The following is a 143,536-nucleotide window of genomic DNA, read 5'->3' as shown; positions in this document are numbered from 1 at the left end:
GTATAAAATAGATAAACAATAAGGACCTACTGTATAGCACAGGGAACTATATGCAATGTCTTATAATAACCTATAATGGCAAAGAATCTGAAAAATAATATATATATATGTATAACTGAATCATTTTGCTGTACACCTGAAACATTGTAAATCAACTATACTTCAATAAAAAACAAAAATTAAAAAAAACCAAATATATTGTGAATATCTTTCCAGTTATTAAGCATTCTTGCACAGCATCATTTTAGGGGCTCTCTTTACATTGTATTGATGTATTTGTTTATTTCACTGGTGGACACTTAGGTTTTTAGCATGTTTTCAGTATGCTCACATGTCTTTGCAGTTAGTAATCCCTATGTGTAACCATAATGACCTTTTCATGATAAATTCCCAGAAGTGGAATTGCTGGGTCAAACAATAAAAACAACTTTATGGCTCTTGATACATGTTACCAAATTGCCCTTCACGGTAGTGGCACCAGTCTGTACTCCGAGCCATGGAATACTAATGGGCTCACTTTTCAGCACTCTTATCTACCTGGAATATTATTTTCTGGTGTAATCTGGTAAAATGCATTTTAAAAATGGATTCCTTTTTTGTTTATTTTTTGTTTGAACAACTCCAATCTGTATTAGAAACAAGTTTGTCTTTCATTTTTATTACAGTTTATTATTCATTATAATAAATGAAAACTGTAAACTGACCAGTATGTGTCTAGTAGCTGTTAATCCCTTTGGGCGGGAGAGACTCTTACCTCTGAGAAAGAAAACCTTTCTGATTCTCAAAAGATGACTTAGTCACACATTCTTCCATCTCTGCAATTTTTCCCTCTGTTGGGACGTAAGGATGGGAAAAACAGGCCTTCACGGTGAGGAAGAAGGAATCCAGAATTCAGAATGTGGCCGATGAGTAACAAAAGCTCGTGTGAAAACTTAAGATCCCCCAGTCTCAGAGGGTAGGGGTGATCACAGAAGAGACTGAAGATCAGCCTCAGGGATTCTGACACCTTGAGAAGTCAGCCTGATTCTGGGACCCTGATAAGAAATTTAAAACTAAGAGTTTGGGGAGATGAGAGAAGTTTTGTTCTCAAGCTTTTAGAAAAAAAATAAAGTTTTTAAAGGATCAAAGAACAACCTCTCAGTTAGTCAATAACTTCCTTGTACCTATATACTCAAAATGCATCTTTTTAAATGCAGGAACTATAATATGTTCAGCTACTGCAATAACAAATTCTACTTCTGTGGGAAAAAGTACAGATGAGTGGAAATTGTTCTCTCTCATCTCACCATGCTTCTGAGCGACCTGAGTGTTCATACCACGAACCCACAGCTGGAGCAGTACAGACTTTGGGGGGAGGTGAATTGTCATTTTAGATAAATTTAGAGGAGAAAATAAATTATCTGGAGTGATTGGAAAACTAAAACTGGAAAGTAAGAGGCACTATCACATCAGGATGAAGGGTACAGAGACATCAAGTTTTACGTGCACCAGATCAGCCAGCAGAGAGATGCTGAAGGCCAGTGGGTGTTGGGTCGCTGTGATGTTGCCTCGGCTCCATCCCATTGCTGGTTTGTCCTTACTGCTCCCTTTGTGCATATAGCTTTGTAAGCTGCCCCCAATCCTTTCTGGAATTGGACAGTGCCAGAATAAATTAAAATATCTATTCTTAAGTGCTTTCTGATGTGTTGTGAAATTGAATTTTAACTAACAGTCAAGTTAATAAAAATAAAAGGATTACTTTTGTTTTAATCTCTCATTACTTAAAAGACACTAGTTCCTTTGTCAGTGCTTTTTAGCACAGTGCCTCATGTTGGTAGTCAGTTAGGTGTCCTTCTACAGCGGCATATATTGATACCTCCTCATGCAGTCATATACGCTCAGTTTTATATATATATATATATATATATATATATATATATATATATGGCTTTCTGCAGATGATTATTTGCTTTACAGAATAGGATCATATTTTAAATACATTCTGTTTTTGTTCTCTGAGGATCCCTGGCAATCTTGCCAAATCATTTTTTTAAGTCGTTCTTTTGATGGCTGCATGATATTTTAAGGTGTAGATAGATCACAGTTTATTTAGTGATTCTCTACTCATTAACTTGGGGTTGTTTCCAGTTTTTATTTTACCCAAATAAAGGAAATTGAAATAATCATCAATTGTTTGTATATTTATTTATATTTATTTATATAAATAAATATATAATATTATTTATATTATATATTTGTATATATATTTGTATATTTATTCTTAGGTAGCGGTATATTTATTTTGTACATTTATCCTTAGGTAGCGGTGCTTTTACTTTATAGGGGATATATTCCCAGGAGTGCTGAGTTAGAGTATGTGATTTATATTAGGCGCTACTAGATACTGCCGAACTGTTTTCCAGGCGTTTGCAGTGTCTCATGATACCGACAACTCCCTGGAGGCTGTTCCCATTCTTTCCAGCAGTGAGTGGCATCCTGCTTTTACATTTTCACCCAGTGACCATTTGTATGCAAATGACGGGTTTCCATTTCCTGGAAAATGTATTCTTAACCTTGACCAAGTCGCAACTCATTCTACGATGATGAAATTTTTCTGTAGAGGTTATGGCAGGAGATTGAGAACATGTGAATCAACCTTCTTCTCATAAACACACAGATACACACAAAGGTCTTAATTTAGTTTGGATACTAAAAGCAGGGCAGGGAAGCCGTTGGGGAGATTTTGTGTTAACATCAGCAGAGTCTGAACACGCTCAAGAATGGGACAGCTGTCCGTTGAAAGGCCCCGTCTATCAACAATCAGGCCTAGTTCACAAGGCAAACATCCTCTACGCCCCTAGCACACAGGAGCACACTCACTCGGGTATCACCTAGATAAAACCTCTGTAGCATCACTCCCTCTTCCACGGATCAGCTCCGTATGCGCTGGCTGGGCTGGCAGAGTCCTGATAGAGGAAGATGTGCAAAGCCCTTGGAGGAAACACTGGCTGCAGTCTGAGCCCCAGAGTGCTTTTCTTTGCGCCTCCTTCAGCACCCCACACGGCTGGGTGGGCCACCATAGATGGGGTTCTGGGTTTCTGGGGAGGTGGGCTTTGAGCGGGGTCCAGAGAAGTCTTCCACAAAGGCCTGCTCCTCTTGTGGAAGTCTCCTTTCTTCCCATCCCTAAATCTCTCTGGGTCCCCCAAGCTTGGCTGAGCCCCGGAGTGTGGTGAAGGGAGAGAGACAGGAGTCACATCCTCCCTTTGGCCCCGCCTGGCCCTCCCCCAGCCAGCAGGTCTAGCCAAGCCGCCAGCTTTCGGCCCACAGGATGCTGCGGGGTTGCAGGGGGTGAAGGAGGGTCTTCCGCTTCCCGCCAACTCTTCAAATCTTCCCCTCCTCGCGGTCACCCAACCACAGAGACCTCCACGAATCTGCTGTGAGAGGCTGCAAACCCTTCTGACAGCGGGAACACGGCTCCTCTGTGAGGAAGCAGTTCATGCCTTTGCCTGTGTTCCCATCAGCTGGGTATTTACCTGGTGGCTTGTTTACCATCTGTCCAGGCCTGGTTCGAGGGTGGGGCAAGTGAGGTCTCCCAAGGGCACTCACTCTGGGCATCACCCAAGTGCCAGCCCTGTGTCCGTGTCCCCGAAGATGATGTAAGCCCAGGATTCGTGCCAAGGATACATTGGGTGCTCAATTAGCATCTAATACGTTGAGCCTGTGTTCTCCAGGGGGTTTGTCGACTGTACTTGGCAGAGTAAACGTTCAGAAAGTGGAGAAGTTGAGTTCTCACCGCCTTGGGATGCCCAGTAAGGTTAGGTGGGGTATCCAGGAGGAGAGGTGCTGATGGGGCGGGGAGGGAGGGCGGTGCTCCCGACCCACTGACCTCACAGCAGCCAGCCTGTGGGCACACGAGGCCTCCTAGACGAGCCTTCTCGCCTGTTTGTTTGTTTGTTTTTTTAACATCTATATTGGAGTATAATTGCTTTACAATGGTGTGTTAGTTTCTGCTTTATAACAAAGTGAACCAGTTATACATATACATATATCCCCATATCTCTTCCCTCTTGCGTCTCCCTCCTTCCTTCCCACCCTCCCTATCCCACCCCTCTAGGTGGTCACAAAGCACCGAGCTGATCTCCCTGTGCTATGCAGCTGCTTCCCACTAGCTATCTATTTTACGTTTGGTAGGGTATATATGTCCATGCCACTCTCTCACTTTGTCACAGCTTACCCTTCCCCCTCCCCGTGTTCTCAAGTCCATTCTCTATTAGGTCTGTGTCTTTAGTCCCATCTTACCCCTAGGTTCTTCATGACCTTTTTTTTTTCCTTAGATTCCGTATATATGTGTTAGCATACGGTATTTGTTTTTCTCTTTCTGACTTATACCCTGAGCAAACCATAATTCAAAAAGAGTCATGTACCAATATGTTCATTGCAGCTCTATTTACAATAGCCAAGACATAGAAGCAACCTAAGTGTCCATCAACAGATGAATGGCTAAAGAAGATGTGGCACATATATATAATGGAATATTACTCAGCCATAAAAAGAAACAAAATTGAGTTATTTGTAGTGAGGTGGATGGACCTAGAGTCTGTCATACAGACTGAAGTAAGTCGCTTGTTTGTTTATTCACGGAGACTCTGGCCTCAGGGCTTGGGAATGCTGACCACTTGTGCAGGTGGCAGGATAGGGCCAGAGGGCTCCCACAGATCTTGGTCCCCTCACTCCAGGAAATGAGGGAATGGCTAGAAAGAAGGGAACTGCAGCCTAGAAGCCTCTTGGTGGAAGATGTGAGTCTGGAGGGCTGGGCTCTGTCGCCCTGGCCACCTTCATCCCAGCACAGGGTGCGCTGGGCACACAGAAGTTGCCCAAGTTAATATATTTGAAGTGGCAGCAAGCAGCCTAAGGAAGAGGGCCACTAACTGCAGGGAGAGGGACAGGTAATTATTTCACATAAATGAGGGACAGGATGGGAGATGGCCTGCAATCAATAATATATGAACATAGAGACTGTCATACAGAGTGAAGTAAGTCAGAAAGAGAAAAGCAAGTAGCGTATATTAACGCATATATGTGGAATCTAGAAAAATGGTATAGATGATCTTATTTGCAAAGCAGAAATGGAGACACAGATGAGAACAAATGTATGGATACCAAGGAGGAAGCGGGGTGGTGGGATGAACTGGGAGATTGGGATTGATTTATATACACTATTGATACGATGTATAAAATAGCCAAGTAATGAGAACCTGCTGTATAGCACAGGGAGCTCTACTCAGTGCTCTGTGGTGACCTAAATGGGAAGGAAATCCAAAACAGAGGGGATATGTGTATACGTATAGCTGATTCACTTTGCTGTACAGCAGAAACTAACACAACATTGTAAAGCAACTCTACTACAATAAAAATTAATTAAAAAAATAATATATGAACAGAGAGGTAGGCAGATTCCATTCAAATTTAGAAGCAGAAGTTAAGCTCTAAAGATGAGGACTCGCATGTAAAATGCTGTCAATTGGGAAAAACACGACCCAGGAGAACCAATGATACTGTGCAGGAACAGGTGTGCCTTTTTCAGCACTTCTGCTTTTGGCTTGATAAGAATCACACGTGCTGGGCTTCCCTGGTGGCGCAGTGGTTGAGAGTCCGCCTGCCGATGCAGGGGACACGGGTTCATGCCCCGGTCTGGGCAGGTCCCACATGCCGTGGAGCAGCTGGGCCTGTGAGCCATGGCCGCTGAACCTGCGTGTCTGGAGCCTGTGCTCCGCAACGGGAGAGGCCACAACAGTGAGAGGCCCGCGTACCGCAAAAAAAAAAAAAGAAAGAATCACACGTGTCACGCATATTTCTGTGAATCTCAAACTGATCCAGTGCTGGGGACTGTGGTTTCCTTCTGTTGGAGTTGATGCACCAAGCTTTGTAGCAGGAGGACACCAGGAGCCAGTGACTCACAGCCACTGAGGAGTGTCAGTGACGCATCTGAGGAGGTTTCCCAAGAAGTGACAGAGAAAACCTCTTTTGTCCTCCACACCTGGAAAGGCCTCTGAAGACAGGGCTCTTTCTCTCTTTCCCTTTGACTGGGTGGTAGATTCGGATCAGCTTTGTAGCCCACACAGGGCCGGGGATGACTTTCTGAAAACAAGTTGCTCACTTCCCACAGGTAGAGAGTGAGCGGCTGGGGTGAGGGGGTGGGGCTGAGTAAGGATGAAAAGGAGAGGGATGTGGGAGCCCCCTTCTTCCTTTGAACTTGGCCCCGCTGGGGCTGGGCGGGCGCCACACCTGCGAGCGGGGGCCCAGAATCCTCCACCCTTGCTTCCCACTAAGAGGAGGGGAGGGGAGGAAACAAGCACTGCCCCAGACCCCCCTCTCTGCGGTCATCCAAGGCCAACAACAAGACTGAGGAGGAGATGCTACTGGAGCCCCCATTTCAAAGGAAAGAACAGGCTCCCAGAGGTCAAGTAGCTCCCCCAAGTTCGTACAGCTGGTAGAGTTAGGTCTACCGGCCGTATCAGCGCGCATCACAGTGAGTTCTGTTGTACAGAGTTTTAAAAATCATGATTTATGAACAAATCCCTCACTGATGGATATTTAAACAGATTCCAATTTTTTAAGATTACAACCACCAGAGCCTCTTTTAAAACAAGTTGTTTCTTTTTTTCCAAACCTCCGTTTTTTTTCCCCAATTTTAAAAGTAATAGATGATTATTGTAAAAATTCACAGACCACAGAAATGTACCAGGCAGAAATGGAAATTCCCCAGAGGAAATGCCATCAACAGTTTGGAGCATATCCTTCCAGACCTTTTTCTATTCATATAGGAACAAATATGTTCAGAGGTCTTGATTAGAGAAAAAAAACCAAGCAATAAGATTCAATATTCTATGTTATATATCGTATAGTATATTTTATAAGATTTCAATTTTCTGTTTAAAAAGTACATGCAGGAAAAATCTGGAAGAACAAGAAACTTTCAAATACCAATTTTACACATTTCTGAAATGTTCTGTACTTGGATTTTTAAAATATCTTTTTTTTTTTTCTTTGCGGTACGCGGGCCTCTCACTGCTGTGGCCTCTCCCGTTGCGGAGCACAGGCTCCGGACGCGCAGGCTCAGCGGCCATGGCTCATGGGCCCAGCCGCTCCGCGGCATGTGCGATCACCCCGGACCGGGGCACGAACCTGTGTCCCCTGCATCGGCAGGCGGTCTCTCAAGCACTGCCCCACCAGGGAAGCCCTAAAATATCTCTTTATAGAAGTATAATGTATATCTATTTCCATAGCTATATATGAAAGTTGACATCTCATGACTGTACAGCTCTATTGACTTTTCACAAATTGAACACACCCCTATGACCAGCTCCCACATGGAGAAACAGAACATGCCCACCCCAAACCTCCTACTCCCTTCTCATGATCATCCCTGCACCAAGGGTACCCATATCCTGACTTCTAACTTATGTATATTTGCCTGTTTTTATCTGTGCTTGAACTTTAACAGTGACAACGCATTACATTTAAAATGAGAATAATCAATACAGATGTTATAATAGATGCAGATGTAGCGGTCATCATCTGATGCCAGCGTATAGGCTCCTAGCTCATTCCTTCACAGCTGCGTGGAGTCCCTTGCATCACAACTAATCTAACTGGCTCCTTTTGAGGGACATTTGGATTGGTTCCAATTTTTGGCTAATAAGCAACGCTCCAAGGAACAATTTGATGCATATTTCTTTGCACACATCACTTTGAGATGTGTTTCTTTAAGATACGTGCCGAAGAGTGAAATTGCTAGTCAAAAGATAGCTAAATTAAGAAAAAAGTTTTTGATATTTTGCCATAATGGCCCTCCAGAAAGTAGCAAATGCTCAGTTCCTTCTTCAAAACAAAAGTCAGGTGCTGAGTGCAGACCTCCTCACCGCAGCCCCTGCCGCTTGCAGCCAAACCAGTGCCAGCTCCCCGGGCAGATGGAGCCCAGGCTGCCCCAGCAGGTGCCTGTTGCACAGTAAACAGAAAGGCACCCCCCATCCTGAACCCCAAACCTCACCCCATGCAAACGCACAAACAACTAAACACAATCACAAAGACAGCAGCAGGGGGATGCAGCTAAATAGCAGAGCCCATAGTGGGCTGGGGGGCCCTTGAGATCTGTTCTTACTTCCTCTGCGGACAGGGTGTGAGCCTTCAGGGAGGGTAGGCTGCATGTCTGGGCCTTAGTCTCTTATTAAACAGGGCGCCTCGGAGCAAAGTGAACCCCGGAGGAGTCTGGTCCAGGCTAACCCGGCCCTTTCCCATGACCTGTCAGCCTTGGGAGGCAGCCTGTTCTGTTGTCCTTACAGCTGATGGGCAGAATGTGTCAGTTTCTCTTGAGCACCTCCTGCATCTATGCCCTTCTAACTCCCACCCACCACAGTTGGTCCTGCTGTGCCCCTGACTCCACGGGGAGCCTCTCAGATGCTGGGGGACGGTCACATTGGCCCTTCGTCACATTCTGCGGCTGCCAGAGGCCTCTGAAGACGGCCTGGTTTGCCATTGCCCTACTTAAATCCCACCTCCCAGCCCTGGGCTGGCCAGGAAAAGCAGGTGGGACTCTCTCCTCCTTTGACCTGGGCCAAGTGCTTCTGTTAATGCAGCCAAAGTTTGAATTCTTCTTTGGCTCAATAGCTCTTAAGTTGCTCAAGCCCAGGCTGGGGAACTAAGATAAGATCCAGGGGCTTTTACAACTCCTCCACCCCAGCTCAGCATTTTCTCCTTGCATCTTTCTTCTCCGACTACTGAAGCTGAGAGACAGTAAAATATTAACAGACATGTGACAGAGACCCTGATGTGTCTCACCTTCTCTTTGGTGCAAGGTCGCCAGCCTCATGGCCAGGAGTCCCTGGGGTTCCATGCTCGGTAGGAGTGAACAGGTGCTAGTGAAGGCAACTTGGGGGTGGGCTGGAGGGGGGGTGGCCCCTGGGGCACCTGCTACCTGGCTCTGGGTGCCTTGGGTGCTTCCAACCTGTCCAGGCTTTCTTTCTGCACCTACACAGTGGAGTACAGCATGTTTGGGGGCAAATGAAGAGCTTGACGCAAAATGAAGACATAGTCATTTTAACCTTCTCATCTCTTTTAAACTGAGCACCGACATCTTTGCCGCGTAGATGAGCTTTTGTGTGTTTACGTCACAGGAGTCATGTGCATCATTTACTCAAGACTTTATTTTTACAACCAAGATATTAGCATAACAAGAACAGAGAGTAAGAGAAGAAACATACAAGCCATGGGAGGGCAGAAGTGAAAGCTGAAGGACTTCCTGGTGGGAGATCAAGTGGCCTCTTGTCCCCCAAGCCACAAGTTCCAAGCCCCAAAGGAGGTCCTCAGAATCTGAAGTGACCATGGAAGCCAGGTCAGTCCCTCTTGGAAGCCTCATTTCCAGTCTGGTTCTGCTCTCTGGGGCCTTCTGGGAGGAGGGTCAGCCCCAGCCTGGGAAGACAAAAGGGACCCATCCCAGCACCATCCCATGAGAGACTCGGGTCTCAATGTCACTGCCTTACCTGGGCAAAGCAAGGCGGTGGCTGGATGGCCAACACTGAAATTCCCAGCCCAACCCAGGATGAGTACAGGAGCCGGAAGTGGTGAGTTGGGTGCCATTTTGTACTCAATCCTCCAGTGTGCCTTGCAAGTTGCAGAAAGTGCCCTGGGGTTCTGAAGCCTTCTCTCTAAGATTCCCGATGACCATGTAACAAGTTGCTCCCATGCATGAGGCCCACAGAAAGAACGTGCAGTAGTTAAAAGCAGGCAGCTTCAGCAGGTCAGTGACATTTCCATGGTTGAGCATGTCCTTTCTCTCTCATTTTTCCAGATCTCGCTCATCACCGACCAATGTATTTTTGTAGCAGGACACCAAAAACGTATCCTCTGCTCACTTATAAAACCTGAAAACAACAGCAAGCTGTGAAACCACTTATTATCAGGCAAATGCTATTGTATTTCCTGTAAGAGAGATAAATGGTGCATCAGGATGCAGGGCTCCACGCCAAGTAAGTAGCCTAGGGCCAAGAGTTTTGTGTTGGTATATTTTTAGGGCCCATCTCAGTCATTAAAAAAAATTGAAATGCTCAAAAAACGCAGCCCTAAGAACTCTAGCTTTGAATAGTGTTACTATCCTGCGGTACCTTCTAAGGTAAGCGATTCACCAATGCACACTAGGGGACCAGAGGAACGTGGCCTGCCGATAGATGATTTTCTAAGGCCAGTTAGAGGCTGGGGAATGTCTGCCCCAAATTGTAACTTGAATTAGTAACAGCTGATCTTTGAGGCCCAGGGACTATGTCATCCACACCTGGATCATGATAGCAAAACCAGAGGTGGTTTTCAAACTTCTTTTTAGCCACAAACCCTTTTGTTCAACGACATCTTACAGGTAAGTGTAATTACAGGCAACGGATGAAAGCAGAGCTGTTCGGAATGAAAAGGGTGAGGGGGGCTAGGGGCCCACCCGGGGCCACCCCCAGCCCCCTCCTCGCCTAAGCTGATCCTCGCAACCCCTGGGGTTTGCCATAGCATGAGGTCCTGCAGCCGATTCCTCCCAAACTGGCTTCAAATCCCTGGGGAACAAGTTAAAACGAAGGGGTGAGTGGGAGGCACAGCACAGGCGGCTCCTTGAGGGGGAGTCGTTCTCCACAACAGGTCACCACAAGTTAGATTCTGAACAGAACATTCTGGAGGTCTAGAGTTCAACAAATACACTTAAGTTACTGTCTCTTAAGTACGGGGTAGTTTTTAAATCCAGCACATAAAGTGAAAATTGCACACCATCAAAATTACCATCGCAAATTGCCCATGAAATGCAGCAGGCATGTATAAGCAACTATACAATACAATGTATACAAATATATACAAACACAATGTGTGTAATAATGTAGAGCAGACAGTAGAGTGAGCATATATGAAAATTTATCATTTCAGAGAATTTAAAAATACATTTTAGGTTGTACACCTGAAACAAATATAATATGGTCTGTCACTTATAATTCAACAAGAAAACATGTTGTTTCTTGGTTGTTGGGCTCATAAAGTTGCCTTTTGTAAGTAACATGAGCTGCTGCCTTGACTCCAAGGATCCAGGGGCTGTGCACTTAGACGGTGCTGCTTCAGTAAGTCCTTACAATAGGCATGTGGTTGGTACTGTTATCCCATTCTACAGATGAGGAGTCAGGGGCTCAGAGAGGTGAAGTGACTTGCCTACAGTCCCAAGGCTGGTGAGTAGCAGACAGGACTCAAACCCAGATCTGCCTCACAACAGAGCCAGAGTTCTTGATCTTCAATCTAGGAGCGGGGGCTTTCTTTCTTTTTTTCAAACACTCTACATAGAGGGGGGTGTAATTAATGAGATAGGTAGATGTGAAACAATCTCTATTTTGAGACAGAAAAGGCAGCCCAAGGACAGTGCCCGTGGCCAAACAGGGGTCCAGAGCCCTTGAGTCTGGGAGCCTCAGGCAGCCTTGGCCTCTGCCTTGGCTTCTGCTGGAGCTTACCCAGCTCAGTGGGCCTAAGCAGCGAGCCTTATAGCCCCTGTGTCTACGTGACTCAGCCAGTGGGTTTGCCAACTCCTGGGACCCAGGTGGGGTCAAGTGCAACACACAACACCAGGAGGGAAGGGATTCCACTGGTGGAGATGCTGGCCTTGGGGTGAACCGACTTGTCTTCGAGTTCAAGGCTGTGCTCTACTGTCCCAAATGCTTTGAGCAAGTCTTGATCTGTAAAAATAACCCTCCTAGGTCATGCAGGACCAATTTGAATGAAATAACGGGTGGCAAAAAGTTTGGGATATCCTACTGGTTCTACCTATGCAGTAGTTGATTGTTTATTCAATATCTTGTAATAACGCATAATGGAAAAGAATCTGAAAAAGAATATATATAACTAAATCACTTTGCTATACACCTGACGCTAACACAACATTGTACATCAACTATACTTCAATTTAAAAAAAAAGAGTTCACTATTATTCTCAGGAGAGCTAAGAACTAAATCTTTTTTTTTCTTCCTCTAATCTTTTTTTTTTTTTTTTACAACTTTATTGGAGTATAATTGCTTCTAAGAGCTAAATCTTACCATACTTGACATATACTTAGACGACTAATCGGTATTCTGTTTGCTTAGGTTCTCTCTTTGCCTGAACTCCATGAGCCCATCTATTAACACAGTGTGTGATTGTTTTGAAGGTGGTGTCTGTCTGGGGCTCTCGCAGTTGGAGGCTGTGGGCAGCAGCAGGGGCTGAGGAAGCCAGGGCCACACCCAGGGCTGCGGCCCAGGCAATATCCCAAGGCCCCAACCACTTACTGTTTCAGGAGGCGAAGCCGAGCTCTCCTCTGCAGGCCTGGAAGGAGAAAACAAGACCGCTGGTTGGCATGGGCTGTAAGCCACTGACACCGAGCCCCAGAGAGGGAGGAGGGCGAAGAGAGGGGCAGCTGACACCTCGGGCCACTTCCTTGGTGCCAGGCTCTGGTCCAGACACCTCATGGGTTTTAACTCCCTTACTGCTCATGGCAAACCTAAGAGCTGGTACCCTTACTATCTCCGTTTTGCATATGGGGAAGCTGACGTAGACAGTGAGTGTGTTACTGAATGACTTGCCCAAAGTCACGTCGCTAGTAAGTGGCGGTCTGTGTGCCCTTAAATGCGCCACCTTGCCCTTCACAGCACGTCAGGAAGCAGAGGTTGTACAGGCAAGAGGTCTTAAAGCGTGTGTATTCTGGGGAAGTGCAAGATCTCCCCCTGGGACGAAGGAAGGAAAGATGAGCATGTCTATTTACATGTTTGTCTCATCCTTTTTATTTCTGAAGCACATTTAATAACATACATAGACTATTAAATAAACACAGCTAGCATAAATATTAATCATTTAAGAATATAGTTATAATTATATATTAAATATATACATACAGAATATATTAAATAAATAAATATAGCTAATTGAAGTTAGGGTTTATAATTAAAAGACTTTTTTACTGATGAGGTCCTTGATCAAAAAAGTCTGCAGACCCCTGAACTCTAATGGTTTTTAGAATGGAATAAATGGATCCCTTTTTTTGGGGGCGGCAATTGTATGCAAAAATGTGCACATGGTGCATTTCTCTGCAGAGAGGGTCCCTATTGCCATCATACGTTCAAAGGGGTCTGTGACCTATGAAAGAGCCACTGATCTAGTCCACATCCTTGTGGGCCACCCCGTCCCATTTTACAGAAGCCCAGAGAGGGTAAGTGACTTGCACAAGGTGGCACAGGCGAGCAGAAGAGTCAGGGCTAGAGTCTGGGGCTCTGGGCTCTTGGCCAGCTGTGTGGGCCTCCCCTGAAGCTACCGGGGGGGGGGGCGTAGAAGGAGGTCATCCCACCTCTGAAGTGACCGGGTGCATCAGCTATCTCTGAGTTTCCCCACAGCCTCACAGAGGGGAGGATTTCTAGCTTCTGGGAACATAACCCAAACCCTACCGCCATCTCTGTGCACTGCTTCCATCCCAACTGCTCACGGGTGTTCCTGATTACTGAGCCCATGCCCCGAGCCGGGCACTTGGGTGGGACTTAACAAAAGCAGCCCTGGGAAGTAGGTAACATGGTTACCCAGGGTGAGGCAGCTGAGGATCAGGGAGGCCAGGGCATATGCCCAAGGTCACTAGATCAGGAATCAGCAGAGTCGGATTCAAATCCAAGTTTGCCTGACTCCAGAGACAGGGTGTCCTCTGATCCCTGAAGCTTGGCCTCAGGCCAAGAACCGCTTCTTGGAAGTATCATGGGTTCGGGGTTGGAGGGGCAAACTGCCAACAGGCTGCCATCCGCCCTGCTTCCCTAGAGAAGGAAGGACCCGCAGGGACACCTCCAACAGCAAAAGGGGTTGCCATGACGACCCAGGAGGGCACAACTTACAGTGTAGGTGAATGGCCACGCCCAAGGCCACCAGCAGGACAAGGACGGCAGCCACCAGTAGGCCGACAATGAGGGGGGCACAGGACGGGCCTGGAAAACATACACATTAACTAGTTGACATGTGCAGATGAATACAAAGAGGGAAAAATCAACCGGAAGCCCCACCTCCCAGAGAATACCGCTGCTTACATAGTTCCTTCCAGTCTTCTTTCTAGGCTCTTTAAACACACTGAGATCATTTCATATATAACATTTCATGTCCCACGTGCAAATTTTAAAAATTAATAAACTCAGGAGCTATGTAGGTTCCAGTGAGATAGACAATTTGCATGCCTGGTAATGGGAGTTTTCTTATTTATTTTTAAAACCTTCAATTTCAGAAGAAATATCTGAATATATTTTCACTGTAAAAGGTTTAAGTATATGGTTAGAATGCCCCTTGGCACTCCTTCACAGAAGTAACTGCCGTTGTTAATTTGCATGCACACATACATAATTTACATAGATACATCCCATATAGCTTTTAAAAACACAGAGGCTTATATAGTACAAATTGTTCTGCAACCAGGATTTCTTTTTTTCTTCACTTAAATGTGCCAGCACATTCTTTTTTTTTAACAGGCGTTTTGTTTGTTTCCTGTGTTTTACAAATACCTCTGCAGAAAACATCCAGGTACATTTCTTTCTTTATGCAGAAGCCTGCCGGAGGCAGATACTGTAAACGAGAACTACTAACCATAGACTATATCCATTTTCAATCATAACAGATACTGTGAAATGCCTTCCAAAGAGGCTGCAGTGAATTCCATTCCTAATCACCAGTGGTGCACCCTGCCGACCCTTGACATTATCGAAGTTTTTAGTTTTTGCCAGTCCAGTGGGTGAAAAATGATATTTCACTTCAATTCACCACTTGTCAATTTCAGCCTATTTTCATATATTGGCCTCGTATGATTTTTCGTCTATCAGTTGCCTATTTGTTCCTTTGCCCATTTTGTATGCTATGTAAACAGCAGAGTTTATATCGTCGATGCCCCAAATCCTTCTCTGGCACCCTTCGTGTCCCTATGGCTGTAGCTGGGGAGCAGAACCAGGACCCATGGGTGAAAAGGGAAAGGCTACAGATTTGGGCTCAAGGTTAAAAAAATTAGAAAGAGTTTTCGATGTCAGGGAAAGGTGAGAAGGTTTCCTGAAGACCTGCTATGTGCCAAGTATAGTACTAACTACAGACTTCCATCTTGTGAGGAAGGAAGGTATTGCTGTCATTTTTATCTCTCATTTTTCAGTTCAGAAAAACCAAGATTCGAAGAAGTTCAATTACATGCCCTAGGTCACCTGGATACTAAAAGGCAGGGCCAGGATTTGGACCCAGATGCCCCGAGTTCTACAGCCCCTGCCAGTCCCATTGTGACAGCTTAAGGGCAGGAGAGGTGGCAGAAGGGATGGAGTGGGCTGCTCCGAGGGAGGGAGCCTGCCGTCACCAAGGCTGCATGGCGCCACGTGCAGAGGAAGGTTGGTTGAGAGGCCCTTGGAAGTCCTTCCCACCTCTGATGTGTAAGGGTTTCTGTCTGCCTCCCTCTCATCTCCCCCATGTTTTCCCGACCTGGGGGAACCTCAGAAACATGGTGTGAAGTGAAAGAAACCAGGCATGAAAGACCACATATTCTATGACTCCATTTGTATGAAATGTTCAGAAGAGGGAAATCTATAGCAACAGAATGTAGATTAGCGGTTGCCAGGGGCTGGGGTGGGAACAGAGATTAGCTATAAACAGGCACAAGGGATCCGACAGTTTGATGGAAATGTTCTAAAACTAGATCTTGGTGATGGTTGTATAACTCGGTAAATTCACTAAAAATCATTGAGTCATGCGCTTAAAATGGGTGAATTTTATGACACGCAAATTATGCCTGGATAAAGTTTTTTTTTTTTTTTTTTTTTTGTACGCAGGCCTCTCACTGTTGTGGCTTCTCCCGTTGCAGAGCACAGGCTCCGGACACACAGGCTCGGCGGCCATGGCTCACGGGCCCAGCTGCTCTGCGGCATGTGGGATCTTCCCGGACCGGGGCACGAACCCGTGTCCGCTGCATCGGCAGGCGGACTCTCAACCACTGCGCCACCAGGGAAGCCCACTGGATAAAGTTTTAAGTAAGGGAGGTGGACACAGGCTGCAGGGATAGGTAAGAGGGGTCAGGGGAGGCCTCCTGTGCTATGACCTGAACTAGAGGCCAAGAGACAGCTACCGGTCCTTGGGTCCTCGGTGAAACGTGATCACCTACCAGGAAAACTGCCGCTTCTAGTAGAGGTGGCGAAAAGCCTGCTTGGGCAGGGAGCCAGTGGCCAGAGACACACCAGTGACACTCAGCCCCACCTTCTTTGCCTCGCTCGGGTCTTGGGGTCTCCTGAGATCTGTATCTCACCACACTGTTCCTGTCACAGCACTTTAGAAATTGTCCCCCAGCACCTCCCCAGCTTGTCTCAAGGGGAGCAGGCCCCTCCCCATGGCGGCCTGTGGGTTTCTTTCATGATAACAAGCTTTGAGCTCTGTCTAGGTGCCCCGCCAAGCTGAGTGCCTTGTGTATAGTATCGCATTTTATCCTGCCTTGCCTGCAGCCAGGTGAGCATTCCCACTTGACAGGTGACAGAAACTGAGGTTCAGAGAGACTGAATCACTTGCCCAAGGTCGCACAGTATAAGCAGCGGCAGACAGGGATTCAGACCTAGGCCTGGTTAACTTACCACTAGGCTACACTTCCCCATGGTCCCCACCCCCAATACAACCTCCACCTACTCCCCTTGACGCCCCTCCCCCCAACTTGGCCACCTTCGCACACATCCTGGTTATTCTTAATAACCTACTAATGTTGGAATTGCATTTTACCCTGGGATTTTACTGAGGGTTGGTATCAGAAATGATGCAAAAAATCTGAAGACCATTTTCCCATCATTTATAAAGTGCTACTGAATTCACTATCGTGCAGCGATCCTTACATAAGAATGAACAGAGCAGATATTTTTCTAAAATTTAGCGCCAGGATGAAGGCTTTGATGCCCGGGTTGTTTCTTTACATCATTATGGTGGGAGGAGGGGTGTTAGCGGTGCCACGTGACTTGGGGTCTACTCTTTGCTTCACTGGGTTGTTTGGTTCCTCCAGAGCCAGGGCACAGACCTAGGTTTTGCATCCTCATCTTAGTGCCTCTACTGTCTTGGAGGCACTTTTGTGTCCTTTTTTGTGTCCTTTTTTTGGTTATACCCTGCCTGAAATCCTTTAGGCAAAGTTGGGGGGCATACTTTATCAAATGAGCTCATACTGTCTCCGCCTTTATGTTCCCTAAGACTCTGTCCTTTTGTACATGGGTTCTGATTTGCTTTTTACTGTGAACTCATGTGACAGCTTCCCTCTCCCATGCCCTGGATCCTGCTAGATGCCTACCCCCAGACTCTTTCTGATACTTTATATAAGTATTTAAGACAAAGCAACACCAGTAGCATGAGGCGGCCCTGGTGTGGCTGCTTGTGGTTTGTCCTATGGGTGGGAGCAGGTGGCACTTTCTTTTTGTCACCAGTAACTTTTGGGGGACAGAGGTCAGTGTTTTTCCAGAAACACATTTGGCTGATGGGTTCAAGGCAAGTGTGTGTGTGCGTGTGTGTGCGTGTGTACTCAGCTACGGTGTCTGGTGCGTGTAGCACGGAGCAGTGAGTTGGTTTACTCATCAGTAAACGTATATGAAGCACACACTGTGTGCTAGGTCTTCTATTAGGCATCAAAACTGGGGAAGGTTAAAGTGCTGGTCCTTTGTCTTTTTTCATTACTTTTTATTGGAGTCTAGTTGATTTACAATGTTGTGTTACTTTCTGCTGTACCGTAAAGTGTATCAGTTATAATAGGCATATATCTACTAGTTTTTAGATTCTTTTCCCATATAGGTCATTACAGAGTATTGAGAAGAGTTCCCTGTGCTATACAGTAGGTTCTTATTAGTTATCTATTTTATATATAGTAGTGTGTATATGTCAGTCCCAAAGTGCTGGTCCTTTGGGTTGGGTTTTTTGTTTGTTAACAGCTCTATTAAGATATAATTTATATATTGTAAAGTTCACCTGTTTAAATTGTATAATCTAATGGTTTTTGTTATAGTCACAGAGTTGTGCAACTATCGCCACAATCTAATTTCAAACATTTTAATCCCCGCCAAGAGAAATCCTGTGCCCATTAGCTGTGTTCTCCCCATTCCTTCCCCAACACCCCCAGCCTTAGGCAACCACTAATCTACTTTCTGTCTTCAAGGAATGTCATATTGTGGACATTTCATATCAAGGGGATCATATAATATATGGTCTTTTGTGACTGGCTTCTTCTGCTACAAAATATTTTCAAGATTCATCCACATGGTAGCATATCAGTACTTCACTCTTGATTATGGCTAAATACTATTCCATCGTATTGAGAGTCCATATTTTGTTAATCCATTTATCAGGTGGTAGACATTTGAGTGGTTTCTACTTTTTAATCCTGCTAGGAACACTTGTCTGCAAGTTTTGGGTGGATGTATCCTTCATTAAGTTTTGTCCTGTGATGATTTGGGAGTGTGTCTCCCACTAGAGAGACTAGCTGTCTAGTGTGACTAGCTGTCACAATCAGCTCCCTTTCAGACCCCCAGCTCAGGGCTAGAGAAACAGGCTGGAGTCCACACTTGGGAAGGGCTTGAGGAAGGAGGGAAGGAAAGACGGGAGGGAGGGACGGAGGGAGGGAGAGTGTCTGCTGTCCTCCTGAGAATCCAGGGGTCTGGGAGAACTCACCCTTCAGGGTCACCAGGTTTGGGCACCGGAACACCTTCTTCTTGGGAGAGGTCTTCTTGGTGGGCTGCGGAGTGGTGGGAGGGACATCAACTGCAAAAGCAAGACACATGTTTTAGCCAGGTAAACAGCAGGTGGATTCAGAGATAAAACTTACAACTGCACATCTTATATCCAGGTACTAAAGTCCTTCTCCGTGTTCCCTAGGCTGCTCTGGGGCTTGAAGGTCACCGATCACTGGGATTTTTGATCTACTTCCTCAACTCTCAGATGAATTTGAAGGCCTAGGGATGGGGGTCTGTTTGGTGTCCTGGAGAGAGGGGCTCTGGAGCCACCCAGATGTGAAAAGAGCCCCAGAATCCCTGATTAACCACTGCGTGACTTGGGGCAAGTCCTATCACTTTTCTGTGCCTCCGTTGCCCCCTTTTTAATCCAGTGTCACGTGCTGAAGTGTTGGGACCGGGCAGAGGGACAAGCTCACAGGGCAAAGGGAGACACCGGAGGCTCGGAGGTGCTAAGGGAGGGGGGACACTGGGCGCCGCTGAATCCAACCCCTGCCTCTGAGGGTTGGGCAAAGACATTTCACTGAAATGATTTTCTGCAAAATGGTAGGAGAGGGAATCGGGTGACACCATGAACTTGAACTCTAGAGTCAAGGGCAAAGGGAGGAGCAGCCAATGTTTGGGCCCGGTAGCTTCCATATAAAATGTGGACACTTCAGACGCTCACTGCCCTGAGCCATGAGCAGTAGAGAAAACGTGCCCCACTCTGCCTGCTCCATGAAGTTTCTAGAAGAGCCAGCTAACCAGAATTAACCCTTACCAAGCTCCCACCTCGGGCTAGTGCCCATGCCAAGAGCATCAGCTTAAGCTTATTGAACCCAACAACTCTGGGGACTGGCACTATTTTCCCCATCTTATCTCCGAAGAAGCCTAGGCTCAAAAGGTTGAAATAAATCACTTGCTCAGAGTTCAAGAGCCACGAAACGCCAGGGCCGGCATCTGAGCCAAAAGATGCGTGTCCTAGGCTCTCACCCTGCACACTGCCTCAAGAGCAAATGAGTTTTGACAAAAAGTTAAGGGCATCAGGTCATCAGACCGCTGAGGGAAACTCTTGTAAAAGGGGAAAACAGCCTCAGTCTCTTGCTCTGAAAGCCTGGGAGGAGCTCGGCCCTCTGCTGCGGTGTCTGGACCTTCCATTACCCCCTTTAGTCCGCACTGCCTTGGAAGTATTCATTCCCCTACTTCCTACACGTGGAGGCACAGAGGCTCCCAGCAGGGCAGTGGTGAGCCTGCGAGGGCGCAGCTCTGCCTGGGCACAGTGGCCTGGGGACGGATGGGGGCTTTGTCGGGGAGACTTGTTCTATTTCAATGTCTTCTTGCCCAGAGGCAGGTCCCCTTGATTCTTCCTGATACCAATCCACCACACCCCGGTCTCCCCACTTCTCTCTTCTTGGAAAGGGGCAGGAGTTTTGAGCCCATGGTGTCTTCAGGGGCCTGAAAAAGGCCCATCTTCCCCCAAATACTTTCTCTACCATCCAGGCTTCCTCCTTTAAAATGTACTGACCTTCTGGCAGGAGGGCAGGCTCTGACTCTGAATACCCGTACCCTGCAGAGATGATATGGTTGCCAGCACGTGTTTTGGGGAGGGGCTGCCATTCCCGGGGAGCCAGGCAGTGAGAGGGGTTTGGGAAGATCAAAGCCAGGAGTGAGCGGGTGGTGGTACACGTGGCGGGAATCTTCTGAAAACCAGTTTTGCTTATTTCACCATCCACCTTTCCTAGACCCTGAAATCTCACGAGTGGGCAGTGTGAGGCTTAGAGAGACAAAACCAATAAATCAAACCAAAACCCCAAACTCACAAAAGCCCAATTTTCAATACAAGAATCATTTGACACCCACCCCTCCAGGGATGCCTCGGCTTCTTGTCGGGAGAGCTGTCCCTACCTTCCCCACCTCCTGATGTAAGACCCGAGGTTGGTGACATGTGACGAGGGCATCACTCTGCTTTGTGTCTTCCTGATCATGTCTCTATGCCTGCACCTCCCATGCTGAGTGGTCTAATTCCTGGGGGTCCCCTTGTCACTCTCAATGCCCCCAGCCTGAAAAGATCCCAGGTGAGTGGGAAGCAAGACAGTGGGAGGCCCACTGGGCGTTGGCCTTGGCCATGGGCTAACCTGGGGAGGGGGCCTTTGAGGATTCCTTCACACCCTTGATAGTTTAACCCTCACCATCCAATATGGCAGCCACCTGCCACGTGTGCTACAAAGCACTTGAAACGCGGCCAATCTGACCCGAGATGTGCTGTACACATAAATATCGAGCACTTAGTATGAAAAGCGAATGTAAAATATTTCAGTAATAATTTGTATACTGATTACACATTGAAATAATAATATCACTGATACACTGGGTTAAATAAAATATATTATTTAAATTAATTTTACTTGTTTCTTTTGATTTTTTTGAACGTGGCTATTAGAAAATCTTAAATTACATCTGTGGCTCAAAACATATTTCTACTGGACATGATGACTTAACTCCTGAGGAATTGCAGTTTCTAAGGGCTGGAGGGAGTCACGGAGGCCCTTAGCAGCCCCACAATACAGATGGGAAAACTGAGGCCCAGGGAGGGGAGCGACCTGCCCACAGGCACTGGGTAAATTTGCAGCAGAATTTGCAGCTGGGTCTGGGATCCAGCCTCCTCACTCCTTGCAACACTGGGCGTGGGTTCAAGCTATGGGTCCCCATGCTCGTTCTTTCCCTGTGTGCACACTGGGAGGGGATTTCTGAGACCACTAGCAGGTCTGGGGACTCAGCCCAATCCAGCCACAGCCTCAGGTGAACGTAGAATGGCTGAAGGACAGCGCTGCCCTGTCTCCAGAAGAAGCAGCGATGCTCCTAAGCATCCTATCTACAATGGGATCAAACAGCACCTGCCTCCCAGGGTGCTTGACAGCATTAAGTGAAATAACTATGTACAACCCTGGTACCTGCTTGGCCCTGGGTTACTTTTTTTTTTTTTTTTTTTTAGCGGTACTTGGGCCTCTCACTGTCGTGGCCTCTCCCGTTGCGGAGCACAGGCTCCGGATGCGCAGGCTCAGCGGCCATGGCTCACGGGCCCAGCCGCTCCGCGGCATGTGGGATCTTCCCAGACCGGGGCACGAACCCGTGTCCCCTGCATTGGCAGGCGGACTCTCAACCACTGCGCCACCAGGCAAGCCCTGGGTTACTGTTTGTTTCTATTAGCGGTAATGCTGTTGCTTCTGGAGGTCCTTCCCTCCTGCAGGGCGGGGCTCACTGAGAGTGGGATGTCCCAGGGGCTGGCACGCACCCGGCACCCAGTAGGTGCTCAGTGCTCATCTACAGCACTGAGCCAGATTCTTACCCACACTCAGCTGAGTTCCCTTCCCAAAGGTCAGGTCGGGGTTCCCAACCATCATGCAGAAGTAGACGCCGCTGTCGGAAGGCTTCACACTTTGGAGGCTGAGACTGTACCGGGAAGGCTCTCGAAGCACAGTTAGCTTCTCCTGCTCCACCTCCTTGCCGTACACAGTCCCTCTGGTGAGATCCCAGAAGGCCAGGAACTCGTAGTGACTGTTAGAGCTCGGGGCCTGGCGTTGCCTCAGCCAGTAGATGCGAGAGTTCGTGGGGAAGGTTTTGGTTTCACAGGACAGCTTCACCGTCTGGTTGGTCTGAGCCGTCACGGACGCAGGGGTCTGCAGGAGTACAGAGCTGCCACGCAGAGCTACGAGAAGCAGAAACAGCAGAGACCGTCAGCACCTTTTCTTGGCCAGGCTCGTGGGGCCTCAGCGTCACCCGTAGTCAAGTATGAGAGAAGTTATGAGAGCGCCTGCCCAGTTGCAGGGCCTGGGGAAATGCTGTGTGAAATGCAGCCGGTGGCCCCAGGACTCAGAGCTCGAGCACCCCATCCCCCATGCGATCATCCACCAGGCAGGTGTTCATGATGCCAGCCTGACAAAGGCGACAGGGGAGAGAGCGCCCCTTGTTGACTGCATGCTTAGGCCTGGCTCTTTGCATAAATTACCTCAATCATGCCTCAGACTTACTTTGGGATTTTTATTCCCATTTCACAGATGAGGAACTGAGGCATGACATGACTTATTCAAAGTCCTGCTTACAGCTAGTAAGTGCCCGGGAGTCAAACTCAAGGATTCAGTCTGAAGTCAAAGTTGGTTGCCTTTCACCTTGTCCTGCTGCTGCTCTATGTAGACCTTCAAAAGGCTCCAAGCAGCTGCAGGAGACCCAGGGCAAGCTCAGAGAGGAGCTCAGAATCACCGGCAGAGCACATGGCCGGTCTGGCCAACCTAAAAGAGGGCCAGCCACCGTTTCTGGACAGTGACAACCAGCAAGAGGAACTCACTTTCCCCTGGTAGGCACAATTCTAGCCCATTACTCCCCAAGCCCATAATCAACTGGTCTCTGGATCCCCATTCCCGAGTGGAAGGACAGACACCCCAGACGTGGCGCTGGGAGTTCATTTCAGTCGCAGATGGGAAGCCCCTGCAGGTAGGGGATTGTTCAGGAAAACTAGAGCAGAACACACAGACCTGGCCTCAAACCCCGTCTGTGCCTCATGCCAGTTGTGGGACCTCAGGCGAGTCGTGGAGCCTGTCTCCTCCTATAAAAGGAGGGCGGCTTGCTGTTGCTGTCCTGCCTGCTTCTGAGGCTTAGAATGTCCAAAAAGCACTGCCAAGTGGAAAGTTCTCTATGTGGGTAAATCACTGCCTGTGTGTCTCACATCTCGGGGGTTGTTACTGGTAGCAAATGAAATCGTAAGGAGAGGATTAGAATGGGTCCTTCATGGCCAAGTCCAACAAACTGAATGTGACCTGGCAAAGCTTTCATTTTAGCTGCGGGGCAGAGGAGACTGCAGACCAGGGCAGAGACCCAGGAGCATCAAGGTCCAGAGATGACACAGACCTGGATGGGCAGAGGAGGCCACAGAGAGTGTGTGTGTGTGTGTGTGTGTGTGTGTGTGTGTGTGTGTGTGTGTGTGTGTACCCAAGGCTTTCTGAGGTCGTGGCCCACATTCACAATCCTGCCTGTACTTGGGGCTCAGGCTCCCTGGCCCCAGAGTGACCTTCTCTAACACTGAAGAAATGAACTTAAACTTTTGGACTCCCCTCACACTCAGATGGCTCTGAGCTTCTGCTCGCACTGAGAATGAAAGGGTACCTGGGACCCAGGTGACTGCTGGGCCGTCTCCCCAAAAGCCATACTGCCTTTTTAGCAGAGTAGAGATTCTTCATTGTGTGGGGTCATTGACCTCCTGGGGGTGATAGTAAGAATTGACAGGGAATTCCCTGGCGGTCCAGTGGGTAGTACTCCTCTCTTCCACTGCTGGGGGCACAGGTTCGATCCCTGATCAGGGAACTAAGATCCCGCATGCTGCGTGGCTTGGCCAAAAATAAAAAATAATAATAAAAAAATAAAGAATCACTGTACTGAATATGGTGCGTACATTATTTTGTTTAAACCTCACCAAATCTTTTGGGAGGAAACATACCATTTTACACATGAGGAAACAGAGGCTCAGGAAGGTTAACACCACTGCTTAACCTTATAACAGAAGCTGCTTAAGGTCACACAGCCTTTTTGTGGTGGATCCAGATTCAAACTCAGGTCTGGGACCCCAGAACCTGAGCTTTGAGCCACTCCTTGAATTGAGGAAACCCGGATCCACATCATGGGCTCATGTGCACGTAGTGGGGCTGCAAATAAGATTCCAGAAGCTCTACCAAGAAAGCCCAGAGTGGAGAGGGGTCGGAGGGGCCTTGGGCTCTGTGTACGATCCTCTCCTGCGTCCTGACTTGAAGACTTCCTGGCTGAGACACACCCTGGTCTCTCTCATGCCCACTTGCTTTTCAGCCCCTGGAGGCTGAACCCCCGGCTGTGGCTGAGTCCAGTCTGAACTCCGGACCCAGAGCCAGGCCTTACCACACTCATGGTCTCATTTGATTCATTTGATGGTCTCAGTCCCCCCGTGACTCCACTCTCAGAGGGACCTGCTGTTTCTAAAATGACCCACAGTAACACTAGTAGCTTTGAATGGCCTAGACTAGCTTCTACTTGAGATGTCGTTGAGTTCATTAGGTCAAAGCCCAGGCAGGCAGGCTTTATCACCCTGGTAGGAGGATCAGTTTTGGACTTCTTGAACAAGACAGCAAATCAACCACAGGTTAGTGGGCAGCTTGGGGTGTGGAGATGTTTCTTCTAAAAAACAGACTGATGGGCTTGGCCAGAGGGACAAACTCTCTGCTATATTCTAACCCCAACATTCGAACTCCATCGCTGCTTGTCCGGGGAGCCACACTGCCTACGACACCCACCCCCAGGGAGTATTCGGGAAACTGGGGACCCTCAGGGGGTACCCTGACACTCCTGCCTGAGAACTGGCAACAGCCTGGTATTTGGCGGATTGTGCTACAGATACTTCCCCGGAAGTAATAAAAGTATGTCTACAGAACCCTGGGCCAAGTGCACCAAAGCCAGAACTAGGCCCCTGGCCCCTTCCTGGGGGCACGTCTCTGCCAGACCTGGACAAGGGCATTTCCCCTTCCCCTCTGGACCTCCTTTCTCTCTTTTCTTCCTTCCCATCTCCTTCAACCCTCCCTCCTCCTTCCTCTCTCCCTCCTCTCTTCCTGTCTCCCCTTCTAGGTTCAGGCTTTGGGGCACTGAGGCTCCCGGGAGCCCTGGGGTCATGAGCTCCCTGGGGAGGTTTTCCACCCCCAGGGACTGTGCCTGCCGGCCGCCTCCCAGGCGCCACCGCAGCTCCGGGCTCTGGGCTGGGCATCCTACGGGGACAGTTTCCCCAAACTCCACGGCTCAGGCTCTTCCCGGGTCCAGCGAAGCCCACCCGCTCCGGCCCCGCGCGCCCCAGGGTCCCCCTGCCTTACCTGCCAGCTGCGCGGCGACAAGAAGCCAGAGCCGCGGCTGCATCTTGGCGCGCCCGGGACATCTGGTCCTGGCGGGGCTCGGCTAAGATGGTCTGGGCTGGGACCTGGCGGGGCAGCTGGGGGAGGGCGGAGCGGGTAGCAGGGAGGGAGGGACCTGGCGGGGGAGAGGGGCGGGAGTCTGGTGAGAGGATGGCAAGGTCTCTGCCCTCATCCTCCCCGCATTTCAAAGGTCTTGGCCGCGTCTCCAAGCAATCGCACGTGTGTGATCGCCTCCTGCCCTGGGAGGTCAGAACAGGATCTGCACTCCATGTGACCCCAGATGAGGCAACTGAGGCTCAGAGAAGTGAGGATGCTCAGGAGGGTCCCACGGGAGTGGTGGTGCAGCAGGACCCTAACTCCGGTCACTTCCTTCCTTTCTGAGTGGTTATTGACAGCCTCCTGTGCACTCCAGGGCCAGCTGGACCTGAAGTCACCAAGACCCAGGCCCTTCCCTCAAGGGCACACACTTGTGAGGGTGAAGGAAAGTTAATTGACAGTGACACATAGTCTGATGCTGAGGAAGGTGAGCTGGGGCGCCAGCCTGGACCGGGGGCAAAGCCAGACCTTGACCTTCAGAGTCTGGAAGAGCTGAGAAGTTTAGGATGCTCTCTCTACCCACCCCACCCCCACCCCCCAATGTGTAATTTCTGTTAAAATAACACTGAAATGGGGAGTTAGCAGAAGATCAACAAAGATGCCCGCCCACTTTGAAGCTGTGTGTGTGTGAGTGTGTGTGTGAGTGTGTGAGTGTGTGTGTGTGTGTGTGAGTGTGTGTGTCCCCTCGCCCTGCCTCTCCCCTCCTGCTGTGCGGTGCCTTGCAGCTCTGTCTGCTGGTGGTGCAGTCAAGCTCTGGGCAGGGAGACCTGTCAGGGTGATCTTGCTGTTCACGCGCAGGTTAGCAGAGGAAGCGGGGAGTGGGAAGGTGGGGGAGGGATCCAAGGAGGAGAGCTGGGTGTGTGAGGGCCTGCGGGGCAGAGGGAACCCGGGGAGGGCGGTGGGAGAAGCTCACAATATCAACAGGGACCTAGACCCGCAGGCCATGCGGGTCACCCTAAAAGCCTGGAGTTTACCAAAGAGGGGATGGAGTGTCCTTGGAGGTCTAAAGCAGGCCATGGGGCAGGGATACTTTCAGCATCCAAAGCCAATCTCCTTTCCAACCTATTCCTGCCTCAGCTCCCTTACCCGTCGCTGGGGACCGGCACTGCTGAGCTGGGTTCAAAGAGTTCAAAGTCACTAGAGGGGGTGCAGCATGTCCTGAGTGTGGGGCTGCTCCTACAGCCCCGCCAGAGGCCAGAGTCTCCCTCCATATTTCCCAACCAGGAGCAACCGCTGAGGCCTGAGCGTACACAGGGCAGACCTGGGGAGACCACACATTAGTGTGAGCTTTTTTTTTTTGAAGTGAAATTCACAAAACATAAAATTACCATTTAAAAATGGATATAATCCAGTGGTATTTAGTACATTCACGATGTTGGGCAGTCACCGCCTCTATTTAATTCCAAATCATTTTCATCTCCCCAAAGGAAATCTCTGTACCAATTAAGCAGTCTCTCCTTATTGCTCCCTTCCCCCCGCCAAATCCTGGTAACCACTAATCTTCATTTTCTCTCTACTGATTTACATATTCCGAATATTTTGCATAAACAGAATTGTACAATATGTGGATTTTTGTGTTTGGCTTCTTTCACTTCCAGTAATGATTTTGAGGTTCATCCATTTTGTAGCATGTATCAGTACCTCATTCCTTTTTTATGGCTGAGTAATATTCTGTTGTACATATATACAACATTTTGTTTATCCCCTCATCTATTAATGGACATTTGGGTTGTTTCTACTTATTTGGCTATTGTCAATAACGCTGCTATAAACTTTCTTGTGTAAGTATGTATTGAGTACTTGTTTTCAGCTCTTTTGGGTCTATACCTAGGAGTATAATTGCTACGTTATATGGTAATTCTGTGTTTAACTTTTTGAGGAACTGCTGAACAGTTTTTAGAGCAGCTGTGACATTTTACATTTCCACCAACAATGTATGAGGGTTCCAGTTTCCCTGCATCCTCACTGACACCTGTTACTTTCTGTTCTTTTTTATTTATTTATTTTTAATATATCCATCCCAGTGGCTGTGAGGTAGTATCTTATTGTGGCTTTGCATTTTCTTAATGGCTAATGATGTTAAACATCTTTTCATATGCTTCTTGGCTATTTGTATTTCTTACTTGTGTGTCTATCCAAATTCTTTGCGCATTAAAAAGATTAGGTTGTCTTTTTGTTGTTGAATTATAAGAACTCTTTATATATTCTGGATACCAGACCCTTCTCTGATATCTGATTTGCAACTATTTTCTCCCATACAGATGCTTGTCTTTTCACTTTGTTAAGAATGTCCTTTAATGCACATAACTTTCTAATTTTGATGAAGTCCAATATTTCTATTTTTCTCTTGTTGCTCATGCTTTTGGTGTCATATTTCAAAATCAATTGCTAAATCCAAGGTCATGAAGATCTATCCTGATGTTTTCTTCTAAGAGTTTTATGGTTTTAGCTCTTATAATTCAGTTATTGATCCACTTTGAGTTTACTTTTATACATGGTGTGAGGTAGGAGTCCAACTTCATTCTTTTGCATGTGGATATCAAGTTATTCTGGCATCATTTGTTGAAGAGACTATTCTACCCCCATTGAATAGTCTTAGTATGCTTGTTGAATGTCAGTTGACCACAGAGGTATGGGCTTATTTCTAGACTCTCAATTCTATTTCATTGATGTATATGTCTATCCTTATGCCAACAACACATCATTTTGATTACTGTAGTGTGATAGTCAAGTTTATGTCAACTTGACTAGGCCACGGATGCCCAGATATCTGTTTAAACATCACTTCTGGGTGTGTCTGTGAGATTGTTTCTAGAAGAGAGTAGCATTTGAATTAGTGGACTGCTTAAAGCAGATGGTCCAACCTAGTGTGGGTGAGTAACATCCAATGTGTTGAGGGCCTGAACAGAACAAAAAGGTGAAGGAAAGTTGGATTTGCCCTCCTTCTGCCTGTCTGCCTGAGATGGGACATTGATCTTCTCTTGCCCTTAGTACTCCTGGTTCTCGGGTCTTTGAACTAGAACTGGAATCTACACATTTGGCTCTCAGGCCTTTGAACAACACAACCCAGGCTTTTGTGGGTCTCCAGCTTACAGACAGAAGTTCATGGGACTTCTCAGCCATCATGCTTGAGACAGCCAATACCTTTAATAAATCATGTATATCTATCTATATGTATATCTATATGTATATCTATACCTCTTATTGGTTCTTTTTCTCTGAAGAGCCCTGATTAATACATGTGATTTTGTAGTAAGTTTTAAAATGGAGAAGTGTGAGCTGTCCAACTCTGTTCTTTTAAAATATTGTTTTAACTATCTGGGGCCCCTTATATTTCCATGTGAATTTAAGAGTCAGATTTTCCACTTCTGCAAAAAAAAAGCTGTTGAAACTTTAATAGGAATTGCATTGAATTTGTAGATTGCTTTGGGTAGTATTGCCATCTTAACAATATTATGTTTTCCAACCCATGAACATAGAATTTCTTTCCATTTATTTAGGTCTTCTCTAATTTCCTTCAGCAATTTTTTTTTCTTTTCTTGGTTTCAGTGTACAAGTCTTTCACCTTTTTGGTTAAACTTATTCTTTGGTATTTTATTCTTTTGGATGCTATTGTAAATTGAATTGTTTTCTTAATTTCCTTTTTAGATTGCTCACTGCTGGTGTATAGAAACACAACTGATTTTTGTGTATTTTTCGTGCAACTTTGCTTAATGTTTATTAGCTCTAGTAGTTTTTCTGTGTGTGTGGATTCTTTGAGATTTTCTACATATAGGATCATGCCATCTCAGAATAGAGATAGTTTTACTTTTTCCTTTCCAATTTGGATGCCTTTATTTCTTTTTCTTATCTAATTGCTTTGGTAAAACTACCAGTATAATGCGGAATAGCAATGGTGAAAGCAAATAACTTTGTTTCATTTTTGATCTTAGGGGAAAAGCTTTCAGTCTTTCACCATTGAGTGTAATGTTGGCTATGATTTTGCTGTACACATAAGTCTATTCTATCACGTTGAAGAAGTTCCCATCTATTGCTAATTTTCTGAGCGTTTTTTACGATGAAAGGTTATTGGATTTTGTCAAATGCTTTCTCTGCTTCAAGTGAGATGATTCTGTGGATTTTTTTCCCCTTTGTTCTGTTAATGTGGTATATTACATTGATTAATTTTCTTATGTTGAATGGTCCTTGCATTCTTAGAACAAATCCCACTTGGTCACAATGTGTAATCTTTTTAATATGCAGTTGGGTTTGGTTTGCTAGTATTTTGTTGAGGATTTTTGTATCTATTTTCTTAAGGGATATTGGTCTCTAGTGTGACCTTTGTACAAGATCAACCACTGAGCTGCTTTGGCCTGTGAATGCTTTTAGAGCTGTAGTCAATGCAACAGAGGCATTAATGACTGTAAATCATCTAAGCTGAACCACGTTTCCAGTTTTACTCTCCAGCCTCTGCAGGCTGTGCTGATCTAGAAAAGCTTTCTGGACCTCATGCCATTCATTCAACAAACACATAGAGGGAGCCATCTAACCCCGTGCTCAGCCCCGGGGAAGTCAAGGTGTAGGAGAGACAGTTCCTGCCCTTCAGGAGCTGCATCTCCTGACTCACACAGACATGTTGCCAGACAATGACAATTGCAGTCAGTTCAAGCTCCACGTCACCCATGAACTCCCGTGCTAAAATCCATGGTCCTGATACTTACCTGCCCTGGGCCCTCTGTCCCTGATCCTTCTGTACCCATCATTCTCAGTGGGTGGTTGCAGGGAAGGGAGGCAAGAGTGGTGCTGGGAAAGCAGGGGCCCCTTCTAGTCCCACCACTCACCATGTGGGTAACTTGGGTACATTTACTCAACTCTTTGAGCCCCAGTTTTCTCAATTGTATACTGGAAAAAATGATCCTAACATTGCAGGGGACAGTGATGTAGACACGTGAACTTTCTAGTAAATAACTTTCAAGTTAAAGAGCTCAGATGATGTGAAGTGCATCTGAAACAGCGAAGTGGTTATTGCTTCCTGATGAAACACAACTAGCCCAGACCCTCCTAGAAAGCCCAAGCCATTCAGCCGAAAAACTTTCCCAACCTCCAGACACAGCTTTAGATATGCTAAATATTCATAACCAGATTTCAACACCCCACCCAATTATTCCTTATTTGAATCTTTACCTTATCCCTCAACATGTCAGCCTGTATTTGAAACATATAAGGTGTGGTTTAGGCTGGTGTTTCCCTCCCTGTGGTTATTCACCCCTCACCTTTATTTTTCCATATTTATGTATTCCAAGATGGCATTTTCTTGAAATTGACCTAAAAAGAAAAGCTCAAGTAAATTTATTTTTTAAAAAAAGTCTAATAACAAGTGCCATAAATGGAAAGTAACTGTTACATACGATGCAAACAAAAGCTGAAGTCAGCAGAGGAAGTTAACAGCCCGAGAGAGGGGTGTAAAGACACATTAGCACTGAATGGAGCCTCTCTCCTTGCACAAGGAGCGGAGGAGAACTGAACAGTGAACCGCCTTCTCCCTGTGCCATTCAATGTTGTTTGATGCTGTGTTTGTGCATTGCCTAAAGTAGCATTTGGAAACAAAGGTGGGAAGAGCGCTGGGTCAGGTATCAGAGGATCTGGGTTGGAATTGTTGCTTGGTTCTTCCAGCCCCTGAGGTCTTGATTTCCTCCTTTGATAAATGGAGGTAAGATAGCAGCTTTGTTTGTCTCACTGGGTTGTCTTCAGGGACAAAGGAAATCAGGGACTCAATTTCTAAATTTTTGTTCAGTTGAACTCGAAGGCTAAGCCGGGCATTCTCAGAGGGAGCAGAAACCTCTGGGAAGGGGGCATATCTTGTAGATCTATGGGGACCTATGTTGATTGTCTGCGTTTGGGGTAGGGAGAGGGAACTACTGGCGTTTAGTGGATGGGGACTAAGGATGGCAGATGTTCTACAAATGTGGGATGATACCAAACAGCAAGCAATGGACACTCCAACAACCTGCAAGACTCTCAAAGTCCATTGGACCCACATCCAAGGGGGTTACCTGCCCATCATGACCCAATCCCAGAAATGAGCTCTATTATATATACATCCACAAAGCCTTCCTTCCTACTTTCCTTCTTTGTATCTCACTTGTATTTCATTCTCTGCTTTATCTCAGTTCCTAGAACAATGACAGGAATTCAGTATTTGTTAACTAAATGAATAGATAAATGCCTATTTTCCTATTGGGTTGTTCATATTTTCTTATTAAATGGTAGAAGCTATTTGTCTATTAGGGTTATATCATTCAGGGCCAAATCAAGAGACAAACCATACCAGTAATTTAAACAGAGAAAATTAGATATAAAAAAATTTTAACTAATAAAAGGTGGTTAACAACCAAAAGGGGTATAAAAAAACCACAGCTGGCAGACTTCCCTGGTGGCCCAGTGGTTAAGACTCCGCACTTCTACTGCAGGGGGCACGAGTTCGACCGCTGGTGGGGGAACTAAGGTCTCACGTGGTACGGCCAAAAAATAAGAAAAAACAAAGAAAAAGACTGAGGTAGGGATTGGCGAGCTTTTTGTGTAAAGGGCCAGGTGGTGAATAGTTTAGGTTTTGTGGAATAAGAGGAACAATCAAGGATATTATGTAGGTACTTATATGACAACACAGAAAACAAATTTCCACAATCTTTGTATTGATGAAATTAAAACCATAATAATAATTGAGTACAAGCTGTGTAACAAAGTTCTTTAATGAGAAGAATGGGATCCACTGTTTTGGGATAACATTTTGCTCCTTTGGGGTTCCAGTGTGAAAACGGTTCTTTGATTAAGGGCTGTACACGAAACAGGCAGAGGGCTGGATCTGGCCTGCAGGCTGAAGGTTGCCCAGCCTTGACGGTTAAGGGAGGGTGAACAGGGGAGAGAAACTTGGAAGAGGGCCTCCCATGACGGAGGTTCAGAGCTCTGCAGAGAGAACATAGATCTCTCAGGTCACACAGCCCCCCAGTGACAAAGAAATATGTCAGAGGGCATGGGCTGCCACTAGATCACACACACACAAAGGCAAGGGTTGCTGCCCAGGAAAACTGGCGAACCTGGGAAAAGGAAGAAAGTCCCTCTATCTCCCAGTTTATGGTGTCCCTCCAGCGCCCTCTACTGGCAGAGACTAACTAGCCGGCTGGCAAAGGAGACACGTTTACAGGGTCCAGTTTCACAAAGCGGAGCAAAGAAGCTGCTTGGAGCTAAGACGCAATCATTTGATCACGGGCACAAGAGATATTAGTAGAGAGTGTTGCAAATATTTCTTCCCAATCTGTTTCTTACCTTTAAAATATTTATTTATTGGAAAGGTAGTAGTCTCATATAGTACAAAATTCAAAATAGAAATGTGCACTTTGAAAAGTTAGTCTACCAGCTACCTCCGTCTACCCCCTTCCCCCAGCTCAGTTCTTGCCCCCAGAGCCCAGTTACCAGTGTTTTGTGTATCTTTCTGGAGCTGCTCAATGCATATGCACAATGCATATATTATAATTTCTGTTTTTAAGAAAATGTACCACAAAATCTTCTGTTATATGCAGAGTTTAAGTGTTTTTGCAAATACATGTATTATTATTTTCTTCTTTTTTTTTTTTTTTTGTGGTACGTGGGCCTCTCACTGTTGTGGCCTCTCCCGTTGCGGAGCACAGGCTCCGGACACGCAGGCTCAGTGGCCATGGCTCATGGGCCCATCCACTCCGCAGCATGTGGGATCTTCCCGGACCGGGGCATGAACCTGCGTCCCCTGCATTGGCTAGGTGGACTCTCAACCACTGCGCCACCAGGGAAGCCCTATTTTTTTTCTTCTTTTATGGCCCCTGGCTAACGTGTCTTGTTCAGGAAAGCCATTCATATTCCAAGATTGAAAACAATTTTCCTCTATTTTCTTCTAATACTTTTCTATTTTGGTTTTAAATTGACACCTTTAAACCAACTGGGTTTTTATATTTGAACAGTCTGAGGTGGGGATCTAATTTTATTTTCTTTGAAGTATGGCTATTGAATTGCTTCAATACCATTTCATCCAGCCTTTCCAATGGATCCAAATCATTTAATATCTGGGTTCCCAAATCTCCAGCGTCAGTAACAGCCACCGAGGATAGCTTCATCCCACAAGTCCCACTCGTGGGTGCTCTCTTTGCCAGGATGCTTCTTCCCTCTACTGGACCTTCTTCCCTCCTTCGTGGGGTCCCAATCAGGGGTGCTCTTCTTTCTGTACTTGGACTTCTCTGTGCTTCCTGGCACTGCTCTGGCCTTCCTCCTGTTCTCCTTGTGGGAATCTTTATCCTCTTCATCCCTGTGGTGCTTCCTCTTCCACGATACCTGCTCCTCATCGCCATGTCCTCCTCCTCCCTTCTCCCTGGACCTTCCCGTCCAGCCTCCGTCTTGATCTCCTGCCTGATGGACGCCGGTGTGGTCCTCTGAGAAGCAGCTGGCCTCTTCTCTGTGTTGTGCTGTGTGGGGGCCCGTGGTCATTCCTCGCACAGGTGGGCTTGGAAACCACCGGATATTGAAGAAATGGCCGTGTTTTTTCTGACAGTGATTTACAGGTTCCAGTCTTTGCCGGAAGTGATGAATATTGGACAGTGTGGGTAAGTGGCTTTCCACCGTTTTCGGCCTTTTGTAGGAACTGGGGGACTTGTGGGGGCTCCTGAAGGGGAATCTCTGCTCCAGCATTGGAGGTCTGTGTGAAGTGTGGTCCTTTTCTCTGTACACAGAGTCTTCTGTCTTCTTTCTAATGCAAACCTCTGGTTGTAATCCTCTGGCTCTTTGCTTTCTAATATAATCCTGAAGTTCATGTTGAAAAGAGTCATAAGTCTTAGAATTTTCCATTATATTAACTATGGATGAAACTCTGCCAAGGAAGATGAAGAAAAAACTTTCTGTTAATTGTTTTGCTACAAATGTATGCTTTTTTCTTGAAAAGATCAAGTTCTCCAATTTCTAGTGGAGATTATATTATAATCATGTGCTGTAAATACCATGTAGCCATTGATTTTGAAAACATATGGTTTTGAAACAAACAACCCAATCGAAAAATGGGCAGAAGACCTTAATAGACATTTCTCCAAAGAAGACATACAGATGGCCAGTAGGCACATGAAAAGATGCTCAACATCACTAATTATTAGAGAAATGCAAATCAAAACTACAATGAGGTACCACCTCACATGGTCAGAAAGGCCATCATCAAAAAATATACAAACAACAAATGCTGGAGAGGGTGTGAAGAAAAGGGAACCCTCCTACACTGTTAGTGGGGGAATGTAAGTTGGTGCAGCCACTATGGAAAACAGTATGGAGGTTCCTCAAAAAACTAAAAATAGAGTTACCATATGATCCAGCAATCCCAGTCCTGGGCAGATACCCAGACAAAACTGTAACTCAAAAAGATATGTGCACCCCTATGTTCATAGCAGCACTATTCACAATAGCTAAAACATGGAAACAAAGTAAATGTCCATCGACAGATGAATGGATAAAGAAGATGTGGTACATATGTGCAATGGAATACTACTCAGCCATAAAAAAGAACAAAATAATGCCATTTGCAGCAACATGGGTGCAACTAGAAATTATTACACTAAGAGAAGTAGGTCAGAAAGAGAAAGACGAATACCATACGATATCACTTATATGTGGAATCTGAAATATGGCACAAATGAACATATCTACAAAACAGAAACAGACTCACAGACATAGAGATCAGACTTGTGGTTGCCAAGGGGGAGGGGGGAAGGAGAGGGATAGACTGGGAATTTGGGATTGGTAGATACACACTATTACATTTAGAATGCATAAACAATAAGGTCCTACTGTATAGCACAGGGAACTATATCCAATCTCTTGGGATAAACCAAGACTATTAAAGAATATTAAAAAAGGAATGTATATATGTATAAAACTGAGTCACTTTGCTGTACAGCAGAGATTGGCACAATACTGTAAATGAACTATACTTCAATAAGAAAATATATGATTTTGACATAGACTGAGAATCATAAAATATAAGGGACTAAGAAAATGAGTCTTAAAACACTGTGTAAATTTGAGGATCTGGAAATATATCATTAATGTCTAAAATTTATCAGTGGTTATTGCTAGGTTTGGGGATTATAGATGGTTTTAGTCTTTCTACTTAATTGTACTTTGTGGGGGTTTTGCCATAAATAATATAATGTGTAATAAAAATAAGAAAATCAAGTCATTTTAAGAAAACAGAGAGAACATCAGGCAAATAAATTAAACTAAAATTATTTGTAAATTCTACAGAAACAGAACTGGCTAGTCCCTGTGCTTATGTGCCAAGAAAGAAATAATAGGGATCATCATACATTTTTCTCTTTCACACACACACAATGTGTATGTATGTATATATATACACACACAGGTATACTTTAATCTCATAGCTGGGGTAAAAGAACAGAGGAAGATGCCACTTACTGTGATAAAATCTGGACCTATTATTATTCCTTTTTTTACAGATGAGGAAACCGAGTTAGAGTTTAAATAACTTACTTAAGATCACACAGCCAGAAAGTGGAAGAGCCAAGATTTGAACCCAGGCAGAGGGTCCACAGCCTGCTCACTTAACCAGTCCAATATTGGTGCCAACCTTCTAGGTGTTATGAGGACTGAAAGAGTGATGGGTACAGAGCAACTGGGCCGTGCCTGTCAGCGATGAATATTCTCATTAGGACGCTGGAATGACAGCCAGCAGCACTTAATGTGTTGCTGGTGGTCTATTCTGAGAACTTTTCTGTTATACTTTAGTGTTTTTATCTCTTCAGTTAATTAAAATAAATACCTGTTTGTGCTAAATGTAAAAAGTCACAGCAGCAATATACACTATAAAATTAAACTCCGCTGGCTTCACTCTCTGGAGATAACTACTGGACATATTACTGTGTTACTGCAGACTAAAACTCAGTCCAACCAGGCGTGGGGTCAGATCGTACGTTCTGGTTCGCAACTTAGCTTTTCTTCCCGAACAATATATTCCGACCCATTTTCTGTTTCAGCGCACAAAGGCTCTACCTTATCTTTAAGAGAGCTGCTTGGTGTGACAGAACAGGTGTGGATCATGATTCACCCCCGCACCGTGCTGCGAGGCTTGTGGGGATCTTATTTCCCCAACCAGGGATCGATCCTGGGCCCTCTGCTGTGAAAGTGCCGAGTCCTAACCACTGGACCACCAGGGAATTTCCTCCCCCTTTCCCCCCCTTTCCCCCCCACTTTTCTCCCCATGATTCTTTGCTCCTAGTTTTAAGCTAGGGCCAACAAAGCAGCAGTGTTTTGCAGACACCCAGAGACCTGGTCGGTAGGGCACAGTAGGGTGCTGGCCCAGAGCGGGGGCTGCCGGGCTAGGGCCGTCCTCCTTGGGAAGGATCGGCTCCTGAAACACTACTGGCCAGGAGGGAAACCCCCTCCCCTAAATAGAATCTGAAGTGAGAACGAATTTAACAGCAGAGAGGTTTCGTTTATTGTGGAGGGTTCAAATTGATTCTGGATTCTGGTGAAGTGAAATGTAATTTCAGAGAGGCCTCCGGTCACTTCCTCAGCATGGGAGAATGAGGAAGAGAGAAAATGTGGACAGTGACGATCTGTTAGTTCAGGGTGGTGGCTGAGAGCCCTGGCCACCCAGCCTTCGGGAGGAAGGTGGAATGCAAAGTCCCCGGGAGGACTTGCCTCCCAGGCACGGTGTGGTGCGGGGCTGGGTTCCCGCACCCTCCGCTTCCGGTCTGGATGCCTTTGGACAGGTTACAACTGTGGGCAGACGGGGATCTGGAGCCAGGCTGGCCACTTGTGCTGTTGACTTACATCCCTGCCTTATTCCCTCAGGGTCTCCGTTTCCTGTGTGCAGCGAACCCTGTGATGTGAGACGCAAATTGGTGTGATGTTGTATGTTCTCGCCTGCTCATGACGCGTGTTCAGGGAGCACATACCCCGAGCCAGGCGCTCTGCTCGGCCCTGGACACAGATGTGAACTAAAGAGACATGTTCTCTGCCCTGAGGAAGCTTACAGTGCAGTGTGATGGCCAGAAAATACCCTCCCCACCCCAAGCCCCCTGTCCAAATATGCAAAACAGCCATGACAAGTGCCGGTAAGGAGAGAGAGGAGAGGTTGAGGCCTGTCCACTGGGAGGTGGATGGGAGGGGACAGTGGCAGGGGGGAGCAGGCCCTGCCTACATGGGGCTCGGATATACGCAGAACATGTAGGCACCGTGAGATCCACCAAGCCCGGCCTATGTCACCCACTACGCACCTCTGGAATCTACCCACTGCCCTCCCTCCAAGCTGCCTCCTCCCCGGTCCAAGCCCCGTCTCCTCACCGGCACCACAGATCAGCCTCCATACCCTTTCACCCACCCTTGAGTTCTTCTCCAGGAAGCAGCCAGTGAAACCTTTGAAATCTTTTTAAAGTCAATCTGATTACAGCCAGCGCGTTTTCACAGCCGCAGATACCAGAGGCCAGACTCGGTATTCATTGTCCTGCGCTATTTCGTACAGGGACTTGAGCACGGGGGTGGGGTTATCCTGGGACCACTTCCCATGGATGCCGAGGGATGACTGGATGTCTCCTCCAGCCAAGCCCCTCTGTTTCTTATTGCTCTAAACAGTCCTTAGGAAGTCCCCAGGCCATCCACCTCCGACCTCCACATATTCCTCAGTCTCCAAGTACCAGCTGCAACTGCCACCTCCCTTTTTTTTTTCCAGCCTTTATAGAATCCATGTTCCCTCTGGTCTCTACCCGCAACCCCCATCAACTTCTACCTTTCTTCACAGTCTGCTAGGCTATCGCTTTCCAGCCTACTTCTCAGCCTCATCTCTGTCCCTCTGGCTTTGTTTTTACTTGGAATGCTCTATATGAAGACAAACTTGGCCACACTATAGGGTAGGAAGCAAAATTTGTCCCCCCAAAATCCAAAAAACAAAAAAACCCCACATCCAGTTGAAACCAAACTCTCTAAGGCATTTCCTTCTGCTCAGAGCTGCCATCCCCCCACGGAGATTCCAGTCCACTCTCCTCCGAGGGGACTTGTGGGGAGTTTGGGGGGCTCGCACCGCCCGCAGGCTCTGTCTCCCTCAACTCCCATCCCTTCTTCTTTGACTCCGACCAGAACCCCAGGAGACACTCGCCGCCCCCTGCTTCCCTCACACCGCATGGGCAGCGCCATCAGCAGCAGGTCCAGGCTGCTCTGCTTTCAAAATGCATCCAGGCCATTGTGACCGGTGTGAGATGATATCTCATTGTAGTTTTGCAACCAAAGTGTCCATTATCGGATGAATGGATAAAGAAGATGTGGCACATATATACAATGGAATATTACTCAGCCATAACGAGAAACGAAATTGAGTTATTTGTAATGAGGTGGATGGACCTAGAGTCTGTCATACAGAGTGAAGTAAGTCAGAAAGAGAAAAACAAATACCGTATGCTAACACATATATATGGAATCTAAGGAAGAAATAAAAAAGGTCATGAAGAACCTAGGGGTAAGACGGGAATAAAGACACAGACCTACTAGAGAACAGACTTGAGGAAATGGGGAGGGAGAAGGGTAAGCTGGGACAAAGTGAGAGAGTGGCATGGACATATATACGCTACCAAACGTAAAATAGATAGCTAGTGGGAAGCAGCCGCATAGCACAGGGAGATCAGCTCGGTGCTTTGTGACCACCTAGAGGGGTGGGATAGGGAGGGTAGGAGGGAGGGAGATGCAAGATGGAAGAGATATGGGGACATATGTATATGTATAACTGATTCACTTTGTCATACAGCAGAAACTAACACACCATTGTACAGCAATTCTACTCCAATAAAGATGTTAAAACAAAATGCATCCAGGATTGGACCAATTCCGCACAAGCTGCTCCTGCCAGGGCCGGGCCACATCTCTGCTGAATCACGGCTGTTAGCTCTTAACTGGCCTTCTAGCGCCTGTTTGCTGAGTCTGTTTCTAAACCAGCAGCCGGAGTAAGTCTTTGAATGTAACGTAATCCTGGCTAATATCACTCCTCTGCACAAAATCCCTCAGGTCAGCTCCTTCACCCAGAAGGAAGCCCAAATCCCCAAGGGTGCCTACAAAGCCCAGCCACTATTGGTTGTCTCACTGTCCTGTGGTGTCTGGTTTCTTTCTGATGACACTCCCTTTGCTCCTCCTTTGCAGCCACAGTTCTTCCAAGAGACACGCAGGCATACTCTAGCCTCAGGGCCTTTGTACTTCTCTGAGCCAGCAAAGCTCTTTACCTATGCATCCCACGGGAGGACTCTGCTTTCCCATGCCTTAGTTGGAATGTCACCTTCTCACAGTTTTGACTGCACTTCCCCCAACCCCCCGGGACACCCTAGGCCACTTCCCTGATTTATTTTTCTCCATGGCACTTACCATCACGGAACACAGTGCTTCCGGATATTGTTAAAATGCTCATTCTGGTTCAGTGGGTCTGGGGTGAGGCCTGAGATTCTGCATTTCTACTGCAGTCCCAGGTGATGCTGAATGCTGCATCTGACATACAGTTTAATTGAAACATTTGGTCTATTTTCCATCTTACCGCCCTCGAATACAAAACCCTCGCCAAAGGACTTCCCTGGCGGTGAAGTGGTGAAGACTCCGCTCTTCCACTGCAGGGGGCGCTGGGTTCGATCCCTGGTTGGGGAACAAAGATCGCGCAAGCCTTGCGGTGCGCCAAAAAATTAAAAAAAAAAAGAAATCCCTCAGCAAGCAGAGATTCCTTATTCACTGCTGTCTCCTCATCATGTCAAATTGTGCTTGACCTAAAGCAGATGCCTCATAAACACTTGCTGAATGAATACAGGAGTGACGAAGGGCCCTGACCTCTCTCCACACTTCACTTCCACGTATCCAGGTCCCCTGGGAAGCCCAGATCCAAGGAGTCCTACCCGCCTCGGTGGTACTTCTCACCCAGCCTCCTCCTGTTTGCACCTCAAGCCACCATCCCTCCCAACTAGTGCACCCAAGGCCACCAAACAAGACAGCAAAAGAGCAACACGTCTGGTTCACCTCTTACCTGGAGGCACCACCATGCACTAGTTTACTGAGCGAAATTTCCACAAACAGATGGAACCTCACTTCCTCAAGCCTACAAGTCTTTGGGGTTGTGTAAGTAGAAGATCTGTGGGTCCACTGAGAGCAGAGTTTCGCCTGCCAAGAACCTCAGAAGGAAGGAAGGAAAGAAGGAAGGAGCCCTAGCTAGGGGTAGGTTTTACTCAGCTCCAGGAGAAGAGTCCCAACTTCTTTGCAGCTCGAACTTCTCTGCCAGGCCCCCTGCGAGCAGGGAAGCTGGGAAGCAGGAAGCCATGCCTCTTTGTCTCAGGCTTTTGAGTTTTAGAACCTCATCATCTCACAGCTCCAGGCTCTCAGGAGAAACAAATCCAATCACAGTTCTTAAGGTGATTTAGGAACACTTAAGCTTGGGACACAGTCTATAACCTAAACCCTATTATTCTATCCTGTTTGAAGAGTTTAGTTTGAAACATTTTAAAAATAAAACATGCCATTCTCAAGTTGTAAAATATAGCACACATGCAGAAATGTGCACGAAACAAATCTACAGCATGATAATTTATCACAAAGGAAATGTCTACCAAACCACCGTTCAGGTTGGTAAATAAAACACTGCCACATCCCAGAAGCCTGGCTCCTTTCCTTCTTTTTTTTTTCCGGACACGCAGGCTCAGCAGCCATGGCTCACGGGCCCAGCCGCTCCGCGGCATGTGGGATCTTCCCAGACCGGGGCACGAACCCATGTCCCCTGCATCGGCAGGTGGACTCCCAACCACTGCGCCACCAGGGAAGCCCTCCTTTCCTTCTTAATCTTAATTTTTTGCACTTGTCCTTCACTAGCATGATTTTTATGGTAATCTCATCCTTCCTCTTTACAGTTTATCACTTAAATATAAATCTCAAAATATGCTAGTTTTGACTGGTTAATTTTGTTTGAACTTTATATAAATGGAATTATATGCTTCTTTTGTTCTGAATTTCACCACAGTGCATTCATTTTCATGGCTGTATGGTATTCCATTCTATGAAAAAATATATATATACATACATACATACATACATGATCACAGATCATTTATCCATTCATGGGCATCATGAGTGTTTCCAGTACAGGGCCATTTTAAACAACACTGTCATGAATATTCTTACGTACATCGTACATCTCCTGACATACATAAGCCTGCATTCCTATAGACTGTAGGCCCAGGAGAGGAATGTCCACTTTGCACGTTACACAGCATGGCACATTCAGTTTTATCAGACAGAGTAACACCAAATGTTTTTCAAGAGGCTCTATCAATTTAAATCCTCCCCCAGAAGCTTTTGAGTGCTTCACATTCTTTCTAACACTTGGAATGATCTGACCTTAAATTCTGTATCTAATTACAACAATTAAAATCAATATTTCCATGTTTACAATGATTCTGAGTACCTTTCCTAATATCTGTTGGCCATTTGGATTTTCTCTTTGTGAAGTGCTGGTTGAGGTCTCTGGAATATTCTTCTGTTGCCTTGTTTGCATTTTTCCTTACCTGTATTCTGCAGATGAGCCCTTTGCTGGCTCTATCTGTATGAGATCTCTTACTCTGTGCCTTGCATTTTCGTTCTCTTGGCAGTATCTTTTGATGGACAGACGTTCTTCATTATAATGTTGTCAAACTTAGCAATTAAACTATTAGAGTTAGAACTTTTTTTGTGTCATATTTAAGATGTAATTTCCTAACCCTAGACCAGAGTTTCTCCACTTCAGCACTACTGACATTTTGGGTTAGGTAACTTTTAGTTGTAGAGGTTGTCCTGTGCATTGTAGGATGTATGGCAGCATCCCTAGTCTCTACCGACTAGATGCCAGCAGCAACCATCTACCCCCAGTTTTAACAACCAAAAATGTCTCCAGGGATTGTCCAATGTCCACTGGGGGGCAATAATGTCCCTGACTGAGAACCATTGCCATAGATCGTAAAGATATATTCTCATAGGATGTCTTGTAAAAGCGTCATGGATGTATGATTCAACTGGAATTGATTTTTGTCCAAGCTGTGAGGTAGGCATCCTACTTCATTTGTCTTCCCATACAGAGACCTTATTTCCTCAACACAGTTTATTGAGAAGTCTGTCTTCCTTGCTGCTCTGAAGTGCTGCTTTCATTACATTAAAAAAACAAAATTCAACTGAGTAAATTTGAAGATCGAATTGGCTTTATTTGATAATCTGGCAGCTTCCCTTCTAGCAAATAGAAAGGGGCTCTGAGGAGTTGAACAAAATGGAAGGTTTTCATAGGCAGAGGGAGGGTGGGACAAGGAAGTTAAGAGTGGATCATTTCAGGCAAGGTCACTGTCCCTTAGAGGAAGGCAGGGGGGTTTAGGCAGGTTACCTCACTGGAGCTGACCAGGTAATTCCAGACTGACTGGTTTAAAATGCCACTCCTGGGAGAGGCTGAAACTGTGTTCAGGTTAGGTATTAAGTCTCTGTGGGGCTTAGCACAGGTGATTCCATCTTCGGCTTGTTTCTTTTAACAATTATTGACCAAATGTCCATCTGTTCATGGTTCTGCTTCTGGGTTCTGTTGTATCTTTGCACCAATACCACTCTGTCTTAATTACTATAGTTCATAATAAGTCTTAAATAGCTGCCAGAGCAAGTCCTCTCCCTAGCTTTTCCTTATTTGAGTATGTTTTGATTATTCTTGACATTTTGATTTCCTTAAACCTTAAATTTGGCTCATCAATTTCCAAAAAACACTTGCGATTTTGCTTGGGAGTCACTGAACTTTTAGATTAATTTGAGAACTGACATCTGTTTGTGTCTCTATTTATTTGGCTATTCTTTATTATTCTGTATTCCTGTGGACAGACTTTGTTCTCTAAACCTCTCCTGGTCACAGAATCATGAAAGGCCAGAACTTTTTTTTTTTAATTAATTAATCTTATTTTTGACTGCATTGGGTCTTCATTGCTGCACATGGGCTTTCTCTAGTTGTGGTGAGTGGGGGTTAGTCTTCGTTGTGGTACATGGGCTTCTCACTGAAGTGCCTTCTCCTGTTACGGAGCATGGGCTTTCGGTGTACTGGTTTCAGTAGTTGTGGCTCGTGGGCTCTAGAGCACAGGCTCAGTAGTTGTGGTGCACGGGCTTAGTTGCTTCTTGGCATGTGGGGTCTTCCCGGACCAGGGCTCGAACCTGTGTCCCCTGCATTGGCAGGCGGATTCTTAACCACTGCGAAAGGCCAGAACTTTTAAGCCCTGGGCTCAATGCCACCTGTGATACTTGTGAAATCTGTGGGCTTGTGTACTAATTTATGTCAGGCTTCATTTCAAGTAGCTTTGAGGCAGTTCACAAAGATAAGAACTTTATTTGAAGAATGTTTGTAATGGGAGAAATGGGAGAAAGGAAGTTAAGGTGGGTCGGATTCTGACACCAATTCCACCAAGCAATTCACTCCATTCTGACCTTATCTTCTGGGAGATAGCATCAGATCCCACAGGCTAAAGGCTCAGTCCAGAAGACTCCCTGGTGGTCTCCGCCCCCTTCAGATGCCAATCACAAGTTCAAGTTGTCACCTCTGCAGTTACAGATCATATGATTCAACAACTGCCTCCTGGGGTTTTGTTAATTTGCTAGAGCAGCTCAAAGAATTCAGAGAAATATTCTACCTACTAGATTGCCAGTTTATAATAAAAACACATAACACAGGAACAGCCAGTTAGAAAAGATGGATACCCCATGTCCTTCAATGCAGTCGAAAATGCACACAAGCAGATCTCAGTCCATTTCTTAACTTCAAAACTCCACTTAATGTTACGGTATACAAAGCAAAGAGCATGTCAAATACTACGCTGAAAAAAACAGATTAACATCTGAGTCCTCAGACCCCGCCCCTCTCTAAGTCCTCCCTTCTTTCATGCATCCTTAGGTCACCTCATGCTCGGTCTAAATCTCACCTCATTTTTTTTTTTTTTTAATTTTTGGCCTTAGTTCCCCCACCAGGGATGGAACCCATGCCTCCTGCAGTGGATGCACGAAATCTTAACCACTGGACCTCCAGGGAAGTCCCCTCACCTCCTTTCTTATGTGAATACTATACCGAAAACATTAGCCTCTTTCGCAGACATCTTTGTTCGCTTCTTGATTGACCAGTGACTTTTCGCGTCCTTTCTTGCGCGCGTCTCCCCTGGGTTGAAGCGCCAGTGAATTTGCACGTCCTGCGCACTATCCGCCCCTGGGGGGCGTGGCCACCACAGCTATCGCCTCAGCGATCGCCGCCTTCTTAGGGGAGAGTCGTTTGAGACGCTCTGGGGCCATCCTAGTGCGGGGTGAGACACAAGTTTTGTCCAGAACTGAAGGGAATCTGGGGTTGGGTGGCGGTACGAGTAGGAAGCGAAGCTGCTTCGTGCAGAGCTGTCAGCACTCACCAGAAGACAGTGTGCGCACGGATGTCGCTGACATGAGTTAGTGATGGAGGACCAGGTGGCCTCGCGGCGCCCTCGGTACGCGAGCGAAGGCAGCAGCGCGACGAAACCAAGGCTGCGGGGCTGCACCGAAGGGCGCCGCTTGGGGTCGTTTCCCGCTCCGCCCTCGCCAGAGACCTTGGGCGGGGAGTGAAATGGAGGGGAGACCTGGGAGGGAGCGAGAAGCCAGGCTTGGGGAGGAGCTCACAGTCGCTAGGTTCAGGCTGCTCCAGATGCGGAAATGAGGTCCCCTTGTGGCGGAGCCTGCTGCTTGGAGGGGAACCTTCTAGCCCATCCAGTCTTTTCTGCCTAGAAACCGCCCGTTACTCCCTTTCCTATTAGACCAAGGTTACACCTCACTTGCCAAGTCCCTCCAGGACTCTGCCCACCGTCCTCTGCATAGTCTCTCATACACCGTGGGGCCAGCGACTCCTTCCTTCCTTTCAAAGTCTGTGGTAAACCCAGTTCCTCACCCTTGGCCCCTTGGGGAAGGCAGCACGTATCTGCCAGGTACCCCGACCCAGCACAGCTCCTCCTGGACTCCAGCTCCCTAAATGGGGGGCGAGGATTGGGGGGAGGTGTTTCAAACCTCAGTCCTGGAAGGAGATGGGCCTGGGCTCCAGAGTAACCCTGGACACATTAATCTCTCTGAGCCTCAGCTTTCTTCCGTTTCTTCCATGTAACATGGTGGGGGTAATGGCAGTTCCCTCTGTGGTGGCCGTGAGCATGAGGTATACAAGGATGTTCAATTTCTGCCAGGACCCAGGGCCCAGTCGGTGTCCACTGTTATTAGGGACTCTGGTCTTCAGGCAATCTGTGATACATTTCTTTGATTTGGACATCCATCCTGCCTGGGAGGGTTGTACTTTTCTTTGGCTTGTTTCTTTCTTTCTTTTTTTTAAAAAAAATTAAATTAAATAATTAATTAATTATTATTTTTTGGCTGTGTTGGGTCTTCGTTGCAGCACGTGGCCTTTCTCTAGTTGCGGCGAGTGGGTGCTACTCTTCCTTGCAGTGCGCAGGCTTCTCTTCTTGCAGAGCACGGGCTCGAGGCACGTGGGTTCAGTAGTTGTGGCACGCAGGCTCAGTAGTTGTGGCTCATGAGCTCTAGAGCGCAGGCTCAGTAGTTGTGGCGTACGGGCTTAGTTGCTCTGTGGCATGTGCGATCTTCCCGGACCAGGGATCAAACCCATGTCCCCTGCATTGGCAGGCGGATTCTTAACCACTGCGCCACCAGGGAAGCCCTTTGGCTTGTTTCTTGTCCGTAGAGGTCCATACTTTATGTTCCCAGAGGAGCCAGCTAAGTCACTGAGTGCCCCTGCATCCATCGCTGGTGGTGGTGGGGGCGCTGGAATGGGGTGGCGGGCGGTGATAGTGGCAGGGAATAGCCTAGACTGCACTCCCCCCCCCACCCCCAATGGCTAGTGCTGTGGCCTGAGGCATGCACCTGGTAGCTTGGCCTCTGCGGCCTCATCCTTCCAGTGCTTTCACAGGCTCCCTCTGGCATTCTAGATTTGAGGACTGCTTACAAAGCACTAAAACTGTATACCCCAGCCTGAGGACGGCCACCCTTCCAGCCTGCAGAGGTCGGTTCGCCAGGAACTTCACATATATTTCCTCATTTAATCCTCAAAAGAACCCTCCATGGGTAATTGTTTTATCTCCGCATCACAGGTGAAAAAACTGAGACTCAGATTAAGAAACTCACCTAAAGTCATGCAGTATATAGTTTTTGCTGCATTATAAACCACCACAAAACTTATGATTTAAAACAGCAAACATTTATTTCTCACAATTTTGTGAGTTGGTTGGGCTGGCTCAGTGCGGGCTGGGTGGCCAAGGTGCCTTGTATCTGGGGAGGAGGAAGAGAGTTCAATGGCAGCTGGGTGGTGCAGACATAGCCACAAGTCTCTCATTATTCAGTAGGGCTTGTACGAGGTGGCTGAGTTCCGAAAGCAGCAATGAGGGCAAGCACAGGCACTTTCCAAATCCAGCTCGCATCTTATTTGCTGTTCTCCCAATGGCCAAAGCAGGTCACATAGCCAAGCCCAGCCTTATCGGATGGGAAACAAGGGGTGGCTACAGGGAGGGGAAATTATCGCTGTCCTTTCCCCTGACAAAGAATCTACCACGCACAGCTTGTAAGTGCCCAACTGAAATTCAAAGCCAAAGTTGTCAGAGTTGAAAGTTCAACTGTCTTGGAGTCTGAGAATTCAGAACACTCCATGCGTTGCCCAAAGTCAACAGTCAACTGTTTTGCAAATGTGTATACATATTGTTGTCATTAATAAACAAATATAGAGTTTTAAATGTTTGTGCTGCTTCATTGATTCTTCTTCTTTAGAGACTCCCAGTATATTTGGATCTCCTTTGCTCATCTTTTATGTTTATCGCCTTCTTGCAAGGTGTAAATTTACTTTTGTTGGATTATCTTCATTACTCTCTTTCTTACCATTTATTTCCCTGTTCTTTCTATGGTGTCTATACTCTCTTGTATTCCTTTTATTTCTGAAATGACTTTTTTTCTTTTACTAATTTTTTCCCGTGTCTGTCAAGGTCATTTTTTAGTAACCATGTCTGGCTCAAATTTGATGCTCAATGAATATTTTTGACTAAAAAATACAATTACTTTTTCTTCACTGCATTATATTGTATTTTTCTTGGAATTAATTGTTGTCTTTTTCAGTTGCATAGTTGTCTGGCCATTTAATTTCAGAGTTCTTTTTCCACTTTATGTGCTTTTCTTACAGCTTTAATTGCTTTCTTGATCTCTTGCAGCCTTGTTTGAAGAGTCAGATTAGAGTTTTCATCTGCTTTGTGTCTGCATTTTTCTGGTGTCTTGTCAAAGTATTTTAGTCCAATTTTCTTTTGTAACACTTTGTGTGGCTAGATCATATTCTCCTCCTCCTTTCCAAAGTTTAAATGAAATGTGGTGACCTGGACTACTGTGAACACATTTTTGTGGAGAGAGAATGGCCTAGGGTACCTTTCCCAGCATCACGGCTTGAGGGCTCCCTCTTGTTACAGTGAAGGGCTCAAAATATGGCTACTTCTCTGCCTTTCAGAGTTAAGCTTGGTTCAGAAGAGTTTTCCTGCTCTATTTCCTACAGGCCTACGGGTCTTGCTTGGCAAGGTGGTATTCTCACCTCAGATGTATTTTGCTGTTGCAGAATTTTCTGGGTTCTTCATCGGGGACCTTCCCCTTCTCCCTACTACTGGTACCTTCTCTTTCCTTTACCTCTGGTGTTACTTCCCTGATCTATTAGGTTTCTTAGCCTAGCAGTTTTCTTTTCAGGTAAGGCTTTGTCTTTCTGGAAGGAAATATTTGCTGGATATTTTTGAAATCCTCAGTGCTAGATGACCATGATACATTTGGTCTCTCAGTACTCCTGTTGCTGGTTTTGTGCTCACCAACTCAGAGCCTCTGATGACTTCTCCCAGCTTTCAGCTTCTCTCAGACCTATTAGTCCTGTTTGGTACAAATAAAACCAAAATAATACCAGAGATAAATGATGGTTTGGGTCAGGGTGGTGGCAATGAAGATGGGGAGAATTGGACAATAGGAGAGATAATTTGGTGATATAACCAGGAGGGATCACTGATGGCTCTGATGTAGGAGAGAGTCAAGTGTGCTTTCAGTGATTTTTGGCTTGAACAATCAAGATGGTGCTGTTATTTGCAGAGATGAGGAAGACTGAGGGAAGAATGACTGGTGACGAGGGATGTAAGTGCCCTTTTGGTGTTCTAGGTGGAAATAACAACAAATGTAGTTGGTTATGAGTCTAGAACTCAGGGGGAAAATCTAGTCTAGAAATAGAAATTTAGAGGTCATCAACTGTCTTAGTTTGGGCTGCTGTAACATGTTACTGTAGACTGGGTGGCTCAGCTACCTCTCTGACCTCTTCTTATAAGGGCACTAAGCCCATTCGTGAGGGCTCCAGCCTCATGACCTAATTACCTCCCAAATGTAGGGAGGTACCTGCTCCATATACCATTACATTGGGGATTAGATGTCAACATATGAATTTGGGGGATGACACAAACATTCAGTCCACAAATCAACATACAGGTAAATTTAAAGCCATGAGCCTGGATGAAATCACTTAGGATGTGCGATTAGAAAGAGTGGTGGTCTGGGATTGACTCCTGATGTAATATACATGATGCATTTAGAGGTGGGTGGAAGAGGAACCAGTAAATGAGCCCATAAGGAGCAGCAGCTATGGAGGTAGGGAAAATCAGGGGAATGTGGTGCTATGCAAGCTGAGAGAGGAATGTTTCAAGGAAGAGGGTGTGGTGCTATGGAAGCTGAGAATGTTTCAAGGAAGAGGGTGTGGTGCTATGGAAGCTGAGAGAGGAATGTTTCAAGGAAGAGGGACTGACTGACCAAATGGAAGCTGCTGAGAGGCTGAACTGAATACAAATAAAAAATATCCATTGGATTTGACAACATGGAAGTCATTGGAGACTTTGACAAGAGCAGTCTCAGAGGAATGGTAGGAACAGAAACTAGAATAGGAGGTGAGAATGAGAGGTGTGAGTATAGACAGCTGTTGTAGACAAGTTCGATGTGGAAGAGAAAGGAGATAGCTGAAAGAGGATGTAGGGTGTCAAGGGAGTTTTGCTTTTCTGTTTGCTTTGTTTTTTGAAGAGGGGAAACAGAAGCTTGTTTGCATATAAAGGAATAATCCAGTAGAGGAGAGATTCAAGGTGCAGGAGAGAGATGAAGTCCTTGAAAAGGTAAAAGCGTGTAGGATTCAGTGCATGAGGCGAGGGATTTGTCTTTATTAAGGGACACTATTATTGTAGAGAAGACAGAGAACAGAATACTTGAGGGAAGTTTATAGATCCAGTGGTAGGACAATGAATAAGTCCCCCCTCTGAAGGTTTCTGTTTTTCTCACTGGAGTGTGAGGTGAGGTCATCAGCTGAGAGAAAGGGGGCCCTGTATGGCAGGTACCAGGGAGGGGAAGGTTTGAGGAGAGAGGGGAAAATATAAGACATCTCTGAGGATGGGAAATTTACCAGGGAAACCTGATGGGTTGGAGGTTTGTGGTCATTAGTTTAAAATAAAATGGGTCACCTGCCCTCTCACCTTCCTCCCCTTCCTTCCTTTTTTTTTTTGTCTATTTTATTTATTTATTTATTTATTTATTGGCTGCGTTGGGTCTTTGTTGCCGTGCGCGGCCTTTCTCTAGTTGCGGCGAGCAGGGACTACTCTTCGTTGCGGTGTGTGGGCTTCTCATTGCGGTGGCTTCTCTTGTTGCGGAGCACGGGCTCTAGGTGCACAGGCTTCGGTAGTTGTGGCATGCGGGCTCAGTAGTTGTGGCTCACGGGCTCCAGAGCGCAGGCTCAGTAGTTGCGGCGCACGGGCTTAGTTGCTCTGTGGCATGTGGGATCTTCCCGGACCAGGGCTTGAACCCACGTCCCCTGCATTGGCAGGCGGATTCTTAACCACTGCGCCACTGGGGAAGCCCTCCTTTCTTTCTTCTTTCCTATTTGGGACCCACTGAGGTAGGAAGCTAGGCAAGGTGGGGACCCAGAGAGGGGTCAGAGCTGAGTAAGGCAGCAGCCTAGCAAGGGTGGGGAGACTGGTTGCATGCAGAGGGTTGAGTAGGGGAAGGGAATATATATGATTAAAAATAATTTAAGCAAAATAATTTAAAAGTTAATATTACAATAAACATGTAAGCACAACATTGTAGAATGCAAAGAGAGTTTTCATATCACAGCATCTTGTTGTTATCCAAGGCATTTTAGAGGCCAGTCCTTCTAGGTATATTTGATAATGAGGAAAATAAAGTGAATTCCCCAAAGTCACACAACAACTTGATGGCATAGTTGACTCAATCCTGGGATTCAGATTCCCAGGCCACCACTCTTTCTACAACAAAATAGCAGTGCTCAAACACTTGATATGCTTATTGTAAAAAAGCGGATTATCAGAATGAAAACACTGGTCAGGAAAGAATATTCCAATGGCTTTTTTTTTTTTTGCCACATCACGCATCATGGGGGATCTTAGTTCCCTGACCAGGGATGGATCCTGTGCCCCCTGCAGTGGAAGCTCAGATTCTTAACCATGGGACTGCCAGGGAAGTTCCTCTAATGGTATTTTCTTATAAATTCCCCAATTTCAACTATTTGGAAAAATTGTGGTCGTTCAGATTTCTGCCCTAAAAAGTGGGTTTATATATGCTCAGTTATTGCTCTTCTAGAAGAAAATCTTCGTTGAATAGGAACACATCACTGTGTGTTCAAAAATGTAGAAATTAGAAAACAAAAAAAATTGTAGAAATTAGAACTTTATTATATTATAAACATTTCCAGAATATAAACTGATTTTGTATCAAGACTTCTTGAAACATTTAAAACTGTATGTAACTTAAGCTTATTATAATGTATGTCATTTTCCACTTTCCAACCTAGAAAATATACTGCAAGTTAGATCTAACAAAGGAAAAAAAATCAATCTAAACTGCTTCACAGAGAAAACGAATATAAAAACACCCACCCCAAACTAAAACCCAATCAAGAAATAGATTCTGTAAAGCCTATTAATCCTCCAATTTAAAATAAATGACCTCCCAAGGGAAAAACACTTCCACCATCATAGCAATTTGATGAATAAAGCATTTTATTTACCTCATTAAGGGAAATTACATTATGTATAAGAAAAATGTAGTAATGATTTTAGAAGGAGGAAAAGTAATTTCCATGTTGGACAGCAAGTACACTGTTTTCTGTTCATTTAGCCTTTGTACCTGTTCACATGAAAAGAGCGATATGAACGTGGACATCATAAAACCAAGCTCCTCAACTATTTTTTCAGTTTAACCTCAGGAGAACCAATGCAAGAACTTCAAAATCCAAGGATAGACTGGTCCCAAAGCATCTCCTCTTCTGTCCTTTCTTTCCCTTGTTCCTTTTTCTCTCTTCTACGCTTACGTTCCTCTTTCTTAGAGGCTACATCTCGGCTTTTTTTCTCCTTTCGGTTCTTATGCTTTTCTGTACTGACTCTGACTGTTTCCACCTCTGTTTTGTTTCTTTGGACACTCTTGTGTTTGTCTAAATCTATTTCCTCATAAGCTTTCTTCCTCTTATGCTTGGGCCTCTCCTCTTCTGGTTTTTCCCAGCCTTCCTCTGGGTGCCTTTTTCTCTTCTGATGTATCTGTTTATAACTAGTTTGATGGGCACTGGTACTGTTTTCTAAGGAGAGGTGCCTGTAAACTCCAGATTCTACACTGTATGAGCTACAGTTATACTCTTGTTGACTAAAGTTCAGGGCTACTGGTTTTCCTGAGAAATAGTCCCTGGTGAATTGACAGTAGCCCAGGGAGTCTAGTCTCAGCCTGCTGTCATGAGCTGGTAGCCACTGAGGTAACCGCTTCTCCACTGCTTGTGAAATATTGCATGGTCTTCGGTAGGTCTGGATGGGTTCATAAGGGAGTCTTTGATCAAACATTCTACACCTGGGTCTAGAATCAACCTCTTCTTTGTATCCACAGGTTTCCAAATAATCCTCTCTCATCTTTCTGAAACACGTCTTTGGCTCTAAGCCTCTGGCTTTCTGCACTTTGATATAATCTTCAAGTTCATCTTGAAAAGAGTCAGATGTCTTCTTTGAATGCTTCATTAGGTTGACAAGGGATTCTCTGTAGAGAAGATGGGAGAAAATTCTTCTTACTATATTATTTTATGCTGAATATTTCTCTTACTCTTGAAAAGAGTCTCAAAAAACAAAATAAAGAAGCCCAAACAAATTAAAACCTACTTTGGCATGAAAGTTAAACATCATGACATTAAATGCCAAAAAGGAGCATCAGAAAGGTCAAATATTGCCTAGGTCACTCACAAATAATTTTATCTTTCTCAGAAGTGGGATGAAGAGGGTAGAAAGGAGCTGACATATAGAATTCTTTTGTAGGGCTAAAAACGTTAAGGAATATAGGGATACAACGACTTACACATCCATGGTGACTGGCCTGATCTGAATGTTCAAACGATTTCTAAAGTTCAGATTAGTCAATTTTTTGTATACTGCTATCTAAGAAAAGTAATAGACCATAGAGAAGTAATTTGATCTTCAAAATCTTCTGTTTACTCAAACAAAATAAAATGAACAAATATACTCACCTGACTAGAGTATTGTAAGACTTAATAATAAAAGGATGTTTGTAAAATGGTTTGGGAATGCTGGAAATTAGAAATTCAGCTATGAGACAAAACTAATCATAGGTATAGGGCATGAGGAAAGACGAGGGAAAAGAGTTCCGTATCTTCAGAACAGGGTCTTGGATTTCATTCCATGACTTCTGATTGGTGAAAAGAGCATTCTAGAATGCCTTCTGGTTTGTTCTCTATTATTAAAGCACTGGTGGGAGGGTTAAGGAAGGAAATGGAGGTGACAGCTGAGAGGGGCTAGGATTTATGTAGGGAAAAGTTTCAAAAGAAATTTAAAGCAGATAATGCTAGTCTTTGTTTGCTTGTTTAAATTTCTTTTGGGGGGTGGGGGTAGTACAACTACTATTTCTCTTTCTCTCCCCTCACCTCAAATCCTGCATTACAAATCTAGCAGAAAAGGTACTCACTATGGGATGATAATGAGCTAGATATTTTTGTGTTATACTTTATTTCCAAAAATTAGGAGGCAGTGTAACCCATGTAGAATCAAACATTTCTTTCCATTAACAGAACAAGTCTGAGAGCAATCTAGAGTCACTAATGATGAGCTAGCTTTACTGGCAATTTGAGATTAAAAAGAAAGTCTAAATGAAGCCTAATTTGGTGAGTCAGAAAATTTAGCTCTTATTCTACTCAAACACTATAAAAATTCTGACTAGAGCAAAATAATGTAACAAATAATTGATTAAATATGGGTAAAAAATTTGAACAGACACTTCAGAAAAGAATATATACAAATGGACAATAAACAAATGAAAGATGCTCAATGTCATTCATCATCAAGCAAATGTCAATTAAAACCACAAAAAGGTACTACCTCACACTCACTAGAATGACTGAAATTAAAGAGACTGGTGAGCATGTGGAACAATTGAAATTCTCATACATCGCTGGTAGGGATGTAAAATGATACAATTACTTGGAAAACAGTCTGGTAGTTTCTGAAGAAGTTAAACACACACTTAACATACGATACAGTTATTCCACTCCTAGATATTTATCCAAAAGAAAAGGAAGTATATGTCCACATAAAGACTTATACATGAATGTTCATAGCAGTGTTATTTGTAATAGCCCTGGAAAGGAAAAAAAAACCCAAATATTGATCAACAGGTGAATGCATAAATCAAATAGTGGTATATCTATAGAATGGAATCAATGATAAAAAGGAATAGAGGGCCTCCCTGGTGGCGCAAGTGGTTGAGAGTCCACCTGCCGATGCAGGGGATACGGGTTCGTGCCCCGGTCTGGGAGGATCCCATGTGCCGCGGAGCGGCTGGGCCCGTGAGCCATGGCCGCTGAGCCTGTGCGTCCGGAGCCTGCGCGTCCGGAGCCTGTGCTCCGCAACGGGGGAGGCCGCAACACTGAGAGGCCCGCATACCGCAAAAAAAAAAAAAAAAAAAAAAAAAAAAAAAAAGGAATAGATTATTGATACACTTGAAATAGATGAATCTCAAAATAATCATGCTGAATGAAAGAAGCCTGACCAAAGAGTACATAATATATGATTCCATATATATAAAACTCTTAAAAATGCAAACTAATCTGTAGTAACACAGTGGTTGCTTGGGGATGAGGCAGGAAAAAGTAGGAGGGAGCGATTATAAATGGCACTTTTGTGGGTATGGATATGTTTACTATCTTAATTGTGGTGATCATTTCATGGGTATATACACCTTTCAAGACCTATCAAATTGTATACCTGGAATACATACAGTTTACTGTATGTCAACTATACCTCAATAAAACTGTTAAAAGTCACTAATAAGATTAAAAAGATGTTGATAATTGTTAAAACTGGATGGTGGGTACATGAGCATTCATAATACTGCTTTCTCTCCTTATATGTTTAAATATGTTTTATAATAAAAAGATTTCACTTCATAGCCACTAGGATGGCTATAATCAAAAAGACAGATAGGTGCCACTTGTTGAGACACAGATCAAGAAAGAGCCCCTGTAGCAATCATCTATCCTATAAGCTTATAGCCTCATCCACCAGAGGGCAGACAGCAGAAGCAAGAAAAACTACGATTCTGCAGCCTGTGGAAGGAAAACCACATTCACAGAAAGATAGACAAAATGAAAAGGCAGAGGACATTGTACCAGATGAAGGAACAAGGTAAAACCCCAGAAAAACAACTAAATGAAGTGGAGATAGGCAACCTTTCAGAAAAAGAATTCAGAATAATGATAGTGAAGATGATCTAGGACCTCGGAAAAAGAATGGAGGCAAAGATCGAGAAGATGCAAGAAATGTTTAACAAAGACCTAGAATAATTAAAGAACAAAGACCTAGAAGAATTAAAGAACAAACAAACAGAGATGAACAATACAATAACTGAAATGAAAAATACACTAGAAGGAATCAATAGCAGAATAACTGAGGCAGAAAAATGGATAAGTGACCTGGAAGACAGAATGGTGGAATTCACTGCTGTGGAACAGAATAAAGAAAGAAGAATGCAAAGAAATGAAGACAGCCTAAGAGACCTCTGGGACAACATTAAACTCACCAACATTCACATTATAGGGGTCCCAGAAGGAGAAGAGAGAGAGAGAAAGGACCCGAGAAAATATTTGAAGAGATTATAGTCAAAGACTTCCCTAACATGGGAAAGGAAATAGCCACCCAAGTCCAGGAAGCGCAGAGAGTTCCAGCAGGATAAACCCAAGGAGAAACATGCTGAGACACATAGTAATCAAACTGACAAAAATTAAAGACAAAGAAAAATTACTGAAAGCAACAAGGGAAAAATGACAAATAACATACAAGGGAACTCCCATAAGGTTAACAGCTGATTTCTCAGCAGAAACTCTACAAGCCAGAAGGAAGTGGCATGATATACTTAAAGTGATGAAAGGGAAGAATCTACAACCAAGATTACTCTAACTGGCAAGGATCTCATTCAGATTTGATGGAGAAATAAAAAGCTTTACAGACAAGCAAAAGCTAAGAGAATTCAGCACCACCAAACCAGCTCTACAACAAATGCTAAAGGAACTTCTCTAAGTGGGAAACACAAGAGAAGAAAAGAACCTACAAAAATATACCCATAACAATTAAGAAAATGGTAATAGGAACATACATATCAATAATTACCTTAAACGTGAATGGATTAAATGCTCCAACAAAAAGACACAGGCTCGCTGAATGGATACAAAAAAAGGACCCATATATATGCTGTCTACAAGAGACCCACTTCAGACCTAGGGACACATACAGACTGAAAGAGGGGATGGAAAAAGATATTCCATGCAAATGGAAATGAAAAGAAAGCTGGAATAGCAATACTCATATCAGATAAAATAGACTTTAAAATAAAGAATGTTACAAGAGACAAGGAAGGACACTACATAATGACCAAGGCATCAATCCAAGAAGAAGATATAACAATTATAAATATATATGCATCCAACATAGGAGCACCTCAATACATAAGGCAACTGCTAACAGCTATAAAAGAGGAAATCGACAGTAACACAATAATAATGGGGGACTTTAACCCCTCACTTACACCAATGGACAGATCATCCAAACAGAAAATTAATAAGGAAACAGAAGCTTTAAATGACACAATAGACCAGAGAGATTTAATTGATATTTATAGGACATTCCATTCAAAAACAGCAGATTACACTTTCTTCTCAAGTGCTCACGGATCATTCTCCAGGATAGATTACATCTTGGGTCACAAATCAAACCTCAGTAAATTTAAGAAAACTGAAATCATATCAAGCATCTTTTCTGACCACAACGCTATGAGATTAGAAATCAATTACAGGGGAAAAAATGTAAAAAAACACAAACACATGGAGGCTAAACAATACGTTACTAAATAACCAAGAGATCACTGAAGAAATCAAAGAGGAAATAAAAAACTACCTAGAGACAAATGACAATGAAAACATGATGATCCAAAACATATGGGATGCAGCAAAAGGAGCTCTAAGAGGGAACTTTATAGCTATACAAGCCTACCTCAAGAAACAAGAAAAATCTCAAGTAAATAATCTAACCTTACACCTAAAGGAACTAGAGAAAGAAGAGCAAACAAAACTCCAAGTTAGTAGAAGGAAAGAAATCATAAAGATCAGAGCAGAAATAAATGAAATAGAAACAAAGAAAACAATAGCAAAGATCAATAAAACTAAAAGCTGGTTCTTTCAGAAGATAAACATAATTGATAAACCATTAGCCAGACTTATCAAGAAAAAGGGAGAGGACTCAAATCAATGAAATTAGAAATGAAAAAGGTGAAGTTACAACAGACACTGCAGAAATACAAAGCATCTTGAGAGACTACTACAAGCAACTCTATGCCAATAAAATGGACAACCTGGAAGAAACAGACACATTCTTAGAAAGGTATAACCTTCCAAAACTGAACCAGGAAGAAATAGAAAATATGAACAGACCAATCACAAGTAATGAAATTGAAACTGTGATTAAAAATCTTCCAACAAACGAAAGTACAGGACCAGATAGCTTCACAGGTGAACTCTTTTTTTTTTTTTTGCGGAACGCGGGCCTCTCACTGTTGTGGCCTCTCCCATTGTGGAGCACAGGCTCCGGATGCGCAGGCTCAGCGGCCATGGCTCACGGACCCAGCCGCTCCGTGGCATGTGGGATCGTCCTGGACCAGGGCATGAACCCATGTCCCCTGCATCAGCAGGCGGACTCTCAACCACTGTGCCACCAGGGAAGCCCTTCACAGGTGAATTCTATCAAACATTTAGAGAAGAGCTAACATCCATCCTTCTCAAACTGTCCCAAAAAATTGCAGAGGAAGGAAAACTCCCAAATTCATTCTATGAGGCCACCATCACCCTGATACCAAAACCAGACAAAGATACTACAAAAAAAGAAAATTACAGACTAATATCACTGATGAATATAGATGCAAAAATCCTCAACAAAATACTAGCAAACGGAATCCAACTACACATTAAAAGGATCATACACCCTGATCAAGTGGGATTTATCCCAGGGATGCAAGGATTCTTCAATATACGCAAATCAATCCATGTGATACACCATATTAACAAATTGAAGAAGAAAAACCATATGATAGATCAGAAAAAGCTTTTGACAAAATTCAACACCCACTTATGATAAAAACTCTCCAGAGAGTGGGCATAGAGGGAACCTACCTCAACATAATAAAGGCCATATATGACAAACCCACAGCAACGTCATTCACAATGGTGAAAAACTAAAAGCATTTCCCCTAAGATCAGGAACAAGACAAGGATATCCACTCTCACCACTATTATTCAACAAAGCTTTGCAGGTCCTAGCATTGGCAATCAGAGAAGAAAAAGAAATAAAAGGAATACAAATTGCAGAAGAAGAAGTAAAACTGTCACTTCCTGCAGATGACATGACACTATACATAGAGCATCCTAAAGATGCCACCAGAAGACTACTAGAGCTAATCAATGAATTTGGTAAAGTTGCAGGATAGAAAATTAATGCACAGAAATCTCTTGCATTCCTATACACTAACAACAAAAGATCAGAAAGAGAAATTAAGGAAACACTCCCATATACCACTGCAACAAAAAGAATAAAATACCTAGGAATAAACCTACCTAGGGAGACAAAAGACCTGTATGCAGAAAACTATAAGACACTGATGAAAGAAATTAAAGATGATACCAACAGATGGAGAGATATACCATGTTCTTGGATTGGAAGAATCAATATTGTGAAAATGACTATACTACTCAAAGCAAGCTACAGGTTCAATGCAATCCCTATCAAATTACGAATGGCACTTTTTACAGAACTAGAACAAAAAATCTTAAAATTTGTATGGAGACACAAAAGATCCTGAATAGCCAAAGCAGTCTTGAGGGAAAAAAACTGAGCTGGAGGAATCAAACTCCCTGACTTCAGACTATACTACAAAGCTACAGTAATCAAGACAATATGGTACTGACACAAAAACAGAAATATAGATCAATGGAACAGGATAGAAAGCCTAGAGATAAACCCATGCACCTATGGTCAACTAATCTATGACAAAGGAGGCAAGGATATACAATGGAGAAAAGAAAGTCTCTTCAATAAGTGGTGCTGAGAAAACTGGACAGCTAGCTACATGTAAAAGAATGAGATTAGAACACTCCTTAACACCATACACAAAAATAAACTCAAAACGGATTAGAGACCTAAATGTAAGACCGGACAGTATAAAACTCTTAGGGGAAAACATAGGAAGAACACTCTTTGACATATATCACAGCAGGATCTTTTTTGATCCACCTCCTAGAGTAATGGAAATAAAAACAAAAATAAACAAATGGGACCTAATGAAACTTAAAAGCTTTTGCAAAGCAAAGGAAACTGCAAACAAGACGAAAAGACAACCCTCAGAATGGGAGAAAATATTTGCCAACGAATCAACGGACAAAGGATTAATCTCCAAAATATATAAACAGCTCATGCAGCTCAATATTAAAAAAAACAAACAACTCAATCAAAAAATGGGCAGAAGACCTAAATAGACATTTCTCCAAAGAAGACATACAGATGGCCAAGAAGCACATGAAAAGCTGCTCAACATCACTAATTATTAGAGAAATGCAAATCAAAACTACAATGAGGTATCACCTCACACCCATTAGAATGGGCATCATAAGAACATCTACAAACAACAAATGCTGGAGAGGGTGCGGAGAAAAGGGAACCCTCTTGCACTGTTGGTGGGAATGCAAATTGATACAGCCACTATGGAGAACAGTATGGAGGTTCCCTAAAAAACTAAAAATAGAAGTACCATATGGTCCAGCAATCCCACTTCTGGGCATATACCCAGAGAAAATCATAATTCAAAAACACACATGCACCCCAATGTTCATTGCAGCACTATTTACAATAGCCAGGTCATGGAAGCAACCTAAATGCCCAGCGACAGACGAATGGATAAAGATGTGGTACATATATACAATGGAGTATTACTCAGCCATAAAAAGGAACTAAATTGGGTCATTTGCAGAGACATGGATGGATCTAGAGACTGTCATACTGAGTGAAGTAATTCAGAAAGAGAAAAACAAATCATATATTAACGCATATATGTGGAACCTAGAAAAATGGTACAGATGAACCTGTTTGCAGGGCAGAAATAGAGATGCAGATGTAGAGAACAAACGTATGGACACCAAAGGGGGAAAGTGGTGGTGGTGGGGTGGTGTGATGAATTGGGAGATTGGGATTGACATATATACACTAATATGTATAAAATGGATAACTCATAAGAACCTGCTGTATAAAAAAATACAAAAAAAAGACATAATAATAAGTGTTGACAAAAAGGAGGAAAAACTGGAAACTTCATTCATTCTTGGTGCAAATATAAAATGTGCAGCTACTTTGGAAAACAGTTTGGCAGTTCCTCAAAGTGTCAAACAGAGTTACCACATAACCCTAGCAATTTCACTCTTAGGTTTCAACAAAAGAGGACTGAAAAATCTATGTCCACACAAAAACTTGTACAAAAATGTACACAGCAGCACTATTCCTAACAGCTAAAAGCAGAAATGACTCAGTGATCATCAACTGATGAATGGATAAATAAAATGTGGCAATTCACACAATGGAATATTATTCAGCAATAAAAAGGAATGAAATACTAATAAATGGTACAATGTGGATGAACCTTGAAGACATGCAGAGTGAAAGAAGCCAATCCCAAAAGATCACAGATGGTGCAGAGATGAATGAAGAGGTGAATGGAACCTTACCTTTATCAGGTTGAGAACTTGGTGGAGAAATTTGATCATATTCACCCATTAATTGCTTCAGTTTTTTAGCATGAACTTTCCCCAAATAGTGAGACTGTACAACCACTGAGGAGCTAAAAACCATGATGCAGAGATTAAAAAATCTATTTTTTGTCCAATATTCCATTCCCATTCACCTGAAACCAAGCACAGTCTTGTTATAACAATTAAATAATTCAAAGTTTAGAATTACATCAACATAGATCATCTGAAAACTCATAAAATACATCTTCAATTTCTTATTTTGCTTCCTGTAAATCTGAAAGTAAAGCTAACTTTTTGAGTATGTATTTTACCTTGAAAAATAAATAATATTGTTTATTTTAGAGAAAGTGATCCAAATTTATACCTCTGAATTTGAAGATAGCACTCATGCGTTTTAATATATTTAGTCTGAACTAACACTTTTAGAGTTTTGCTTGCTTTCAAGTCAAAGTACCAGCTTCCGTATAAAAAATACTAACAATTTAGAAGCTCTTTATTTTCAACCTACCTCATAATGTGAAATCCACTGTGATTCAAATTATGGCACTATTCCTTATAAGTCTTTTACAAAAGGTATCTGTAAAAAGTTCAGTCTTTGCTCATTCAACATGGTATCTATGAATAAAATAAAGAGAGGTAAGACATTTAGGGTAATATTTTCAGTCTTCAACTGGATATCATTTCATATACCATCTCAAATCTTAACTTCCTAAGTGCTTGCAAGGCTAAAGTACTGGCTTTTTGCTTATTAGAATGACAATTTTAGTATAAAAACATTTAGTAAGCCTCTGATATTTACTATGGTAATATATTTTTTAGTCCAGAAAATACCATTCTGAAGGAGAAGTTATTAGGGCACCAGTAGAATTCTGGACTTTATGGAAATGATCTGGGGCATCCAGCCCTAGTACTTCGTGTCTTATAGCAGACATGTTACTGACTTCTACTGACCTTTGTAATTGCTAAAATCCCAGAGGTAGCATTTCTCTCCCCACGTTGGCTGTCTTCTCCCATCTGGTACTTAATGTAATTGACTAATTTCTCTAAATGCAGGACTTTACACTTCATCTTGTAATGGGTTTAGGCCACCATTCCTACCTCTGACGATCTTTAAAATTCAAATTGTTTTAATCTTGACATTTGCTACTTTTCCCACACATAGTTTTTTTTTTTTTTTTTTTCTTTTTGCGGTATGTGGGCCTCTCACTGTTGTGGCCTCTCCTGTTGCGGAGCACAGGCTCTGGATGCGCAGGCCCAGCGGCCATGGCTCACGGGCCCAGCCGCTCCGCGGCATATGGGATCCTCCCAGACCGGGGCACGAACCCGTATCCCCTGCATCGGCAGGCGGACTCTTAACCACTGCGCCACCAGGGAGGCCCCCACACATAGTTTTTATATGCATTCAGTCTATGTGTTCATCCATGTTACTGGCGAAAACTTTAAGTAGGAAGACAGTAAGATAATACCTATGGCACGCTACAAAGAATTCACCCTTTTCCTTCATCTAGGATTGATCTATTCATTCCCAATAAGAAAGACATTAAGAATTTCATAGAATCTGAGTTTATTCCAAAATTAAATTCAGCATCTTTACGTGAACACTCTATGCTTCTCCACTCCGCTCCCCACCATCTTCCTTCTTATGAGTCTGATTATTCAAATCTATTTGTACTATATAAATGTCTTATTTTTCCATTTTATTAATATTTGAAAAACACATGACATGTCTTCCTAAATTGTAACTATTCTTTCTACAGCAATCGTTCTCAATCTCAATCATTTTGACCAAAGCATTCTATACAGTCAGACAAGTGAACTCTTATTGCCTGGAGGTCTAGGGAGTATACAGCCTAGAGATCAATCACAGAAAGATGTATTTCAAGTTTCATGATTAACCTTAAAAACTCGTGAACTTCTTGAATTCTAGCCTTAAAACATCCATTTTATGTAAAAGTTTTAATTTAATCTTTAAATAAAATGTGCCATTTAAACTTCAAGTACCTCCTGGCACACTGCTGGATACCCCAAAATCTCACAGAAATCTGAGTGTCCTCACTGAAGAATATGATCCCACAACATTCCTCTGACCTACCAGATGGTTCACAAAAGAAAATCAGGCATGGCATCACTTGTACTTTTAGTAAACCTGAAATTGCCTTTTATGGTCACTTCAAAGTATTACATTTACAAGTCACCTATTAATAATTTGTTCTGTAACACTTACCCAGCATTGCCCTTACCATGTACCAGGTACTATTTCAGCACTTAAGAATAGTAACTAATTTTATCCTCCTAAGAAGCCTATGGGGTAAGTACTATTATATAACTACGTACATAGTTAATAGATGAGGAAACTGAGGCATAGAAAAGTTAAGGAACATGTCTGTGACTGCAGTTAATAAATGACAGGAGCAGTCTGGCTCCAGAATCTGTTATTAACTGATATGCTTGGCTGCCTTTCCAACTGATGTAAAACTTCTCCACATTCTGGAATCCACTTCTCTGCTTTTACAAAACCTGAAATATTTTCTGATCTCCAGGGCTTTACATAGCTTTCCATTAAAAAAAATGAAAAGTTAGCCACAAAATGGTGGAATGCATTCTTATTTCATACATCAGACAAAGGACTTATATCTAGAATAAATAAAGAACTCTATGACTCAATAATAAAACAAACTCAGTTAAAAATGGGTAAACGATTTGAACAGACATTTCAGAAAAAAATATAAACAGCCAAGTAAATGCAAATTAAAACCATGAGATAATACTACACCATCATCAGAATGACTAAATTAAAAGGATTGAAAATACCAAGTGTTGGGAAGGATACTGAACAACTGGAACTCCCATACACGACTAGTTAGAATTTAAAATGGTACAACTTTACAATCTGACAATTTCTTTAAAAGTTAAATACCTACTATATGATCCAGTCATTTCACTCATATGTATTTGCCCAAGAGAACTGAAAACATATGTCCATGCAAATACCTGTACATGAATATTCACAGAAGCTTTATTTGTAATAGCCCAAAACTGAAACAACCCTAATGTCTATCAACAAGGGAATGGCTAAACAAAATGTGGTATATCCATACAACAGAATTATTCAGCTGTAAAAATGAACGAAATAGCAAGACATACAACATGGATGAATCACAGAATCATCATGTTGAGTAAGAGACAAAAGAGTACCTACTATGAGTCTACTTATAAAAAGTTCTAGAAATGCAAACTAATCTATAGTGATAGAAAGCAGATTAGTGGTTGCCAGGGACAGGGGTGGAGGGAGGGATGGACTGTAAAGGGGCAGGAGGAAACTGTTGGGGTTGGTGGAAACATCTGGCATTTTGTTTATGAAGGTGGTTTCGTGGGAGTATACACCTGTCAAAAACTCATTGAACTGTACACTTTAAATAAGTGCCGTTTATTGTAAGTATACCTCAGTAAAGTGTACGAGAGGAGCTTAAAGATCTATGATGAATGTTTTGAAAAAAAACTTCTACCTTAATTTGTTAAACTGGATTTTTATGTGTTGGCTTTGTTTCTAGAAAGATCACCCACCTAACAAAGCTCAAGTCACCTATGCAGAACTACTGGTTGTCATACTATGTTAATTATCCCACTGCTTCTAGGAGCCAGACACAGGGACTCTGGAGTCAGTTCTGGCATTTATTAGTTATATGACCTTGGTCAAGTTTCTCAACCTCTAACATAGGATATAACATACACCTCAGAGTTGTTGTGTGTCTTAAGGAAATTAATACATGTAAAGTGCTTAGAAGATTGCATGGCACATACTGAGTGCTGTACAGCTGAGCTGTTTTTTATTGTTATTCAGGATTTCATCTACTTAACTGATAGAATGAAATATTTTTCCAACCAATTATTCTAGTACCTACAGAAAGTAGAAAAGGTTATGGGTAAACAGGTCAAGAGTGCCTGACAGGAGTATCTATTCTTTGTATCTCAAGCTAACTCATGTTTCAGAGGGACTTTGTTTTTTTGTTTTTTTTTGTTTTGTTTTCTTTTAATGAAAGCTGAACGTTCAACTTGATCCTTGTTATCTTTTCTGATTGCTCTGATTTTAAACCAACACTTTATAAAGATTTCACTTTATGTCCTGTGTTAATGTCTGCTACATATAATGTCTAAAAGAATATGGAATGTCAAGCAGAAACACGCAGGCTATTTACAAGCTGGTATTAGGTCTCAAGCAAGAAATAGTTTGTCTCTTCTGAAACTAATCTGGAGTATTTTTCCAGTTGTACCTTCTAAAATTTTTGGAAAAAATCTAGCAAAATTCTGAAAACTTGACATTCCTATTTGTACACCACAAGCCTAGTTATAGACCAACACTCACAATACCATTTACTTTCAGGAAAGATATCATAGTGGAAAGAGAAAGAAAATGGAATCTTTTATTTTGGAGAAATGAAACTATGCACGTTGTTATTCAATAGCTGTACAAGGTTTGGTCTTTTTTATTTCAATATTAGTAGCTAAAGCCATTGCAAAAGCTAAAGTAATAAAAACACTGCACATGAACTACTGAGTTAAATATGAAACACATGAATAGTATGAATTACTCGTAATTCAAAACTGTCTTAAAAATGCTTCATATCTTAATAAAATACTAAGAACCACTCCACTTTTCCTAATTCTAGACCTGTCAGAGAGAATTTGTTACATTCCAACCACCCTTTTAGAAATAGCAAAAACTGAAATTAACTTTTGCATTGTATGAAATGTTTTTAATATGCCTCAATAGGTTTAATAGGTTGAACGAGCAAATCAACTCGAGTGAAAAATTTACTAAAATTTTTCACGCCCACAGCACATTATTTGATTTGTGTTGTGACATGGTATTAAAACATAATACAGCATAAAGGTTTTAAAAATATTTATTAAATATCTTTAATCAGTGAAGAAAAAAATGTTTGAGCAAAATTAGGAATGTTAATTTGCTAAGTTTTAGGTGTAATTAGGTTCCCTTTAATAAATTCTTCCTCTTTAATAAATATACCAAATTAATGGCATGGTCCTATACTTTTAAATTTAGTTCACTAAGAAGCATTAAGACAATTTTCCCCCCTATTTGCATCTTCTTTCTCTCAGCAATGTTATGTAGCATTCACTGTACTTTGTTAAAGTTATCCAAAAGTGTTTTGGTTTTTGATGCAATAGTAAATAGTATTTTTAAGAAAGCCTCAATGTCTAATTGCTTGTTGCTAACATTTAGAAATACTATTGGATTTGTATAATGACCTTGTATTTCATGTCCTTGATAAACTCACTTCTTATTCTAGTAGCATTTCCCAAAATTCCTTGGGGTTTTCTACATAGATGATCATAGCATCTGCAAATAAAGACAGTGTGATTTCTTCCTCTCCTATCTGTAAACGTTTTTCTTTTTCTTGTCTGACTATACTGGTTAGGGCCTCTAGTACAATATTGAAAAGAAGTGGTGAGGATGGATATCCTTGCTTTGTTCCTGGCTCTTGAGATTTGCAATCTTTTAATACCATTATAATCTTAGGAGAGACTAAGTAGAACACAGCACTAAGTTTTAGGAGACGAGGTAACGGATTCTGTTATCTTAACCAAAGTATGCTGGGACTTCCCTGGTGGTCCAGTGGTTAGGACTCCACGCTTCCACTGCAGGGGGCACAGGTTCGATCCCTGGTTGGGGAACTAGTAAGATTTTACATGCCGAGTGGTGCGGCCAAAAAAAAAAAAAAACCCCAAAGAAACCATTAACCAAAGTATGCTGTTTTATTTCTTTTTGTTTTGACCTTGTGGGTCAAATCCCATTTAAGAAGTTTTGAGAGATGCAGCGTGTACCTGTTAGCATCATGAATATTCTTAACTGTGTTAGTTATTAACCCTGCCTTTTCAGGAAATGAGATTAGTACGTGACCTATGAGTTTGCCAAGCTCTAGCTATTTTACACTAATACTACAACCATAAAAGTAACTGAGGATTTACTATGGCATATTTCCAATGACAAAATACAAAGAAATTAACAAAATCATTAATTACGGGCACTAGTTACATACTTAACATAAAATATATGTCTTAACTTGAACTAAACCTTTGAACATCAATAATTATAAGTAATCTATGGCTAGCTAGCTCACGGCTCTTGCTTGTGAAATTAGTGTTACTTGGACCCATGGCAGACATCCTATCTCAGAATGCCATCAAACACATGCCAGTCCTTCTAAAAGATCAGTAAACGTGAATGGGTCTGTGAATGCTCTTGTCCTAACACACAGTACCTGGTCCATAGTAGGAGCTCTAACTGTTTTCTGAGTAACTGTAAGAAGGGCTGTTAGCTAGATTTTCTGTCATTTGACTCGAATCTCTGCTTACTGTCAAGAAAACAAAGGAACATTTTTGGCAATTGCTATGTAAATGGATTTATGATTCAGTAAGAATTCAGAAATGTTCTTCATTCTCAAAATGAGTCTAATTTTTTTCCTAAAAAGCAGATAAGCGGGCTTCCCTGGTGGCGCAGTGGTGGAGAGTCCGCCTGCCGATGCAGGGGACGCGGGTTCGTGCCCCGGTCCGGGAAGATCCCACATGCCACGGAGTTGCTGGGCCCGTGAGCCATGGCCGCTGAGCCAGCGCATCCGGTGCCTGTGCTCCGCAACGGGAGAGGCCGCGATAGTGAGAGGCCCGCGCACCGCGATGAGGAGTGGCCCCCACTTGCCGCAACTAGAGAAAGCCCTCACACAGAAACGAGGAGCCAACACAGCCATAAATAAATAAATAAATAAATAAATAAATAAATAAATAAATAAATAAAAAAGCAGATAAGCAAGAACTGTTTGCTGTGGTTTTGTTTTTACTGATTTCTTAGGAATATTATTACTCAGTAGAACATTTTTAACTATCAAAAATATCTGAGAAACTTGACTGAATGAATTACAAAGTGTCCTGGAAAATCTTTCCCTTGACCATAAATGTAATGTATACTTCTTTTCATAGAAGTCTGGTCATGTGGTATTTCTTTGGGTTTTTGTGATTGAGTTTAATTTCTCAACTTCCTATTTATAATCTTACACTGTCTATATATTCCCTGCTTGCTAATTTTTAATCCTTACTGACCTTTGTTTGTTATCAAGCCCGATATAGAGGAGCTCCTTATAAGAGTGTTACAGCTATAGGTGAAAATGGATCAGCAGTTTTAATAGTATCAGGATCTTGAAAGTGAGAGTGGAATTTTAATAACTGGAAGCATGACAATTCTTTGATACCTTTTGGAGGAATCTCCTAATAAAGTCTTTTAAGAAAAAAAAAAAAGATACTGGCCAAGTACTAAGCAAATTTTTTTTCTCTTATTGTTCATGTACTATTATATTGGTAATTACGTTAGGCTTTTATAAATATTTAAACTAAAAATACCTTGGGTCTTACTCCTACTAGTGTTTTAAACAGTATTATCAAATATTTACCATGTGTTAAGTAGCAGTTAACTGAAAAGTTAATTAAGGATATTTACTTAAAGCGACAAGAGGTAATTTTTAGGTAACAAGTTGTATTTTGTTTTTCAAATCCTAGTGGTCTCAAGCATAACTCAACAGACTTCATTAGTCTTTGAATGTCATTTGATGGCCATTAGAGGTCAAAGTTTCATGTTTTATGAATTGCTGTTCTAGTACACAGCCAAGCCATGGAAAGAATATCATTATGGAACAGCAAAATCGGTTCACAGTTTTAGAGCTGACAAGGAGCTCAGTTTGGTTAGTGCAGACTTCAACCTCGACACTACTGACATTTTCAGTAGGATAATCCTTTGTTGTTTGTGTTGGTGGCCTGTGCATTTTAAGTTGTTTGCGGCATCTCTGGCCTATACCAAGTAGATGCCAGTAGCACCTGTAATCACCAAGCCCTTTCTTGTCCAGTGGCAAAAACCAAGGGGAAAAAAAAAGGCTCCAAACACTGTTAAATGTCTTCTGAGGAGGGGGTGGGGCAAAAGCACCCCTGATTTGAGAACCACTCAGTTGGGCTAGTCCAACTCTTCTCCCCACAGATGACAAAACTCAAGTCCAGGAAGTTTGGGACTTAGGGTCATACAGCTAGTTAAGAAATTAGCATTAGAACTTAACAGTCAAGACTCCTATTCCAGTATTCTCATACCACCTTGAAGCAGTATAGAAAAGTAACTGCTAGCATCGTGTGAACTGATTTAAAGTGTTTAGTAATTGCACATATTCAAAGTCATTGCAAAAAACCAAGTCTGGCAGAAAGCTGTTTTTTTTTTTCCCGTAAGAAACTGTTTCCAAATCTTCCTGTGATGTGGCCATGGGAGCTAACATGAACTGTAGTCTTGACACCTATAAACTGCTCAGGCTTACTTGTTAGTGAAAGGCAGGAAATCTGGTATGAAAGCAGAAAATTCAAGAGATTTTATTTTTTAATATCCTAACAATCACACTAATCCAGGTTGATTGAAGACACTAAATCTAGTCTTCCAAAGGTTGTCTTCACTAAGGGACTTAATGGAACATCATTTGGTTGCAATGAAATTCTAATTTCCAGTTTTAGTGAATGGAATTTATATAAAGTTCTTACAAAATGTTCTAAGAAATTTATAATACTTTACTGTTTGCCATTCCACCAAGTGAAAGGTATAAAAGATTATCGACTACCACACAAAAATAGAGTATACTGTGGAAGAGGATGAAAATAAAAATGATTTTAATGAAGTTACTATATTTACTGTTGTCCCTCAGGAAAAAGGAAATTAAATTATCCAACCATGTTCTGGCTTCCACCATCTTCCTCTCTGAAGACAAAAAGCAACATAAGGCAACACCGCAGATACTAAACATTAATTATGGAAATGAAGATGGCGTAATGTTTTACTAGATCTTCTCCAGTGAGATCAAGCTCCACCGTCTAAAATCCTTTCCAAAACTTCCTTAAAGCCTAAACTCAGGGTTTGGAACCAGCAGTTTGTTTGCAGGTATACAGTAACTGTAGAAACTCAAACATCTCTTAGATTGAGATGATCAAGAAATAGCTCTTTGTGTTAGGGAAAATGTGCTGGTGAAAACTCTAGGCAGATACAGTCCTTCCAAACTTCTGCACAAAGACTTGACCAAACTTGAACTTGGCCTCCAGCAGCCTGTGGCTACGGCCCTCGGATGAACCAGCCCCATTTTGAGCTCAGATCTGGAAAAACTTGGGGCTGTCAAAAGACATTTACTGTTTGTTCTAGCCAACACCTGATGACAGGTCCCTGGCCTCTCTTTAGTACTTACTAAAAAGGGAATACGATTGTGAACCCTTGCTCCGTCCCTCTGAGATGTATGTGTGTACCTCCTACAACTTAGGAGTGTCTTTCTCAAGGATCTGGAAGCCATTCCTTTGCAGTGTTAATCATCAGGAAGGACAGGGCCTCTGTCTCCCAGTCCCTGTGGGAAAACAGAATCCTCACTTCCCTGTCAGCAAACTGACACAGCTCGCCTGCAAGGACACCACCCAACCCTTTCTAATTCTGCACGTCCCTGCCTCTACTTGAGCTCCACCTTGCCCCATTCCTACATCTTCTCCCCAGACACCTCTGCGCAAATCGGAATGGAGCTCAGCTCTTTTCCTACTGTCAGTAGTTGCTGAATAAAAGCTGTTTTCGCCGCCCCGGTGTCCTGCTTTATTAGCTTTGACGCTGGCAGGTACATATTAAAACTCAGACCACTGTCAAGATAGGGCTGTAAATCTTAGAGGCTTGTTTTACACGGCGTTATCCTCAAAAACCCGGGCAAACTCTACAAAGTGGTCCCTCAAAAGCCTCACCCCCTTCTCTCCTCTAGGGCCCGGCACCTTTCAGCTCGCCTGTTTACTTCCTACTCTCCCCAAACTCCGAACTTCACTTCTCCCCAAGTGTGAGTGAGGTCGCTACTTTCCAGGATGTTGATTTCACCCTGCGCAGGTCTACGCCCTTCCCCGTCTGGGGCCTTTTCTCTCCCCGTCTCTGTCCCCTCGATCTCCGAGTGGCCTCATCATCCCCTTCCCTCTCCCTGACGCTTCAGATCCACGGCCTCGGCCTGGTCGCCTCTCTCCCGCTCCAACCTCAGCTTCCCCGGCAGCGATCCGCGTGGGGCACGGGCGCCCGTTTCCGGGGGTGGCGGGTGGAGAGGGGAGCGTACTCCCCGGGCCCGCCCGGCCTCTCCCTGGCCGTGTGGTCGAGGGGCTGAACGCCTGGGCCGCCCCCGCTGCCGGGGCGGGAACTCACCTTCTCTGAGGCAGGGGCGGCCGTCTACAACTACTGTCCCCCTCCCCGCCAACGCCGCCGGCCGGTGGGTAGGCCGAAGTGGAGTAGGCGGAGAGGCAGGGACAACCGCTGCCTCCGCCGCCGAGCAAGCGGGGTGGGAGCAGGAGGCGGAGACCGGACTTCCTGAGGGGAAGTTGCTGCCACCACCGGCGGCTGACTGGACAGCAGCGCCGCCATAGCGGCGAGGCGCGCTACTGCGGTTGCCCAGCAGTCCCGCTCCCAGAAAGCCCCGTTTAGCCCCGCCTTCCTGTTTACCCCGCCCCCTTCGTCCGCTACTTCCGGGCCTCTGTGCTAAACTGGCTTGCGCCCGCCGTTCTTCGACTGCTCCCGGTCTCTCCGTTGGAAGGAAGGAAAAGCTCGTGGGGCCGCTCACCTTGGGAGAGTGAATCTCAAACCACTAAGAAAAAAAGTCAGGAAATCTACGGATTCTACCTCCAAAATATCTGAAAAATACATGCTTTCCTGCTTTATCTGTTTTTCTTTTTTAATACAGAGTAGACTGAGCAAAATCCTTGGTTATGATACGTTGTCATCATTGCTCCATAAGTGATGTTTTTCTCTCTCCTTCTGGCTTCCTCAGTATATGCGTATATATATATACACACACACATTCATCCTTTCGTTCTCTGTCTTCCAAAGAAATCATTACCATGGTTTGTAGTCATCATTTCCTTTCATATGTATATTCGTGTCTTTAAAATATACATATTTATTTATTTTGGCTGCGCCGGGTCTTAGTTGCAGCATGCGAGATCTTTTAGTTGCGGCATGCATGCGGGATCTAGTTCCTCCACCAGAAATCGAACCCTGGTCCCCTGCCTTGGGAGCATGGAGTCTTACCCACTGGACCACCAGGGGAATCCCCATATGTATATATCTTTATCATATATAAGTGTGATGAAAAAAAGTTGAGATTGTTTCTGAATCTCAAAAGATTTATGTCTTTCTCTAGAAGTATTCTGGAACTTGTTTCACTGGACACTTTGAGGTTCATCCAAGCTGTTGCATATAGGTGTTATTTATTCATTTCATTGCTGTACCAAATTCCACCCATTCTCCTGTTGATGGGCATGTCCCTGGGTGCACTGTGCAAAAGTTTCTCTTGGGTATGCTCTCCTTTCCTGTCACAGTACTGTTGACCGATTTCAGGTTCTTATCATCTTTTGTTAGTGCCATGGCAATAGCTGCCTAACGTATCCTTCCTCTCATTTCACCCCTCCAATCTACTCTCCATACTGCCAAAGGGTTCCATCTGGAAGTCATCCTGGCTCCCCGAATTCTAGTGGAGAAAGTCAAACATGACTGCTATTCCTGGACCTCTGTGCACCTGCCTGATATCATTATCTTCCTACTGTTCTCACCTCCCCACCCTGCATTCACTTGATGATTCAGCAACATTAAACCTTTATTGATTCCCCTAAATACCAAGCTACTGCATAACTCAGTTTATTGTATCTGCTACTTCTTCCTGAAACACCCTCTCCCTACTTCCTAAAGAACTCTTCCTCCCCTTAGGAGTAAATACTATCATGAATTCAGTATTTCTCATTCTCATGCCTTTTAAAAAAATTATTTATTTTTATTTATTTATTATTTTTGGCTGTGTTGGGTCTTCGTTGCTGTGCACAGGCTGTCTCTAGTTGCGGCGAGTGGGGCTACTCTTCATTGCGGTGCGCGGGCTTCTCTTGCTGCGGAGCACAGGCTCTAGAGCACTCGGGCTTCAGTAGATGTGGCGCGTGGACTCAGTAGTTGTGGCTCGTGGACTCTAGAATGCAGGCTCAGTAGTTGTGGCGCACAGGCTTAGTTGCTCCGCGGCATGTGGGATCTTCCCTGAGCAGGGCTTGAACCTGTGTCCCCTGCATTGGCAGGTGGATTCTTAACCACTGTGCCACCAGGGAAGCCCATGCCTTTCTTTATATGTATATTTTTACTACATACGTATGTATCCCTAACTAACATGAAGTATTGCTTTACATGATTTAAAACTTCATATAAATGTTATTATGCCTGCTGTTTATTTCCCTACAGTTTTCTTTTTTCACTCACCATTGTTTTTTGTTTTGTTTTGTTTTGTTTTGCGGTACGCGGGCCTCTCACAGTTGTGGCCTCTCCCGTTGCGGAGCACAGGCTCCGGATGCGCAGGCTCAGCGGCCATGGCTCACGGGCCAAGCCGCTCCGCGGCATGTGGGATCTTCCTGGACCCGGTCACGAACCCGTGTCCCCTGCATCGGCAGGCGGACTCTCAACCACTGCGCCACCAGGGAAGCCCCTCACTATTGTTTTTTGATGTTAACCTCTGCTGCGATGTGAGGTTCTAATTCATTCCCTTTCACATCTCTATAACATCCACTGAATGAATGCACATGAGCTATCCGTTCTCCTTTCATAAGACTATGAGCCTATTTCCCATTTTTGCTTTTACAGACAGTGCTGCTTTAAGCTTCTTGGGCAGTCTCCTTGTGCACACACCTGAGAGTTTCTCTGGGGTTTATACTTAGGAGATGCTGCTGCTTTTTAACTAGGAGGGCTCAATAATACCCACCTCAAAGGGTGCTGTGAAAACCTATGAGGTAGTGCAAATAAAGCACAATTTCAAGCATTCAAACATTAATTCTTGCTGTTAGACTATCTCTCAAACGTATATGAAAAGCTGGGACATAAAGGGTCATAGTCTGGTGCCAGAATGATAAAGAAGTACCGTACATGTGCTTCTGTAGCTCCCAGAACACCTGGCCGATTGTAATTTTCTGCCCATGTCATGCTGTTTCTTCACCTCCACATCTCTGCTCCTGCTGCTGTGTCCTTGGGCTTGAAATGGTCTCCTCCAGTTCTGGTTCTCCACCTCCGCACTTATCCCTGGCTGCTACTTCTCTGAAGCCTTCCCTGATTCCTCAGGCTGCCTTGAGTACCCTTTCCCCTTCGCCTCCTACATCTCTCTCACCATCTTTCTATGCTTTCCCATAAGCCTCTCTAAATGGTCAATGTCTTAGATACAGGGCCTACATTTTAATCATCTTTGTATCGGGGCACTGAGTATAGTACCTGGTATGTGTGCTTATACATGCATGTGGAATGGGTGAATTTAGGAATTCTTGGGAGGAAAGCAGTCAGGAGCTAAGGATTTCTAAGAGCCAACGGACATACGATGGAAGCAACTGTGCTGCCTGAGTAAGAACACAGGGACCAGAGAGAGTGTAAAGTTTTGTCAATGATGTAATTATACAGGACATAATGGACTATTCAGGAGGGAGCCTGCTCCTGTCGTTCTGGAATGTGAGTGCTAGGTGTGCACAAGAACTTCTTTGATCCTGTGATTATGCAATGAGTGACTAAATCAGCCAGTGAACACACTTGAAAGCAGTGAGCAACCCCTGGCTTATTTAACACTGCTAGGCATTAGCTGTTATTGGTCTAAAGCAGGATTGGCAAACTTCTTCTGTAAAACGCCAGACAGTAAATGTTTTTGACTTTGTGGGCCATATGGTCTTTGTTGCAAATATTCAACTCTGCTGTTGTAGTGTGAAAGCAGCCATAGAAAATATGTAAACAAGCGAGTATGGCTGTTTTCTTATACAATTTAATTTGTCATCATTGAAATTTGAACTTCATATAATTTTCATGTGTCACAAAATAGTCTTTTGACTTTTCCCCCCAACCATTAAAGAAGGTACAAACCGTTCTCAGTTCACAGGCCCAAAGGAAACTTGTTGACCCCTGGCCTAAATGAATCTTAGCTCGGGTATGAAGGAAGGTCGAATCCAATGATAAAGGGCTGTTCTTTTACTGAAAAAGGCCTTAGAAAAAGATTTTAAATCTTGCAGCTCCCTTGATTTGCCACCAGATGGTGGTCCCTGCAGATGTGTGACTCAGACAGTGAGTCTTTCATCAGAAGGGATGATTGGAGTTTTTCCAGGTTGTGGTAGATCAGCCAGTGCGGTATTATCACAGGTGCACAAACTATCTCAATGATTCAAAGCGGTTACTCGAGGTTTCATTTCTCCACCTTCACACTTATTTGTACATATTCCCTGAACTGCAGCATATCCAACTGAAGGGAACACAATCATTCTCTTAAGACCTCTGAGATTATTTGCTTGAAGATCCAGGACAATAATACAAATACACAATATGGTTAAAGATTTTAGGACTGCAGTGTGAAATCTGGGAACAGATTCTACCCAAGATGAAAGTTAACCAGTGGAGCTTATAGTAAGGGCTACTTGAAAGCCATGTCTAGTCTTGTGATGTTACGCTAATAACTCCAAACAGCCCTCAGTCCTGTCCTCTCCACAGCACCTCTTTCTACCTTTTTTTTTTTTGGCTGCACTTAGTTCCCTGACCAGGGATTGAACCCATGCCCCTACAGTGGAAGCACGGATTCTTTTTTTTTTTTTTTTTTGCGGTACGCGGGCCTCTCACTGTTGTGGCCTCTCCCGTTGCAGAGCACAGGCTCCGGACGTGCAGGCTCAGTGGCCATGGCTCACGGGCCCAGCCGCTCTGCGGCATGTGGGATCTTCCCGGACCGGGGCACGAACCTGTGTCCCCTGCATCGGCAGGCGGCCTCTCAACCACTGTGCCACCAGGGAAGCCCGAAGAACGGATTCTTAACCACTGGACTGCCATGGAAGTCTAACCTTCTGCCCTTAAGGTTCAAGACTGGGGATCCAGCATTACCCTTGCTTAGCACATGCTGCCAACAGTTGCCCCCCACCTTCTTTAGGGTATGGGAGTACTCAGTAGCCATAATAATTAATGTCCTTGGCATGTGTGTGTGGCCTGAGTGGGGAGGGAAGTTCAGCTAAAATAGAGGTAAATGGGACCATAATGGTCACTCTCGTCACCCCTTGTCTGGAATCTCCCAGCTCAGACCACTCTCCTGGACCAGGGGTCCTTTGACTTGAACAGTCTCATTTTTCTTCTTTTCTCACCACCCTTCGTTATCCAGATACACCAAAGAAAGAGACTGGATGGTTATTAAAATCATTAACAGTGGAAAAAGTTCCTATCTTTTTGGAGCAGAAAAGGGCTCAACAGAAACATGCTTGTGAGGGTCTGTGAAGCTCAAGTTTACGACCTTAACTGCTAAACCACATTGCCATATGGTTATGTCCACTCTGGCCTCCTAGTTTGCTCTCTCAGGAAATGCAGAATGAATCTACTGCTTCTTCCATACGGTGATGCATGACACTGAAGAAAGTTCTCATGTCCTTCCTGAATCTTTCCTTCTCTGGCTAAACAGCCCCAGTAGAGCAATAAGAAAGGCTTTCAAAACTCTAGATGTGCTTTTCCTCATGACGAAGACCAGCAATTCTCGATGGAGGCAGTTCCACTAGTTAGGGGGCATCTTAGAAACGTGGGGGTAACTTTTGGTTGTCATGATGATTGAGAGGTGCTACTCACGTATTGTGGGCAGGGCTACGGCCAGCAAGAGAGGTTTGCATCCCAGTGGGGGGAAAAAAGAACTGGAAGGAGGCAGGTGAGCAAAAAACATTTACATAGGATTTGTGTTAATACGTAATATAGCAGGGCCCTGTGCTCCCTTCCCTATCACCAGCCTGATAACTAGAGCCGATATCCCCTGTCTCACTGGTCCTGGCCAGAGGTGCTGGATGTCTGGGAAACAAGGGACAGCCCTGTACGTTAAAGTTTCTCTGCCCGTCCTATACAACTTCAGATATCCAGTTGTGTATTTCACTTATGTAAAATTGTTACCAAACTCAGGTTCGGCTGCTCGCCGCTCAAAAGCTAATAATTGGAGAGGCAAGTGTCAGTAGAAAGGAAGGATACTTTAATCAGAAAAGATGGCAATCTGGGGAAAAGTTGGACTCACGGCCAGAGGCCAACTTTGAAGATTCTGCTCAGCTGCGACAGTTCTTAAAGGGGAGAAAGGGGAAGAATCTCAGTGAATCATCGAGGCAGGAGGTTGGGTTCTGCATCATTCTCCGTTAGGTAGACTGGCTGACTCTTTCTTCGGATGTGATCTTGCCTGCATGATCTACCTGCAGGATTGCTTAAGGGGGCTGTTGGGGGTAGAGAGCTAGTCATTTGTTAACTGTTTAATTCTGCAGTTTTACATCTTTTTATCTAGGAAAAATATCAACAGATTAGACAAAGCATGGTGTGCATTCAGGAGAACATAAGTCAGGAGTTAGGTTAAATTGCCTAGTGATCTCATTCCTATAATTAGGTTCTTTCAAGGTTAGAGGGGAACAGAAATGGGCAAACAGGAAAGGGACAAAAGAGCTGCTTTCAAAATCTTGTTTATAATTATCTGAGTCTAGAACTCTGTTTTATGTAATCTTAGAGCAGTTTTTGTAAAGTTTTAATATACAGTAAATTTTCCAGGAAGACAACTTTTTGTTAACTGAAGAAAGATTATACTTTCTTTCATTCAGAACTTACTAGGAGTCATTCACCATTTCAGAAAATCATGTCACAGACAACAATGCCTTTTGTGGTATTTGTGTTCCCCAAATCAATCTACATCTTTAGCCCTCACTACCATAGTGATTCTACTTAGAGGTGCAAACATCTGACTACTTTATCATGTTTTCTACTGTAGTTGTACTCAAGCATGTGTCTTGTGAGCACATTGACATATTTAATTTACAATGAATATATATATACTTTTATTATAATTTAACTTTCATTTTTATTTCTCCCTTATTAGGTTAGACCAGTGTCTTAGTCCATTTGACCTGCAATAACAAAATAGCAAAAACTGGGTAGTTTGTAAACAACAGAAATTTATTTCTCACATTCCTGGAAGCTTGAAGTCTTAGATCAGGGTGCCAGCATGTTTGGCTGAAGGTTCCCTTCCAGGTCACAGGATTCTCCATGTGTCCTCACATGGCAGAAGAGAAGGGCCTAGGGCATCTCTCTGGAGGCTCTTCTATAGGCGCTATGTAATCTCATTCATGAGGGCTCCACCTTCATGATTTAAGTATCCCCAAATGTTCCACCTATTAATACCATCCCCTTTGGGGTAAGGATTTCTACATATGAATTTGGTGGGGGACACAAACGTTCAGACTATAGGAGTTAGTAATTTATGTTTTTTAAGTTTAAGAACTACTATTATTATTATTATTATTATTTTGCGGTACGCGGGCCTCTCACTGTTGTGGCCTCTCCCGTTGCGGAGCACAGGCTCTGGATGAGCAGGCTCAGCGGCCATGGCTCACGGGCCCAGCCGCTCCACGGCATGTGGGATCCTCCTGGACCAGGGCATGAACCTGTGTCCCCTCCATCGGCAGGCGGGCTCTCAACCACTGCACCACCAGGGAAGCCCAGCAAAAGGGATTTTATATAATACTTACTATAATGATAAACTAAGTATAATACTTTAAGTGTTAGTTTCCTATTGTTGCTGTAACAAGTTACTTAGTGGCATAAAATAACAAATTTACTATCTTAAAGTTTGCTGGTCAGGAGCCAGAAATGGGATTCATTGGGCTTAAATCAAGGTGTTGTCGGGGCCATGCTTCCTTTGAGGGCTCTTGAGGGAGCAGCTGTACCCCTGCCTTTTCTAGTTTCTAGAGGGTGCCAGCATTTCTCTGCTCATAGCCCCTTCCTCCAATTTCAAAGCCAACAGTATAGCATCTTCAACTGTCTCTCTGACTCTGACCCTCTTGCTTCCACTGTTACATCTCCACCTGACTCTGATCCCCCTAACCTCCTCTTATAAGGATTCTTGTGATTCCATTGGGTCCTCTTGGACAATGCAATCCAGGGATAATCTCCCTCTCTCAAGATACTTAATTTAATCACATTTGCAAAGTCCCTTTTGCTATGTAAAGTATTCACAGGTCTGGGGAGTAGGACCTGGATATCTTTGGGGAACCATTACTCTGTCTACCAAACTTTAATAAAATAATTCTTGTTGTTCTGCTAAGGTTGAGACTCAGTTGAAGCTAAAGCACTGGGTTTGATGCTCCCTCTCTCTTTCTGACTTGGGGCAGGTAGATTTCTTCCTTGACCTTGGCTTGGGCTGAACCTGTTCCAGGGGTATAAATGTCCAGAGAAGAACACCACCATCCCTGCCAGGCTGAGCTCTTAGCTCCCAAGGGTGGACTCTGGCTGTTGCCAGGCAATGTGGATGCAGGCATTCATTTGAAACTCACCTAAAGAACTCCTTTTTAATCATTTTTTTTCCCTGAGAGCATGTGATGCTTACTTTTGGGGGCACCCAGTTTTAAAGGTCTTAATGTGTTTTGGTCTTTTGGATACATCAGAAGTCAGAGTTATTCTCTGGTTCCAGGGGCTATGTGTTATGACCTAAAAATTGGGATACATGGTCTGACAGAGGATTCTGCACCTGCTTCCAAGAGTCAAAGAAGTTTCAGGAGATGCAATTTGGTTAAAGACACATTAGAATTTCTAGCATATCTTGATGGTTTGGGGAAGGTAACGTGACAGAATAAATAAAATAAATTTGCTATCATTTAATAAGTTCTGTACTAAGTACCAAGTGCTGTGCTATGTCCTTTGTATATATTATCTCATTTACCAGTGAGGTAGAAATTATCACTCTTGTTTTACGGGTACTATCTCAAAGTTGTCCTAGTAGGCCCAAAAGTCAAACACAGATCTATGTGACTCAGAAGCCAGTGCTTGTAAACTACTACACTCACAGAAACCCGGAGCACAGACATCTGTAAACAGAGGCATCCCTGAAACTAAAAATATTACCTTGAAGATAAGCCATAGCTCCAGATCTGGAAATGTCTTTCTTTTCAACATCAGTGAGAGCTGCCTGGAGATCAAGATGAGTAGCATTTAGTTCAACAGAGATTTTAGAACAATCCTTCCAATATCCTCATTCCTGGGAAAGAAGAAGGTATTGGTATTTTTCTGGCAGCAGACACCCATTTAAGGGAGATTTGATAGAATGATAGACACGAGGGTTTTCATTTTCAAGGCCTACCTCCTCTCATAATACAACCTGAGTAATACATCATCAGGGAACGCTCAGACCTCTGTGCCCCAGGTGGGGATGTTGTGGGAGCCCCAGGTAATACTGGAGAAGAGGGATGTCTCTTGGAACCTAAATAGTACTGTTATATACACGGCAAAGGGGTCAATTTAGCATCGGCAGCTTTCTGCCAACAATCTGCCCGTGGGGGAGGGAGCACGGAAACAAGGGGCCCATCTCACTTGAGAAAGTCCAAGCCTGACAGCTGAAGGGTCCCAGAGCAGCAGGCATCACCTCGCCTCTTCTCTTGGACCATTTCAGCTGTCTGCTTTGGATTGACAGAGGCATCTGGCTGCTAAAAATACCCTACTGACCAAGTGCTGCCTATTCCAACTACAGCTGAGCATGACTGCAATCCAGGACTTAACTACTCCTTGCAAAGGAACTTTTCAAAAGTTTTCAGGCCCAATTTGAGAAGCACACCAGCCCATGGTCATTTTCGACTTTGTCAGTTTTGCTGGGCGGTGAATGGGACCCTTCCCAGGTCACTGTCCTCTGGCCCATCCCCGTCTCCAGGAAAAGAGGCAGGGGGGAGTGAGGGCCCAGTGGCTGAGAGGGGATAGTGAAGGGGAGGTGCCTGTCCATTTATAGTCTTGCTGTTGGGATGCTGAAGGTGCTGAAATAGCAGCGAGGACAAGGGACTTGGCTCAGTGTTAGATATCTGCTGAGCTGCCCGAAGGTTCTGAGATGACAATAGGGGGAATGGAGAACGTGGAGGTCTTCACTTCTGAGGGCAAAGGCAGGGGTCTGAAGGCCACTAAGGAGTTCTGGGCTGCTGACGTCATCTTTGCCGAGCGGGCTTATTCCGCAGTGGTCTTTGACAGGTACGGAATGTGGGTTGTTGTCTTCTTTTCTCCCATTGGTTTGGCCGGTGCCACATTCTCGAATACTTTACTCTCAAAATCAGCAGGGAAAGGGATACAGTCCATGTGACCATTGATAACGCAGGGCACTCGGACAGCTAAGTGTTTGCTGGCATGACTGTTTCTGCAAAGAGTCATGGCCAATGGGATTTGCTCTGGTGCCCAGGAGGGTTGCGAAGGTGAGCAAAGGCTTTGGGGCATGCTCTCAGAACACCAGTGAACTTGGTTGAGTGGGAGTGCTGTGTGTGGAGAGGGTGGAGGGACAGGGAGTGGAGAGGTGGGTGTGTTGCCCTAGGAAATGTTCGTGTATGGAAGGCTCCATGTTTTTAGCTTCTGAGGTGTAATAAATATATTAGAGGATTAAGTAATTGCTGAGACTTTAAAAAAGTAATTGTAAATACACAAGTAACTCTGGAATCCACTTACCTTTAAAAATTAGAATATCTCCAATGAACTGGAATCCCCTTTCAGCTTTATCACCCCATGTCCCAGTCCCCTCTGTCTTTCTTCAGAGGTAACCCTTATTATGATTTTAATGTGTTTCCTTCTAGAATGTTCTTGTACTATTATATATATCTCTATCTATCTATGTATCTATCTATCTATGTACCTGCCTGCCTATGTTTATCCGTACTTATCAAGAAGTATAGCTGTAGTTTGTCTGTTTTTTCTTTTTAACAGAAATGGTGTCATACTTCTTTTATTTTTCTGGCTGCGCCAGGTAGCTTGGGGGACCTCAGGTCCCTGACCTGGGCTTGAACCCGGGCCATGGCAGTGAAAGCCTGGGATGCTAACCACTAGGCCATCAGAGAACTCCCAATGGTATCATACTTTAGATGTCATTCTGGAACTTGCTCTTTTCACCCAACAACATGTTTTGATATATATCCTTATGGGAATTATAAGTCTATAGCCACTTCTTTTAAATCCTCAAAGATCTGTGTTTTTCCTGCCCACATGTAGATCTATCCATGTTGACACATATGCTATATGGACTGCTGTGGATTTTAACTGCTGTGGCTTTTCTACCCTATGAATATATGAACTTTTGAAAATCTATTCCCCTATTGAGAGACATTTGGTGGTTTCCAATTTTTCATAAAAACAAACATTTCTGTGATCAAAATCCTTGATTTTGTCCACTTGTATACATGTGTGATTATTCTCTAGGATAAATGGCTAGAAGAGGAATCACTGTGCCATAGGGTGTGCTGTTTTCCATTTTAATAGGATCTCCAAAGTGGCTCTATTAACTTACATCCCCATTTCCCCACAATCCTGTCCATATGTGACCACCAAACTTTTAAAGTAGTACTAAACCTTTCTTTATTAACACAACAAAACAAAACCCTGCACTGTGATAAAATTATGACCGTATTCTCTGAGCCCCAGAACTGGGGTGACCTGCCTGATGTTGAAGTGGTCTGAATTAAGATGGCCTTTGATAATCTAGGTTTTGTGATTGGCTCATTGTATGACCATCCTGAGAATAGGCACGGCTTGTCAGAGATAATTTGAGTAACATCCAAATTCTCATTTCTTCCAGCTTATCAAGACCTTCAGGGAAAAGGCAGTGAACAGAGTATACGGCTAGCTACAGCTGAAGAATTTAGGGGGGCTGAGATGACAGTAATACCTCTTCAAGGGGAGCGTGTCTTTATTTACTTGTGTGTGTGTGTTGGGGGCAGTTGAGGAGTCAGTCGGATTCAGAATTAAGACATAAAAAGCTAGAAACACAGGAACTCTGAACAATCATCTTGTTACTATTGCTGAGTTGCCACCTTGCCTTTTATGGAACACCTCTGTGGGTGTCTCCAATTCCCTCAAAGCCAAGATAGCCAATCACCTTTCGTTTTCAAGAGCGTTTGGAATTGAGCAGGTTTTCCTTCCATTACAAGACTAAAACTTAGGAAGAAAAAAAATGTATCTTTTTTTTTTTGCGGTACGCGGGCCTCTCACTGTTGTGCTCTCTCCCGTTGCGGAGCACAGGTTCCGGACGAGCAGACTCAGCAGCCATGGCTCACGGGCCCAGCCGCTCTGTGGCATGTGGGCTCTTCCCGGATCGGGGCATGAACCCGTGTCCCGTGCATCGGCAGGCGGACTCTCAACCACTGCGCCACCAGGGAAGCCCCCCCAAAAATGTATCTTCACACGAAGCTAACATTAACATTGTTGTCTATTTCCTTCCAGCTTATTTGAAAACATAGATTTCATTTGTACTATTAGCTGGGATCTTATAAACTATCATGGCTTTTCATTTAATGATTTAAGTACCTTCTGTGTTACTATACTCTCTTCATAAACATAGTATTTAACGGCTGCATGCTTTTTGACCACTCCTTTATAACTGGACATTTAGGTTGTTTACCTGTTTTTCTTACTATAAAGAATTCATCATTCATTTGAAGTAATAACTGTTTGCTATGGACATTTTTGTTTGTATCTCTTGGTGAACAGATACATGAGGTGAGTATCCTAGGAGTGGAATTACTGATTCATAATATATGCGATATTCAGCTTTAAAATATAATGCTGATGGGCTTCCCTGGTGGCGCAGTGGTTGACAGTCCGTCTGTCGATGCAGGGGACACGGGTTCGTGCCCCGGTCCGGGAAGATCGCACATGCCGTGGAGCGGCTGGGCCCGTGAGCCATGACCACTGAGCCTGCGTGTCCGGAGCCTGTGCTCCGCAACGGGAGAGGCCACAAGAGTGAGAGGCCAGCGTACCGCAAAAAAAAAAAAAATAAAATAAAAAAATAAAATAAAATATAACGCTGCACTGTGTCATGCTGACTTGCAAGTTGAATTGCATCTTTGCTAGAATAGACTGGGCTTAGCATTAAGAGCAGCAATCCAGGCCTTTATAATATAGTCCTTAGTCTGGTTAGGATCTCTTTAATTTTTCTTGTTGGAAAAACAGCTGGTCTGCTTAAACATAAAGGAGCAAGAATAAAAGAGAGATAATCCATTCAGACCTGGCAAATGTGTAGCAGTTGGGCTACCATGATCCCTGGCAGACATGGCTAATCAATCAGGCAACTCCTTTCTCCTGAACTCCAACTTGGCCTCAGAGTTCTTTCTAGCAGGGTACTCCAGGGAGCCACTGCTAATCAACAAAAACTGGTATTTAAAAGAAAGCCTATTTGCCATCCCTTTTAGGTATTTTGGGTTGGGTGCTGGAAAGGGATGAAGGCGAAGTAGGTGGGTAAGGTCAATTTACCAAGGAGTTGTTTTTCATGGATTTGGTCTTTCAAAATGGATGAGACCCCAGGGGTGGTGAAGGGGCTGTTCAAGGTTTCTCTCTGTCCTTCTAGCTCTGTACTTTGAGGGTTCCCAGTTCTAGGGAGGACAAAGAATAGGAGCTCCATGATTCCTTAGCCCGACTGATCCTGCTTATTTCTGCATGAGGCGGGACTAATCTGGAAATTCATTATGCTCTCTTGTATAGATTTTTAAAAAACTTATTTTAGAAAATATAGGAAAACCAAAGTAAGAAAATAAAAATTCTCTGCAACCTTAGCATTTACAGAAAACTACTGTTAACCTTCTGGTATATATCATTACAACTTTTTTTTTTCTTTAAAAATTGAGGTATAATTGACTTCTTACAATTCTTTTATGCAAATATGATGCATATAAAATATTTTATTGATCCCAGCGATTTGTAGGTGGAGGGTGGTGGTGGGAGAAACACTGTATTAAATGTATACCTTGATCATAAAACGCTTCCCTAAATTCAAGGGAAATTGTATACATGTGTGATTATTCACACATGTATTTGGGGGAGGTTATTTTACAATGAAAGGAATGTGACACAACACAGTATTTTATCAATTCCAGAATACATGTTTCATTTTAACATCTCTGAAATCATGATGTATCCTAAAATTTATGGCTCATTATGATTTAATTGGGAGCATTTTGATGCTGTTGTTTCTTAATGGTAAAAAAAAGTAGTGCATTTAATAATTGACGATATCTTAGATTCAATGTAATTAACATATACATTTTTTCTTTACACGAAAGTGGAAGTATTGTGCAACTTGTCTTCTTTACTTCACGATATATTGTGAGCAACTTTCCAAAACTTTATTATCCTTTCAAAGCATTTTTAGTGACTGTATAATATCCCTTTTTTTGACTGTTGTCCATCAATTTGACAAGTGTTATATTTTGGATATCAAGGTTCTTTCCTACTTTTCCTAGTAGACCTTTCCTTATGTCTCTGATTATTTATTAAAGATGAACTAGAAATATATATTTTGGATTCAAAAGACATTTTTAAGGCTCTTAATATAGGTCTCCAAATCACCCCACCAAAAGGGATCAAGCCAGTTTTCTCCATGAGTAGTAGAGCATTTGCCTCTCCTTCCCAACTCTGGCCAACATGGAAAGCTATCTTTTACTTTTGTATTTTCCACCTTAATGTTTAAAACTTATTTTAGCATTATTTTGTTTTGAAATTTCTTATTATTATTAGGGAGATGAAAGGTCCTTAAAAATATGTTTATTGGGGAATTCCCTGGAGGTCCAGTGGTTAGGACTCTGAGTTACCACTCCTGGGGGCTCAGGTTCAATCCCTGGTTGGGGAACTAAGATCCTGAAAGCTACATAGTGCAGCAAAAAAAAAAAAAAAGTTTATTGGTCGTTACATTTCTTCTTTTGTGATTTGTCTATTTTATATTGATGCCCTCATTTTAAAATTATGTGTAGCTCATTTGTTTATTACTTCTTAATGTTCAAGACTTCTAAATTTTCTGAATTCTTTTGCATCATTTTGGTTTCTTAGTCATTGGATTTCTTTTCTTTTTTTAATATTTATTTATTTGTTTGGCAGCACTGGGTCTTAGTAGCGGCAGGTGGTGTCTTTAGTTGTGGCATTCAAACTCTTAGTTGTGTCATGTGGGATCTAGTTCCCTGACCAGGGATTGATGCCAGGCCCCCTGCATTGGGAGTGTGCAATTTTAGCCACTGCACCACTAGGGAAGTCCCCAGCTCATTGGATTTCAATTCTTTTATAGTCTTCAATTAGTTTTGACTTTCTTTAATTTTTCATGTCTTTTATATTTAAAACTATCCATTTTTCTCATTTTACATGTATCCTTTAAAATGATGTCTAAGCTTTAAGTTTCTTTTTTTTCTTTCAGTTTACTTTTATTCCAGTTACTTACTGTCATTGCATCTTTCATTTTCCTTTTTTAGCTTATTTAGTTCATTTTACATCAAATGGAATGAGAAGATAAATGGTTTTAGTCTTAAGTGTGACTCAAGCCTCAGCAAGGAGATTGGATCCTTATCTTTTCTGTGCTTGGTCTTGGAAGGACCCTTCCAGCCCTCTGAAGTACAACCTCCATCTTTTCCAAACTGTAAAAGCAATCAGTTGGTTAACCCAATTGACCCACAGACTAAGTAAGGTCCATGGGGCACAATTTATTACAATATGAATAAAATCACATCATCACCATCACCTTCAAACAATACCCACAACCAAAAGGTACATGGTCAGCCTGGAATAGATTCCAAAGAATTCACCAGGGGCATGAAGTTGAAGCATGTTTTACAGTAACATTGAAATACTTCTCCTAATAGCCATCTACCAATAACAAACTGTTATTTTCAAGAAAGAGGGTTATGAACTTTTTCTTTCTTTTTTTTTTTTTTTTTTTTTTTGCGGTACACGGGCCGCTCACTGTTGTGGCCTCTCCCGTTGCGGAGCACAGGCTCCAGACGCGCAGGCTCAGCGGCCATGGCTCACGGGCCCAGCTGCTCCGCGGCATGTGGGATCCTCCCGGACCGGGGCACGAACCCGTGTCCCCTGCATCGGTAGGCGGACTCTCAGCCACTATGCCACCAGGGAAGCCCTGAACTTTTTCTTTTTTAATTGACAGAAGAGTAAGAAATGGACACCTTGAGCAGAAGATACAGAGTCATATTTCAGGTCAAAATGGGAGAGAGAAAAAGTCCTAGCCAGAGCTCAAGCCATTTAAGAAGGTCTTAGATATCCTTACCTTTAGAGACACCAACTCACAACATGTCAAAGTGTAGTTTTGCTTACCACTTCTGAATGGACTTTCATAACGCTGCTTTTGAAATTGTTATTAAATTCCAGTTTGCATTTTTGTTTTTGTTTAAAAAAAATTTGGAACTATTAAGAGGTGTTATCAGTCCCAATCCTTTTCTGGGCCACCTGCAAGCTTTTAGGCCTTTGACACTGAGCTTCTATTGCCTGATAGGTAGAACAGGGGTGTTGGCACAGTCTGGAGATGGAAAGGGCTATTTTCAAGGTTGTATATTTCCTGGTGACAACCTGACAGAGGTGAGGTGCACGAAGAGTCAGGCCATAGAGGGGAATTGAGTCATATGACCCTGAGGATCTCTTCCAGCCTGAGATTTCTGGGTTGCACCATTTCTTCAGTACATGCAAAGGACTCCAGTGCAGGAAGAGAAGGGTGCTAAGCTAATATAGGAATAAAGCTTGTTCTGATTATTATTTTATTTTAGCATCAAATACAAGATATGGCATAGGAAATGTGCTTGTGGGCATCTCTAGAAGCCAAAAATACTATTTGATTATTCTTTTTTTAACAGCCCCAGATGTCTTGAATTTAGAGTATATCTAGCCTACTGGTTCCTAACCTGAGTCCATGGATCCTTAGCTGAGGAAACACCTATAATTGGAGGATCAAAGTTTATGTGGATGTGCGTGCATGCTTTTTATTTCTGGGGAGAAAGTTATCTCTTTCAAAATGATCCTCAACCGAGAAGTTTGAGACCCATTGAATTCATACAATCCTCTCTTACAGATGAGGCTTAGTGAGGCTTTCCCCAGGTCACAGGAGTGAGTCATAGGGCAGGTATGAATCTCCCAGGATCTTGTCCGTCATCATTTCTCACTGCCTCCCATCCCCTGACACACAAGTGGGCCCAGCATTGCCTACTTAATTTTCTTTTGTTCTTGTTAGTCCAATTAATATTATTTAGCCTTAATAAAAGAAAGAATACACACCCATCAATTTCAGAAGAATAAACACCTCGTTCTGGGGCTTGAGAATGGTTAAATCCAAAAACTCATAGGCAAGAAATAGAAATATACATGTGATTATACAGGAAAAAAAGTGTTTATAATAACAAACCAATGTATTAGTTTCCTACTGTTGGTGTAAAAATTACTACAAATTTAGTGGCTTAAACAACACAAATTTATTATTGTACAATTCTGGAGGTCAGAGATCTGAAATGCGTCCACAGGACTACGTTTCCTAGACTTTTCTAGCTTCTACAGAATGACTGCACCCCTGGGTTTTATCTTCAAAGCAGCTACATAGCCTCTTCTCCTCCTCTGACCTCCTGCCTCCTTCTTATTAGGACCCTTGTGATTATGTTAGGCCACCCAGATGATTCAGGATTATCTCCCCATCTCAAGGTCCTTAATTTTAATTATACCTGCAAAGTCCCTTTTGCCATGTAAGGTAATTCACAGTTTCCAGGATTAGGACATTGACATTTTTGGGGGGCTATTTTCCAGCCTACCACAACCAATAATATAAATTTCCTATTAATCCAATTTATCACAAAGATGTTAAGAAGTGGCAAAGATAGTGGATTTTTTTAAGTTCTTGACTAGCTCCTAAATGATTCTGTTTAAAGAGTTGAAAGTGCCCAAGAGAATATGAGAATATCTATCTATCTGTCTATCTGAGTAGGGAAAAATAAAGATGAGAACATGAGAAAAATAAAGGTATTTTAAAAGAAATTACTGTCAGCTGGGCTTTTGAAAATCAAACCAACTATGAGCTTCTTCAGGTCCCGTGGAGAGAGTTGGGCTTTCAGCCCATGTAATTCTATGTGGGGCTGTGGGAACACGAAAATTAACCATGGCATATGCACAAACGCAAGTGTAGCCTTTAATCTGGTAACAGCTGGTGGGTAGGTGGTGGGGGATAAATGATGCTATAAATGGAAATAATTTAATAAAGGGATTAGAGAAATTCCTGAACAGATAGTTCAGAAAATGAGTAACTGTGAAAGTATTCAAGTTACAGCCTTAAACATTGGCACTTGATTTTAAGGATAACCACAGTAGATTTAGAAATATGCTTTTAATTTGGTGCTTTAATTTAGCTGTGGAGGTCAGACATGTCGAAATGTCATATGACCCGTTGTGAGCTGTGTTGCTAAATTTTGTTAACTAATCCTTCAATGCAGAAGTTTGGGGATAATAGCATTTTAAACATAGATTAGGTCAAATGCCATGTTGTCGCCATAACAATGTCACCTTCAGATGTGTTCTGAGCCTGGGAAGAGGGGTTTGGTCTCAGGTAGAATGTGGGAGATGCATCCAGGTCTGAGTGGGGCGTGTGAGCCTTGTCCTGGGAGTTGCGGCAGAGAAAATCTTTTTTTTTTTTTTTTTTAATTATTTATTTATTTACTTATTCATTTATTTATGGCTGTGTTGGCTCTTCGTTTCTGTGCGAGGGCTTTCTCTAGTTGCGGCAAGTGGGGGCCACTCCTCATCGCGGTGCGCAGGCCTCTCACTATCGCGGCCTCTCGTTGCGGAGCACAGGCTCCAGACGCGCAGGCTCAGTATTTGTGGCTCACGGGGCTAGTTGCTCCGCGGCATGTGGGATCTTCCCAGACCAGGGCTCGAACCCGTGTCCCCTGCATTGGCAGGCAGATTCTCAACCACTGTGCCACCAGGGAAGCCCAGAGAAAATCTTGAGAAGTGCTATTTTAATGAAAGAGATGTTAAAAATAAATAGGTAATCCCTAGGTCTGACCTAGGGATGCAGTACCACCTAACTTCTGCTAAGGTACATAATCATGCAAATGTGAATCCAGTGATGCCCCTTAAGTGTTGACGCGGACCATTTGAAAAGGACATTAGGTAGATGCCATAGGGAAAAGAAAGTGTTTTTCCCTATGTGGCCGTGTTTCTCCTCTCTGCAGAAGCCTCCAGTGGCTTCCCTCTGCTGCAGAATAACGACTTGCTACTGAGAGTTGCATTCCAGGTCCCCCACAGTCCGGTCATTTTTCCAACACTTTTTCCCCCATACGGTGCATCCTATGATCTGGTCAAACAGCTCCTCCTCTCTCCTATATGTGCCTGCCCCGACTCCTCCCCCCATGGAAGCCTTTGATTCGTGCCAGTGCCTCTCCATGGTGGAAGAATTTGACCTTCTGAGTACAACTCAACTCATTTTTAGAGGGTCAGAACAGTGCCTCCCCCACTCCTCGGTGATCACCTTCCCAGATTCCTCCCTCCCTCACCTTGAACCCTGCAGCAGGTTCCCAGCACTCCTGGATGGCATGCCTCACCTTGCTTATATGTGTTTATGCCCCAGCCCAGCCTTGGGACTGCTTGAAGGCAAAGTTTGTATCTTCTTTATCTTTAAGGCCCTCTGTCATCTAGCTCAATGCACAGCACATAATAGAAGCTCAATAAATATTTTTAAATAAACTTAAACTTTTTAAATTTACTTTTTAAAATTGAAGTATAGTTAAAAAAGAATATGAATAAAAACAAAAAATTTAAAAAATTGAAGTATAGTTGATTTAGTATATTATATTAGTTTCAGGTGTACAACATATTGATTCAATATTTTTATAGATTATACTCCATTTAAAGTTATTACAAAATAGTCTATATTTCCCTGTGTTGTACCCTTATGGCTTATTTCTTTATAGCTTATTTATTTTATACATAGTAGTTTGTACCTCTTAATCCCATACCCCTATCCTGCCCCTCCTACTTTCCCTCTCCCCACCGGTAACCACTAGCTTGTTCTCTATATCTGTGAATCTGTTTCTGTATTGTTATACTCATCCATCTATTTTATTTTTTAGATTCCACATATAAGTGATAACAAACAGTATTTGTCTTTCTCTCTCTGACTTACTGCACTAAGCATAATACCCTCTAGGTCCATCCACATTGTTGCAAATGATGCCCAATAAATACTTGTAAAAGAAGAAAGATGGGAAGGAACAAGGAAGAAAGACGGAATTTAAAATATTGTATAGTTCTCTGGGTACTTGAGGGATGTGATGTTCTTTAAGACATGTGCCCTCCCCCTCGATTTTTGAGGGGAGACCACTTTGCAGGATGAGAGTTTTTAAGCAGCCCAGGAAGCCAGCACTGCTGGTCCAGTTCTCTCTGGCTGTGCCCTTAGAGGTCTCATTCACCTTGCAGGCACCTTCTATTTGCATTTATCTGTCCAGTAACTGGTTATTTCCATACAAGGAGCTGAGCAACAGCTGCCTTTCCATCCCACTTGACTCTGACAGATGACATAGCCCAGGGCTGCAGAGCAAAAAGTGAGTGGTGACCACTGGCTGCGGCAGGGCACACTCAGGGCTGCAGGCAAAGTAGGTAGGCTTGGTGGCTTCCTCTGCCTTCTGTGCTGGGAGCAGTGTCAGCCCTCAGGGACCCCTATGAGAATACTATCCCTGTGAGGATAGTGATGACCTGTACTCTAAAGGGTTGTTGTGAAGGTTTAGCACAAGAGAATTGCTAAAAAACATCTCTTTCAATGGCAAAGCATTGTGTGAATGGGACTCTTGTGGGGACTGGAAAAATGAGACTAAGGAGGAGAAACAAGGCTTGGTGAAGGTCACCAGTTAAGCTGGCTGGAAGAAGCACTCTTTCTTCTGTAATCTAAAAAGTGGTTTTACGTGGGGGAGGGATAAACTGGGAATTTAGGATTAACAGACACACCTACTATATATAAAACAGATGAACAACAAGGACCTACTATACAGCACAGGGAACTATATTCAATATCTTGTAATAACCTATAATGGTAAGGAATCTGAAAAAGAATATATATTATATATATGTATGTATAACTGAATCACTTTGCTCTATACCTGAAACATTGTAAATCAACTATACTTCAATAAAATAAATAAATTAAAAAGTGGTCTTAGAACTTTAATTGAGGTATAGTTGATGTATGATATTATACAAGTTACAGGTGTACAATATAATGAGTCACAATTTTTTAAGTTTATACTCCCTTTTTAGTTATGATAAAATATTGGCTATATTCCCTGGGTTGTACAATATATCCCTGTAGCTTACTTTATACCTAATAGTTTGTATCTCTTACTCCCCCACCCTTATATTGCCCCGCCCCCTTCCCTCTCCACACTGGTAACCACTAGTTTGTCCTCTATATCTGTGAATCTGCTTCTTTTTTGTTATATTCACTAGTTGGTTGTGTTTTTTTAGATTCCACACATAAGTGATATCATATAGTATTTGTCTTTCTCTGTCTTATTTCACTTATCACTTACCTCTAAGACATCACGTCTTTTAGATGCTCTCATGGTGGGGAAGTAAAGAAGGGCTGGTATTTCTATCACGTAAGTACCCTTGGCCCCCTACTTATAGGTTCTCTTCCAGTTGGGAAGTCTTCCTCTGTGGTGGCTGCCTGGGAATTAGTGGGTGCTGGAGGAGAGCAGGTGCTCAGAGATCACCTGGTCCAACCTCTGACACCTACTGAGGACTCGTTCTGTGTCAGGCTCTTCGCTGCTACTTTACACGTTGTTTCACTTAATCCTTGAATCACTCTGAGAGTGGAAGAATTTTGGAACTTCTTTGTAATTTTCTTCTTGCTTGAGTTTTTTAAGATACCAAGTACGTTTCATTAAAAAGTAATAGTGGGACTTCCCTGGTGGTGCAGTGGTTAAGGGTCCACCTGCCAGTGCAGGGGACGTGGGTTCGATCCCCAGTCTGGGAAGATCCCACATGCGGCACAGCAACTAAGCCCGTGCGCCACAACTACTGAGCCCGCGCGCTTAGAGCCTGCGAGCCACAACTACTGAGCCCACGTGCTTAGAGCCCACGAGCCACAACTACTGAGCCCGCGCGCTTAGAGCCCACGAGCCACAACTACTGAGCCCACGTGCTTAGAGCCCATGCTCCGCAACAAGAGAAACCACCGCAGCGAGAAGCCCACACACCCCAACAGAGTAGCCCCCGCTCACAGCAACGAGAGAAAGCCTGGGTGCAGCAACGAAGATCCAACGCAGCCAAAAATAAATAAATAATTTTTAAAAAATTAAAGAAAGATAATAGTCATTTGTCTAAATGATATCAAGATCTAAGTGTTGCTATTCTCATTTTCACATAAGGAAACGAAGGCTCAGAGAGGTTAGGGTACTTGCTTGAGGTCACACAGTCAGTAGATACTGGAATCAGGGGCTGAACTCAACTCTGACCTACTCCAGGTCTGACTTTCTGTAAAGTCATCCCACCACCAACAAAAAGAGATGGAGACCAGAAAGACAAGCTTTTTTTTTTTTTCATATAAACTTCCGCTTCCTGCCTACCTGACACTTCCATACATGCTGCCCCCCTCCCGCCCCCAAGAAAGGGTAGAATTTAGGTTATCTCTCATATCTACATTCATGCTACTTAAAGTTGCAGCATCAGTAACACCTTGGAGCTTGTTAGAAATGCAGAATCTCAGGCCCCACTCCAGACCTGTTGAATTAGAACCACATGATCTCTGATGATGTGCACGCGCACTAAAGCTTGAGGAGCCCCTCTCTGCATCAGACACACCCTCTTCCTTCTTCCTAGTTCCAGCCTCGTGGCTAAGCCTTACTGGCAGGTGGGGTGATGGAGAGAACGGTCAGCCTCATCTCAAGGAGATCTAAATTAGGAGATAGCTCATAATACTTCCTGGATTTCACCAGCTTTCAAAAATGGACTCTAAGTCCTAGAAAAATTGTGGAATGAGATTTAAACAGGTGTGTGAGCCTGTAGAAAATAATTTGGTGGTTAACATTTGGAACCCACTATGTGTTCACTAGGAGAAAAATCATTTCAGATTGATCACATTTTCTTTTCATGAAAAGTAATTAAACGTTTATTATAGCAAAGTGATTGTAAAGACGCTCATGAGACAATATGAAGGTGAGATATTATTGAACTGATAGTTGCACCGAGTCAAGGCCTGATAAGGGATAATATGCATGATTGTAAAGGTCTCTCCATCACCCAGACTGGGGTGAAATCTATATTGGAGCATCTTGGGTCTCTGTCCCCAGCCTTCTCCTGGTCAAAGTAGCAGTAGCGGCATAGTTATGATGCGCTGCGGATTCTGTGCAACTGTAAGTATGCCAGGGTAATTCCACTCTTCCTCTCTCGTTGGGAAAGCTTAAGGGAATGCAAGGGAGAGAGGAAGACATTATTATGGGAATAACCTTGAATCTACTGTAAGTTATAAATAAGCACTAACCTTTCATGCCCTTGAGTACTTTCTGACTAGTAACAAATTACTAGCATCACAGCAGATGGGGATACAGCAGTTTGTGAGGTTGGCCACCCATCACTTCCACTCTCTCTCTGAGTCAGGAGAATACATCAGATAACATCTGTGACATCAGTAGCCTTGTCAATCTTTACTCCTGCAAAACACACAGAACTATGACATACATCATAACGTGTAGACTTCATTTTGTGTAAAGCATGTCATGTTTCATGTCCCATCATATTGTAAGTAGTTACGATATTTTTATTGTTTGGGGAAAGGGACATTCCATTTCAACAATGAGAAGAATATGTCACACAGTATGCCCTCTCCAGGGCCACGGTGCAAATGACGTGACTTTTGGCAAGAGGACTGGGAGGAATTTCCACCCACTCCCTTGGCTTAGAAGACTTCCTTGGTTCCTCCAGGATCTCCTCTTTGTGATCCAGGAATACCCTGTGCCCCTCTCTATTATAGTGGTGCTTATGCTGCATGGTGATCCCAAGTTCAAGTGTTCGTCCAGCAACTTGTGGTATTCCCGGGGGCTAACGCATAAAGGTTGTAAATCTACGACCTCTTGCTGAATTAAATTGAAGGGCTTATACGAAGAGCACAATAAAGTTCCCTACATTGGTTTCACCGAAAAATATCTGCCAAAAGCATAGTTACAGCTAGAGGGGATCTTTGGAAACCCAAGCCCCTCATTTTGAAAAATGAGAATCTGAAGCTTAGAAAGACAAGGACAGCCAGTACCCGAACCCCAGTCTCCCCAAAGCCAGTGTGGTGTCCCCCAGTCACAGGTTTTCTCCCTCCGTTTCCAGCCTTGTGAATGTTGTGTGCCACACCTGCTTCAAGAGGCAGGAGAAGCTCCATCGCTGCGGGCAGTGCAAGTTTGCCCATTACTGTGACCGCACCTGCCAGAAGGATGCTTGGCTGAACCACAAGAATGAGTGTTCGGCCATCAAGAGATATGGGAAGGTGCCCAATGAGAACATCAGGTCAGAGCTGGGCCCCGGGGTGGGGACTGGGATTTCCAAATGTCAGGCGGGGGATGGCGGCAGGGACAGCATGCCCAGGTCCAAGCAAGTTGGGATGAGTGCAAATCAGGAAAGAGTCCCAAAGAGACAGGATATAGTCACTTCTTCCGTGCTCTCCCTTGGTCTGGGAAGCCCATCTATGAGGGGATCTCCAGTGGAGCGGCAGACTTGTTCTGTGCGGCTCCCCAGTGTTTAATTTTTTTAAATTTTTATTTTATTTGTTTATTTATTTTTGGCCGTGTTGGGTCTTTGTTGCTATGTGCAGGCTTTCTCTAGTCGCAGCGAGCGGGGGCTACTCTTGGCTGCGGTGTGGGGGCTTCTCATTGCGGTGGCTTCTCTTATTGCGGAGCACAGGCTCTAGGCTCATGGGCTTCAGTAGTTGTGGCTCGTGGGCTCAGCAGTTGTGGCTCGCGGACTCTAGAGCGCAGGCTCAGTAGTTGTGGCACACGGGCTTAGTTGCTTCACGGCATGTGGGATCTTCCAGGACCAGGGCTCGAACCCATGTCCCCTGCAATGGCAGGCAGATTCTCAACCACTGCGCCACCAGGGAAGCCCCCCGATATTTAATTTTTAAAAATTGATCTGACTGTGTCAAAAAATTAATGAGTGGCAGAGAGTCACCAAAGTGTCCCTTGGTCACAGGCTTTATCTTGTGGGCATGGGCTGCCTAACAGTTAACAAGTGGGCCTTCTCTGCCCTCAGAGTGAAGTAAGGCCCTCTGTGTCATACTCAAAGTTCTGTACTTTCTATGCTGTATGGCACGGGGAGATCAGCTTTGTGACGACCTAGAGGGGTGGAATGGGGAGGGTGGGAGGGAAGCCCAAGAGGGAGGGGATATAGGTATACATACAGCTGATTCACTTTTGTTGTACAGCAGAAACTAACACAACATTGTAAAGCAATTATAATCTAACAAAGATGTAAAAAAAAAAAAAAACCTCCCCAAAAAACAAAGTTCTGTGCTTTCCAGGGCCCTCCCTCTTGTCCCACGTTAACATCCCCCACTTCTCCTCCTCTCTGCTCCTTCCAGATCAGGCTTTCCTTGCCTCGGCTCCCTGCATATGCACGTTTGGGGCTGCCTCAGGGCTTTTGCTTATACTGTTTCCCCTCCTAGATTGTCTTCTCTGCCTTCTCTCTATCTAATCATTAAGAATGTGAATAAGTTCACACATGATGTGGACATCCACTACCTCACTTTGTCTCCTAAACACCTCTGTGTTGGAGGAGGTCATGGAGAGGACATGACTTCCGGTTGACCTGCAAGCTGGACCCAGGTAATCAGAGGCTCTTCATCCCCTCCCCTGTCCTTGGAATGTGCTCGCTTGCCTTCCCCGCCTCCCAGAAGCTGCCCAAGAACATGGCATTGAGATAGTAATGCAGTGTTGAAATCATCTGGAAGGTAGGACTGAACCCAGTGAAGGCCTCTTTATAAACTCTAAGATTTGGCTGGCAGGGGCCAAGATCTTTTTATCTGTGGCCGCCCAAGACAAGCCTCCTAAGTAAGTCCCCTGCTGATTCAAACTGCCACCCACCAATCTGGAGCTGTCTGCCTCTCTTCCTGCCCTCTGTGGATGGGGGCCCGTGTGTGAACCAACACTCTGCAGGTTAGCACGGCAGGGGATACATATTACCCTCACTTTACTTGCCACTGGAGAGCTTCAGGGAGGTCAAGTGACTTGCCCAGGGTCACACAGCAAGAAGTGGAGTCGTCAGACTCCTTCTCCAGTGTTCATCTTAGCCGCACAGTCAGGAGAGACCCAGGCTGCCGCACCTCACTGTGTCCCCAGACCCCTCCCATGATTACCCAGACCCACGTGACCCGGCTTCTGCCCACCTCTCCACCTTTATGTGATTTCCTCTCCTGGCTCCCTAGCTCCAGCACCTTCCTGTGTCTAATCTCTTTCCCTGTTCCTTTGTAGTCGCTGCTCTTTCCCCATCTGCACAGGGCGGGCGCTTGTTCACTCCGCTGGCAGCCAGGGGGTGCCTTGTCAAGCCTCCCCTGATCACCTTGGTTTCCCCTTCCCCAGCCGCTCCCTATCAGGTCACCCTGTTTGATTTGGGTCATAGCACTTAACAGTAGTTTAGATTATCTTTTCATCTTAGGTCTCCCCTACTCTAAGAAGCTTCATGCTACAAGAAATTCCATCCGTCTAGTTCAAAACGGTGTCTTGGGCCCGACACTGGGCCGGGCGTGCGCTAGACACTCAGCAAGCGTTTGTTGAATGAATGACCGCAGCGAGGCCTCTCTAACCCCGCCCCTCTGCGCAGGCTGGCGGCGCGCGTCATGTGGCGGGTGGAGAGAGAGGGCGGCGGGCTCACCGAGGGCTGCCTGGTCCCCGTGGACGACCTGCAGAACCACGTGGAACACTTCGGGGAGGAGGAGCAGAAAGAGCTGCGGGGGGACGTGGACACTTTCCTGCAGTACTGGCCGCCGCAGAGCCAGCAGTTCAGCATGCAGTACATCTCGCGGATCTTCGGCGTGGTAAGGTTTCTCCCACAGTGGCCTTGGGGCTGGGCTGGCGCCTGGGATTGGCCCTGGGATTGGCCGACGAAGGACCTTCCAGATGCTGCCCGGTCGGAGTGGAAGGGGAGGCCAAGAGAAGCGCTGGAGGGGGGACAGCGACCTCACATGACGAACTTTCACCCAGTTCTCTGGTCTTCCTTTACTCTGAGGTCATGCCTGCCGTGGCTGAAGTCAGCACCCCAGGCGTAAACTACTCATTAGCTCTGAGCGGTAGATTTTTTTTTTTTTTTTTTTTTGCGGTACACGGGCCTCTCACTGCTGTGGCCTCTCCCGTTGCGGAGCACAGGCTCCGGATGCGCAGGCTCAGCGGCCATGGCTTACGGGCCCAGCCGCTCCACAGCATGTGGGATCTTCCCGGACCGGGGCACGAACCCGTGTTCCCTGCATCGGCAGGCGGACTCTCAACCACTGCGCCACCAGGGAAGCCCTGAGCGGTAGATTTTGATGGTGATTTACCTTCTCGTTCGTCTGCACTTCCTATATTTTCTCTTCTCCACATTGAAAACGAAGACCCAGTCACTATCCCTTCTTGCCCACCAGTCCCTTTGGAAGTAAGTCTCTTCCTTTTCCCACATCTGATGTGCTGATCGTGGGGAACCAGGGAGAGGAGAGTAGGGGCTTTCTGGAGGGCACTGCCTTCAGCAACCTATCCAGGCCTCTTGAAGCCATGAGGGTTCGGGAGGACGGGGTGGGAGCCCAGGGGCTCAGCAGTCTCAGGCCGTGGGCTATGGGGGCATGTCTCCCATCTGGCAGGCCCGGCCCCTTGTGGGGTGCTGGTGAGTGGGCTGAGGAGGGGGTTATTGTGATTACAGTAGCATGATCACACTCAGCATCTCTCACCATGTGCCAGTGCTTCTGTAATAGCGAGAGTTCTCCAGAGAAATAGAACCACAGGATGTACTTCATGTGTGTGCATGTATGTACATATATATATACATATAGTATATTATACTCTATGCATTATATTATGGATAGCATATATATATATTATATATGGAGAGAGAGAGAGAGAGAGAGAGAGGGGGAGAGAGAGAGAGAGAGAGAGAGAGAGAGAGAAGGAGATTTATTTTAATGAACTGGCTCTTGTGATTGTGGGGGCTGCTGGTAGGCCATCAGGCTGAAGACCCAAAGAAGAATTGCACTTCAAGTTCAAAGGCAGTCCACAGGCAGGATTCCTTCTTGCTCAGGGGCAGTCAGTCTCTGTTCTATGAAGGCCTTCAACTGATTGTATGAGGCCTATTTCCATTGTGCAGGGTAATCTGCTTTACTCAAAGTCTACCAATTCAAATGTTTATCTCATCCAAAAAGCACCTTCACAGAAACATACAGAATAATGTTTAACCAAATATCTGGTCACCCCAGCCCAGCCAAGTTGACAGAAAATTAACCATCATAGCCTTCCAGATATTATTTTATGCAGTCTTTACAAAACAAGATGAAGTCCATGGTTTTAACATTCCTATTTTATAGAACAGAAAGCCTAGGGCCAGAGAGGTTACAGGACTTCCAAAGGTCACACAGTGAGCTGGTGTCCAAGGAAGGTCTAGAAGCAGTCTGTCTGATGCCAGAGTTTCTACTCTCACATGTGGAGTTTCTGTGCTCCACAGCCTTGGTGTGAATGGGTGTCATAGACTATCTTGAGTATCTCTAAGGTGGTCTGGGGACTACAGCCAAGGATGGTGTAATCACCAAGGTGTAGAGCTGAAAGGACCCATAAAGATCATCTAGTCTAACTTATTCAACCTACAGATGGGAAAATAAGAGAAGAAAGAAATTTGCCCAAGGTAACACAGCTTATTAGTGGTACTGACGGGCTTAACTTCATGTACTTGCTGAATGCCCAATAAGATTGATGGAGAAAGTGACTATCCTCCAGTATCAATAACAAATAGCTATGTACTATACAGATCAGTATATATCTATAAATGTATATTGTGTTATAAATATTATGGATAGCATGTATTTATATATATGATTTTTACATTTGGCAGAAATTTGTGTGCAGATATTAATGTATCCTAGGTAATATTTATTCTTATACGTTTTTTTATACCCTGAGAGCAGACATTTGGAATCTATTTCTATAAAAAATAACTTTTTTTAAGGAAAAAGAAATCAGGTGCCGTATAAGCAGTAACCAATTTGATTTGCCTGGCATTCAGAGATAAATGTTGCACTCATCAGATTTTAAAATTGTAGACAGGGAGTACAAGGTATCCACCAGACACAAAATAATCAAAAACAGATGTTAATTTTATTTTATGAATAGTTATAGGAGTTGAGAGTAGTCAAAGGTAGCAGGGGAGACACACACACACAAAGCAGAGAAGGGCACAGAGAGAGAAACCAAGATAGGCACTGGGGAAGACTCGTGAGACCCAGATACAGGAAAAAGGAGAAACTTCTCAGGACCAACATTTCCATCTTGGGCCTTTTTATTTTTATTTTTTTATTTTATTTTACTTTTTGGCTGTGCCACACGGCTTGTGGGACCTTAATTCCCCGGCCAGGGATTGAACCTGGGGCCCCGGCAGTGAGAGCACCAAGTCCTAACCACTGGACCACCAGGGAATTCCCATTTTGGGCCTTTGTAGAATACAGCTACCCAAAACTTTCAAGGTGGTGGTGCATTTTAGCAAATATGAGACACTCCCATGGTACTAGTCTTGAGGGTCATTTGGAGTCACACAGAGAACAGGAGACTGACTGTTTTGTTTCCAGACTCTCTAAGCATTTCCGGGATGAGACCAGGTTTTCTATTTTTTAAAACACTTTCAACAGCTGGAGGGTGTTCTGCGCCAAGTCTATGTTAGCTGACTCTCATCTTTTCCCCTGGGTAGATTAACTGCAATGGTTTCACGCTCAGTGACCAGAGAGGCCTGCAGGCAGTGGGTGTGGGCATCTTCCCCAACCTGGGCCTGGTGAACCATGACTGCTGGCCCAACTGCACGGTCATATTTAACAACGGCAAGTGAGTATGTCTTCAACTTGGGTTGGTATCATGGGGATGGGGAGACCTTACGGTATTGTCTGTACGCTTGATTTAAACCAAAAGTAACCTGTTGAACCTGAGCTAGCATGGATTTCAAATGGACAGAAAATAGAAATTTTATTCTAGAATAATTGTGAATAGGAGAAACATAATGAGGAAGATAGCAAAGAATTCCACATTAGTAATTTTGGAGTCTCTGTAGGTTTCTTGAGGTTGCCTAGATATGTTAGATAAACCTCTAACTACTACATGATTTAGAACTTGAAGCCTGAGATTTTCTATCGAGAGGTCATTGCAGAACATCATCAACCGAGAAGGCGCTTGGCAGGAGTAGTCAAGTTCCCAGCAGAAATCAGAAGGCACACGCAGGGGTTACCCTAAGAGAATTTAGTAAAAGGACAATTGACAGAAGTGTGGGTAGAGTCGAAGAAATTGACAAAGAATGGCGAAATGTCCAGGGTCTAGTGACAGAATGAAACCATTACCACCTTTTGACCTGGAGGGGCAATGGAGGGAGTATTGTTCTTGCAGCTGGTGAGAGCTGTAGCCATGGGAGGGGGCCCTTTCTCCACCCCCCACCCCCGCTCCAACAGCTTGGCTGTACCTGTAGAGAAACCAGCCACTGCTAGAACCGTGGCGAGGCAGAGGGAGAGCCAAGAGACTAAATACCCCAACCTCTTTCTCCTCCCATCTTCTGATCTCCTCCCATTGGCCAAACCCCAACCGGAAGCCAGAGGGCCAAGGAACCTGGGTGATGAAGCCCTCAGAGGTCAGCCCTGCCCCCCTGGAAGGCACAGATCAGGGGACAGGAGGGCAGAGAATGGAATTTGGGGTGGGGAGCAAATGGAGAAGCATCAGCAAACAGGATGAGCCCCTCGTTGTCCATGGCTCAGGCTGGGGGGCTTTGGGGGAATGAGGCCTAACCAATATTTCTTTTGCTCTTAGAGACGAGCTCTTATGACAGGTGCAAGTTGACTCTAAGCCGCCATCAACAATGAGCAGGCTTCCCCCCAAAGATAATGGTTTCTGGTTCTCAGCCAAGAATCAAGCTTAAGCTCCAACAGAGCGAGGGCTCCGATTTCCCTTTTCCTTCCTATTTCTGGAAGCAAGGGCCTGCATGACAGTAGGCTTTTAAGCACTTGAGAAAGTCACTCAAGACAGGACAGTTCATTTTGGAACCAGATGATTATCTTTCCCCAGCATTTGTATTTCCCTTTGTAAGCCTCTTGGGGTCACTGGCCTGGACCTCATGGAGTCCTCCTCCCAGAGGAGCTGGTGTCTGGAGTTACCCTGGTTGGCAGAGGAGATCAAATTCACATGTGGGGCTGTTCTTTCTGGACACCACTCCCCTAAGTGGTGGTGACCCAGAGCTCTTCTTGTCACCACATGTAGCAGCCACAAGAACCTGGGAGCCCTTTCTTCAGATCATCACCAGTGCCCGCTCTGGCTTCCATGCATCCACTAATTTCGAGCAGCCACATTGTACCCGAGCTTCTTGGATGTTGCGCAAGTGGTGACTGCAGTCACTGTCTAGCTGCCTGCCATCGTGGAAAGAACACTGGACGTGGTGTTAGGAGCCCAGTTCTAACCCCAGTAATTTCTGCATACTACCTGTGTGATGGGTCTCCAGACACAGTTCAAACTGTTCCCAAAATAGACATTCAAAGAGGCCACCCTTATTTGTCCAAGATGCTTGTTAGTGGGATAATAATAGCCTCCCATGTGTTTTCTTAGCACTCTACTTTTATTTTATTTTTTTGGAAAAGAATGCCCGAAGAAAGGTTTATTTCAGTAGAAGAGAAAGCTGAGCCAGGGTTTGAATCATCCAAAGATCGCTTGATGCTGCTTCTTGGTGGCCACACAGCTGGGGACTCTAAGGTGAAGCCCTTATTGGTGTACCACTCAGAAAACCCCAAGGCTCTGAAGGGGTACTCCAAGCCCAATTTGCCCATGATTTGGCGCTCAAACAGGACTGGGCAACCTGGAGCATCTTTCATGAATGGTTCACATACTTTTTGTGCCCTGCCATTGAAAAATACTGTAGCACTCTACTTTTAAATGCATTGTCTCATGTAGTTACCTTTTTTTCTTTTTTTTTTTTTTGCGGTACGCGGACCTCTCACTGTCGTGGCCTCTCCCGTTGCGGAGCACAGGCTCTGGACGCACAGGCTCAGCAGCCATGGCTCACGGGCCCAGCCGCTCCGCGGCATGTGGGATCTTCCTAGACCGGGGCACGAACTATGCATTGTCTCATGACAGTCTCATTACCAGGTTACAGATGAGAATACTGAGGCCCAGGGAAGTGAAGCAACTTGTCCAGGACTGAATCCCTTTGAACCCAGAACTTCTCCTTCCAAATCCAGTGCACTTTCCACTATAGCAGGCTGCATCTTGTCAAGGGAGCCCAGCTAGGAGGGGCTGGGATAGAGATGGTTGTGATGACCAGAGCTTTGATGGCATAACCTGGAGTGCTGTGCACCCTTGCTAGCCATACGGGATAAGCCAATGGTAATGATTTCCATTTGGGTGTCTGTTTTGTTTTTCAGTCATGAGGCAGTGAAATCCATGTTTCACACCCAGATGAGGTGGGTCAGTCTTTGGAAACATCCCCGCTGCTCTGACCCATCTCCCTCACTTGCCTGGTTTGCTGGGGCCGCCCCTTCCCGAGACTCCTTGGCCGCTGTCTGCCCGTAATGTCCTTCCGCTCCCCAGAAGCTTGTCTTTGCTGTATGCTGCGTGTTCAATGCATTTATATTAATCATTTGGTTCCTCACCCACCCACTACCTGCTGTGCCTATGCTTCCCTCTCTTTCACTCCTCAGTTCTCTCTCTCCTCCAACCTCAAAGCGTGAAGGTCCTTTCCCGTCCACATCTTAGCAAAAACCCACACTGTCCCTTTAAACCCTGCTTATCATGAAATGAGGACTGTTGATATTACTGACCTACTAAAGGACTCTGTGTTTGTTTATAACCTCCAACTTCTCACTCAGACTGGTTCTGAAAACGGTACCCATAGCTGCGATGTTTTTGATAAATATGTATTCATAGTATTCTCCTTGTTGCTTCTGGCCAACTATGAATTAGTGGTTTAGGTTAGATTTTACTTTGGACTTTTCTTAATGACAACTCCACAGCCCCAGTGGGCCTTTTTCTCAAGCTGGGCTTGAAAGTACTTGAAATGATCTTTGGATTAACAACAAAATGCTGTGTGGAAGTTTGGGCTTTGGGAGGGCAGGGGTAGGAGTGGTCGGTGCATCTGAGTCTGTGTTGATGTGCATTGCAGGGGACTTTGGATGATTCACATCGTCTCCTGGGTGTTTGGTTCTACATTTGTAGAGCAAAGGTCAAGATGAGAGCGTGTCTAGGGACCTTCCTAATTCTAAGTCTCTGTGGCCCTGGACTCTGCTCCTGACCTCGACAAGAAATACTTAAGTTGCCTACTTGTGGCTTAATTGGCTGGACTGTAGAACTGCAGAGCATTAGAGATGGAAGAGGTCTGGGATCCAAAACAGAATGGTGGTCACTATTCCTCCCCTGATTCCCAGTTCCAAGTTAGGTAAAATGGGGCATATAAGTGTGCATTTCTTATACCTAAGTGACTTTACATTAATTTGGTTTTGAAAACTCTCTAATATCGTTGAAATAATTTGAGATACTCTGAGACCTTGTAAGAATTGGATTAACCTTGGTGCGAAGCAAAGCTACTGGCCAACTCAACTGGCCTCTGATTCACTGTTGAATGAGGACATGTCAATATAGGGAGCTGCCTCTGTGAAAGGGCTAGTGGGAGCAGAATTGCTTACTTATCCCACCAGGACCAATACCAGAGGTCACATTCAACAGTGGCCCAGGACTTGCCCCTATGCAACTATCTGGGACATCAGTAGAGTCCTAATCTCAAGGGTATTGGTGCGTCCCATTTCCTGTGCATTGAAGACCTGGAAGGCAGACTGAAGACAATCAGACAAGGCCAGTATGATGTGGTTAAGCTCTTGAGTTCTAATCTTGACCCTGGCGCCAAAGTGCTGTGGGACCTTGGGGGCAGTTCACCTCTCTGGTGTCAGCATCCTCATTTGTGAAATGAGGAGGTCGGTCCCGTGTAGCTGGGACATATTAGGATTCTAAGCAGAGCTGTGAGCAGAATCATCTTGCCCACCTCTCCTTCTTGCCTTTTATCCCTGCGGTAACAGCCAGAAATTGGGGTGGAGAAGAAAGGAAAGAAGGAACAAATGATGAACACGCACTCAGATTTTGCCCGGCTCTGTAGAGTTGTTTTTATATATATTATCACATATATTGGGCATGGCAGTGTACCCCACTTTGAGAGAAGGTGCTTTAACCTTAAGTGGTCACCTCAGGGGCCTGGACATGCAAGTCACTGCTGTTCCTCGCTTGGCTGTCCCCTCCGAACATGTGGAAGGGGCTCCCTCTGGCTGGGACCTTTCTCTGGTGCTGGTATCTTCTCCTGCCTTTCATGTGGCATCTGAATCAGCCTCTCTGGGAGGTAAAGGAAATGACCATGGACTTCTCTGTCGATGCTTTCCCAGCCCTCTGCATCCTGCCCCTCACTCTCTGGGTGATGGGTTCCCTCTGGGCAGGGAGGCCCCCTGATGTTGGGGGGGATACAGGAGCATAGCTTAGGATCCAGCTTGCCGGGCTCACCACTCTTTCTGTAGTTTCTGGCCTCCTGGGTGGAAGATGCATGGCTGAGAGGCCCACAGGCTGGTCTCAGCTAGTTTGGCTTAGCTGGGTGTCCGTTGTGCAGTGGAATTTTGTCTTCAGTACATTCTGTACCTATTACATGGTGAGGTGTGTAGTGCTGTAGGTAATTGGAGGGTCTAGGCTGGAAGGGGGTTGCAATGTCATCTGCTCTCGCTAGCCACCTTCAACCCCAAAGCCGTGTCCCCCAGTAAACACAAAAGTGAACAACGCAGTGGGCTAATAAAGAGCTAGCCTTTATTTGCCTCAGAGATCTCCAGGCATAAGTCTCCTCACATAAATTAGGTCTGAACCATTGGACCAAAGGTTAAGGTAAGAGGGGGCTTATAATTAGACACAGAATGGGCCAAGCTTCTGGGTAACTGAATGTGCGTGTTTCTGAGAGAAGCAGTCTCCAAACTAACCAGAAATGACTATCAAGTCTTCTCTTGTTTGGAGTTTTTGCCTTATTATTTCTCCATTCCTTTGTTACAGACAATCAGTAGCTAAATGCACTGGGAGAATTGCAGGCGTGGAAGCTTTGTGTGCTTTTATGATGGAGCCCAGACCTCTACTGGGAGTCTCTTTGAGCTGATTCCAGAGCAGTTAGCTGAATGGAGCAGATTTGATTGTTATAATGAGTAGAGCAGAACTATGCAGAAAACTGTCCTTTACATCACATCTCCCCCTTTGGGGACGGGGGCGATGGAGTTTTCTCAGTGTTAGTGGAGGTCGTTGTCTTTGAGACTCAACTTCCCGAAACCTTGAAGAGCCTACGTCCCACCCCGGATCTGATGGACTCTCCTCCTTTATCTGCTCCAGAATTGAGCTCCGGGCCCTGGGCAAGATCTCGGAAGGGGAGGAGCTGACCGTGTCCTATATCGACTTCCTTAACACCAGCGAAGAACGCAAGAAGCAGCTAAAGAAGCAGTACTACTTTGACTGCACGTGTGAGCACTGCCAGAAGGGGCTGAAAGACGACCTGTTCCTGGGCGTGAAAGACGACCCGAAGGTACAGACAGCCCCACCACTGGGGTGCTTCTGGGCCTCTTCCCCAGGAGCCGGGCAAGGGCAGATTCCACAGCGAACCAAGGTGCCGCTGCCCTTAGGGGCGGTGAACAGAGTACTGCAGATGGGTCCCAGCTAGCGTCCTGGTGCCACTGCTTGCCAGGTGTTTGAGTTTGGGGAAGTTACTCTGTTTTCCCCTTTATAAAATAGGAATTGATGGCACCGACGACAAGAGGTTGTTATGAGGACGAAGCAAGATGATATATGTAAGAGGAGGGGCAGAGAGAGTAGACACTCAGTATATCTAAGTTCCTCTTCTTACCCCTTTTCAGCTTAAGTGATGCTGAGAATTCCACATAGAGAGACCAGATGGGCAGAGAGATTCGTTGTCGGGTTGTCGCAAAGATATTCCTAGTGCCATGGAAATGGGCAATGGGGAGACTGGGCAATGTTTAGATTGCTTAATATGCTTAATTCCTGAGTAACGGTTGCCTAATTGACGGTGACGCCACTGAGCACTGGAAGTCTTACCAAGGGGGATGTCCCCCAGCGCCCCCTTCACAATAAGCAGGCCTTCGTAGAGGCTCCTGAAGAAGACCTCAAGACCTCAGATAATCAGCTATACTTCAATTAAAAAAAAAAGAGAGAGAGAGAGAGAGAGAGAGACTTAGGAATGAAGGCACCTGGGCCAGGAATGCAAATATGCGAAGAGCATGGCCTGCCAGGGGACCTGAGTCCCTGGCTGCGTCTCCCTTCACAGACTGCCGTGCTCTGGCCCTGCACCAAATCCCTTGTGGCGAGGGCAGCTTTCTCCCCACCCGTGAGGCCTGCCAGGGACAGCCTTTGGAATTGCCTATGGTCAGGTCTGAAAACTCACACATAGGTTTTTAACTGGGAGCCATTCTCCTCGGGGAGGCTAACCCAGTACTTGTATATAATTCACAGTTCACCAGAGCATTTAAGATACAAATATTCTTCTGAATTAACTTAACTTCTGCATCCTAAGTGTGGGCAGAAACGTGTCTCTGGTTAGAGCAAAGGCTACAAGCAAAACTGACTTCTCGGTTCAGAGGGTGGGACCCCTCTCAGTGACTTCATTACCAATGGTGCCAGGGCTACTGTCCAGATAACTCTATTCCCCCACTTGATTCACCTCTCTTTCATTTTCTGGCTATTTGAAGCTTCTTTTGCCACTAACTTATTTTTATTCTTAATATATAGTATTTTTTACCCTTTGGCCAAGCAGTTCTAAGAATTTACCCTGCAGATGTACTTGCATATGTGCACAGGAATATATGTGTAAAGAGATAGTACATTATGGCATTGTTGAGAACAACAAAATATGGGAAAAAAGCTAAATAACCACCAATAGGAAATATTTAAGTTAAGAAAATAAACGAATGAGGTAGATCTTTGTGTACAGACATGGAATGAGCTCTATTTCTTTTTTTTTTCATTTATTATTTAAAAAAATTGAAGTATAGTTGATTTACAGTGTTGTGTTAGTTTCTGGTGTACAGCAAAGTGACTTAGTTATACATACATATATATATTCTTCTTCATATTCTTTTCCGTGATGATTTATTACAGGATATTGAATATAGTTCCCTGTGCTATACAGTAGGACCTTGTTGTTTATCATTCTACATGTAATAATTGGCATCTGCTAGTCTCAAACTCCCAATACTTCCCTCCCCCCTCCCCCTTCCCCTTGGCAACCACAAGTCTCTACTCTATGTCTGTGAGTCTGTTTCTGTTTCATAGACAAGTTCATTTGTGTCACATTTTAGATTCCACATATAAGTGGTATCATATGGTATTTGTCTTTCTCTTTCTGACTTACTTCACTTAGTATGATAATCTCTAGGTCCATCCATGTTGCTGCAAATCGCATTATTTCATTCTTTTTTATGCCTGAGTAATATTCCATTGTATGTATGTACCACATGTTCTTTATCCATTCATCTGACGATGGACATTTAGGTTGTTTCCATGTCTTGGTAATTGTAAATAGTTGAGCTCTGTTTCTTAAGGGAAAAGAGTTAAGGGGCTGAACGTTGATATATGAATTCATTTCCTACGGCTGCCATAACACAGTACCCCAAACTGGGGGGCTTACAATAGAAATGTATTGTTTCTCAGTTCTGGAGGCTAAAATCTGAAATCAAGGTCTTGGCAGGGCTGGTTCCTTTTGAGGGCTGTGAAACAAGGATCTGTTCTATGCCTCTTTCTTTGGCTTGTAGCTGGCCCTGGGCCTTTTCACATGGTCTTCTCCTCATGTGTCTCTTTCTCTTCACCTGGCATTGTTTTTTTAAGAACACCAGTGCTGTTGGATTAAGGGCCCACCCTCCTTGAGTATGACCTCATCTTAACAAATTACATCTGCAATGACCCTATTTCTAAATAAGGTCAGAGTCTGAGGTACTGGGGGTTAAGACTGCAACATAGGAATTTAATTTGGGGGGGATGAAATTCAACCCATAACACTGTGTATGCTACCGTTTATGAAAATGAAAATTAAATTTATTAAATTATTTAAATTAAAAGGGACACATGCACTCACACAGATTCACTCACCCCACATGGGTATGCAAGCAGAGTCAGTCTCTAAACAGACAGAAGTAGGAGGAGGAATCTGTAACCAATGGATCAACAATGCCTAGTGTGGAGAAGTTGAGAGTCATCCCTCCCAGGCAGGATACAAAACCGTCAGGAATGTGTTCCTTATAGGAACGACCCCATTTTCACAGAATCAAAGGTTCTGTTTTCCAGGAAATGTCTATTGACACGTATGTGTGGGGCACTGAACACAGTACCACAGGAGCTACAGAAAAGAATAAGCTACTGTGTCCACCCTCACCCTGACCTTCCAGAACCTGCAAGATAACATGTGTCTTATCAGCAAGCCAGCCAGCCTTCCCTCCTGGTGCCTGGCCCTGAGTATTTTTTTCATAACTTGCTTCCACCACTACCTAATTTTTTAAAGAGGCCAGACCCTCTTTTCTCCCTTCAGAAATTAAGTGGGGCTTCCCTGGTGGCGCAGTGGTTGGGAGTCCGCCTGCCGATGCGGGGGACGCGGGTTCGTGCCCCGGTCCGGGAGGATCCCACATGCCGCGGAGCGGCTGTGCTTGTGAGCCATGGCCACTGAGCCTGCGCGTCCGGAGCCTGTGCTCCGCAGCGGGAGAGGCCACGACAGTGAGAGGCCCGCGTGCCGCAAGAAGGAAAAGAAAAAAAAAAAAAAAAGAAAAAGAAATTAAGTGAAACAACTGTGTAGTCCTTTCTCTAAATTTTTCAATATTTACCTGGCAATTCCAATAGTCAAATAGGTGATGTGTGGCTGTTAGTTCCTGTCTCTTCACTTTAGATATGCTTACCAGCTGGTGACTGTCTGCCCACGTCTTTCAGTCTGAATTAGCAGAGCTGACATCTCTCTTGATATAAAAACATCGATGATTTCTGCTTGAACTGACCTGGATTCAAAGCAAAAGCTGTCTATTATTTTTATATCACATTGGGTTTCTCTGTTAAAATAAAGAAATAACTCAAAATAAAAATGACTCAACCAAAACAAGTAAGCAGAAAAAAAATTTGAGTATAACTTTTTAAAAGCAAGTGCATCTGAAGGCATAATAAAAAGCCATTATATTGTAGTGGAAAGAATTAGGAGGCCTGTGTTCTAGTTCTGGCTGTGACCCTGAATGTCTGAGCTTGGGCAAGTCTCTTCCTTGTGGGTCTCAGTTTCCTCATCTGTAAAGTGGAGCATTGGACTAACTTATTAACAGTTCCTTCAAGCTTTTCTATCTATGATGTCACCACAGTTGCTTTTCTTTATTTATTTAAATAATGCTTTATCCCAGCCTGATAAGCTCCTTTCTATACACCGGCCTTTGTGACTCATCTTCAGACCTTAAATTGGCATCAAAATTGTTTCTGACTCCTATGTATATATTTTAAATAACTAAATAAATATAATAAAAACATACACATATAGACCTGGATAAAAATAAAAACCAAATATTTTAAAAATGAGAACATAACACCAATTTCCCTCGATTGTAGCTTTGTACCCTCCTTGTTTAGGCTGTTTGGTTCTCTCTCTCTCTCTCTCTCTCCAGCCTTCAGCTATGGTTTTCACAATAGGAATGTTCCAGTTTCTCAAGGTTGGGGAGCTAATGCCCCTCTTTCCCTCCCCTCCTCCTCTTTTGGTTCCTCCTCTGGCTCCTTTCTCTTCCTCCCTGTTTTCTATTAATCGTGGTGCTCCTGGAGAGGGGAGCCTCTCTCTGTGGGGTCCCTTACATCCTAGCTGCAGATCAGGTTTTCCTGCCTTTGCTCCGAAAAGGGATCCAAGTGGAGCAGCCCATTTCCCTTCTCAGAATAGCTTTATCACATGTTGCCTGTGTCAGTTAACAACCTTTCAGCCAGGTTGTCTTGAGAACCTTGGTAGTTGCCTCCTTGCAAAAATTTGATTCCCTTCCAGAGCTTAAAGTAACACTCTTCCTTACAACATCAAATTGAGCAAGGCTTTTATGAACACCTAACAGCTTGGTATTCCCTGAATTTACCCTGCAAGATATTGATTACTCCAGAAGATTCACTAAGAATTTTGAGTTTTAAAGACAATGGCACTTACAGTGGATTGGAGACTAGTGCTCATAAACTAGATGTGATTTTATGAGCCAACACTTGGGCAACAAACTATAGGTGAAACTAAAGATGTACGTTTGATGGATGGGTGACACACCTCCGAATCACCAGTCACAGAACTCTGCACAACCAGGCAAGATATGGACTCCTCTCACTAATGTGCTTGATTCAAACGGGCTAAGGAAAGCAGACACACACTGAAATGACTGGTCTTGGGACCAAGGCATGGTCTGCTAACTGACAGAGTGCTGAGTAGCACTTGGGCGGGAAGCCAACTTTCGGGTCATCAGGCAGGAAGGCAGCCAAATCAAAGGTCAAGGCGAAAGTTAAGTCAGGAGTGAGACCTGCCAGAAGAAGTCAGAGCATTGATGGATGCATCAAATGTTGGAGTCAGGCTGTGAGACAAGTACAGAAACAAATACAGAAGAATTGCAGGGAGGCCCAGATACAGAAGGATATGGAAATGAAGGCAGTCAGAATTTTAGGGATAATCAAGAACTCTGCAGAAGCCAAAGTAGGTGAGGTGGGGAGAAGAATAAATATAATCCCACTTCCTTAAGTGATCTTGACCCTGAAGCAAGCTGTCCTGGGTTCGGTTTCTCCTATTACAAGATGGACACTGTGGAACTGGCTCAAGACAGCTGGGAGCCTGAGGGAAGACCCTTGATCTCCATGTATTAGGGGGCTGTATTTTTAAGGGAACAGATGCCCATTCTCCTGTAACTTTTTGGTAGTTTAGTGACGGTGACCTCACAAAATAATGTGAGCAGCAGATATAAACACAGCTGTTGATCCCAATTCTTTGTGGTGAAAAAATTGGACGCCCAGAGAACTGATTAAATTATTCTAGTTTTGTACAGTGGAAAACTCTAGTTACTAAAAAGGCAATATAGGTATTTTTATATTTATATGGGAAAATATCCACAATCTACTGAGTGAAAAAAAAAGCAGGCAATAGACAGAAATATGTTATTATTCTAGTTAGAAAAAGATTGATGCTATTGACATATACACACTTATGCATGTGTGTACATGCAGGACTGCAATTCAGCCAGAACACACTGATACTGTCATATAGACATACTCTTTGTTGATGTGTCTGTGCCTTTGATCGGTCAGTGCCTTTCCTGTACCAGTTGTTAAATAGTTTAAATATTTTTCCTCTGTATACTCATTGGAAAATACTCCTCAACATGCTGTGTCCGTCTTTGTGTGGGTTCTGGGGATTTCTATTGTTTTCTCCATACTTTTTCATATGTTTTAATTTTTTACAGTTTGCATATGTTAATTTTACAGTCAGAATAAATAATAAAGGTATTTTTATTTTGGAAAAAAGTTATATTAGATTTGCCCAAGCAAAAAAAAAAAATCTTTTTTCAGAAAAGAACTTCTCTTTCTTTAGTATTTTTTTTTTTTTTTTGCTGTTGAGTTTTTTGGGTTTTTTTTTGCCACATGGTATGCGGGATCTTAGTTCCCTGACCAGGGATCGAACCTGTGCCCCCTGCAGTGGTAACGAGGAGTCTTAACCACTGAAATGCCAGGGAAGTCCCCCCAGAAAAGAGCTTCTGATATGGATAAACATAGCAAGCAAACTTTTCCTTTGGTCTTTGAGAAATTTGGCACGTTTTTTTCAAAATTATTGTGCCTTCATGGGAACTGGCTTCTTAATTATGGTACCTCAAATATCAAAACATCATTTTTTTTTTTTTACAAGATCACTAGACTGCTTAGGCAAACATAGGGAACCTGGTAGGTCTAGACTTCACAGCTGACAAGTTCTCTCATGGATATCCTTTTGGTCTAGACAAGGAAATATGGACTAGATGCAGAGACACTTGGAAGGGTTGACAGCCCATAGCCACAGGGCCCTCTTTAATGAGCTCCAATGGCAAACTGGAGTATGATATTTTTTGGTCAAGTCCCCGGCCTCTGTCCTCAACCACTGGACCACCAGGGAAGTCCTGAGCTATAGGGACCTTGAGAGGCATTTACAGAACTGAAGCATTCAATGAAGAAGGCATTAATCTTGTACTACAGTGAATGTCAAAGGTGGCAGCTGTTCAGAGATGCAGTGGGTTGCCTCACAAAGGGGTCTCCAACTGAATGTCCCTCCCTTTCCCAGCCCTCTCAGGAGGTGGTGAAGGAGATGATACAGTTCTCCAAGGATACGCTGGAAAAAATTGACAAGGCTCGCTCTGAGGGTTTGTACCACGAGGTAAGAATTCTTTTTTTTTTTTTTTTTGCGGTACGCGGGCCTCTCACTGTTGTGGCCTCTCCCGTTGCGGAGCACAGGCTCCGGACGCGCAGCATCAGTGGCCCTGGCTCATGGGCCCAGCCGCTCCGCGGCATGTGGGATCCTCCCGGACTGGGGCACAAACCCGCGTCCCCTGCATCGGCAGGCGGACTCTCAACCACTGCGCCACCAGGGAAGCCCAAGAATTCATTTTTATGGGGAGTGGGGATGGGGAGGAGGGCAGAAAGATTCTCTAGTAAAGGAGGGAAATGGTGGTGATGGAGGGGTGAAGACGGGGAGGCTACCAAGCAGGTTGTTTTTCTGGAAGATGTCCCTTGGCTGAGACCATGACTCTTCTTGCCTGTAAGCATTTAGCACCTTTTAGGGGTGTGTCTCAGTGACTGTTCAACTCACTGAAACTGGGTTTGAGGAGAGCACAGGCAGCCTGACAAACGTCCTGGGGCTGGGGGTGCCTGTGACATCGGGGATGGAGGAATGGAAATGGCAGTGGGTGTCTTGCTTTCTCGCGTCCTGGCTACAGTTTCCAGATCTACTAACTGTGCATTCAACCCTGGCTCTAGAAACACCAGGAGTTCTCAACTGGCTGTACACTAGAATCATTGAAAAAATCCTGATGCTCAGGACACTTCCTCTAGAATCTCTAGGAGTGGGACCCAGACATCAAGATTTTTAAAGCTCCCAAGTGATTTCAGCAAGCACCTAAATTTGAAACCCACTGCCAACACTGACCTGCAGAGCATGTGCCTGCACTGAATCCACTCAAGCAGCTTGTTGGACATACAGATTCCTGTGTCGCACCCCCTAAGGTGTGATTCGTCTAGTCTGCAACAGAACACAGGGACCATGAATCTGTATTTTTTTCCCCAAGCTCTCTAAACAATTTGGTAGCTAGGTTTGGATGGCACTAGGGCATGGCAAGGTGGGAGATTAATTTCTGTTCATTTCTATCTGCTTTGCTCTGATCTTCATCCGCCTCCTTTCCTCACTCATTCTTTGCCCATTTTTGAGCCCTCACTGGGGTCACCAACACACGACACGCTCCTTGCCTCCCAGGAGTTCTGTCAGGTTGCGGGGAGAGAGTCCCATGAATGAAGCGTTGCTGTACAGCGTGGAAAATCTATGGCAGAGGCTCGATGTATAGGAGCTGGAGCTCCTGATTCCATTCCTCTGTCTTCTTCGTTTTTCCTCTTCTCTGCTCAAGCTCGGAAGGGTCGGGTGTAGGGCAGGACGCTGCCCGTGGGCTTACGAGGATTGTCTTCAGGATGGATTGTTTGCCAGCTCACAGTTTGCCACGCCCCTACCCGGCTGCCTCATGGGCCTCTGGGAGAGTCTCAGGGAAAACTGGTTTCCACGCATTTGAAATGGGAAGAATTGTGTGACGTTTCTCCCGAGAGTGGCACGGGAAGGAGGGGAGAACTGTGACCCACTGAAATCTAGAGACCGTCTGACTTTGCAGGGCGTAACTGAAGATACGTCTACACGTGAATCAGTCGGAAAAGCCTGACGATAAGGCCGCTTGAGGTCGGGCCCATCTTCTTCCTCACCAGGACCAATGTGGCCTCCTCCTGATGGCTCGCCTGGCCTCTCTCTCTGCCCATCCATCCTGTACACTTCGAGCAGGGCATGACTGTCCAGCCTCACTGTGCATAAGGGCCACCCAGGGGCAGATGGGAAGGATGCCAGGGTCCCTCCCCCGGGTATTCAGTTTCAATTGGTCTGGGGTAGGACTCAGACATCGGGATTTAAAAAAGCTCTCCAGATGACTCCAAAGCACAGCCAGGATGTAGAATCCTGGGAATGATGGTTCAGATAAAGCCCCACTGCTTGATTTGAATGCTTGCTCCATTGCTCACGTTCTGTGTAACTTTGGCGAAGCACTTGCCCCTCTGTGCTTCAGTTTCCTCGTCTGGGAGAATGGGCGTATTCGTAGCGCCTATCTCATTGCGTTGTTGTGAGAAGTCCATACATATGTATGGACGTGGCTTTCATAACTCCCTGCTGACTTCTATGATAAGTCCTCATTCTTCCCTGTCAGCTGTATCTCCCACTGTTACCCTTGCCACCCCTACATCTTAGCCAAACAGGGCCATTTTGCTATTCAGATCACAAACTGGTGCTTTCCCTTCTCTGCTGGCAATTTACTCAGGCTTCGAAGAGTGAGTGTCCAATGCCATCGTGATGCTCCCATATGTGAATTAAGCATGTGCTCTGGTGCAGTGATCACAGACAGGGCCTGTGTCTCCTAGGTTGTGAAATTATGCCGGGAGTGCCTACAGAAGCAGGAGCCGGTGTTTGCTGACACCAACATCTACACGCTGCGGATGCTGAGCACCGTTTCCGAGGTCCTCTCCTACCTGCAGGCCTTTGAGGAGGCCTCACACTACGCCAGGAGGATGGTGGATGGCTATATGTAGGTGACGATCCTGGGTCTCAGGTAGTCTTCTGGAAATGTGTCTATTCCAGGGATGGCAAAGAGATGGCATACATATTGCTACCTCTCCCTCCTGCGCCCACAGCAGGCATCAGTAATTGATCACTGTCCTCTTTATAACTGAGTCTTTTAATCATGGTGTTCTGAGCAATAATGTCCAAATAATCAGATTTGATACCTGAGATGAAATCTATTTGTCATCCCTGGTCTTTCCCAAATCCTCCAGCTTATCTATCATACGGGAGACTTCTTCTGCTTGTGGTTTCCTTAAGGCTAAATCTGGCTTGATTTTAAGTGCTTAGAAAAGTTTTTCCCCCCTAACAATCAACAGAGGCAATCTTGTCAGCTTTAGATTTTATTTAAAAAAAAAAAAAAAAAGAGCAACTTCCCTGGTGGTCCAGTGGTTGAGACTGCTCACTTCCACTGCAGGGGGGCATGGGTTCGATCCCTGGTTTGGGAACTAAGATCCCACATGCTGCACAGCAAGGTGCAAAAAAAAAAAAGAGGTGTCAGCCATTCTTGTTTATAAATTGTAAAAGGCAACTCCTTTGCCTTCCCTCTGCTAATGTCCTCTCTTGCCTTATGTGTCCACACTGGCATGTGAATTTGTATTTCTGGCCAAATGAATACGTTGGCATAAGAAAGTTGCATTTTTTTGAGTGGATGTTACTCATAAACAAAATCTGGGAAAACTGTACACCATGCAAAAAGGAAGTCCTGTTAAGAGAGTGCCAAGGAGGTGAAGATACAACTCTGTCCCAAGAAGGACATTCAAATTATTTTTTTCCCCTGAACTTCCTAGCCCTTTTATTTTTTTATTTATTTTATTTTTTTATTTATTTTATTTTTTTTTTTGCGGTACGTGGGCCTCTCACTGTTGCGGCCTCTCCCGTTGCGGAGCACAGGCTCAGGACGCGCAGGCCCAGCGGCCATGGCTCACGGTCCCAGCCGCTCCATGGCATGTGGGATCTTCCCGGACCGGGGCACGAACCCGCGTCCCCTGCATCGGCAGGCGGACTCTCAACCACTGTGCCACCAGGGAAGCCCTCCTAGCCCTTTTAAAGGAGAGGGCTGGGAGCCCCTGAAGGCTCCCAGCTCCTTGTACTCAAGTTCCAAGTACAATCCTGACCCCGTTTCCCCATTAGGACTTGGCTCAGTAGCCTAGGTCGGAGTCTCAGCTCTTGCAGCCTCACCGCGTGGGGTGTCTGGCATCTCACTGCATCTCTGTGTGCCTTAGTCTCCCTTGATGCCTGATGCCTCATAGCGCTGATGGGAGAGTATATGGACTTAATCAGTGAGGTCCCTTTATACGTTGTCAATTGTTGTGCTGATAAAAGGTAGGTTGGGAATATGTGTTATCATTACTTTCTCTGCTCCTGCAGGAAGCTGTATCACCCCAACAATGCCCAGCTGGGCATGGCCATCATGCGGGCAGGGCTGACCAACTGGCATGCTGGCCACATTGAGGTGGGGCACAGCATGATCTGCAAAGCCTACGCCATTCTCCTGGTGACACACGGACCCTCCCACCCCATCACCAAGGACTTAGAGGCAAGTGGCTTCTTGGGGCAAAGTCTGGGCTCTCTGAAGATGAAACCTGAGTGCTAGACTCTGCTTTTGGAAAGACCCTAGATTGCCTGCTAGACCAGAAGGGAATTCAGAAATGCTTAGTCCACTCCCCTTGTTTTACATCTGAGAAAACTGAGGCCCAGAGAAGAAGAGTAACCTGTCCTTAGCCACAAAGCGAGTGGATGGCAAAACTGAGGCTTGAATGCTGGGATGCTCCAAGCCTGGACTGAGAAAACCTAATGGTGTGCGTGTGTGTGTAGCACGTACATTAGAACACGTGCCACATGGAGTAGCGTCAGGGAGCACAGGCTCTGGGATCAGACTGCTGGGATCCAATTCCAGTTTTACCACTTTCCAGCTGTGTGGCTACAAATATTGAGCGTGTGGGCCTTATGGAGAAAAAAGGGTAAGCTTGTGGCAAAGGTTCAATGAATTGATGTGTGAAAAGCACTCAGAACAGTGTCTGGTGAGTGGCATGCTCTTCATAGCTGCTGGTTGGCTTTGTGCTTCGAGGGCTGATCTATTTGAAAGTGACAGGTTCAAAGGACTGTCCTCAGGCAGTAGTACAGGGAAAGAGGACAGACTTTGGTGTCATAGAATGTACATCAGTACATCAAGCTTGTCAAATACAAGTGTTTGTCACTGTATTTACTGCTCTAACCTCAGCCCCTCAACGAAGCCTGGCCCTTGATAAATATTTCTTGAATTAACATATGGGAGAATGAGGGTTTTTCTATGTGTCACATGCTGTCATCTTCCGGGCCGTTGTAAAGTACAAGGGAATCTCACCCATTTCGTGTATGAGGAAACTGAGGGCTGAAGGGATTAAGTCACTTGCCTGATGTCCCACACTGTTGATGGGACTTAAGTTCAGGAACCAGGGTTCCAACCCAGGTCCCCACCTAGCAGCTCCTAAGAACAAACATTCTCTGCTGAGAGCATTCCCTCAAGCTACTCTCTCAGGGGTCTGACTCCCTCTTCCTAACAAATGGAGTCCACTGCCAGGACATTAGACTCGTGGTGTATGAGTGTGTGTGTGTGTCCTCTGAGGAGGTACAGTTGAATCTCAGTGGCTGGGAGCCACTTACCCCATAGTCTGTCATTTCCAAAAGGGCCAAGGTAGGTCAGAAACCAGCACGTCCTGGGGGTTTGTCATCACTGTTTTCGGTGTATCCGCGTCCCACAGGCCATGCGGATACAGACGGAGATGGAGCTGCGCATGTTCCGCCAGAACGAGTTCATGTACCACAAGATGCGCGAGGCCGCCCTGAACAACCAGCCCATGCAGGTCTTGGCTGAACCCAGCAATGAGCCGGCGCCGGCTCTGTTCCACAAGAAGCAATGAGGACCTGCCTGGTGGGAGAGGGGTGCCGTGGCTGGGGAACTGGGGAGACGTTCTGGAGGTGGTGGGTTTCTGGGGAGACCCTTGATGAGGAAATCAGCATAAGGCTCAGCCTTGTTGCTGTGGGAATGTCCTACTCTTTTTTCCCAGGGTCATTTCAGTTCGTTTCGGCTCAGTTCAATTCAATTTAACTCTATCCCAGACCAGTCCAACTCCTCCTACAAATATTTATTGGGATAAGTATTTATAGGGATAAAGAAGCTCCAAATGTAGGTGGAGAGGCAAAATGTAAACAATTAAAGCACAGTGTGATAATAACTGCAATGGTAAACTCTATGGAGCGAGGGGGTACAGTGGAGGGCATGTGTCTGGTGTGTGTGTGTGTGTGTGTGTGTGTAGTGGTGAGGGTGTCATGGAGGAGATGACATCTGAGCTAAGGGTGGCAGGTACCTGGAGTCTCAGGTGGCCGCTCACCTATCTGTGCAGGTGTCTCTGGAATATTCAGGATTTGCTGAAGAAGAGACTGTCTGTGGGCCTTTTAGGTCCTACGCAGAGAACTGAAACTTCTTCAGAAGGGCGTGTATGCAGAAGGAGGGCTTTGCCCAAACCACTTGAGGCCTCAGTTTAAAGTCTGGGTTCCCAGCATTATCCTGAAACTACTTCTAGAACACAGAGAGGGAGTGTTTCCTTTCCACACCCTCCCTGCCAAGCCTTGTGATTCCCGTGACGTGGGGCTACTTGGATAATAGCTGAGATTTTTCTGGCCATTGGCCTCCTAGGATTGAAGAAGTCTCTTCAGGGTGAAGTTGAGGGAGAAACTTGGAAACCCACATACCTGATGATCACGGGTCCAGCGGGATTGGCCTTTGCGTCTTTTATTTTGTCCCATGTGCCTGGGTGGTCTTTACCAGCTTAGACTTCATCACTGGCCCCCAGTAAATCTCTGTTTTTTAGTAATGAATAATTATGCCTTTCCTTGCTTGATCTCTTTCGTTGTCCATTCCCTGGGTCCTCTGCTTTCTTTACCAGAAGGAATGTCCAGTCTGGACTCTGCACACCTAGGTGAGGACCTCTTTGGGAGTGTGACCAACTTGCCCTCATCTCCTGGGAGGCTGCTTGGGTTTCCACCCAAGAGGGTGGGTCTTGGGAATCAACCAATCTAGTTGTCCCATTGTCCTGTTATCTTCTGGGATCCCAAACTTCTCACGAATGTTTTGGGGGATCCGGGACAAAAGCCCCCCATTTGAGAGTGTCACCAAGTCTTCTATACTCTCTGGGGCCACCCTTGACCCCAGGGCTCTAGCTAACATCTTGAGGTCAGGTGATCCCATCAGGCCCCATATTTGTCATCTGTGCCTAAAGCGTCAGTTCCTCCATCCCCACCCTTTCGTCCTCAGAATGATCCACTGCCTCCCTTGTAACCTGACCAGCAGCTCTGCCAATGTGCCAAAAACTTTGTCCAAAAACTCTGCAAAGGCACCACCTCTTTGCAGAATACTGGTACCTGGCACTTGGCTCTTCATTGAGGACACCTGCTTCTTCAGAACTTTCACAGGGAGACTGACAGTTCTTCTAAGCTCATGTAAGGATGGCACCAGCCCTCTGCCAGGGACCTAACTGTGCCAGTTCAAATGGTTTCTCTTCTATCCTCATATGAAACCTTCCCCCAAACCTCTTCCCTTCTTTGTCACTGTCACCTGCCACACTGCTGGTCATTCCCCCACATTCATGGTCTTCTTTTCCATCCCCTCTTCCTCACAGTTGGTGTCTTTGAAGTCCACTTTCACAAACCATCTAAGCCACTTGTTTTACAGATTCTTCATTTACTCAATTCCAGGTGTCTTTCCATTTCCTCCATTAAAACCCTCTCTTAGTTACACCCTGGACACTGTCATCACCCATAATTTCTCCATTTTTTGGCCGCCCTCTGTGGCATGCGGGATCCTAGTTCCCCGACCAGGGATCGAACCTGTGCCCCCGCGCAGTGGAAGGGCGGAGTCTTAACCACCGGACCGCCAGGGAATTCCCAATTTCTTCATTTTTGATGTCTAACTCTCTGGTCATTGCTTCCCATCTGTTCACTTCTCTTCTTCCTCCACCCCTGATTACTAGATGGCATTGTATTTTCTCCAGTGTGTCACCCTCCTCCTGTCTTCACATCCTTCCAGATAACCAGGGCATCAGCCTCTTTTCCTTTTTGCCCATCCCCGCTTCCTACTCGGCAGAGTCCAGGCCTGGATGAATTCAGCTGCCTTGTTTTTCCTCTGTTGCACTTGGAGGTCTGAGCACAGCCAGGAAAATGACACCTCTCAGCTCAGGCGCCTCCATGGCCGCCTCTCCAACCTCAGCGGGCCTTGGGGTGCAGCCCAGGCGTGCTCCCTGTGCTTCTCACTGGCTCTCCCTTCACCCAGTGGTTATTTCAGGTCTTCACTCCCGTCCTCGAGCAAGTCCTCTGCTTTCAGCAGAACTTCTTCTCCTGCTTCACGGAGAGGCCAGGAGATGGGATTCCTCAACTTCCTCTTCCCACGTTCACACATGTGTCTGTGCTCATCCTTCCCGCTTCCGTCTCACACCAGTGGAATGAGAGCCCCTCTCCTCCAAAGCCAAACGCTCCACCTGTGCTTTGGACCCCATCCCCTCCTAGGTCCTTGGGGCCTTGCTTCCCATTTATTCCTTCTCACCCTGGATTCTTCACATTTCTCTGTCTACAGGCTTCTTTAAAGCAGTTAATAGACGTGCTGCGGACACTCTGATCATAATCTTCAAGGCTGAGTATTTTTTAAAAAGGCTTCGTCTCCCACAGTTATTATCTGCCTTTCTTTACTTTCCATTTCTTCCTGAACCCACTGCAGCCTGGCTTCCTGAGTCCATGGATGTGGCTCTTCCCACGGTTGACTCTTGGGGGGACTTTTCAGCCCTCGTGTTATTTGGCTTCTCTGCCTCAGTTGGCATCACAGCCCTTGATTTCCGGGCACCACATCCTTGCGATGATCCTCTAATGAGGTTTCTCTCCTGCCCCTGATAGGCTGGCATTTCCTGGAGCTGCTTTTGTTCATTCGGGTCACTCTCAGTTTGTCCTCATCTCTCTCTGCACACACTCCCCCGTGAGCTCAGCCAGGCCCTTCGTTTAATCACTGCCTTGAGGCTGATGTCCTTAAATCTGTATCCCTTGACCTTGCTCTTGAGCACCAGCCCTGCATACCTTCTTGAACATTCTGCAGGCACATCAAACTTGGCATGTCCAAAATGAAGCTCTTTCTCATTCCTTTCTCTCCACCCCAACACCTGTTCCTCCTCAGCACTGCCCTCCTTCCACCCCTGAGGAGAACATCTGACTTCCATTCTAGTCACTTGCTGAGTATCTACCGCATCTAAGACATGAGTCAGGTCCACTCAGTCATGGGGCCCCGGGTGGCCCATGTTCTCCTGTGCCTCTCTGAGTTTTGAAACATTCTCTCTAAGATACCTGAAACCTGCCAACTCATATTCATTGTTCAACACCCACTTTGGAAACCACCCCTTCTGTGAAGTCTTCCCTGAAAGCCTTAGATTCAGCTGGCTGCCTGTCGGAGTCTGTCATATTATCCTTGAATCTCCCGTCATCACACTCCCCTTGTGGCCTTATAATTGCCTTTTCACTTGTCTGCCTCGACCATCAGATCGTGAGCCTCTGGAGGGCAGAAGCTTTGTTCCTTTATTCATCTTTCTATCCCCAGAACCTAGCACAGGTCCTGCGACATAGTAGGTGGTCAGTTAATGTGTATTGAATGAATGAATGAATAAGTGAATGAATTTGCTTAGATCAGAGCAGAAGAGACATGAAACTGTGTATCTCGAGTTTTTATGTTATTGCAGTCCACAGAGGCCATTAAATTTTCTGGATTTCCAAGCAAATGTGTGTGGCTTCTTTCTTTCTGACAGTCTATTCATAGAACCCTCTGTCATGATAGAAATGTGTTCTATCTGTGGCCAATACAGTAGCCACTGGCATCATGTGACAATGGAGAACTTGAAATGTGTCTAATATGAGTGAAAAACTGAACTTTTAATTATTTCATTTCAATTATAATAGCCAATGTGGTTAGTAGTTACTGTATTAGACAGTGCAGTTTTAGAGAATACTTCAGTGTAGTTCTCAAGATGATGGACACTGACACAAATTAAGTTCATATCAGCTCTCCTGATATTAGCTAGATGACCTTGGACTGGTTATTTCATCCATGCCTCAGTTTCCTTATTTCTACTTATCACATAGTGTTGCTATAAGAATTATATTTTTGGGCTTCCCTGGTGGTACAGTGGTTAAGAATCCACCTGCCAGTTCATGCAACACGGGTTTAAGCCCTGGTCTGGGAAGATCCCACATGCCGTGGAGCAACTAAGCCCGTGTGCCACAGCTACTGAGCCTGTACTCTAGAGCCCGCGAGCCACAACTACTGAAGCCCATGCGCCTAGAGCCTGTGCACCGCAACAAGAGAAGCCACTGCAGTGAGAAGCCCGCGCACCACAATGAAGCGTAGCCCCTGCTCGTCGCAACTAGAGAAAGCCCACGTGCAGCAACAAAAACCCAACGCAGCCAACAATAAAAAATAAATTAATTAATTTTTTAAAAAGAATTACATTTTTTAAATGGAAGGCTCTTAGAACAGTGCCTGGCCCATTGTAAGTGGTCCATGAGCATTCCAACCATGCTTCTATTAGGGTGTCCCTTCTCCTACTAAGAAAGTGGAGGTGAAGGGTAGAGACAAGCAGTGGTATGCTGGACCAGCTTGAGACAGCCAACCGCACACAATTCTTCCCTGCATCTATCAGCATCATGTTGATAGCCCGCCATTAGCCACAGTGGGAATATTTACATCATGGTGATCGGTTTAACTCTAGAAGAACACATTAATTTGTAGTGTTGTCAATCTATAAGTATGGGGTTTGCTACATAACTGTAGCAGAACAGATACTTAGAAAGACCATTAAAGAAATCTTTACTTCAACTGGGGTGAACTCTGCATTCTGAAACCTCTCTCCCGCAGGGCCTCACAAACAAGTCTAAGACTCTGATTACTACCCTTCAGACTAAGCCACTTGTTCACTGCCTCACCAGTGTATTGACAGACGTGTATTAAAGGCCAGATAGAACCACTGCTTGGGAAGATTGCTCAGGGCTTACTTCTCAAGGATGCAGAAGGGAATCTGTATGGAGGCCCTTGGGGAAGAATCTGTTTCTTGTCTTTTCCAGATTCTAAAAGCTTCTAGAATGGCCACATTCCTTGGTTTGTGGCCCCCAGTCAACAACACACCACTCCTTCTCTGACCCTCCTGCCTTCCTCTTTCCTGACAAGAATACTTGTGGTTCCATTGGGTCCACTGGGATAATCCAGGATAATCTTCCCATTTCAAGGTCTTCACCTTAATCACATCCGCAAAATCCCTTTTGCCATGTGTCACCGGTCTGGGGGGTAGCATGTGGACATCTTTGGAGGCCATCATTCTGCCTAACACAGCAGTCTTGTTATCAAGCCCTCAGACCAGTCATGCAGACACAGCAGCAAGCCTCTGAGCAGAAGACTTGGGACTCGCATCCTGATCTCCAGGCACCAGGAGAATGAACCTTCCTTCCCATCCATCACATTGACAGCCATGTCCAATTTGCCTTCTTTCTCTTCCTCATTCACCCAGCTTGAACCTACGATGGTGCAGCATTTCCCGACCCACAATGGTTTGCTGGTAAACATTCAGCAACAAAGTTAAGAAGAGCCCTGGTTGGTAACATTTGCTGATTTTTCTCAGTGTAAGTATTCTCACCATGGCCAGTATCAAGCTCCCCAGCTGTATGTTGAGTCAGGAGCTGGTCCTAGCTGCCTCCAGTACCCCATGCGACACATACCAGGCAGTCAGCCCCTTGCTGGGGCCCTTCTGAACTGGAGAAGGAGTACCTGGCCTTCTCTGGGAATAAAAGCTCTCGGTTTGTGACCCTAGAGATGCTGGTAGTCAGACTCACTGCTGCCTGGAAAGTTCTGGGAGAACATAGCTGGCATCGAGGGAGAAAAAAGAGTTGACAAGGAGAGAGAGAAGTATTGATGACATTCTTGTAAGGCTTTGGATCCACTCTGCTTGACAGTTACATGAGTCAGTGAACTACCCCCTCCCACCTTTAATTTTGGCCTAAGCCAGTTTAAGTGGGTTTCTTTTTCTTTTTTAAATTTTAATTTATTTATTTATTGGCTGCGATGGGTCTTCATGGCTGCGTGCAGGCTTTCTCTACTTGAGGCAAGAGGGGGCTACTCTTCGTTGCGGTGCACGGGCTTCTCGTGGTGGCTTCTCTTGTTGCAGAGCTCGGTCTCTAGGTGCGCAGGCTTCAGTAATTGTGGCACGTGGGCTCAGTAGTTGTGGCTCACAGGCTCTAGAGCGCAGGCTCAGTAGTTGTGGCACACTGGCTTAGTTGCTCCGCGGCATGTGGGATCTTCCCGGACCAGGGCTTGAACCTGTGTCCCCTGCCTTGGCAGGCAGATTCTTAACCACTGTGCCACCAGGGAAGTCCTAAGTGGGCTCCTCTGATTCGCAGCTAAAGGAATTTCCATTGTGCTAGTTTGTCTCCAGCTTCCCTTCCCTACATTCCTTCTCCACCCTTCTCTGCCCGGCTCTGCGCCCAGAAGGGCTGACTTCTGCTTTCTTGTTCAGCCAGTGGGAGGCACTGGCAGGAGATGGGATGGTAGAAGGAGAGAGAAGTGGGTGTTATTCCCCACCACCTTCCCTCTTCCCTGCCCCCTCCCTGCCTAACCAGCGCCTGTTGGGTGGTTCTCGAAGGGTCCCAGCTCTCACTGAGCTCCAGTAATGCTGTCCTCCAGGTTGCCGCTTCAGGCCCATGGGTGGTAACGGTTTTCTGTGGTTGCTGGTCCCTGGGTGCCTCACCTACCCCGTAGGCTCCCCTTATTCAAACCACACCTTTGTGTATAGTGCTTTCATTAAATTCTCATCAAGAGAACCCTTTTGAGTGAGGTTTATTTCCTGCTGATACATCCCTGACATGTATCTTTCTTTTTTAAAAAAATTCAAGTATAGTCGATGTACAATATTATATAAGTACAGGTGTACAATATAGGGATTCACTATATAGGGAGTAATTTTTATTTTTTTATTTTTTATTTTTTGTTTGGTTTTTTTTTTTTTTGCGATACGCGGGCCTCTCACTGTTGTGGCCTCTCCCGTTGCAGAGCACAGGCTTCGGACGTGCAGGCTCAGCGGCCATGGCTCACGGGCCCAGCCGCTCCGCGGCATGTGGGATCCTCCCGGACCGGGGCACGAACCCATGTCCCCTGCATCGGCACGCGGACTCTCAACCACTGCGCCGCCAGGGAAGCCCTATAGGGAGTAATTTTTTAAAGTTATACTCCGTTTATAGTAATTGCAAAATGCCGACTGTATTCTCCATGTTGTGAAGTATATCCCAGTCGCTTATCTTATACATAATAGTTTGTACCTTCTACTTCCCCACTCCTATATTGCTCCTCCCCTCTGCCTCGTCCCCACTGGTAATCACTAGATTGTTCTCTCTGTGAGTCTGCTTCTTTTTTGTTATACTCACTAGCTTGTTGTGTTTTGTAGATTCCGCATAGAAGTGATGTCACACAGTATTTCCCTGACATATATCTTTCCAATTTACTTCTCACACTTGGTCACTACATCCCATTGACTCTAATTCCTAAATGTTTGTGAACCTTTCCACCCTGCTCCATCCTCACAGGCACTGCCTTGGTTCAGGTCCCCAACATCTCTTGCCTGGACCATCGCCACTGTCTCTTCATGGTCTCTCTGTATTCAGCCATGGCCCTCTCTTTGATCCTCGACACCATGGCCAGAATAATTTTTCTACAGTGCATTTAGTATCACGTTCCTCTAGCAGCTGAAAACCCTTCAATGATTTCCTATGGTCTCGAGGGTCAAGTCTGAACTCCTTACCAGAATATTCATGACAGAGACTCTGTGTCCTTCTCAGCCTCATCTCTTGCCAAGCCTCCATCTATACCACACCTCCCTGCCAAGCAAACACACTCAGATGCTTTGAGAGTCGGCTGAAATGTCACTTCCACTGAGACATTTTCTGAGGCAGACAGGGTCTGGTGATTGTACACATCAGCATCACGGCACGGATCATACTGTCGCCATGTGGATTACGGGTTGGTCTCCCTGCTAGACATCAAGTCTCCCAGGAATGATTGTCTCCTCAGAGCTTAGCATTGCCCAGCCCTGATCTGGCTGAATGAGTCTAGGTTGTGGAGAAGATACATGTAATTCCACATCTCTGTGTTTTACTGGTAAGAAATACTAGAAAATCATAGGATGGTCAACATGCCTCTAGTATATATAGAAAAAATGGTCTGAAGATTGAGTATGAGCTGTTATATTCAACCCCCCCCAAATCACTTTCTTTATTCTAATGACAATCAGTTGAAACAGCAACAACAGAAATGTCTACTTTTGTGTGGATATAGACACCAAAACGGACTCTTCACAAATCAATCCGCTGTCACAGGGAAAGAGCCGTCTCTGGTAGTGGGATGCCCACAGGACAGGTGGAGGGAAGAGGGAGGGGTCAGAAGAGACTAGGGGTCAAATTAAAAATAGCTGATACCATCAACAGCTGTTTATTCAAGTTATTTAAAGCAGGCTTCGGGCCCAGATTTCTCTAGGCACCTGTACAAAATCCAAATTCAGCATTTAAAATGAATTCTCCTTTTCAGGCAAAAACATACAGACAATCCCCACCTAAATCCAGAGTTGTTTCCAGTTAGAAGGAGACTTTGGGATGTTTGTCAGATCCCTAGAGGCTTTGCTGAGGAGAAGACCTTATTTCTACTACTTTCTGCCTCCTGTGCCTTAAGAGTCAAAGAACCTCAGTTGCACCATTTATCAGCTGCGTGGTCCTAAGCACAGCTTGTTTCCTCTCTGTGCTTCAGCTACTCACAGAGGTTAATTCTCTGGGCAGTTACAGAGCTTCTGCTACTAAAAGTCTAAATGTCAAACCCAACCGCAGTTCCCTAGGAATCCAAGTGGCAATGATGACATGTTTTATTTGCATGGTACTGGCATCATTTCATGGGATCCTTACAAAAGCTATGAGAGAAGGTGTTGTATTGCCCATTTTACAGATGAGAAAACCGAGGTCCCGAATCATGGATTAGTTAACTAGAACCGTGCCTTCAAGCCCACTATTTTTACTTGAAATCATCTGCTTTTTAAAAAGTCATTGCTCATTTAAAAAAAGTAGTTCCACAAAATTAGTTCCTTGTAAAAGATTCAAACAATATAAATAATGCAAAAAGCTCTCTTGACCTCCCACCCAATTCCTGTTCCTGCCACAGAAGTCATGGCTATTATCTGATGTTCCAGCCATCCATGGTCATAGACATATCTGTATATCTATATAAATAGATAATTTTGTTTCATATTTTAATAAAATTTACATGATATTGTACTGTTGATATTGTTCTGAAACTTACTTTTTTTTTTAATGCTTGGTCTTAGAGATAGTCCTATAACAGTACCTATAGATCTACTTGTCCATTTAATCTACCAAAGGTTATTTCAGAGTGTGGCCATAGCACAGTCTAATCCTGTTTTTACTGATGGGCATTTTTTTCCAGTTTTTGGCTGTTGCATTTTTTATATGCTTCTTTGTGCATGTATTTAAACACAGCTCTAGGGAGATGTACAACAGTGGCATTGCTAGGTGCTAGGAAATTCACATTGAAAATATTAATGGATACTGCTAAGTGGTGCTCCAAATGGGCTGTACCAGTTTACATCTCCACCAACTGATGGGAGAGCCATTCATCACATCCTTGCAAACACTGGATGTGGTCAATCTTTTTATGTTTTACTAGTTTGATTGGTAAAATGATATCTCATTTTACATCCCTCCTCTGTGATTAACAGTGAGACTAAGCATATTTCATATTGTGAATTCCCTGTATATGTCCTCAACCCACTTTTCCATTGACTTGTTGGTCTTCTTATTGATTTGGGGGAGGTTTTTATATTCTGTCTATTAACCTCTGTTATGTAATCCACAAATATATTCTCCCACATTATTGCTTCTTTTTGGAAACTGTGTTTACAGTATCTTTTTTTCATATCAAATTTAAAATTTGTAAGGTGGTAAAATGAAGTAATCTTTCCCTTCGTGGATGTTGCACTTTGTTTAAGAAGGTCTTCTATTCTTCAAGTTATTTATCTATCATCATATCTGTTTCTAATATTTCATATTTATTCATTTAGCTCTTTAGTTCATCTGGAATTTATTTTGTGCATGGCATATTGTAGTCTCCTATTAGTTGTATTTTCCCCTGTATCTTTCAACTCTGAGTTCTTACTGAAGCTCTGAAGCACTTTCCTTAAGACTACCCTAGTTCCTAAAATAATTGTCTCCCATTTTTTCCCCCAAGATCCTGCTCCACATGGAAGAAGGAGGGCTCACATATGGGGAAAACTATAGAACAAGGAAGGAAGAACTTCATCCAAGAGACTGGTGCAGATAAAAAGCCAGAGAGAGGGAAAGAGTACTTTCAGCTGTGCAGTTTAGGAAGTCTTCTTGGAGGAGGTGGCACTTAAATTATGAGAGGAGTGAGAGGTTGTTTAACTCGATTGGAGTGTTTCTTATAGGGAGGGTGTAAAGCTAGATAAGGTGGGACAGGACATAATGGAGCAAAGTTCAGCAACCTATGGTCCATGAGTCAGATCCAGCTGCCACATTTTTTCTTTTTGGCTGTGCTGCACAGCATGCAGGAATCTTAGTTCCCTGACCAGGGATTGAACCCACGCCCCCTGCAGTGAAAGTGCGGAGTCTTAACCACTGGACCCCCAGGGAAGTCCCCACCTGTTTCTATATGGTGTGCAAGCTAAGAATGGTTTTCCATGTTTAAATGGTTGAAAAAAATCAAAAGAAGAACAATATTTTATGACATAGGCAAATGATATGAAATTTAAATTTCAGTGTTCATAAGTAAAGTTTCATGGGAACACAGCCATGCCCACCTGTTTGGGTATTGTCTGTGGCTGCTTCAGTGCTACAACAGCAGACTTAGGGAGTTGTGGCAGAGCCTGGGTGGTCCACAAAACTGAAAATATTTTCTTTCTGGCTTTTTACAGAAGAAGTTTACTGACCCCTGTTACAGAGCCTTGCAGGCAGGTTGAAGAGTTTGACTCTTATGTGTAAGGCAACGAACTAGGGTGCATTATGATCAGCGCCGTTTTTAGGGAAGATGACAATTTGTGGGGTGGAGATTCGCAGGTGAGAGAGAGAGGCAGGGAGATGCCACAGTGGCCTGTGAAACAATGCAAGTAACAAGTAACGGGGTTTCAACTCCAAAAGAGGGAAGGTGGGAAAGGTGACAGATTCAGTCATTCATTAAAGCATCTTTCTTGAGAGCTTTCTGTGGTCTAGGCACCATTCTGAAAGCTGGAAGATATAAGGTAGAAATGCCCGAGCTTGGTAGCTCTTTGGGTATGGGAAATGAGCTCTGTGTTCGTTTGCTAAGGATGTCATAACCAAGTACTACAGACTGGGTGGCTCAAACAACAGACATTTATTATCTCAGAGTTTTGGAGGCCAGAAGTCTAAGATCAAGGTGACCAAAGCTATGCTCCTTCTGCAAGAGGAGGGAAGGATCTGGTCCAGGGCTCTCTCCTAGCTTCTGCTAGTTCCTCGGCTTGTGGTTGCATAACTCGTCTCCACATGGCAGACTCCCTGTGGATGTATGTATTCAAACATTTCTCCTTTTTATAAGGACACCAGCCATATTGGACTAGGGGCCCACCCTACTCCAGTATGAGCTCATTTTAACTTAACTAATTACATCTGCAATGACTATGTCTGAATAAGGTCACAATCTGAGGTAGTGAGGGTTAGGACTTCGACATGTGAGTTTTGGAGAGAGGCAACTCAACCCATAACAGCTACCAGAGCCTGGTACAAGGTGCCGTTTGGAGAAATCCCTCTTCTCCCATATTCTGCTTCTGCCCACAGCATGGAGGGAATTTCTACCTGAGATTCCTCTGTCTGCTTCTGGCAGCTTCTCACTCAGCCCTCCTCTAGGAGGGAGAATTGTCCCTGGGTGGGCCAGTGCCCGATCTTTTTGTTCATGTCCCCTGGTGGGTGGGGCTGCTGTGAGCATAGATTCCCTTTGCCTGCCCAGTGTTCCTGCTCTCTCTGTCCCCATGGGAGTGACCCAGCACACAGCCCCTCTTGTTCCAGCTCCTTGCCATGTGGCTGACTGGGACAGCTCATTCCAGGGCTGCTCTACAGATCCAGCCACATCATGTGTCCCTTACAGGGTCACCTGAGTGGGCAGCCCGGGGTCTGCTTTCAGGGTGAGAATCAGACCTGACTCCGTAGGATGGAATGTGCAGGTGATCAAGATTTACAAAAATAGAGGTGATCGGCGTTCAATAACCACATCAATGAAAAGCCATCAAGAGGAAAAGACATTTTTTTAAAAACAGAGTTCACTTTATTACATTAATTGTATAGACTAAAAGAATAGGAAATGCAGACTTGTCTAAATTCTCTTGCTGATTCTCTTGAAGACAATGTCACCCAGTGTCATGGTCTGAAAGCCAGAAAAGACATCATGAAACATTCATCTGATGTTGAATTGTAAATGAGAGTTAAGCCCCCAGTATGCTAACATATGTAGTAATTCAAAGACACCTCTGTTTCCTAGAGGACCAGAGGAAGGGTTGGCAATCTTTTCTAAAATCCCATGCTGAGTCTTGGTCACTTTACTTCCTCATGTGGAGAGTTGTCCTGCCTTTTACTGAATTCCTTTCTACATCAATGACTGTTAGAGCAAGACCATCCAAACCAGTCCAATCTGAGCCAATTTCTCAAAGTTTCATTGAGCACCTACTATGGACCAAACACGTGTTGAGCACCGAGGAAAAGTGTATGGGGAAACACCTGGGCATCCAGCCTGGAACTTAGTAGGTAGCGCATAATTTCCCTCCCAAAGCTGTGGAGCCTATAAAAATATTAGGTTCATTGGATCCATAAGTTTTTGAGGGCTGCTCCTTTCTCCCCCAGCCCTTCCCTCCTGCTGATTCTCTTGAACAAGACTATGGCAATGGTGTGGGGTGATGTCATCAGGGTGAAAAGGCAGCCTTTTAGTTTCAACAGCAATGAAATGGAACGGAAAGATCTAGGTTTGAACCCTAGTTTTACAACTCATTAGCTGGATGACCTTGGACAGGTCAACCTGTCTGTTAAGTCCCCATCCTGCCTCCCTCACAGGAGAGGAGAGGAATAGGGGTAATGGAGCATATCAAAGACATTGGCCAGGACTGAGTCCAGGACTGAGTCCAGGACAGCTTATCTCCCACTTCCCTGCAGGTGCCTCTCTCCTCTGCTGTGAATGTGCTGGGGACCGCAAATTTCACGGTTGACCCTCACTCTCTCCCTAGTTGAGGGATTTCTCCCCTTGAACAGGGTGATGACAGACCCCTTGATCAGTGTTCTGCCTCTGTTACTCCCCAAAATACAACCTGGGGGCAAGGAAGAGCTGGGAGGACACTGTACTATAACTGCAGGAGAGACACTGTACTGTTCACTCCCATATGGGAGATAGGACGTGGCCGACAACCAGGCACCAAGGGTGAGGTGGTACACACAAACGGGAGTGACAGATCCATAAACTGCCATGAAATTGCCAAGAATATGATTCTCCGTATAAATGCCAAAAGGGCAAAGGCGTTTACTGAGTGCCCTGGGCTTGCAAGGCAGATGGAGGCCTCTGTGTTCATTGGTTAGTGACGCAGAAGGGAAGGGTTACGGCTGACAATTACTGCAACGTCATAAAATAGAAAAAGCAATGAAACAGCCCAGCTTTCTGCCAAACCAAGCCTTCCTTGAGCGTGGGTGTTGCATCCATGGGAAGGGTTGCTCCATGAATCAGAGGACCACAGGTGGGAATGAATGGATTTCTGTCCTCCAGCCTGTGAGCGAGACTTGTGTCTACATCCCAGCAGAGTCTAAGAAGTGTGACCTGTGCTGGTGGCTTTGCACGACCCTGTGTCTCCTACTAAGCGCCTCTCCTATCCCATCCTCTTTGGGTGTTGGAGAAGGAAGGGGAGAGGAGGCAGGGGATGGCAGTGAGGAAGGAAGGAAGTGGGGGAGGTAGGAGTGGTCGACGCTGACCACGAAAGTGGTGGTGGAAGGACAGCCTGAAGGAACCAGGAGAGGCAGGGAAGCACCAGCTGGGGTCACCAGCAGCACATGGGGGGCTTGTGGTGAATTAGAAAAGTGTGCCCCTTCCTTAAGACACCATACTTCTCTGTGGGAAAGCTGCCCTAATACACTGCACTGGTTTTATTAGAACAAGATGCCTTGTGAGCATCCACTGCCAGCCGGTAAGAAATGTACAAAGCTCCCCCGTCTACAATGGGGGTTGGCTTCTCCTAGGGTGATGCAGTGTGTCACGGTGGACTGCTGCCCTGTGAGACAGATCCAGCTCAGAGGAGCCCTAGCGCTCCCATTTCCTGGCGGCATGATTGCCTCAGTGTCTCCGTTAAGAAAATTCAGTGTTGGTGGGAAGATTCGAGATCATGTGTGAAAGCTGCCTGGGCACAGTGGATGCTCAGTAAGATGCTCAGTAAATCTGCTACGAGATGGACCCCTGGCCCCAAGTACAAGGAGCGACAAGCTCAGAGTGTCAACTTACGCTGGTGACTGTGTCACCGTTGAATTCAGTCACAGACTTGATGCCTTTGAGAGTTGTCACCAGTTTATTGTCGCCTTCCAGCTGAACCACCGTCTGCATAGGACAGAAGGAACGGCCTTGGGAGGAAGCGTCTGGGAGGGAGTAAACCTCTCGCTAATGAGGTTGGCGCCCCTGCATAGGTCTCTGCTTGCAGCAACCAAACCCTGTTCTCTGGCTCTGAACAGAAGTGAGGTGCATGTAAGAACTGAAGAAAATGGCAGGGCTTCTTTTGTCAGACTTTTCATCTATGGGATGTGACCTAGGAGTCAGCATAAGACCCCTAAGCTGTCTCAAATCGAACACAAATAAAATTGACTCAAGTCGCAATTCTCCAAGCCAAAGGAGGGAGGGAGTGGCAAGATTCAAAATCCTTGTCAGCTGGAAGAACACATATTTTTGCTTTGTATTATATTATGTTATTCCTTCTAGCACCTTTCTCTTTCTTCTTGTGGTCTCCTTTTCATGCATCCAGGAAGAGGTAACAGAAAGCCATCATGGAACAGAAGACACTGGCCAACATTAAAATTTGCCTCCAAAATGGACAATTGTAAAAGGCCTGTGGTAAAACCCATGACAGCCTGCCGCTTACCGTGGGCCGTATAAGAGAATTTCCCTCCTAAAATTTATCATAGCTTTCCTGACCTGTAATATTATATCTAGAGAAGCAGAAATCAAGAGCCATCAGAAGAGGTTAAAAAAAAGACCAACAGTTGTGCAGAGACCGATGCACAGAGTTGTCTGGGGTCAGGGGATGCTGGGGGAGAGGAGTAAAGATGGCCACTCAGTGGTACTGGTGGTGCTGGGGTGTGTGGGGTTTCAGGTGGAGGAACAGAGGCCCTTTGTGGGGGGCACCCCCCTGCCTGGATCTCCCTGCCACCGCCTGCCCACCACTCACACATCCCACACCCAGCTCTCATCGCACACCTTAGCCACAGCCCAGCGGAGGTGACACCGCCCTGCCCGCTGCCTTTGCTCTGGGAAGGGTGACTGTGCCCATTTCACAGATGAGGTAGCAAAGTCTAGGGGCTCATTGACCAACCCGCAAGGCTTGGTCTGAAGGCCTGCTTTGGTTCTTTGGTGTCGCAGACACCTCCTTCAGGAAGCCTCTACCCACGACCACCAGCTCTAGGCTCAGCAAAGCCATTTCCTTCGGCTCACGGATGACCGCAGGGCTCTGTTAGGGGTTTTGCACAGACTGCCACTTGCATGTTGCTGGGCCTCAGAGATTCTGAGTCTTAGACTCCTGCTCTGGGCCTGGTTTCCCATACCCTCTATATGGGAGAGCTTGGACTCTTGGCCCAGAGCTCCTCCAGAGGGTCGCAGGAAGTTGGGAGCTTCCCTAAGAACTTCTTCCTTAAGAGCTGTCTTTGTCTCTCTGCCTCTCACCCCGGCAGTGGGTTCAGAGATAGGGTATCAGCAGTGGAAATTGTGAGGTGGGAGCCTTGAGGGAGGAAGCCTGGGACCAGGCTCCAGGGAACGTTCTGGAAGCAGAGGGTGGCTCGAGGGGGCACCTCCTACCTTGACCTTCTCCCCAGTCAGGAATTCCATCTCGCACTCCTCCCCCAAGGTGAACTCGTTCTGGATCACTTTGGAGCCGGTGACGATGGTGAACTTGAAGTGGTTCCCGTTATGCACGATTTCGGACACCCCCTTGATGTCCTTCCCCTTCTGGATGAGGTCATCAGGCATACCTGGTGGAAAGCACTGGAAGTTTAGAGGTGGGCAGAGGTGGGAGCTGCAAGGTCACAAGAGAAACTCCGTGATGTGGAGGGGGAGGGGAGATGCCGTGTTTTCCCGGAGGCCCCAGCACTTTCTGGAGTCCTGTGAGCAATGTGGGTTTTGACCTCTGAAAGGGAAGGTCAGTGGCCTGATCCCATGAACCTGCTATCTTGCCAGTTGGTTTATAAAAAAAAACACACCCCTCTGCCCAGGGGAAGCTTTTCTCGGCTGAGCACCTGCTTCTCACTTGCTCTCCCTCCTCATTCCTACTTTAAAGCCTTCAGACTTTGCTCTTTTGAGTGTAAAGCATTTTGTCCTCCACATTCAGGGGACCATCCAGCTTGTCTCCCAAGCCAGGTCCCCCCGAGAGTGGACGGGGGCTCTGAATAATTATGCCAGAGTGGCAGGCACACACCAGGACTGTGCCTGGCAAACCCATGTCCCCCTATCCTTACCTCCGCCTCTGCCATTGAGGCTCTTGAGGAAGATGGACCAGGAGTCCCTTGCCCGGGGACAGAGCTTTACGAATTTCAGAGCATGTCTATGTTGTTACATGAATTGAGCTTCATGAAAACCAGGTGCATTGACAGCGGTGGGGAGGGTCCTGTTGCCCAGGTGAGGGATGCAGGACACAGAGAGGTGGCATGACGTGCCCTACAGGAGAAGGTCCTAGCTCTCAGCTTCCCCGAAGCTCCTCCTCTCTTTGTCTTTGCTGTCTTCCCCACCTTCTCCTCTCAGCACCCTTCCTTGTCCCCCTGCCCCTTTGCTCCCTCCCCGTGCAGGACGCTCCCCTCCCCCAGCCCCGCAGGGGACACCTGCTCATCTTCCAAGGCTCAGCCAAGGCTTCCTCCCAAGGCTTCCCTTGATGCCCTCCCAGGACCACCACATCCTCCTGTAAGTGACCCGGTGGGGTGGGGGGAAGGGATTTAAAATGTGTCTCTGGGAACTAGTGCCGGCTTCAAATCCCAGCTCAGTTTGGGATTACTACCTGTGTGACCCCGGTTGGGATTACTTCACCTTTCAAAGCCTCAATTGCCTCAATTATAAAATGAGAAAAATAATAGTATCCAACTCAGAGTTTTTTGGTGAGGCATTAACAGGATGTTGCCTGTCTAGGGCTTAGCATGGGCCCTGATGCTGAGTCAGCACTCAGGACACGTTAGCGCATGCTTGATTGCATTTATTTCTTCTCTTTTTCTCTAAATTGTGACCTTGGAAACGTGGCTCATTGTTACCTGTCGCCATGGTATCTGCCCAGCACAGCACTCATCTGAGCGTGCGGTTGGCCTTGAATCAAAGTTTGTTAGAAGAATGAATAAATGGGGCTTCCCTGGTGGCGCCGTGGTTGAGGACCTGCCTGCCAATGCAGGGGACACGGGTTCGAGCCCTCGTCTGGGAGGATCCCACATGCTGCGGAGCAACTGGGCCCGTGAGCCACAACTACTGAGCCTGCGCGTCTGGAGCCTGTGCTCTGCAACGGGAGAGGCCTCGACAGTGAGAGGCCCGCGCACCGCGATGAAGAGTGGCCCCCGCTCGCCGCAACTAGAGAAAGCCCTCGCGCAGGAACGAAGACCCAACACAGCCAAAAATAAATAAAAAAAAAAAAAAAAAAAAAAAGAATCCGCCTGCCAATGCCAGGGACACGGGTTCGAGCCCTGGTCTGGGAGGATCCCACATGCTGCGGAGCAACTAGGCCCGTGAGCCACAACTACTGAGCCTGCGCGTCTGGAGCCTGTGCTCCGCAACGGGAGAGGCCTCGACAGTGAGAGGCCCGCGCACCGCGATTAAGTGTGGCCCTGCTTGTCGCAACTGGAGAAAGCCCTCGCGCAGAAACGAAGACCCAACACAGCCAAAACTAACTAACTAAATAAATAAATTTATATATATAAAAAAAGAATGAATACATGAATGAACGAGTGCATGAACAGGGTCACACAGAGGTGGCTTCAATCCAGATCAGACCCTAGTTCGGTGCTCTTTCCACTTGCCTAAGGCGTAGCCTTGTGCAGGGAGGAATAGCACGCACTTCGAAAGTAACAGAACAGGAGCCCTGGTCTGTGTAAAGCTTGGACCGCTCCTCCCATCCAGACGTCAGGACCCGAAAGGGCCACCACGTGTAGGACCAGACCGTCATGGCCATGGCCCCCAGCCTTGGCCCAGCACTCACCGACTGCCTTCATGAAGGCCTCAAAGTTTTCCTGGCTCTGCAGTTGGTACTTGCCGGAGAAGTTCATGGTGGCGACGAAGCTCCCTTCACAGCCAAGGCAACAGCTCGGCTGGCAGGGCTGCCAGCGTGGGCTGATTTATAGGGGCTCCTTCCCCGTCAGATGTAGGCCATAGGTCAGCCGCTGTCGACTCCTTTATGGCCAGGTTCAAACATTAACTCCTGAGAGCAATGGTCAACGATTAGAAAAAACCAGGTTGGGCACAGCGGTGATTTGCTCCAATTCAGCAAAGCTTGATGAATGTCAATCAGGTGCAAAGCCCTATGACCCTGCAGCCTTTAAGGTGTTGCTCTCCCATGAAATGTGTGTGTGCGTGTATGTGTATGCATACATACCTACACACGTATATATGTGCGTATGTATACATATATACGTGGAGATGTGTATGTGTATGTGTGGATCTAGACTTAGACACTCAGAAAAATACCAAAGAATCCCTTTAATCTCAAAAATCTCACCTTAGTTACCTTATGATCTCTTCTCATCTTTATCATCACACTAAGTTAATTTTTACCAAGTTATCAGTCCCTAGAGCTGCTTTGTATTCTGGGAATTCCTCACAGGCTCCTCCACAGTCCAAATCAATCTCCTTTTGGGGACATTCCTGGTGAGCAGTGGTTAAGAATCCGCCTGCCAATGCAGGGGACATGGGTTCGAGCCCTGGTCCGGGAAGATCCCATATGCCACGGAGCAACTAAGCCCGGGCTCCACAACTACTGAACCTGTGCTCTAGGGCCCGTGAGCCACAACTACAGAGCCTGCGAGCCACAACTACTGAGCCCGTGTGCCACAACTACTGAAGCCTGCGTGTCTAGAGCCTGTGTTCCGATACAAGAGAAGCCACTGCAATGAGAAGCCCACTCGCTGCAACTAGAGAAAGCCCGCGAGCAGCAAGGAAGACCCAAAACAACCAAAAAAAAAAAAAATCTTCTTTTGGAAGTGTGAAAGGGTACCTTTAAACCAGGTGTGTGGAGATTAAAATGCAATTCATTAGGCAGGGACAAGATAGGGGAAGGAAGGGGCTTCCCTGGTGGCGCAGTGGTTGAGAGTCCGCCTGCCGATGCAGGGGACGCGGGTTCGTGCCCTGGTGTGGGAAGATCCCACATGCCGTGGAGCGGCTGGGCCCGTGAGCCATGGCCACTGAGCCTGCGCGTCCGGAGCCTGTGCTCCGCAACGGGAGAGGCCACAACAGTGAGAGGCCCGCGTACCACAAAAAAAAAAAAAAAAAAAGATAGGGGAAGGAAGAAGGTAGGACCTGTTGGACCCCCTGAACCTGTCGGGGCGCTCATGCCTCTGTGTTGGCTTTCACGGGGCTCCCCCTGCCCCTCTGTTCTTCTCCCCCTGGTAGCCTCCTCCATGAATCCTCTGGGCTCAGAGAACACTTTGCAAGTACCTATACTGTCATTCCTACTGGGATACTTTCTCTCTGCCTTTTTGTCCACTGTACTTCTGCCTTGGTATTCCCAATACTGGCACGTAGTAGATGTCCAATTAATGATGAGTCAGCAAATAAAAACTGCCAGCAGATAACGAGGCCACGGTGTTTCTCGTTAAACAAAAACGAGAGATACAGAGTAGTCAGACTGGAATGGCCCCTCAAACCACTGAATCACTAGGGCTGGGCAGCCAGGAGATGTGTGTGTGTGTGTGTGTGTGTGTGTGTGTGTGTGTGTGTGTAAGAGAGAGAGAAAATGACAGGATAAGGGAGGGGGTGGTGACGGAGCCCGGGGTCTGTGTTCAGTGAGACTGAGCTGATGAAGCAGCGGGGCTGTTCTGGGCAGGAGACTGAGAGAGAGACATCAGTTGCCTCTTCTTTCTCCCTCCTGGATGATGGGGGAGGAGAGAGAACAGTGCAGCAGGCAGAAAGGAGAGGGGCCAGCAAGAGGGTGTGGGGTGACCCAGTCACTGAGGTATCCCCAGGGGCAGGGAGGCAGGCAGGCTTCTAGGAAGGCTGGTGTTGAATTTGAAACTGCCAAGTGAATCCCCATCCATCTTTCTTCAGTTCTCTCCCCAACTACTTCCATGCTTCAGTAAAGCATAACCCATGAATCCAGAGATGGGCAAGAGGAAAACGATGGGCTGAGTTTCATTTCTGGGTTGATGTAATGGAGCCAAGACAGCACACTGAAAACAGTACCAGGAAGCCGAGTGGCCATGGGGTGCATTTTCCCCAGGGATCCCCCTAAATCCTAGGTTGGGCTTTAGAGGAATTCAAACTAAGTTTGTCCAAATCCCAGAGTACCATCTAATCCCTGCTGGCATCTGGGTTACGTAGGGTAACCCACTGGCTAATAGCTGACTGTGTGTCTGCCTAACGACTGTGCGCTGGTTGAGCCCCGGGCTAAATTCAAGTTATACCTGAGACACCCCGCAACCCCTCCCCGCCATCAGGTGCTCTATTTGGGAGGATTTACTGTCAGTGCCCTGGACACACCACACTCTCTCATGCAGCCACTGCCTGCCCAGCACCCCTCCTCGGGTAGAGGGATGCCTGGCATATAAATTCCACATCCAGACCCTCTCCCCCTTGACCATGCATGTCAAAGGACACAACCCACCGTGCTGCTCATTGGGCTCTAAGGTGGATAGGCGGACAGAGCATCATAAAAGTTTCTCCATAGGGCAGGACAGCACCAATCCAGAGGCCTCTCAGGAAGCCTGGACGCTTTTCTGGTGTCCGAGGAAGAGCAGCACCTGTGAACAGACTCCCTGCGGACCCTGCTGCCTGCCCCGCCCTCCTTGCCTCTCCATCCAGGCAGTGCCTGGCGTGACCAACTCAGAGGCTGGTCACGGGGCTAGCACAGCCGCTGGAGACCTGACAGCTCCCATGGCAAAGGGGCAGCCTCCTCTTGGCTAGACTGTGGGGTGTGTGGGTGTGTGTGTGTGTGAGAGAGAGAGAGAGAGAGAGAGCCTTGAAGTCACAGAAATTAGTGGCCATTTCAAAATTTAACACTTGTACGTACTTTTCCATAAAATTAAAAGAGGGTAATGACATCTCCCGCCCACAAGCTAAGTAAACACGAGAAGAGATAAGCCTAATTGCCATGACAAAGTTCAAGTGGCTTTCAAGAAAGAAAGAATCCCACTTCATGGGCCCAGCTTCTGACTTTTGTCCACTCGCAGACTCCAGCCCCCTCCAAGCCCCACCAGACATCCCCTCTCCTCACTTTCCCTACTCAGATGAGCAACGTGGAGGCGTGGGAGGGGTGACAGCCTCTTGGTAGCCAGGATATGACTGCTATTTATTTGAGGCCAGGCACCTCTGCACTTGGATCGGATCCCAGGATGTCTGCAGTGCCAGTTTCCCCACTTCCTGGGTGTTTCAGGAGATGCCATGTACCTCACTAGAGGCAGGGCTGCAGGAGGGGAAGGACTTGAGTTTGGGCCCAGCTCTTCTCGCTAACAGATGTGTGACCCTGGACAAATCATTCAACCTCACTGGGCCTCCACTTCCTTATCTATTAAATGGTCCTGACATTCTCTGCCTTGTGAAAGCCCTGTGTCAATCCAAGTCCTTCAGGAAAGTGAAGTCAGAGGGGATCAGAGCGCTTTGCATCTGCTTGTGCCAGGTGTCCAGAGGTATCTCCAGCCCAGGGCCAACTTCTATGTTTATCTCCTGACTTGGGGACAAACTTCCTTCCCATCTCCCTGGGCCAGTGGTAATGTCTCCAGGTGCCTCAGCCTCAGCTCACTGCTTACTTCTCTGACTTACAATTCCTATGGTGCTCCTGGCATCTGGGGATTTTTCTTTCTTTCCTGAGACCTCAGCTGTACATCAGAAAAGGCGTTATGGTTCAAGCTGCACATTTGATGTGTCCTGAGGGAAGAATTTGTATCAGCTTCGCTGGCTGTGTCATCAGTCCTGCAAGTCCTGTGTTTTTATCATGTGCTGTTTCAAATCTTTTTGGTGAGGGGACTTCCCTGGTGGTGCAGTGGATAAGACTCTGCGCTCCCAATGCAGAGAGCCTGGGTTCGATCCCTGGACAGGGAACTAGATCCCACATGTATGCTGCAACTAAGAGTTCGCACGCCACAACTAAGGAGGCTGCATGCTGCAGCTAAGGAGCCCACATGCTGTAGCTAAGGAGCCGGCGAGCTGCAACTAAAGGAGCCCTGGAGCCGCAACTAAGGAGCCTGTGAGCTGTAACTAAGGAGCCCACTTGCTGCAGCTAAGACCTGGTGCAACCAAATAAATAAATAAATATTAAAAAAATATTTTCGGTGGAATTTCAGGACATACATCCTTTGACGAAAACTTTTAAAAGACATTCTTAAGCCTTGCTTTTCATATGCTTATTCTGTCTCTTCAATCATTGTAAATTCCTTCAAGAATCCCCCCTATAAAAACTGTCCGGTACCTAGAATGGGATCTGCCTTAAAACCACTCAATGTCCTTGGCCTTTTAGAGGTCTGCCTCCTTGAAGAAGCCACGGGGGGACAAAAGGACAAATATGCCAAACAAGAATTGTGGGCTGTGGTTTGCCCTGTAAAGGGAATCACACTTACACAGACTATACTGAAAAACGTATTCAACAAAATTTCCCTTTTCACCGTAACTTTTAGGAATATCCCTATTGTGTAAAGTGAGACTTTCCTGTGATTTCCTTTGGGCCCCCCAGTGAGTTCTCCTTTACTGTGACACGGTAGAGTAGAAAATCCTGTGGATTACGTGGCAGGTAGTGGCACTAACTTGAGGGCTGATGTAATCAAGGAAGAACTCAAAACTTATCTGCAAGGCTGGTCCATAAGTCTCCTGTGTCGGCTGTAAAAGCTAATCATGTTTGCTTGTCCTGTGTCCCTGTGTCCTTATGTTCCTTGCCCTCTGAGGGTTGGAGGCTTCCAGTTGGCTTCAAAGTCAGCCTGGCACTTCCAAGAGAAATCTCTCTCCAGCAACCCTTGGCCAGCTAGCGACCCCGACCCTGCAGCCCTGCATTCTCTCTGCCTTAGAGTCGTGAATCATCAGCCCTTTAGAGCCAGAATGGTCACTCCACTGACATCCCTCAAGGCTCAGCTCCACAGTCCCTCTCCATATAGCCCTCCTGGGGGTGCTGTTGCTCTAGATTGACATCCCCAATCGTCACTTCTATTTGATTCCATGAATTCTATTACATTAAGAGTGATAAAATGTAGCTTCCACTAATTGACTACTAAGTAGGTGCTTTCTCTGAAAATTCTTCCTGAATTCTCAAAGCAATACTCTAAGGTAAGCATTATTATCCCCATTTTTCAGGAGAGAAAACTAAGGTAAGAAGAGGTTAGTAATGGCTACCCAAATAGGAAGTTGCCAAATAGGAGCTTGAACCCCGTCTGCTGGACCCAAAGCTTATGGTTTTGACTTTTGTTTTTTCCAGATCATAATTTTTAAAGGTATATCTTGGTTATTCTGATGAAAATTCTTCTAAACCAGAGCTTAGCATTACACTCTCCATGGAGCACGGGTCTAGAAAATGTTGACAAGACAATAGTCCAGGTGCTATTGACCTCTTGAGTCATTGATGGTTGGGTTACTGTTGGCTTAGAAATGTCCTGTTACTCTAGGTCAAATAACTGGACAGTCCACGTGCATGAAGACTGATCTTGAAGAAATGAAAGGTCCTGAAGTGGCTTCTGAGCCCTTGTCCAGTAGAGGTGCCGTGCAAAGCATATTTTATTGAATTCTAATTCCTTAAAGCTAGCATCTGCTGTTCTTCCTGTATTGGATTTACTGGAATATCCAATTTGGGCCACTCTGTAAGCACTCACCTGGTGCTTTATGGTGATTGCATGCATCATTCGGTT

General features: G+C 45.0%; 4 protein-coding genes and 1 non-coding gene across 6 annotated transcripts; 1 reads left to right on the top strand and 4 right to left on the bottom strand.

Annotated features, from left to right (window-relative positions):
- Window positions 1-12,305: 12,305 nt before the first annotated feature.
- On the bottom strand, window positions 12,306-25,650 carry CD8B (CD8 subunit beta). The gene is made up of 5 exons (XM_060117535.1): window positions 25,608-25,650; window positions 22,076-22,435; window positions 18,692-18,781; window positions 13,891-13,980; window positions 12,306-12,346 (listed from the first exon to the last, which is right to left on the bottom strand). The coding sequence occupies exons 1-5, from the start codon at window positions 25,648-25,650 to the stop codon at window positions 12,306-12,308; spliced, it is 624 nt and encodes a 207-aa protein (XP_059973518.1).
- Window positions 25,651-51,850: 26,200 nt separating this feature from the next.
- Window positions 51,851-71,607, bottom strand: KRCC1 (lysine rich coiled-coil 1). The gene is made up of 4 exons (XM_060117243.1): window positions 71,435-71,607; window positions 61,700-61,806; window positions 61,168-61,343; window positions 51,851-52,886 (listed from the first exon to the last, which is right to left on the bottom strand). The coding sequence occupies exon 4, from the start codon at window positions 52,865-52,867 to the stop codon at window positions 52,094-52,096; it is 774 nt and encodes a 257-aa protein (XP_059973226.1). The 5' UTR covers window positions 52,868-52,886; window positions 61,168-61,343; window positions 61,700-61,806; window positions 71,435-71,607; the 3' UTR covers window positions 51,851-52,093.
- Window positions 71,608-81,134: 9,527 nt separating this feature from the next.
- On the top strand, window positions 81,135-119,070 carry SMYD1 (SET and MYND domain containing 1). 2 transcript variants are annotated; one of them, XM_060117531.1, is made up of 10 exons: window positions 81,135-81,271; window positions 95,390-95,566; window positions 97,874-98,087; window positions 100,970-101,100; window positions 103,668-103,706; window positions 106,642-106,831; window positions 113,594-113,686; window positions 115,972-116,135; window positions 117,539-117,707; window positions 118,912-119,070. In XM_060117531.1, the coding sequence occupies exons 1-10, from the start codon at window positions 81,135-81,137 to the stop codon at window positions 119,068-119,070; spliced, it is 1,473 nt and encodes a 490-aa protein (XP_059973514.1). The 2 variants fall into 2 exon arrangements, with proteins under 2 accessions (XP_059973514.1, XP_059973515.1); XM_060117532.1 differs by lacking the exon at window positions 103,668-103,706.
- Window positions 100,628-100,700, bottom strand: TRNAE-CUC (transfer RNA glutamic acid (anticodon CUC)). The gene has a single exon. It is a non-coding gene; the product is annotated as a tRNA-Glu (tRNA).
- A 12,548-nt stretch (window positions 119,071-131,618) lies between the features above and the next one.
- Window positions 131,619-137,767, bottom strand: FABP1 (fatty acid binding protein 1). Its single transcript, XM_060117645.1, has 4 exons — window positions 137,701-137,767; window positions 135,333-135,505; window positions 133,776-133,868; window positions 131,619-131,669 (listed from the first exon to the last, which is right to left on the bottom strand). The coding sequence occupies exons 1-4, from the start codon at window positions 137,765-137,767 to the stop codon at window positions 131,619-131,621; spliced, it is 384 nt and encodes a 127-aa protein (XP_059973628.1).
- Between the last annotated feature and the right edge of the window lie 5,769 nt (window positions 137,768-143,536).

The sequence above is a fragment of the Mesoplodon densirostris genome, chromosome 14, assembly GCF_025265405.1.
Source record: "Mesoplodon densirostris isolate mMesDen1 chromosome 14, mMesDen1 primary haplotype, whole genome shotgun sequence".
In the NCBI taxonomy this organism is placed as follows: domain Eukaryota; kingdom Metazoa; phylum Chordata; class Mammalia; order Artiodactyla; family Ziphiidae; genus Mesoplodon; species Mesoplodon densirostris.
This window is presented reverse-complemented; position numbering and strand designations above follow the sequence as displayed.

Bases quoted from the DNA above. Each gene is read 5' to 3' on its own strand.
- KRCC1 (XM_060117243.1), bottom strand. From the start codon at position 52,867: ATGAAGCATTCAAAGAAGACATCTGACTCTTTTCAAGATGAACTTGAA.
- FABP1 (XM_060117645.1), bottom strand. From the start codon at position 137,767: ATGAACTTCTCCGGCAAGTACCAACTGCAGAGCCAGGAAAACTTTGAG. The intron at 135,506-137,700 runs GTGAGTGCTGGG...GCTTTCCACCAG, and splicing joins GGCCTTCATGAAGGCAGTCG to GTATGCCTGATGACCTCATC. The intron at 133,869-135,332 runs GTAGGAGGTGCC...TGTCCTATGCAG, and splicing joins TGACTGGGGAGAAGGTCAAG to ACGGTGGTTCAGCTGGAAGG.
- CD8B (XM_060117535.1), bottom strand. From the start codon at position 25,650: ATGCAGCCGCGGCTCTGGCTTCTTGTCGCCGCGCAGCTGGCAG. The intron at 18,782-22,075 runs GTAAGAATCTGG...TTGCTTTTGCAG, and splicing joins GGGAACTCAGCTGAGTGTGG to TTGATGTCCCTCCCACCACT. The intron at 12,347-13,890 runs GTAAGTTGTGCC...TTCTCCTTCCAG, and splicing joins CGTGGCCATTCACCTACACT to GCCTGCAGAGGAGAGCTCGG.
- SMYD1 (XM_060117531.1), top strand. From the start codon at position 81,135: ATGACAATAGGGGGAATGGAGAACGTGGAGGTCTTCACTTCTGAGGGC. The intron at 103,707-106,641 runs GTGGGTCAGTCT...TATCTGCTCCAG, and splicing joins ATGTTTCACACCCAGATGAG to AATTGAGCTCCGGGCCCTGG. The intron at 113,687-115,971 runs GTAAGAATTCTT...TGTGTCTCCTAG, and splicing joins CTGAGGGTTTGTACCACGAG to GTTGTGAAATTATGCCGGGA.